The sequence below is a fragment of the Hakea prostrata genome, chromosome 3, assembly GCF_041222555.1.
Source record: "Hakea prostrata isolate BN-2017 chromosome 3, UWA_Hpros_2, whole genome shotgun sequence".
NCBI lineage: Eukaryota > Viridiplantae > Streptophyta > Magnoliopsida > Proteales > Proteaceae > Hakea > Hakea prostrata.
In genome coordinates this window covers 36,772,484-36,916,662 of record NC_142602.1, presented here as the reverse complement: position 1 = coordinate 36,916,662, position 144,179 = coordinate 36,772,484, and the positions used below count along the sequence as shown (strand labels likewise).

At 39.2% G+C, this 144,179-nt stretch overlaps 1 protein-coding gene across 3 annotated transcripts; it reads left to right on the top strand.

Moving 5' to 3' along the window:
* The first annotated feature begins 36,244 nt into the window (after nucleotides 1–36,244).
* Nucleotides 36,245–122,109, top strand: LOC149022179 (rab GTPase-activating protein 22-like). Of its 3 annotated transcripts, none has more exons than XR_016172406.1 (12): nucleotides 36,245–36,361; nucleotides 36,643–36,801; nucleotides 51,347–51,445; nucleotides 54,806–54,909; nucleotides 87,767–88,578; nucleotides 88,679–88,801; nucleotides 88,963–89,051; nucleotides 89,221–89,421; nucleotides 104,446–104,853; nucleotides 119,386–119,469; nucleotides 120,136–120,419; nucleotides 121,149–122,109. XR_016172406.1 is itself a non-coding variant. In XM_089150352.1 (11 exons), the coding sequence occupies exons 2-11, from the start codon at nucleotides 36,679–36,681 to the stop codon at nucleotides 121,176–121,178; spliced, it is 2,073 nt and encodes a 690-aa protein (XP_089006478.1). In that variant the 5' UTR covers nucleotides 36,245–36,361; nucleotides 36,643–36,678; the 3' UTR covers nucleotides 121,179–122,109. The 3 variants fall into 3 exon arrangements, 1 of the variants encoding a protein (XP_089006478.1); XR_016172407.1 differs by lacking the exon at nucleotides 36,245–36,361 and adding an exon at nucleotides 36,369–36,560; XM_089150352.1 differs by lacking the exon at nucleotides 120,136–120,419.
* The last annotated feature ends 22,070 nt before the right edge of the window (nucleotides 122,110–144,179 follow it).

The following is a 144,179-nucleotide window of genomic DNA, read 5'->3' as shown; positions in this document are numbered from 1 at the left end:
TAAGATTACCGGGTTGACACTCAACTGAAGGATGGCCAACACATCTATAAAGGTAAAATATTTAATTTTTAAAAAGTTTTTGAAAAATTTCAAGAATATCCCAAGATAATTGGTAAACATATACCCCAAAACTAAGCCTAATTGGGATGACCCCCTCCAAAAACAAATTGTCTCTTAAATTTGTACTATAAAACACTTTGTTAGCAAAATTTTGTTAAGTCATTGTTGAATAATTACATAATTCCTAAATTACCCTTAATCTTTAATTACTTTATTATAGTGATGTTCTTAGTAAACCATAATCCTATATGTCTTCCTCTTTTTCTTTTTTGGAGCTGGTGAGTTGATATTATGGGGGTGGGGGATATTACTAATATATATGCCGCCGGATGGGTGCGAACCCAAGATCTCCCCATGGGAGTTTGTTGTTAACTGCTCAAACTATCCTGCCATTGGCAATAGTCATATATGTTGGTAGAGTGGTAAGATCCATACTTCTCAGTGGAGAGATCATGTGTTCGATCCTTGCGGATGACAAAGCACCCTGATGTAATCGAGGTACGCAAAAAGCTGGCCGGATGAACCTCAGATACCAAAAAAAATCTAGTATGTCATCTTTCTTCATTCTTGAGTTACTTCTTCTTCGTCCAGTCCTCATTTTATATTATAAGATATAAAACAATGCAACTAACAATATATTCCTCATTTCTTCTAACCAAATAATGGTTCTTACGAAAAAGAGAGTGACTACCAATTTATCATAGTTTTAGAGCATTTATACTTCTTTTTTGAAAAAATTTATTTTTTATTTTTTATTAATTATTATCTTGAAATGTCTCTGAAATTTTTCTAAAAATCTTTATTGTGGATGCAAGTGTTAGATTGATCCAAAAACCTATAGTAGGAGGACGATTATAAAGAGAGGATATCTCAACCCTACCCAATATGAGATCCTAACACTTCATGTCAGCTGTAATGGTGCTATAGTCTTGAAAATTAATATCCTCTCTCTTTCTCCCAGTACCTGTTACTCCAAAAATATACCTTTTAAGGTTCCTAACTCCCATCTAGGATTTCATTTAAATGGATCTACCTCTTCTATTTCTGCTCATGATCCTTCATGTGCTATAACTGTGCCACATGAACCAAAATATCAATCCAATAGTCAACAGTCGATATCTACTTTTGAGTAGGGGTGTAAACGGATCGGATTCGGATCGGATAGTGGTAATACCATATCCGCATCCTATTATATTCGGACGGATTCGGATAATATCCTATCGGATTTCGGACGGATTCAGTCGGATTCGGATGATAATCGGATAGTTATTTTCTTGAATAGATTATTCTAAATGGCAATGAATATAGATAGAATACAAGTTTTCGTCTACCTATTAACATCTTCACCACTTTATTTGTGACGATTAGGTTTCAAATTTTAGAATTTAACAACTTTAGTAGTTATTTTAGCAAAAATCTAGAAAAATACTCACATATTTCAAGTAAAAAAATATAAAATAAGATAAACAAATCCAAATAACTAACTTAATCGGATAATTTTATCGGACGGATAATAACCGGATAGAAAGGGGTATACCATATCCGCATCCTATTAGTAATCGGACGGATTCGGATACCTCTAAACGGATGCGGATGCGAATTCGGGAGCGGATTTCGGTTATCCATTTACACCCCTACTTTTGAGCTTTAAACTTTAGATTTTAATTTTAATTTTTCAGTTTAAGAGGTTTACTGTAAGTCACTCATAATGTCGGGGCACATGGACTCTGATCCTCTACCCTTTTGTTAGTGGACTTATTTTCTCCCCTTACACTTCCTCTACTACATATTTAAGAAGGCGGCTAACTTAAACCCAGACCCCACAACAATAATTTAAAATAGGATAAATATCATTTACCATTCTCGTCTCTTAGATGAACAGATAACACTTACACCTCCTCTTACTTGGATTGTATCACTTACCTCCCCTCTTACTTATCAAATATATCAAACATTTTCCCTTTGTTAACTTTTCAATTAAATTTAACTTTTACCGTTAAATATTTTTCTAAAACTCCAAAATACCTTTAGCTAAAAATATTTTTTTAATTTAAACCCTAAATTACCATAATCACCCTAGCAGTAATTACCCTCAATTAAAATAATTATTAAAAAGCAAAACACCATAGTTAAAATTCAAATTATCTTTAATTATTAAAAGCCCAACATACCCTTTTGATAATTCAGTAATGAAATTGGATTTTGATATCAAGCATTTAGTGTTCTTTTAGTTGTTTGATAAAATAAAATAAAAAGGTATGTTGGGATTTTAATAATTAAAGATAATTTGGGTTACCAACGGGGTTGGTCCAAGTGGTAAGCAGCTTGGTTCGCTTAAGCAAGGTTCCGGTATCGAATCCTTGTGGATGCAAAAATTCCCCGCTGGGAGACTCACCCACTACAGCCAGGTGTGCAACGCGGGTCGAACCATCGGTTTATAAACCGGGGTTGGCAAACCAAAAAAAAGATAATTTGGGTTTTAAGTATAGTATTTTGGTTTTTAACAATTATTTTAAAGAATCATGAATCAAAGGTTGGGGGAAGGGGGCATAATTTCAATAAAAAAAATTCTTTAAAAAGAAAATAACCCAAGAGAAAACTTTGCAACTTTTTTTTTTTGCTGAATGCACTTACAAATATTACCTATTGTTCTATTACATTCATCCCTTTGGTCTTCTGCCAAATTAGCATATTTCTCAAAAAAACATCTGAAGCATTGGATTAGGGAAAGTGTTATATTTCATCGTCTTTGTTATCTCCGCCAAATCTATTAAGATGGTTAATTCCCCACGGGGCCATATTTGCTTTGAGGGCCAGGGTAGTAGATCATGTATTTGTGAGTCATTTGTCCATATTTCTTCTATCCTCAGCCTGCTTTCTGTTGCTTTTTCCATCCCGAATTGAAGGCCACAAAGTATTGCCTCCAGAATTCCTTTTGCTTTCAATTTTCCAAAATTGACAGACCGTATATGTCCGTCTTTGCATAATCCAATGCTCCATCCAGCTGCTCCTACCCGTTGGTTAGAAACCCCTGCACATATTAAAATAAATTTATTAGATATTGGTAAATTTTTGCACCAACTTTCTTCTTCATCATATTCCCACAATTATCTAGATTGGTAGGATTTAAAATTTCTTCCTCCCTTTGTAGTTTTGATGCCTTGATCCAATACAAGAAGTTCCCCAACACCTTGTGGGGTTTAGGAATTTGATGCCTAACCCTTTCATTCCTTTCCTTCCAAATAAAGTAGCATGAGATAATGAATACAAACATAAACCATACAAAATTTGTCTTGTTTAATTGGAGCCCCAAGTTGTGGCACCAGTTCAAGAGTGATATATCCGTCCAATTTTCTGTGCGTAGTCCTAATGGCCCTGTCGTGTATACCCTCTTCTCCCACTCACAGGAGATAAAAACATGCCAAATAGTCTCCATTTCCTTTCCGCATATTGCACATTTTGCTTGAATGTCCATCCATCGTGTGAGTTTTCCTCGCACCGGTAACCCTGCATTTAAAACACGCTAGAAAAATTAAAACTTCGCAACTTGTTATCATCAAACTTGTATTACAATAGTGAGCTCATGGCCTCTATTTATAGACTCATTTGTCACATAAAAAGAAACAAAAAGACCATGATGGTTAAATAACGGTCAAATTTTAAAAAGCAACAACCAGTCTTGACAAAAATAGTGGTGATTGAGACTTTATTCACATCCACATAAACAATTTATTTTTAATCTTCAATATATTCTTTGAGGAACCCCATTAATGACTTGAATTAAATTAAGTTCTAGTCATTGTTTGGGCCCACGATCTTCGAACTTGAACTGGATTTTATTTATTGAACGTGCCCATGGAATGTTAATTATTTTAAAATCCCCTAGTGTTGTCACTTTATTTGCATCACTTGATCACCTTCGATCACTGGACAAGATGGACTAGAGGTAAGCTCCCCTCCTAAACATGGGTGGAAGGATATGAAGGGACACAATCCTCTACCGTGTGGATAAAGACCCCTAATTCCACAAGATGTTTGTGTAAGTTGTGAAAGTAGATTGATCACTCCCAATTCAAACAAATTTACTTTTTTCTTTTCGTACTAATTTTCCTTTTAAAAATTCTAATCATATTTCATATATTGTTTTTCCTCATTTATGCAGGTTAGAATGGTTTTTACTAAGGTGCTGCACTTGTTGCTCTTGGACTATTTGAAGCCAAGAAATGAGAAGTAGGATTTGTAATTTGCAAATGTCCGTGTCATTGTTAACCCCAACAAATGAATTTTGTGGATTTGGATAGCTTGAGAAGAATATTTGTCTTTACAATTTCTTTTACTTGTCTGTACCTTCCGTTTCTTTTTTCTATTACTAATGAGATCTAAAGTATCTCATTTGCATTTGTCCCATGTAAAATCTTTGCTGATCGTAGATGTGATGAAGCACAAGAATTGCAGAAAAGATAGCAAGAAGACACAAATTGATTACGGAATTCGGTCAATGTGACCTACATCTCCGGAACTCAAGACAGAGTCCGATACCAATATGAGAAGTTTGAAATTCTTACAGATTTAGGGGAGAATGAATGTAATAGAAAGGGGTAATCATGGTGAACCAATCTGCCCCTCATCGCCTGAGAACACACACCAATCGCCGGAAAAATGCGCCTTGAGTTGCAGCAGCAGCACCTCCGTCGGAGCCAAATCGCACGAGAGAGAGAGAGAGAGAGAGAGAGAGAGAGAGAGAGAGAGAGAGAAGAGAGAAGATAAACCCTTGAATGCTACATTTGATCTTCTTACCTCTCTCAAACCAACCCAAATGACAAATATACAAAGCCAAGAACCAAGCCGGTTCAACCAAAGATTAACCCAAGCCATAAAATTACAAATTAACCCTTACAAATCTCCCCCTTAATCTGTAAGCATAATTTCTCATAGTAACTGGACTACAACCATCATCATCCAAGTGTTCGTGCAAGACAAAAAGAAAAAGAAACCAACAATACCATGCAAATATAAATATGCAAAATACCTAAAAACATGAAACTAACATGCAACAACAAGAGGACTCCTTGTAGGCACACCATGCAACAAATGCAACAGGTAGAGAATCCCTAAACCACAACACAAACCAAACAACCATGGAGAGCAATCATGCACAAACAAGGTATACATCTTTAAAAAATAGAGATAAAAATAACATGAGTTGTAAAAAATTAGATAGCATCTCCCCTAATAATGCAACATATGCAAAACCTAATAAGACAAAAAATGACCACAAGACACACACCACAACCTAAAAGAACAAGTAATATACAACTCAAGACTGCAGAAAATATATAAAGCTAAGAAATAACATCACCAACTTCCAACAAGTCAAGACAATGTAAAAACTTGGAAAGAGGCAATGCCTTAGCACCACAATCTGTAGGATTATGCTCAATACTTACTTTCTCAATCAAAAGCACACCATCAGTTATTTTCTCTCTAAGGAAGAAGTACTTAATATCAATATGTTTGGTCTTATCATGATAAACTGGGTTTTTACACAAGAAAATAGCACTTTGATTATCAACAAATACAATAGGCTTATTCTTTAAAACACCCAATTCACATAACAAATCATTTAACCATATGCATTCATTCACACATTCAGATGCAACAAGAAGTTTAGCCTCAGTAGTAGACAAAGCAACCACAGGTTATTGTTGCACCTTCTAACTGATATAATTACCAGATAACATGAAGAAATAAGAAGATAATGATTTCATGTTATCTTTATTACTAGCATAATCAAAGTCAGTATATCCTTCAAGAACTAGGTCATCAGATGAGCTCTTGAACACAAGACCTTTATGAACAGTACCTCTCAAATACCTCAAGAGCCACTTGAGAGCAAGTCAGTGCTCCTTACCAGGATTGGACATAAACCTACTCAATACACTCACAGAATGAGCAATATTAGGCCTAGTACATATCATAAGATATATAAGAAACCCCAAAAGACTAGAGTAAGGGACTTTAGACATCTCATTTTTCTCAAAACTATTTTTAGGACAATGATCATTTGAGAGTTTAAAATGTACAGCTAAAAGGATATTAACAGGTCTTCAGTTCATCAAATTAAATTTCTCAATGATCTTAAGCAAATATAAACTTTGACAAACAAACATTGTCCCCACTCCTATATATTTCAATCCCCGACACTTTGTTGGTTGTCCCCAAGCTCTTTTCAAATTCAAACTTTGAATAAGACTTGAATCAACACAAGCAATCAAAATATCATCTACAAAAAGTATAAGATACAAAGTAATAGAGTCTGAAATGTGAAAATAGAGGCAACTGTCATAAACACTTTTCTTAAAACCAACACTCAAAACAAATGAGTCAAACAGTTTGTTCCACTGCCTTGGGGCTTGTTTGAGTCCATAGAGGGAATTTTTAACAAGCAAGCTTGAGTCTCATCTCCTGCTGTCAAGATGCCTAAAGGAGGTTGCATATAAGTCCTTTCTTCGAAATTTTCATGAAGAAAGACAGTTTTGACGTCCATTTGCTCTATTGTCATTTTTGCCTGAGCAATTAATGATAACAACAACCTTATAGTCTTATACTTGGCAACAGGGGAAAAGATTTCATCATAGTCCACCCGTTCTTTTTGGACAAAACCTTTCGCAACTAGTCTAGCCTTTTACCTCTTGGAGTTATTCACCCATCATCCTTAATTTTAAAAATCCACTTACAAGGTAACAGCCTTTGGTCTTGGGCTTATCAACTAGCTCCCAAACTTGATTTTTGTTCAATGATTCCAACTCCTCATATATGGCTTGAATTCACAAATCCTTATCCTTGGAATCTAAAGCTCCTCATAGAAACTATGTTCGCCAAACCCAAACTCAGAAACTGAATCATCAGTCTCAAGGGAAAATTTGGCTAAATACCTCTTAAATGGCCTAACCTCTCTCCTCACTCTATCCCTTGCCAGTTGGTAACTACTCAAATTAGGAGCCCCACCCACCTCATTAGTGGAAGTCACAGGAGAGGGAAATGGTCCAATATCAATGTCAAGTACTGTGAAATCCCACCTAACCCTAACATTGTTATTGTGCCAGATGCTGAAAGGTTGGTAGGAGCTCCTCATACCAAACTGATGGAGAGTTTTCTGAAACTACAAGTTTCGAGTTTTACTGGAGTGACAGAAGATACTATGTTCTCTAATAAGTGGCTAAGGGAACTAGAGAAAGCCTTTAGAAATTTGCAGTGCTCTAAAGCGCAGAAGATCTTGTTCGCCGAGAAGAAGCTCCAACACGAAGTTGATGCCTGGTGGAACTCCACCCGCCCAATTCTTGAAGATCTGCATGCAGGTGTTGTTACTTGGGAAATCTTTAAGGATGCTTTTTGCAAGAATTATTTCCCTGAGTCTGTGAGGGATGCGAAGGAGTCGGAGTTCATGGCTCTTATGCAAGGTCCCCTTTCTGTACTTGAGTATTAACAGAAATTTGAAGAATAGTTTTTCTTCGCTCCGGAATCCTTGAAGGCAGATAAAGCTAAAGCGAAGAAGTTCTTTAAAGGACTAAGACCCTCAATCAAGGCATATCTCACCATCTTGACGATTGAGAACTATGCTCAAATAGTGCAGAATTCGAAGAAGGTTGAAGAAGCCGAGAGAGAGAGAATGTTCGTCACCTAAAATCCATGCCAAGTAGAAGTTCCGGTTATGTTGAAAGGACAGACAGGAAGTTCATTAGACGTGCACCATATCCCACCTCGACATTTCAGCCCCAAGATGTGGGACAAAGTGTTGGGAATGCAAACCTTGGGCAAATCTATGCAAACTCGAGGCCGGTGAATCAAAGACCTTCAGCACCAATATAACCTGTAGGACAGAGAGAGCTTATCTATTATTTCTGCCAATAGACAGGACATCCCGCCTGTATCTGCCCTCGTAAATTAGGTCGTCAAGCTGCTTTAGTTGCGAAGCCAGTTCAAGCCCCTCCTGCCAGTAAAATGTATAGCTTAGTTGGAAGCAAGATAGACCTGAATTAGAATGTCGTGATCGGTACGTTACTCTTAGCTTTAATTCTTGTTGTTAATCTATTCCTTACCCGTGCATTGCATTCATACCATATGCATTGTTTTGATTTTTTCTCTGCCGTATGAGTTTGCTTAGTTTCATTGGGAAGAAGTTGTGGGACAAAAGTTTACCCATGAAGGAAATTTTTGGGAGAAGGAAGTCAAGATGAAAGTGAAGTATCCCCGTCACTTTGGAAGCCAAGTACTCTCCCAATTCAAGGACGAAATTAAAGGGGGGAGAATGTGAAATCCAGCCCAAACCCTAACCTAGACACCCTGTCTATTTTGGATGAAGAAGAGATTGTTTGTTGTTTGACCTTGAAGTTGGACCTTGAGTACAATGTCTTTATTCTTTTAGACTTTGATTCAATTGTACTAACTTTAGAATTACTTTGGAGTTTTGATCTACTTTCTGCATTTGGTCTATAGAGTTATTTTTTGCTATACTCTATAGTTACTTTCTCTAATTGGTATCATTTTATTCTGCACTTATATTCTACTTCAAGATTATTTCTTTGATTAGTTTCTTCATAAAGTTAAAACATTGATTATTCTTTGCTCGTGATTGTGTTTTTGTGTAATGTGCGTATATAATCGCCTTAAACTTGACCATGGGACTTGTGGATCACACCTTCGGGTATTTCAGATAGGGTACCGGCTAGGGAGATGTGACATCAACTCTATAAGATGATGGTGCCCCCACCGCCTCATCCAATGCAGCATTCACCCTCCTCTTCTCTTGTCTCTTCTTCCCCTTTTCTTTCTCTAGCTCTCCAACTGCCTTCACTATATCAGCATGCACCTCAGTGCACGTGGCCACATCCTTCGAATATCTAGTGATGTGAGCCTTAAACCTTATAATGCCACCTGAGTTCAACTCCTTACCACAGAAATTTCATTTTGTGCTACTCTTGTTGCCATCAATAGCAACACAATACTACCATGCAGGATCAACCCTCTCCCTCGCTGCAGCTGTAACAACCCCCGTATTTCTAACCCGGAATCCATATTGCAGGTCCGATAACCTGAAGGTCAAGTCGGATTAAGTTGTGCAATGTCCGGAAAGAAGTCCATGATCCATACCCTGAACCCATGGATCTGGATTCTCTTGATGAAGAACCTACCTTGCTGGGAAGTTGGATCCCTAGTAGAAATCAAGAGATGTTTGCAAGTGTCCGGATTGAAGGTAAGACCTCTCCCATGTGTTGTTTAGGGCTAGGTTGAGGTTGAAGTCAACCCCTTGAGCAAAGCACCCTTGTACTGCAAAGTACTAGGGGCGGCTGCTTAAGGTGGTTGATTGGCCCAATCAACCGCCCCAAGCAACCGCCATGATCTGCTTGCTGGATTTTGCCCTAGTTTGCCCCATGTTCTCTATAAATAGAAAATCCCATGTTCTTAACTCATTATTATATTCAAGATTGCTGTTGTGGATGGTTAGGAGGTAGAAGACACGTGCTGGAAGGTGATGAAAGCGTTGATTGCAATCTGGATCTTTCTCCCTCGTCTATTTGCAAATCTAGTTGAGGTAACTGAATCCCCCTTCACTCCATTCTCTTCCTTAAGCTTTGGACTGGTGTAGATCCATCTCCTTTATGTTGGGGTAGCCTAATTGTGATTAGTTCTATTCCCTATTCAATGTTCTTAAGGAGATCCTATCCGAAAATAAATCCCTGCATTCGAATAAAGGATGGATCTAATCAAAGGTGATGATTTGGGTGATAGATCTCTGTCAATTTTAGGTTATTGATTTGCAACTTTGTTATAGACTTGTCAATTTTAGGTTACTGATCTCTACCATGACTTCTGGATGACATACCTAGGGAGTCTAGAATTGCATGGCTAGGTACCCTACATGCTATTACCCTTTCGATAAGGGAATTGAAGCCAAATGACCCGTGACAATGGTGTCGTGACTCTGTTTCATCCTACAGCGATAAGCTTCTTTCTTAGTTTCTTCCAGCTTCTTCAAGTTCTGTACAATCTGGGCATAACTCTCAATAGGGAGGACAGTGAGGTTTGCTTTGATTGTAGGCCGCAAACCTTTAAAGAATTTCTTTGCTTTAGCACGATCGGGCTTCATGGAATCAGGGGCAAAGAAGAAAAGTTCTTCAAACTTTTGCTGGTAGTCCAGCACAGACTGAGAACCTTGGACAAGAGCCATGAACTCAGCTTCCTTGGCATCTTTCACCGCTTCAGGGAAATAATTCCCACAAAAGGCTTCCTTGAATAATTCCCAAGTCACAACACTAGCATGCAATTCTTCAAGAATATGTCGGGTGGAGGTCCACCAAGCCTCGATTCATCTCTGGAGCTTTTGTTCGGCAAACAGAACCTTCTGTGCATCAGAACGCTGCAGATTACGAAAAGCTTTCTCTAATTCCCGCAGCCACTTGTTCGGAAATAGAGTATCTTTCGAGACGCCATCGAAGGTAGGCACTTGTAACTTCAAGAAACTCTCCATCAGACGAGTATGAGGAGTTCCAGCAAACCTTTCCGCATTCGGAACTGCGGCATTAGGATTTCCATTCGCACCAGTACGAGTCTCATTATGAAGAGTCATGAAACTTGTCATCATCTGATTGAACTGATTAGCTTCCTGCTACATCATATTACCTATAATGTTGGCAATATCACATAAGCTTCCTACCAGCGGAGCACTGGGTATATCATTCGTAGTCTGACCATTCACATGAGTCTGCTGGTCAGAACCACCATTAGGTATACTCCCATTTGGTATCTCTTCATTCCCATTGCTGCTAGACCCAACATGACAATTCCTCAGAACAACCATTTTGCAAAACCGAAATATATCAAACATTGAAAAATCGAAGGTTTGTTAACAACCACTTGACCAAATGATTAGGACACTTAAATCATGCTTAAAATCATCAATATAGTCATCAAACAAACAATCATTGGTCAAAAATCACAAATTTCCAAAAAAATAACCAGCAACTAGGCATTCAACCCTTAGCTGGTCGATTGGCTGGTCGACTGCAACTAGCCTGTGTTGCACACGAATTTCAGCTTTTAAATGGTCTTTCCCTCTTCAAAACTCATTTCATACACACTTGCTTTGAGGGAGGGCTCTGGAGAAAGGTTTTGCAAGAATTCTCAAGGTGTTTCCAAGTTGTTTAGAGCATCAACAACAACAATACAACTTACTTTGATCATCTTCTCAAGGTAAACACTATTCATCACCTTCTCATGTTGTGTTCTTTTCTTAGATTTCTTGAAAAACTATGAAATGTTTGTTGCTCTAGGTTAGAAACATGACTATGTATACTTAGCAACATGTTCCCATAGTTTTCTTACAATGCCAAGCCTTAAACATCAAGCACAAACACAAACAAGCTTACTTTCATCGTTAACGCAACCGAAAATCCACAATTTGGAAAAACTTCGATTACTCTCAAACTGCTAGGAGTTTTAACACCATATCAAATGCTACAAGCTTGAAATTATATGCTAGATGTGCACATGCAATTTGTTTGAACCAATTCCAACATTTCCAAAAATACAATTTTGACCTAAAATGCAAAAATCCCCTTTTCCTTCTTGCTGAATTTTTTAATTTACACCATGATTTTGATGGATTTTCTTCAAATAAACCTTCTTAGCATGTTATTCCAAGTATTATGCACATGCTAGTATGTTCAAATTGCAGTTTCGCCAAAATTGAAAATTTTCAAGATTACGAAAATGCCCTTCTTGCTGAATTATTCGTAATAATACTGACATTCAGCTTCTTTTGTCTTTCTACAGCTATACACATCATGCCTCGACGATAGATCGGTGCTAGGAGAGGTAGAGGCAGGGGTAGAACACCGCTACAACCACGGGCTAAGGTCATCGATTGGCACCGTTTTACCACACCACAGGCGGAGTTCTTGTATGATGTGTTCTTTGGACATTGCCATATCAAGTATGGTCAGTTACTATGACTACGGGAGCTTCGGTATCACATCCACCCAGCCGGTACCCTACCTGGCATACCCGAGTATGTGATCCACAATCCCAAGGATCAAGTATCGAGCAACCATGCCTCCCACATACATGATAACACAATCATGAACAATAATAATCAAGGTTAAAGCATATAATAAAATGAAATCATGAATAAGATAAGAACAAGATAATCAGAGTGTGGAATAAAAGATACCAATGTATATAATCCAAAAAGAGAGAGAGAGAGAGAGAGTGAGCGAAAATCGTTCCCTCGGTAACAGCGAAATGTAGATAATCAAAGTTAAGGTTTACATATCCAAAATTTAAAAAGAGTATAATAGTATAAAAGTTTAAACTAAGGTCTCCTCTATCTTATACAAGATGTCTTCATAATCATAAACATAGGAGACCAAACACAGCCTTTCCCACACTAAAGTCGAGCTAATCCAGGTAAGGAGTGTAACCACCCTCGGGATCTTCACCGTGACTTCATAGTAGCCAAGACCTTCAGAGTAGTATGAGGTATCCAGGTCCGTCTCGATGAAGGAGCCATCAGGTTCTTCAATACCTGCAAAGTAATCTAACAAAACAATTGCACAAAAAGGAATGAGTTCGAGAGAACTCAATAAGGCAATTATTCCATAATACATAAGTCACATGATACAAAACATAACATGATGCAAGATAATATGAAACAGATGATGCAAATATGATTCTAACTCTACATATGCTAATCTCTATGGTAGACATGCTTTAAGTCATAGCACCATACTTTTCTAGGTGGGTCTCAAATCACTCTTCCCTCAACCATCTCGGTATCTTGGGTTCTCCGGTGGTAGTTGGGTCTTACATCCCTCGGGACAATCCATGGCTGGGGTTTAAGTCACCGCTCTCTCACATCACCATTGGTATAAGTATCGGCGCATGTCACGGTAAAGCCTAGCCCAATGCAAGTCATCTACTCAGTCGTATCATGTCAGATCTTGATACTTCCCCTATTGCTACAACCAACTCGGTTTGGTATCCTTCACACTAGAGTCACGTATCCTATGGCACCAACCAACTCAGACTACGGACTCCTCAACCCTATTGGTCATCCACAAATAGTAAACGGGAAGCTCTCACGTCCACTCACGGGTTGGTTACCGGTCTTGTGCGCTCGTGAGCCCAAATCTAGCTATTTGCAACCCAACCAATAAATGGCATCAACGAGTATCCGTAATGTGATATATGTCCTCTCACGGGTTGGTTACCGGTCTTGAGCGCCCATAAACCCACATTACTACCACGGGTCGTTCGGTCTCAATGCCCTTCCAATTCGGGTTTGATACAACAAGGATGTCCTAGCCAACACATCTAAACAAGTCCTATATATGACATCCAATAATCCGGGAAAGCGTCGATGGGCATCTTTGGAGAATATCCCATACTATTTCTTCCGATGTCCAAGGACAAAAATGTCAAAAGGACATTCCCCAATCCCAAATCATACTTATCCGATCACATTCTCAATTTCACCATATCATACATACATGATACTTCATCATATTGAAAGATAAGTCATAACATCACATGATCAATCATGTATGAAATTGACAAAAAATAATAATCATGATAAGAAAGAGTATGTAAACATGATACTACTGTCATAAAGTACCTACAGCAGTCATATGATGTCCAAATACAACCAATATGCTAAGCCTACTAAGTTGTCAACATCAATGAAATATTCACATAGTCTATGTCATATGCTGATAACGGTCCTTACCTTGAGTCGCGATGATGATAATCCAATAATCTCAAAAGAATGATCCAAAGATGGTATTAAGACCCTAGACAAACATAAACGAAAGATTAGAAAAGAAATCAAGAAAATCGGAGGTCGAACGGATCAAATTGGCGAAGCACACAGTTCAATAATCTATTGGTTGACTCACTTGGTCGACTGACCCAGTTGACCAAGCAGTCGACCAAGTGAACAGTGCGGGGCTGAATAGTGAAATTTGATTCGAAACCTAGCTTTCGGGGCTCGAATTGATCCGAAACTTTGAGAGATTGATTGTAACAATATAAGAACACTATCTAGCAAGTAATTAGCATAATCTAAAGGTCTAATTAGGAATCCCCAAATTGAAACCCTAAGTTCTAAGACAAGAATCATAGCATCAATTGAAATCAAATGAAATTGCAAGGGGAATTAGGGAATTAGCTAGGGGAATTGATGTGCAATAGATTAGGCTCATATGCTAGCATAGAAATCAGACTTAGCATGCTTCATACCTCAGTTTAGGACAAGAATACAAGATGCTAAGAGATAATTAAAGAAATGCATTTGCAAGAACCAAAATGAGAGCATAGCATAGGTAAGAATGGAATGAGATCATACATTTGTAAGGAATGAACACTTGGAGTGGTGGTTGCAAGGTTGCAGCACCAACTCCAAGGTTACCACAGCAAGAAGAAGAAAAGAAAAGAGTAGGATAGAGAGCAAGAGAGAGGAATCATACCTTGTAAATGATAATGGAGACAAGAGGCAATGATTGGCAATGATTTGAATGGAATAATCTTCACCACTACCAAGGAAGTGCTTTGAGAAGCTCTCCCCTCGTTCTCAGCAAGCTTAAAATGTAAAATAGGGTTCAAGACACAAGGCTCACTTAAATAGAGAAGAGAATATCCAAAAAGCATCAAATTCTCAGATTTGGGAATCCTTTGGTCGACTGACCCAGTCGACCAAGTAGTGACAGCATGCTTGATCTAGGGAATTGAAGGCCTAGAATGATCCGAATTGAGTTGGGTTGTCTCCTATAAGTCAATTAACAAGTCTAGATTAGAGAAATACCTTCGAAACAAGACCGAAAGCGCATCAAGTACTTCAACTAAGCTTCCCCTCTTCTAGGCAGTTTCTCACTGAACACTAACAGTGTATCCAAGTAAGGGGCATCACTGTCAATATCCATGGGCTCGGAATCATACACTATGCCTTCAACTAAGAGGGCCCACAAGTCTCTTCTTCCACCACTTCGGGTCTTTCGGACCTACAAACATCAAGGGTTCCGGGTCAGGGTCAGGGTTAGGATAGGGCTGGGTTTCACATTCAGACTTTCAGGATCAAACAGAGGTTCGATGTTATGCAGTGGACACACTTATTCACTGAAGATCTACCGGTATATCCGGAATTAGTGAGGTTGTTCTTCAGCAACCTTACATCATTCGAGGATGGTTTGGGAGTGGATCTTCTTTACCTGGTCATAGTGAGTCAGGTCCGGGAGACACGGATCAGATTCACTACACATACACTGACAGAGATTTTCAGACTAACTTTCTATCCATATGCTTGTGTATGGATACCAGCGAGTGCTATGATAAACATACATCTTCTTCCTTACGAGCTTCATGAGATCTGTGCTTCGCTTTAGGACGACGATCGCTGTTACCGTCCATGGACGAGTGGTAGGATGACAACTTCAGCTAGGGTCATTGGTCGTATTGTGGGTCGGAACATCATTCCTAAAGCCAATCATTACCATAAGGTGTCAGTGATGGAGGCTTTAGTCATCTACCGAATCTACATGGGGTTCGAGATAGATCTGGCTTTCATCATTCATAACGTCATGATAGAGATAGTCGAGCATCCGGGCACGAGAAACCTTTACTTTGGGCGACTTCTGACGCTCATTTCTAGGCACTTCGGGGTGAGACTAGAGGATACAGAGATGACTACTGGAGATCTGGGCTATCCCATCGACACGAGGACCATTGGACTGATGCAGCTAGATCATGCTATGAGGTCCAAGGGTGAGGATGATGATGACTCGGGATGAGTATGAGGATGTCCCAGTGGATGAGGGATATGCTGGTCCAGATACTGATGATCAGGCAGGAGATGACATGGAGATGCATGAGGCTGATCCAGATGATCATGAGATTCTTGCACCATAGCACTTCGAGGTCGGAGGTCCATCACATGCAGCTCCGGAGACACCGAACTTATATGCTCAAATGCTTTCTATGACTTCCATGATGGAGAGGATGGAGGTCAGACAAGAGCAGATGTACAATATGCATGAGAGGATGGAGTTGAGACATGTGCAGATGGAGTCGAGAAAGGAGCAAATGGAGTCACAGCTCACTCAAATTGCAGATGATGTTAGGACACTCAAGAGATCGAGGCGGTCTTCTAGATAGACTGTACTAGGATTTCATTTTATGCTTTAGAATGTAACTCACTGTAAAACTTTCCTAATATTAATAAAGTTCACTTTTTGTTTCACTTTATTATGGTGTATTATGCACTTTCTTTTATTGCATTAAGTTATGTTTGTTAAATCATAATTATTGTGTATTATTCAACAAACATGTTATGCTTCATTAATTAAGTTTCTAATCCAAGTTATCTATTATTCACATCTAAGAATACTTGAGTCACTTTTGGATCTATGACTCAGGAATGTTCCATCATTGTTTTCTGTAGTTAGGATTTCCTTGAATTTTGGGTTCTAATACCACTCTGTCACATCCACCCAGCCGGTACCCTACCTGGCATACCTAAGTGTGTGATCCACAGCCCCGAAGATCAAGTATCTAGGAAATCATCCTCCTACATACACAATAACATAATCATGAACAAGATATAATCAATGTAACATTATATAAACAAATAGATCAAGATAAAAAGAGAGAATGACAATATAATCAAAGTGCGGAAAGAATGATACCAATATAATAATCAATGTTGAACAATCATATGTAGAGTGTGCGGAAAATCACTCCAAAACTACAGCGGAAATGTAGCTCGAAACTAAAAGGAAAAGATTACAACCGATTCCCAAAAGAAATGAAAGAAAAGAAATAATCAAACTAAACTAAGGTCTCTTTCATCTTATAAAGAACGTCTTCATAAACATAAACTAGAGAAACTAAACATGGCCGCTTACATTCCAAAATAGGGCTAATCCTGGTACGCAGCATGATCACACAAGGGATCTTCACTGTAATCTTCGTAACAGCTAGCACCTTGAGAGTAGTATGTATCATCGGCTTATGCTTCATAGTATTGGACTTCATACTCGTCAGTATCGGCCTTCATACTCATTAGTACCTGCTGGATAGTCTAACAAAGATGTTTGCAAAAAGTAGTGAGTTCAAAAAACTCAGCAAGGCAAGTTATTCCATAACAACATAAATAACATGATAACAGAACATAGCGAATGCAATATAATATGAAACAGATAATGCATATATGATTCTAACTCTATGTATGCTGGTCTCTACAAGCAGACATGCTTTAGGTCATAGCACCATACTTCTTTGGGTAGGTCTCAAATCACTCCCCCTCAACCATCTTGGTATCTTGGGTCTGCCGATGGTAGTTGCATCCCTCGGGACATTCCATGGTAGGGCTTAGGTCACCACTTTCTCACATCAACATTGGTCTAAGTATTGGCGCATGTCAAGGTAAAACCTAACCAAATGCAAGTCATCTACTTGGTTATATCAAGTCAGAGTTAGATACGTCCATTCCTCGCCCTGGGCGATCTAAAATATCTTATAAAATTAGATTATGATTCTTATTTTTCTTTATTGTAATTAAAAGAATGTATGGGGCCCACAAGTAGTCAAAGATTAGGATTTTCTATTTTTTCTAGAAGATTTCTTTTTTTTTTTTAGATTTTATTTGTTTGTCTAATTAGTTTTTTTCTCTCTCTCCCCACTTTCTATTTCTTTCACTATTTTTTTCCCCTTAATTAACCCAAAATCACCTTTCTAAATTTTTTTTTTTATTTCCTTCTTCCACTCTTTCTCTTTCTTCTCCACCTTCTCTACGTGTAACTCAAAGTTAAGTTTTTTTTTTTTTTTAATTTATTCTTTCTCTCCACTTTCCCTCTTCACGGGCTTCTTTTTTTTTTTTTTTTTTATTTCTCCACTCTTTCTTCTCCACCTTTTGTACGTGTAACTCAAAGTTAACTTTTTTATTTGTTTTATTTCTTTTTCTTTTGAGTTTTTTACATGCGCCCCCTCCATTTTCATGGGAAACAAACCGCACTCCCCCCCCCGTTCCCCGTTCTTAGGCTATTTTAATAGCCATACCTCATGGTCGTGCTTTTTTTCAGTTTTACATGAGCCCCCTCCATTTTCATGGGAAACAAAGCGCACCCCCTCTAAAATCAAAAACCTTGCAAATACCCCTCCACCGTTAACCCCATTACTTAGGACTGTAAGATAATTTTAATATGACCATATTATCCTCAAATATGATAATGTTTGAATTTCTTATTTTCAAAGCCATACTACCTCACTCCTCACAGTTACTCACGATGCCTCGTAATTTGTCATCACCATTGCCAATCAACGCCCACAATTACCACTAGAGGGACATTTGAGGAGAAGCAGTGCGTACCTCACTTGCATTTTTTTTCTTCTTCTCCTACAACGTTTCTTCTCCTCAAGATGAGATACGCACTGTTTCTCCTCAAATGTCCCTCCGGTGGTAATCGTGGGCGTTGATTGGCAGTGGTGATGACAGATTACGAGGCATCATGAGTAACTGTGAAGAGTGAGGTGGTATGGTTTTGAAAATAAGAAATTCAAACATTATCATATTTGAGGGTAATATGGTCATATTAAAATTATTTTACAGTCCTAAGTAACGGGGTTAACGGTGGAGGGGGTATTTGCAAGGTTTTTTATTTTAGAGGGGGTGCACCTTGTTTCCCATGAAAATGGAGGGGGTTCATGTAAAAAATTCTTGAAAATAAAAAGTTCAAACGTTACCATATTTGAGGGTAATATGATCATATTAAAATTATTTAACAGTCCTAAGTAACGGGGTTAACGGTGGAGGGGGTATTTGCCAGGTTTTTTACTTTAGAGGGGGTGCGCCTTGTTTCCAATGAAAATGGAGGGGGCTCATGTAAAAAATTCTTGAAAATAAAAAGTTTAAACGTTACCATATTTGAGGGTAATATGGTTATATTAAAATTATTTAACAGTCCTAAGTAACGGGGTTAACGGTGGAGGGGGTATTTGCAAGGTTTTGATTTTAGAGGGCAGTGCGGTTTGTTTCCCATGAAAATGGAGGGGGCTCATGTAAAAAACTCTTTTCTTTTCTATCTTACTCCTTTTATTTATTATTATTATTATCATTTTATTTATTTCCTTGTTTGTAAATTATTCTCCTTCTCCTATAAATATTACCTCCCCTCTTAGATCTACACTTTATTTTTCTCTTTAGTTTATTTAAGTCTTTGCACCTTCAATTCTCTCTAGCTTGTTCTAGGTTTTTTCTAGTTCTAGATTGAATGTTTAGGTTTTAATGTTTTGCAAGAAAGATTGAAGTTGTGCAATTTATTTTATGCAAATGTATTTCATTTATTTTTATTAATGCAATTTCAAGTTCAAGTTCAAGTTTCAAGTTTGAGGATTCGTTTTCTCTTTGGGTATAGCAATTGCAGATTTAGATTATTCTAGATCTGGTTGTTAAGGTTGGTTGAGATTCGAATCATTTGTTCAAGTTTTTTTTGGAGATTCAAAGATGCAAGTAAGTAACATTATTCAATAATCTTCTCTCCCCCCCCCCCTCCATTCCCGCTTCTATTTATCCCTTCATATTCTTAATTTAGGATTTACTTTCAGCATTTATTTATTGTTCTCCTTTCCCCTGGGTCGTTGATCAAAGATGCCTACAGTCATGCCTATCTTTGGTTAAGTTTCCCTTTTCCGTTTATTGCTTTGATTATTTCCTTTCTGCTTTTTTTCTTCTAATATCCATTCCCCCGATCGGTGGATTGTAAGCTATGGCAAAGGGTCCACGTCAAAGTCTTTATAATTATACTCCCCTTCCCTCGATCCAGAGTTGACACTCGGATCACTTCCCTTTTATTTTATTGTTTGCATTTTTTTTTTCCTTGTCTTTTATTTATGCGTTGGTTATGTATGCTTTATTTTTTGTCTTAATTAGATTGCATTAGATGTATGGATTAAGAATGCTTGTTTAGTTTAATTAATTAGTTAACAAATTTGAATAATTCCACTCTCGCATGACCATTAAGAAGTTGAACTCTAGGTGGCATATCTCTTTGAGATCGACCCGTTAATTACACGATATTGTGCACTTAAGGTTATTTTATTTTGCAAACATCGTCCACAAATAATAGACAGGAAGCTCTCATGTCTTCTCAAAGGTTGGTTCCCAATCTTGAGCACCCATGAGCCCAAGTCTATTAGATGCGACCCTACCAATGAATGACCCCCACAATGTGATCCATGTCCTCTCACGGGTTGGTTATCGGTCTTGAGCTCCCACAAACCCACATTGCTATCAGCCTACCACAGGGTACTCGGTCTCAATACTCTTCCGAATCGGGTATAATACAATAGGGACATTCTAGCCATATACCGCTAGACAAGCCCTAGATATGACAACCAATAATCAGGGAAAGCGTCAAAGGGCACCATCGGAAATGTCCCATACCATTCCCACTGATGTCCAAGGATAGAAACGTCAAAAAGACATTCCCCAATCCCAAATCATACTTAATCAATCACAATCCCAATTCAGTCATAACATACACAACTGATATTCCAACATATTGAAAGATACATATAAACATGATCAGTCGGATATGTAAATGACAAGATTAAGTATTCATGCATGATACAAGTAATAAAGAAATACATGAACAATATACGACTGTACTTGAAGTACTTACAGCAATAACATCATACTAAGAAATATAAGAACAGTAGAGAATCTAAGAAATTCCCAAATTAGAAACTAAGATTCACGCAATCTATGTTAATAGGGGTGTCAACGGTGCGGTTTGGGCCGGTTTCGGGCTGAAAAACACCTAACCCAAACACGGCCCATTAGCAAAATAACGGTTTCGGGCCAGTTTTGGTTTGGTGCGGTTTGGGTTCGGGCTAACTAACGGTTTAGAAACCGTTAGCAAAATAACGGTTTGGTGCGGTTTGGGTTCGGGCCCGTAGCCAAAAGCTGAATTTTGATCCAAAACTCATCTTTCTGGATTCGAAACACTCCAAAATTTCAAAGGAATCTTAGGAACAGTAATCTAAGACTAACTAGCAAAGATTAGACAAACAACGATCAAAACCATGACTTTCTATTTTTGAAAACATGACTTCCTAATTTGATTGAAACATGGTTTTCAATGAAAACAACCATGGATGCAAAGAAGAATCAAGGCTTCACTCAAGAGGATCATTAGCAATAGATCAGAGATGAATACTAACATGAATTCAGATCTAATATGCTAGAGAAATCAGCTTAGAATAATGATCATGGCTTCATGAAGAAATCATATAATCATGGCTATGAATCAAATATGAAAATCATATCATTAATGGAATGAATAGAGATTCATTCTCGTCATAGGAGATTGTAGAAGAGGTGTTTGCAAGGTTGCAATACCTTCTTCATAATCACAGCAAAGAGATTAGATCAGTACTAGAGTAAATCAATGAGAAACATAGAGTTTATTAACCTTGAGGATGAACAAGAGAAGAAGAGCTTTAGATCTTGCAAGAGTTCTTCACAATCACCAAGGAGAGGCTTTGAGAGAGGCTTTCCACGTTCTCTAAGGGTTTTAGAAACAAAAGACGCTAAGAAACACGAAGTTTACTTATATAGAGCATCAAAAACCCTTAACATAAGATATTCACGGAAATGAAGGCCTAAACTTCATCAAATTCAAGTGGGCTTCTCCCAACTCAACATTTGACTTACCTAGTGATACGGAGAGATTATGATCAGACCGGGTTCATGCCTGGTCCGACCCTCGACCCCGATCGAGACGGAGAGAACCGACTCGCTCCCGAGCGAACCGGATCCAGAAGATGGCTTGCTGAAGAAGAAAGCTTATTCGGCTGCAAGCGCGCCCTAATCCTACTTATGGATTAGGGTAATCACCCTAATGATGGCCGACTCGAATTGACGGCTGCGGATAATCATTATCGAAGGGATAATCATCACATAACCTAAAGGTTATCTCAGGAGTCCTCTACTAGTCCAAACTAGTAGAAGTCTATTGCTCAACGGATCTAACTGTTAAGATCCAACGACTACCCGAAGAAGGCTCAAGTGCATCCAACGAAGGAGATTCGAAGGTACACTCTATATAAACCTCACTACCATACAAGGTGAGGGGATCGAAAAGAATACTATCTGAGACTCAGGTTCAGATACATACTGATAGACCTAAACTATCAACGATCTGCTATCTAGATCACCTTTCCCAGTTCTTCATTCCTTAGCTCTGCACTTCTAGCAGAGCCATTTGTGATTAAGTTCATCAACTGACTTAGCCTTCGGAGGTGGACTCCCGACCCCAGCGGTCGGGCCACGTCTGACGCTTTCGTTTTGCAGGTCATCACGAGGAGATCTAAGGGCTGAGCAGATTTTGGACGAATCATTTGGCGCCGTCTGTGGGAAACGACTTGAAAAGCCATGGTGACTAGATCAGCAGCCGCAGCAGCTGCTGCACAGCGCAATTCCGGTGTTCAGATCCCTGGAGCGAATAATCCAGATATTCCCCAGGAAAGCCAAAATCCTATCGAGGTAGATGGTGGCCAGGGAGGACGTAATCCTCCTCCTGATACAATCCAAGATCAATTGGATCAGGTAAAGATTCAACTCTTGGAGGTGAGCCAAGCACTCCGCATGCTCACCAGACGGGTGGTTTTACCACAAGAACCTGATCAGCGCGATTCAGGGAGACGTGCATTGCCACGTGACCAGAGATTGTCTGAAGACCGGAATATCGGTCAGAATTTCCGTGAAGGAGACCGAGGACTTAGGAGAAACGATGATCAACCGAGGCGAGACGATCCGTTCGACAGACCGCAAGAGAGTACAACTGATTCAAATACAAGGTTGGATACAGGGGTAAGAACTCACTCACCCACTGTCAGAAGAACCGTTCGTGATGATCGAGCAGTTCGCGACGAGCGGAATGCTCGGGAAGGACGGGCTGTTCGTGATGATCGAGTAGCACGGGATGATCGTGTTAATCGAGGTCGTGATCATATTGTTGAAGATCACCCGACCCAGATTGGTCAGGAATTGGCCAACATCAATGAGAAATTAGGGCAATTGGGTAAGGGAAGAATAACTGAGGATATTTACTCAGTCATTCGAAAGACTCCCTTTGCCGAGCCAATTGCAGGATATCAGTTTCCCCGTAACTTCCTTTTGCCTACCTTTTCAACATTCGATGGCTCCGGAGATCCAACAGCTCACATCGGCTATTACCAACAGACCATGGCAGTTTCAGGTAATTCTGATGAAATTTTATGCAGGGTTTTTGGTTCATCACTTACTGGAGCAGCACAAAAGTGGTTTTCGAACCTCCCCTCTGGAAGGATCGTAAACTTTGACGAATTGGCGCGCCAATTCATAGGGCGATTCCAGAGTGGAATACAAGTCAAGAAAACGGAAGAAACCTTGTTTACTGTCAAACAAGGAAAGAGCGAATCAATCAGAGAGTTTCTAAAAAGATTCAACAAAGTGACGATGGAGATAGAAAATTTGGATGAACAAGTAGCCAAAACTGCTCTATTCACGGGACTCACTAATCGGAAACTCCTGGAGTTATTACTACAGGATATGCCTGCGACTTATGCTGAGTTGGTACAGAGATGCCAGAAGCAGGCTGAAGTCATGGAGATTCTAGATGCGCGCCAAGGAGATAATAAAGTCTCCAATAAGGAACAGAAGGCTCCTGAGCAGAAGCAGAAGCCAAAGAAAAATGTCCGTGATCGGGTTGGAAAATCTCAGCCTTGGCGCCAAAGGTCCCCCGGTAAAAGTGAGTACACTCCATTGAATGCTCCTCGGGCTGATATTTTAAATATCCTCAAAAGAAAAAATATTTTAAAGTGGCCGCCTAAAATTCTTTTGAAACCCGGAGAGCAGCAGGATCGAGAAAAGTATTGCCGATTCCACAAGGACTATGGTCATTATACTAATGACTGTCGTCATTTGAAGGCAGATATTGAGAGATTGATATCTCAGGGACATCTGTCCAATTTCGTTAGTAGAAGAAGGGAGGAGCCACGTGAGCCACGTGCGGCTGCTCCTAAAAGGGATCGTTCGGTTAGTTCGGAACGATCAAGGGAGGCCCCGAAATCTAAGAAGGGCAAGGAGGTGATTGAAGCTACTCGGTCACCAATCCTTACCATCTTCGGGGGACCAGAGCCCGAATCACTCCGGAGTCTGAAAACAAAATCCAAATTTGTTGGAACCGGAGAGACGCAGAAGCGAAAGAAGCTGAATGGTGAAGATTCTATCACCTTTAGCGAGGAAGATGAAAGAGATGTTTGTTTACCTCATGATGATGCTATAGTCATCAAGGTAGAGATTGCACGACGGGAAGTGCATAGAGTTTTGATTGATACTAGGTCTGCAGCTGACCTAATTTCCTACGAAGTGTATCAAAAATTGAAGGTGGATCAGGACTTGATGAAACCTTCATCCACACATCTATATGGTTTTGCAGGGTCATCTGCAGTGGCGGAAGGATCGGTCCAGTTGGATTTATCCATTGGAAGTTTTCCTAAGGAAACAACTGTCCGAATCAATTTTTTGGTGGTTCGGGAACTGCCAACTTATAACATGATCTTCGGGCGACCATCTTTATCCAAGATAGGTGCTATTGTTTCGACAAAGCACCTGAAGATAAAATTCCCGACTGATATGGGAATTGGTCAAGTCTCCTCCGACCGGAAGATCTCTCGGCGGTGTTATGTTGCCTATTTAAAAAACAAGGAGGGTCCGAGGAAGGTAACTGCCCTCCCCATAGAAGTTCGAGATGATCGGGAAGAGACAGAGATGCAAAGACCCGAACCAGTGGAGAAGCTAGAGCAAATCCAGCTGTGTACCGAGGATGAGAAAAAGATTACTTATATCGGGTCTGAACAGCTGGAAGAATTTAAAGATGAGTTGAAGTTATTTCTTCAACAGAATAAAGATGTATTTGCATGGTCTGCTGAGGACATGCCCGGAATCCATCGGGCCATTGCAAAGCACAAACTCTGGATAGATCCTAAGGCGAAACCAGTGATACAGAAAAGAAGAAATTTCTCCATTGAAAAGTATGAAGCCATTCGAAGCGAAGTTGAAAAACTTAAGAATTCTGGTTTCATAGAACCAATTGAGTGCCCAACTTGGTTGGCCAACGTGATAATGGTAAAAAAGGCGAATGGGAAGTGGAGGATGTGTACAGACTACACAGATCTTAACAAAGCTTGCCCAAAAGATTGCTACCCGTTGCCTCGGATTGACCTCTTGATAGATGCGATTGCAGGATATGAAACTTTAAGTTTCATGGATGCCTACTCGGGGTATAATCAGATCCTTATGAATAAGGAGGATGAGAAGTATACGGCTTTCATGACTGATCGTGAAAGCTATTATTACAAGGTCGTGCCTTTTTGCCTGAATAATGCAGGAGCAACATATCAGAGGGCCGTCAACAAGATTTTTAAAGAGCTGATAGGAAAAAACGTTGAAGCTTATGTTGACAACATGCTAGTGAAAAGCTTTACAAAAGCAAATCATATTGCAGATTTGACTGAGGTATTCTTAGTGCTGCGGAAATATCAAATGAAGCTAAACCCAGAAAAGTGTGCCTTTGGAGTCTCCTCGGGCAAATTTTTGGGCTCCATGGTATCACAGAGGGGAATTGAGGCTAATCCTGCCAAAATACAAGCTCTGATTGATATGGAGGCTCCCAAAACTGTTCGTGATGTGCAGTGTTTAACAGGGAGAGTTGCTGCTTTAAATCGATTCATCTCCAAGTCTGGAGAAAAATGTTTGCCTTTCTTCAAGGCACTTAAAGACCTGAAGGGCGATAAGGAAGTGAAGTGGACCGAAGAGTGCCGAAAAGCTTTCAAGGAATTAAAAGAAGCACTTGGACAACCACCGATCCTGTCCAGACCAGAGAAGGGGGAAATATTACAGCTATATCTAGCGACGTCCCTTTCGGCGGTCAGTGCAGTACTTGTTTGGGAAAAATATCAAAAACAGTGGCCGATTTACTATGTAAGCCACGTGTTGCTAGATGCGGAGACAAGATATTCACAGATTGAGAAGCAGGCTCTGGCTCTCATGATGGCCGCCAGGAAGCTAAGGCCATATTTTCAGGCTCATCCAATCGAGGTATTTACAACTTTTCCTCTTAGTAAAGTTCTTAACAAACCTGATTTGTCTGGAAGGATGGTGTCCTGGTCAGTTGAACTCAGCGAGCTCCAAGTGAGCTTTAAGCCCAGAACTGCAATCAAGGCTCAGGCATTAGCCGACTTTGTAGTAGAAACTACTGCACCGGTGGAACCCACCATTGAGGATCCCATTATACCAACCACTTGGGAGGTATATGTGGATGGTTCGAGTAATAAAGATGGAGCAGGAGCTGGAATTCTATTAAAAAGTCCAGCAGGATTTATTATTCAATATGCTTTGAGATTCGCATTTGAAGCAAGTAATAACGAAGCAGAATATGAGGCTCTGATAGCAGGACTTTGGTTGTCAAAAGCATTATCTATTGCAAATGTTACTATTTATAGTGACTCTCAACTTATAGTCAACCAAGTCCAGGGGGAGTATGGTATTAAAGAACCACGCTTGCAGAAATATCAAGAGATAGTGCGGGCATTTCAAAACCAATTTCGGAATTTGAAGATATCTCGATTTCGAGGAATGAAAATTCGATGGCGGATGAGCTATCCCGACTAGCCAATGCCAAGGAAAAGAATCTAGACCCTTTGGTCTACATTGAAGAGATAACTTTTCCAAGTTATCATGAGAAAGAAATTTCTTATATTGAAGCAGAACGTTGCTGGATGGATCCGATAATCGAGTATCTAAAGGATGACAAATTACCTGAGGATCCAGTAGAGGCCAGGTTGATCAAGATTCGATCAGCTAGATTTGTCATTTAGAATGGGAGACTATACAAAAGATCTTATGCTGGACCCCTTATGAGATGTATAGGCCCCGAAGGAGCAAAATCAGCTTTGGCTGAGGTTCATGAAGGAATTTGTGGAGCTCACATGGGTGGACGAGCCCTGGCTCACAAAATTCTGAGACTTGGGTTATATTGGCCTAAGGTCCAAGAGGCTGCTATGGAATACGTTCGTCGATGTGGTAACTGTCAAATTCATGCTATAGTATCGAGGCGCCCGGCGGAAACTATGACTTCAATTCTAAATCCCATTCCCTTTGCAATGTGGGGAATCGATATCATGGGCAAATTCACCAAGGCCTCAGGCGGACGAGAATATATGATAGTAGCAATTGATTACTTCACAAAATGGGTAGAAGCCAGTGCACTGGCGGCAATTACTGAGAAAAAAGTGGAGAAATTTGTGCTTGAATCAATCATATATCGCTTTGGGATTCCAAAGATTATTGTCACCGACCATGGTACTCGGTTCGATCGTCCACAATTTGAGCAATTCTGTGGAACATATATGATCGAGCATCGTATGTCCTCAGTGGCATACCCCCAAAGCAATGGACAGGTAGAGGTTACTAACCGAACGCTACTGGAAGGAATAAAGAGAAGACTCGAAGCTGACAAAGCTTCTTGGGTCGAAGAACTTCATAATGTACTGTGGGCTTATAGAACTATGGTTCGAACACCCACAGGAGAAACTCCATTCAGGTTGGCATATGGATCCGAAGCATTGGCACCAGTGGAGAAAATGGCGGGGACATTACGGGATCGTGAGTTCGAGGAAAAAGCAAATGAACAAGGACTGCTTGATAGTTTTGATTTGTTGGACGAAGTTCGGGCAAAAGCAATAGCACGAACTCAACATTATCAAAGAAGGATAGCGTCTCATTATAATACTCGAGTGAAGAATCGTCGGTACTTAGCCGGAGATTTGGTGTTGAGAAACACCCTAGCTTCCGACCCGCGTCACCAAAGAAAATTGGACCCTTCCCGGGAAGGACCTTATATGGTTGTGAAACCGGTCGGTTCGAGGAGCTTACAGGCTGAAGAACATTGATTCCCAGAAAGAGTTGGATCGTTCGTGGAATGTTAGGCATCTCAAAAAGTTTTATCCTTGAAGATGATTTCAATTTTGTTCGCGATATAATCATTTTCAACTCAATCAATGCAATTTTTGGCTTTCAACAAACTATCTTTTGATTGGGGGGCATCATACACCACATTCAAGAACAAGATCCAACTATAAGGCATCGGATGAAAATTCGTGTGGGTCCTTCAACACTTATGGAAATTTTTCGGACTTTCTTAAGTCGAGGCATCGGATGAAAATCCGAGTGAGTTCCTTTTGCAAGGCGTCGGTTTGAACCCGCCCAGGCCCGACTAGATCCTGCAAAGGCGTCGGTTTGAAACCCGAGTGAGTTCCTTCAAGACTTATTGAATTTTTCCGGAATTATCCTTAAGTAAAGGCATCGGTTTAAAACCCGAGTGAGTTCCTTCTCAGACTTATTGTATTTCTCCGGAAATCCTTAAGTAAAGGCATCGGTTTAAAACTCAAGTGAGTTCCTTCTCAGACTTATTGTATTTCTCCGGAAATCCTTAAGTAAAGGCATTGTTTCAAACAACTAAGACCTAATGCAACAGCGATTCAAGTGGCTAGCAAAGTTCAAGATAAAGTTAATTTCTTATTTCTTCAAAAGATCCAAAGAGGCCAGTATCAAAACAATTACAAGAGCTGGATACAATCTTCGGTCAAAAAAGAAAGTCATCATAGGTGACTGTTAAGAAGTTATACAAGATCGACGCGACTTTGCTAGAACAAACATATGAGTCAACCATTGGTGGGGGTTCAAGGAAAAGAAGAGCAGAAGTGAGGATTACAAAAAAAATTTCGGTATGCATAAAATCCTCCGCAATTTCATACTCTTTGTCCAGCTTGTCCAAGAGAAGCATGGTCCTCGACCAAGCTCGCATTCAAGACAAGCTCTTCATAATTGACTTCTTCCAGGGGAGAATAAACAGGAGAATCTTCCTGATAATGCATAATATCTGGATCGGAAGGTGGAGGATCAACCTTATCCTTGGTCCAGTCGGGAAGAGGAATACCCAAGTCGGTAAATACTTCAGGATGGCAAACAGCACTGTAGGGAGTCGTATCAAAATGAGGATCCTTCCTTAATATTGATTCCCATACTTCATTCTCACCATCCCGGTACGCCTGCAAGTTATAAGCATTCAGCATATCAACAAAAGGCTTACTGTGTAAATACTTGAAGACGCAGGCTCTGCGAACATCAGTTGGAAGGGATTCGGGCAAAGGAACGACAGCTTGCCTTTCGGGTAACATTTCGGATCCTTTGACTCCCGACTTTCCAACTGTTCGCTCCGATCGCCGGATCTTCTCCCCGGCATCATCCAAGTCCGACCGAAGACGACCAATCATCGAATTTTTTTTCTCCTGCCATCTCCCAAGCAAGATTCCGAAGGCGAGCAATCTCAACATCTTTAGCTTCGGAGATTTCCCGAAGCCTAGAAACTTCGTTGCTCAACCTATTGAGCCTAGTAACTGCTTCCACTTGGTTGTGGAAGTTACCAGCAAGACTCCTGCAAACAACTTCCGAGTTAACGAGGAGCAGAAAAGTAATTTTTCAGAATCAGAGGATAATGAAGAAAGACTTACATCACCAAGTGACTTCGTAAAGACTTCATCCGGAAGTTTGGAAAGAACTGCGCTCTCGAAGTCATTCGAGTAGCAGTACACCATTCCAACGCTCTGTCAAACTCGTTTGACACTAATTCAGGCGAAGGATGAGAAGGATGAGCTACACCAAGAGAAGGATGAGCTGCATCACTTGTCAACCGACGGCGCTTCCTAGTGGCAAAATCCTCCAACTCAGAAGGAGAGGAGGAGGATGCCAAACAAGCACTGGAGTTGGAAATAGGAGCAGCACCTGCTGGAACCACACCTTCATCAGACGCCAACATAGTTGCCTCAGATGCCCGAAGAGTCTCTTTCGGGGGTGCACCAACATCTCACCGAGGGGCGTCGGCAAGCACCATCGGCAACGGAGTGATCAAGATCTTCCCGGGAAAGACAAGCGATCACTTCGGGCAAAGGAGGCGCAGGGACGGCACCAATAGAAACTGTGGGAATCGACTTGAAGATTCACCGGCAGCGATCCGCCTTACGCTTGGAGGATTCACTAGCTGAAACCACCGCACTGGCCCCAACCACCACCGACGGAACGATTTTCTTGCAAGATTTTGCTCTGATAAAGTTCGGGTTGATCTTGGGAGCCACTATGCAAACAAACAAGCCGTATCAGTACAGAAATAAAACGACAACAACAAGAAGGAAAACCCTAGTTTTTTATCACTTCCGACAAAACCAAATAACTAAACCCCAAGTATAACTACTGTGCAGTTTACTCAGGGGGGAAGTGGGGAAAGAGATGAGTAATCAAGAAACTCACTTGTTCGAAGTTGATAGAGCTATTGTTGGAGTACGAGGAATACGGAAGCAGGGCCGAAGGACGAAAGGTCGCTTTAACACTTTAGCAAATCTAACTTGCGAGAAGGCAGGATAGATGGAGAGTACCCACGAAGGCTTTAAATAGCCTCAGGTATTAAGACGACGGTTGAAGGCTAAGGACAACCGACGACCTAGATCGAAATGACACTTCGAAATCCGCAGAAAGCAACATCAACAGTCGGAGGGATGCCACATGGAAACATGTGGAAACGAGCACCTGATGCAGAGATACCTCCAATCGTCGCACCGCCATTAAAATAATGGATGTATTTCCGATTCATTGGAAACAGTGAATGGTATACAAAAGCAAGAAAACGTTTGAACTTCGCAGAAGGGAAACGTGCGGACTTTGCAATAAATGAAGTATTGGAGAAGATTAATGCATCTTCCCGAAACGCATCTTCACAATATTTCTACAAGATTATTATTCGGCGAGGAATGTAAAGTTAAGTGATGAGTTTTATCATTAATACTTTGATATTCAAGGCAAGATTTCGGCAGGAGACGGGGAAATATAAAGGCCAACATGAGAAAGAAATGTCTATTCATTAAATAGAGGGTAAATCTATACGAAAAGATGACTCCCTAAGCCTTTTCTTCATCATTGCCCGAGGGACCCTGGTCGGGAGGACTTTTCTCAGGATAATGAGAAGAGCCTTCCTCAAGAATGGCATCGGATGAGTCCTCTACAGCAGCAACTTGAGACTCGGCTTGTGATTTCTCCTCTGGAAGTGCCGGCTCGTCAACCAGGTATGCCTCATATTGAGGGTCAGCTGGAAAAGGATCATCTTCTTCCTGAGCCCAGTCCGGGAGATCCATACCAACTTTCCCGAAGACCTCTTTGTGGCACACCTCACGAAAGGGAGCAGTGTCGAAGGCAGGGATTGATCCGAGGATTCGCTCCCAAACGTCATTCTGCCCCAAGCGATAAGCTTGAAGGTTGTAGATACCTAGCAGCTCGGAGAAAGGTACGTTGTTCAGGTATTTCCGAACACACTCCTTCCGAAGCTCTGGCTTTATATGCTCGGGCTTGCTAGGGATCTCCAACTTCAAATGTTCTTCGAGCTCCCTACTTTTGAATTCAAGCCTGTCACCAAACAACGTGGCAGCTGCTTTTTGCTTCCTGGCCTCGCGCTCGGCAGCAGCGGCACGAATCTTCGAAGCTTTGAGGGCCTCCTTGAGGGAGATCACTTCTTCCTCATGCTTTTTCTGTAGCTCCACGGCAACTGCAGTCAGCTGGTCTATTTCAGAATTGGCTTTCGCCAAATTCTCTTCACGGAGTTTGCGGCAAGAAGGAGCTGGTGCGACCAACCCGGCTCAATGCTTCCATGTGTTGATAAAAGCTCAACACAAGCATTCCTCGGGAAGGCGGAAAATATCGAAGAAGTCATAAGAAATTATGAAAAAATAACTAAGCAAGAAGACCGATACCTTGTAGATTGACTAACAAGGGAGGTGTCATCCAGGGCTTCAAATTCCTGGCGATCAGAAGGAGCAAGACTGAGGGAGCTCCATTCTGCAGCTTTCTCAGGGTCCCGAGTCACCCTGTCGATCAGCTTCAGGGTCCACTAGGGGGTGAAGACCTCCTCACCATCCGTTGAAGCTTTGGATTTTTTATTGGAGGGAGCATCAATTGTGTCATGCCTCCTCTTGGTTCGGGCGGAGGAAGAGACATTAGACCTCTCCACCATCGGTTTCTTCCCTTTACCCGAAGCATCAGCCACGGGCCTGATATTCCTGATACCCCTATAAGAGGGGTCGGGAGAGGGAATAGAAGCCTCTTGATCTACGGTCAAGGCTCTGGGCGATCGTTGCTTGGCTGTCACAACGGCCCTCGCGGCCTTCACCCGCAGGCTTTCAGAGTTCATTCTTGGAGGCACTGCAAAGAAGAATGACAAGAGTCAGAATTAAAGACATATCACTTCAGTCAAATGAAAGGATGGTGGTTAGAAGCTCACAATGAGCTAAGCCCCAGTACTGAAGGATGGAGTTATACTCCCCTTCAAGTCCATGTATCTTTTGATACCATGGAATGGATTTGATCTTCCTGACGGCCGCCTCGTCTTCTCTGGATAAGGGAAGGCCTCGGTTATTCTCGGAAGAAGAAGTACACCTCCTTCAGGTGGTTGGGAAGTTAAGATCTGATGGAGGCGCTCGACGAAAAAAGTATTGTTCGCGCCATCTTTTGTGGTTAGAAGGGCAAGTTCCTTTGACAAGGATGCTGCCCCTCCAATCAAGTTCAGCCTTATTGCGTTTGGACAGAAAAACCCATCCGGGAGGATGGGAGATAGAAAGAACATGAAAATGTACAAAGAGAGAAAGAGATGGCGTAATGCCAAGTTCAAAACACAAACCCAAGAAGCCGACGATAAGACGCCAGCTATTGGGGAGGAGCATTCCGGGACAAATGTTCCAATGATTCAGAATTGCGGAGAACAAATGATTAAAAAAGGGAAAGCGAACCCCGCTTTCCAGTGCATCTATATACAGAGAAAATTCACCCGAAAGGGATGAATCAACCCTCTCATTAGGGTGGGGAGCCCTAACCTGATAAAAGGAAGGGAAATCAAAATCTTGGACAGCTGAAAGAAGGGTTTCCTCATTATAAATGGAGGGAACAGAGCCAGGTCCACCATCGGACCCGGAAGTTTGAGGCTGCCTAGAATACTCAACAATCTTGGAAGATCCAGACTCGAGAAGGACAGGAGAAGTTTCGGTTTTTCTTTCTAAACCTTTTTGAGAAACTTCAGCGAACTCGCGCCAGAGGACAGTTAGGGTTTTGTTATCACTATCCGACTGTTCAGGAGCAGGAGAAGCAAAAGTCTCACTGCTATTACCAACACTGGGTACCAGAGAAGCCTTATCGTCTGCCATTACTTGTTTCAGTAAACTACAAAAAGAAAAAGACCAGTAAACTTACTGATTCAGTGAGGCGGAAGCTTGAGAGCAAGAAGGCGCGAAGCAGACAACAAAGGTTCAAATTCCAGACAAGAAGAATGAAACCTACGAAGACAACAAACCGCTTTTAAAACTCCCGCACGAGTGTTCGGGAATCTGAACGATCGAGATTGATTCAAAATCAGCGATCAAGATTGAAAGACGTTTTGAAAGTTTGAACTCACGAATCCGAAATAGGCGTTCAAAAACCATCGCTTGGATGACATGAGCCACGACAGATCAACTGCAAGGAGATATGTGGCCTTACACTCACAACGCTCGAGGAAAAGTGACCACCGCATTAAAGGTGATATGACATTTAATGAAGCACGTAGAGATTATCACCTGACGAAGCCCTCGGGATCGACCGAACGCTTGGTCTGGGGGGCTCATGATACGGAGAGATTATAATCAGACCGGGTTCATGCCTGGTCCGACCCTCGACCCCTGTCTAGACGGAGAGAACCGACTCGCTCCCGAGCGAACCGGATCCGGAAGATGGCTTGCTGAAGAAGAAAGCTTATTCGGCTGCAAGCGCGCCCTAATCCTACTTATGGATTAGGGTAATCACCCTAATGATGGCCGACTCGAATTGATGGCTGCGGATAATCATTATCGAAGGGATAATCATCACATAACCTAAAGGTTATCTCAGGAGTCCTCTACTAGTCCAAACTAGTAGAAGTCTATTGCTCAACGGATCTAACTGTTAAGATCCAACGACTACCCGAAGAAGGCTCAAGTGCATCCAACGAAGGAGATTCGAAGGTACACTCTATATAAACCTCACTACCATACAAGGTGAGGGGATCGAAAAAAATACTATATGAGACTCAGGTTCAGATACATACTGATAGACCTAAACTATCAGCGATCTGCTATCTAGATCACCTTTCCCAGTTCTTCATTCCTTAGCTCTGCGCTTCTAGCAGAGCCGTTTGTGATTAAGTTCATCAACTGACTTAGCCTTTGGAGGTGGACTCCCGACCCTAGCGGTCGGGCCACGTCGCAGGTCATCACGAGGAGATCTAAGGGCTGAGCAGATTTTGGACGCATCACCTAGCATAGAGGAATGTCTTCAAACCATGTTCAAAAGTGCTTTAGGTCCATCAATTAATCTCTCCTTCTTCAAGGTGCAGTTTCTTATCAAACACTGCCAAAGCTTCAAGTATGGAGCACCATCATTAATCTCCATGGGTTCGAGGTCAAACACCATGTCTTCTACTGTGATGGCCCACAGTTGTCTTATTTCTTCACTTCGGGTCTTTGGACCTACAAACAATAGGGTTTCCAGGTCAAGGTTAGTGCTTGATTTCACAATTGTAGCCATAGTATATATGACTTTAGGGTAAAGGATACTGAAAAAGATCCCGAGAGGGGAGGAATGGAAGTATCTAGATCTAAGTTGATATAACTAAGTAGAAGACTTGCATTTGGCTAGGCTTAACCTTAACATGCACCAGTACTCAGACCAAATGGAGGCGTGAGAGAGTGTTGACCTAAACCCAAGCGATGGAATGTCTGAGAGGGATGCAGGACCCATTACCAACCAAAGAACCCAAGATATCGAGATGGTTGAGGGAGAGTGATTCAGACCCAACCCAACAGAGTATGGTGCTATGACTTAAGGCATGTCTACCAATAGAAACTAGCATACATAGAGTTAGAAACATATCTGCATTGTTTGTTTCATATCATATTGCATTCTGGTATATTTCCTATCATGTGTTATTATGTTATTATGGAATGAACTGCCTTGCTGAGTTCTTTGAACTCACTCCTTTTTTTTGCAACATCTTTGTTAAATTTATCAACAGGTACTGATGATTATGATGATCAATACTATGAAGATCAAGCTGATGACTCATATAGTACTCAAGGTACTCACTATGGTGATTACGACGGTGAAGACTACCAGTACGAGACTGGAGCTTATCAGGATTAGTTTACTCTAGCACTTGTGTGTACGAGACAATGCTATACTTGTCAAGAATGAAGCAAGACCTACAGTTTTATGTCAAATATCGAACGAAAATATGGCAAGAATGCGAATTAGTAGGAGAGCGAAGATATGTGAGAAGTTTGGAGAAAAGAGAGAAAATCCCAAAAATCAAGGGATATTTCGCAAAAATAGCCGAATTTGATAGGTCGGAGATAAATCACGAGATATATATCGGTCAGCCTTTCACCGAAAAGGCCGAAATTCGGCGAAAGGTTGTTTTGTGCTTCTCCTAAGAGACCTTTAGGGCCTGTTTGGTTACTTGAGTTTGAAAATTTCAGAAATCTAGAGATTTCAAATCTATGGAGTCATGGTTCATAAAATTAACTGTTTGGTTAGCTCAGATCTTTGGAATGAAATCTATAGATTCATCTTAAAAAAACATTTATGAAGTCATGGTTCAAATGTTTAACATTTTTATTGTAGAGATGAAATCTCTGGATTTCACCTTATACCCACAAATATACAGATTCACGTTTTTAGTATAAAAAGGTGAATTTTTAGATTTCATGAATCCAGAGATTCACACAACTAAACAGGTATAAATATCTCATTTGTGAATCTAGATATTTGAAATATCTAAATTCATGTAACCAAACAGGCCCTTGGGGTTTTGGTTTGATATTGGAAATTCTATCCGTGGGCAAATTTCGGGGCACCGGGCACCGGGTGGATTGGGTATATTTACCCAGTTATACCATATTTATTACGATTTTCCCTGAAAAATTTCAAATAATAAAAGTAAAAAAATAAGAGGAAAAAAGTGCCGGCGGGAGAAAACTGATCCATGGCGACGAAGCTCCTGAAACGCTATTTCCAAGATAGAGATCTCTTAATCTCATTCTTTTTCAGGTACTGATCGACATATCCTTTCTTGTCTTCAATTTGAAGTGACTATCTCCCTGCTTGGTTGGATATCTAGTAGATCTCAAATCGAATATCTTTGGTTTTTGGCTTTGATTTCCTTCTTTTCGTGGATTATCTCTGACATTACCTCTGGACATTTAATCAAAATTCGATGTGACATTCACAGATTTAAGCGTTTCTATTGGTAATCTGTTTCTTGGAGTTAACAACTTTTTTTTTCTTCTTTCTCTTCCTGATATGACAATGTATTTGGGCTGTTCCTTCAGGGGGTGAGAAGGTCTGAGAAAAGGCGGAAGTCCTAGATGTCGTTTGACGGACAACCCAGGCAATGGAAATGTGGGAAAGCCAGTGCGGTGAATCTACAACGTCTAAGTTCTATTGTTCGCGATATTCAGGAGCCTTGTTTGCATCAATCGCCTTCACAGGTCAGTAATTGTGAAAACATGGTCAGCGTGACCACATTGTGCTCTGGTCTTATTTTTTATACTTCTCTTCCGATCTCCAACGAGATGCATATTTTATCGATAATCTTTGTTGTTAAAATACGTTAAACATTTTCTTTATATCATTAGTGGATTCTGGATTGTTATCTCATTATTGTACGTAATTTTGTTGAAGAGATGTGATATTGGTAGATAAAAGAAAAACTCTGGACTTGATTTTACGGTATTCAAGATCAAGGTTTAAACTATCCCACGTATGATAGATCTCGATGTGTCTCTCTATTGAGCACAACCGCCTCTCTATTGAATTGCACTAAAATACATTAGACAATATAATACAATACTCCAATACAGGACAATACGTCTCTTAAAATTACATGACCGTTACGATACTGGATACCCATACTTTAAATCTTGTTCAAGATAGCAGTGCTGTAAATAATACATTAAAGAAGAATGACTCATTTTTAACTTTAAAGCATTATCCTCCATTTTAGAGTAGCACAATTTCTTGTCATAGAATTGGGAGCAGTAAAATCTTTGCAATGCAGTTGGTTCAACATTTTTCTGATGCTGTCTTATGTTTACTGCACGAAGAAGTGGGAATTTGTGATTTTGGATTCAGATTTCTCTGACGCAAACTTCATTCTTCCAAGGGGCTGTCTTTTTCTTGGCAATCTTTGGGATGGTTGAAGGAGAATGCTGGCAATTGTGCAAATCATCACTTTTTAAATGTGTCCTTTATATTTTCTACTGCTCGTCATGGGCTATGATCCTTCTTCTTATGAGGGTGGGATCACTTGTGCTGAAGGTCCCCTTGGTGAAGGAACTAGCTGGAAGGATACTAATGTGAACTTTTGTAGGGATTACTGTAACCAAGTTATGATGAAACTAGGTTTTCGACCTGAGATATAGGAGAACACCATGCATCTGGACCAGCAACAATTGGAGAGATTCTCGCAGTGAGAAGTCGGGGTGAGGCCAGTTTCCCTAGGCTTGGAATATTTGCAGTAAATTTAATAGTTGTAAAGATGTTCTGACTAACAATGCCTATTTTGCCGGAGAAAATCTTCATCAGAGGCATGTGTTTATTATGGCCTATACGTTTTTCCCTGAATGAATTTCTTCCCTTCCATATCTGGCTAAATCATTTACTTTCATATGTACCGTGTATCTGTAATCTTGATTCAGGCTTTTAAGAATTTGACAATTATCATTAGACATTGTTTGGTGAGGGGTTAATCTCATGATTGAGGTGGTAAGAATTTTTTTCAAATGGTGAAGCAGAATTTAGTCTCGTATGATGAGAAATGTGTGATCTTGTGGATGAGATTGATTTGAAAAATGAACTTGCTGTTGATTACTGAAGTGGTTGTGGCACTTAACTAAGAACTTAAGGCATTGGTCCTTTGGAAAATATTGTGGAAGATCATAAAATGTTGACACCCAAGCTTGGTACAAAGAATAACAGGAGTGGAGTGTGTTTTGGGAAGGATTATGGGTCCATGTTTTATTGGTTGTGTGTTGAGGAGATTCCTAGCCTTGACCTATGTTCTGATGTTAGAAATGAAAAGGTGCTCTGGGTTCGGAGATTTGGAAGGTTTTTGCTTGAGGGAAGGAGGTAGAGTGTTAAATAGGCTGTGCAGACTGCAGCTTTAATGCATAGAGAAGTGCCAGGTGCCTTTGGATGGTTTGTCATTAAATGGTTGCATAATGATTCACGTGCAAATTGCTTGTTGCATGAATTATATGTAATATCAATATTTATCCTTTTAATCTGATTGCTACAAGAATGTGCAATGAGGGCTTTAATGTCTTTTTATGTGATCTTTCCTCTTTTCTGTAAAAGATTTAGGAAGGGTAAGGAAGGTATCTCGGTGACAACATTGAGTGTCCAAATAGGGATTTTACAATTGATTAAATGGATCTTCTGTTCAGCCTTTGTGCTTATAGTTACCTCCCCCTCCCCCCTCTTCACCCATAATTCTGGATCTCTTACTCCTCTCTTCTTCCCTCATTAGCAGCATTTAATGTTGTCATTATTGCAGAAATTTGATGCAGACTGATCAGATTAAATGAATGTTTATCGCATGGAAGGTCTCAATCCAATGGCTAGATGTTGGCAAGTTTCAATCTAGATTTAACAGTTAGAATTTGATGTCGTAACTACATGATCCTAATATCTAACTTTGGAAATATAAATCAGTCACACTTAGGAAAACATTTGAATTTAAAGAAGCCAAATAAAGGCGGAGAAAGGGAATGACTTGTGTTGTTAATGTCAAAACCGGGGAGGAACAACCTGCTGTGTGGGGAGAGAGAAGAAAAAAAAAGGGATGAGATAAGGAATGTTCCCAAATACAATGGACAGAGCAAATAAGGAGAGAAAAGAGAAAGGAGAGAAATCTACAGCAATCAAGGATAACAACTATATTAATTCAATTCTTTCTGTTAAAATATGGGTCTCTTACAGTTATTTATAGAATGGAAGAAGGCATAAGTAGAACTCAAACTTAAGAATTCAATTCTTCCTGTTTTAATTGTGAGTCTCCTACAGTTATTTATAGAACAGAAGAAGGCGTATATAGAAGTTTAACTAAGCTAAATGATGCAGATGTGTCACCCAGAGGACTTATTTTACTGGAAATTAGCTTTGGGTTGGTTATGTAGGGATCAGATAAGGAATGTTACCAAATATAATGGACAGCAAATAAGGAGAGAAAAGAGAAAGGATAGAAATCTACAGCCATCAAGGTTAACAACCATATCAATTCAATTCTTTCCGTTCAAAATATGGGTCTCTTGCAGTTATTTATAGAACAGAAGAAGGCTTATATAGAACTCTAACTTATGAATTCAATTGTGGGTCTCCTTCAGTTATTTACAGCACAAAAGAAGGCATATACAGAAGTCTAACTAAGCTAAATGATGCAGATATGTCACCATGGATGTTGTGTTGCACTTCTCGTCGTTCCTTTGTCTCCATGAATGTTGTGTTGCAGGAACAAGTTCCTTTCTTTGCCCTTACACTTCTTCAGGGGGTGAGTTTTAGTGAAGAGGTTATGGTCTTGATTCCTCCTTTAGATAGTTCTCCTGGGATTCCTGCAAATGATCCTCCTTTAGAAAATGGAGTGACTGGATAGGAACAGCTGGTGGATGATGTGCAGGGGGAGCCTAAACCTCTAAAGACTTATTAAAGAAAGCAGTGAGAATCCCCTTATATTATGAGCCAATTGGAAGCTTTGGTCCTAGTCTTGAAGTACCAATTCCTTCAGGTGAGCCTATCTTTGACCCTTCTTTTGATCCTACTTTGGACTTCCCAATTGCATTCAGAAAGCAGCCTTAGACTTAACACGAAACATCCTATTTCCAACTATATTTCATATTAGTCCCTATCCCTAGAATATCAAAGTTTTGTTTAATTTTTGTCCTCTACTTTTGTTCGTAACACTTGGCAGGAAGCATTATCTCACTTAAATTGGAAATAAGCAATGGATGAAATGCGAGCTCTGGGAAAAAAACTAAAAATGGGAACTAGTTTCTTTGCCTCTAGGAAAAAGGACTGTTGGGTGCAAATGGATGTTTGTTATCAAGAACAAGGCTTATGAGACCATGAAGAGGTACAAGGCAGGTGACCAAGGGCTTCACTCTGACTTATGGGATTGACTACCTAGAGACATTTGCCCTAATTGCCAAGATGAATACAGTTGGGCTGTCCTTTCATGTGTAGTCAATAAGATGTAGAGCCTACAACAATTAGATGTAAAGAATGCTTAAATGAGAACTTCAAGAGGAAGTGTATATGGATGTACCACTTACGTATGCTACCATTGAGACTCGTGGGAAAGTATGCAAGCTGGAGAGAGCTTTGTATGGGGCAGAAGCAGTCTTTTAGCTTGGTTTGGTAGGTTTCATAAAGCAATGATTTCTAATAGCTACAAGCAAAGTAATGTTAATCATACATTGTTCATCAAAAGAGAAAATTCCTATGCCATTGTACTCCTAGTCTATGTGAATGGTATTGTGGTCACGGAAGCAGTGAGGAGAAGAGATTACAACTCTGAAGAAATTCCAGGGAACCAAATTTGAAATAAAGGATATGGGGAAGCTCAGGTACTTCCTAGGGACGGAAATTTGGCATAACCAGTGGTGTTTCCTTCTCTCAAAAGAAATATACTTTGGATCTACTGCAAGAAACTAAGATGTTAGGGTATAAACCAGCAGAAACTCTTATTGAGCCTAACCTACAGTTGAAAGCAAAAGAAGGAATACTGGTTGACAAGATGAGTTACCAAAAGTTGGTAGGGAAGTTCAGCTCTCTTATGCTAGACCAGAAATCACATTTGCAGTAAGTCTTGTTAGCTAGTATATGCATGATTCATAGGAAAATTGATCTATCTCATGCCATACTAGACATCACATTTGCAGTAAATCTTGTTAGCTAGTATATGTATGATCCCTACTCCTCACATTTGGATGTAGTGTATTGTATCTTGAGGTACTTGAAGGCCACTCCAGGAAAGGGTTTAATTTCAGCTCATTAACATTTGAAGATTGAGGCATAGACAGATGCAAACTGGGCAAGGTGTCCGGATGATAGGAGATCTACCTTTGGATATTGTATATATGTTGGAGGTAACTTGGTGGCTTGGAGAAGTAAGAAACAAATTGTGGTTGTAAGGTCTAATTTCGAAGCTGAATTTAGGGCAATTGCTCAGGGCATTTGTGAGGAACTATGGCTAAAAGGGTTACTTCAGGACCTTGGGTCAGATGGAGATTCCTATACAGCTGTACTCAGATAGTAAATCAGCATTCAATATAGCTCACAATTTAGTACGGTATGATAGGTCCAAGAATGTAGAAATTGATAAACATTCTATTAAAGAGAAGATTGAGGCTGGACTGATTCATATCACCTTTGTTACCTCAGATAATCAACAGGATGATGTGCTTACAAAGAGCTTGAATACCAATATGTTCAGTAATATCATTAGCAAGTTGGGGCATAATAAATATCTGTGCTCCAACTTGTGGGGGAGTGTTGCAAGGCAATAATAGTAGTGGATTTACTTTATTATGGAAGGTAGAGTTGTTAGAATCTTTGGTAGGTTCTTTTATTTCTCTTGTAATATATTCACACTTGGAAAATTTGATTTATTCTATTTGTGGAAAGTTATTAATATAGATAAAGTTCCTGCTGTGTCCTTAAGACACAAGTTAGGATTCCTCCAATTCTTACAACACTAATGTACTTCTTTGTGGAGCTGAGGTATTTACTTCTTGGAGTTGTAATTTTCGTGTTGTTAGTACTAGAGATGTAGTTGTTATGTTCAGTCTTATGTAATAACTTTGATGTGTTACGGATCATGTCTTTCATGAACCTGCGGTGTAAAGGATAATGTGACATGGTTATTTTATCTATAATTATCATGAATTAGCTTCTGAACTCTAATTATTGTTATCTTGCTTTCTGCTGCTTTATTTTAGAGGTTGATGCTTGAGTTCTGAGATTTTTTTTGGGGGGGGGGGGGCAATACAATGCTGTTAAGATCATTGAGTGTTGAGGAATGTTATGTACGTTCCTGTTATATCAGGAGTTTTCTAGGTGAGAAGACTGCGGTGTGACAAAATAGGTGTATAGCATGTAATGCAGTTCAGTACTCAATATTGAGACCATACCAAACATAACAAAGTTGATCATTACTTTGTCAATGAGATTTATCAATTTGGATGCCTTTAAGCAGATGCTCTGCCTACCTTATGACCTACCCAAACCTAACGGGTGTCCATTATGGTTTAATGGGTCCAGTTTCAGTACTTGGATCTAGTAGGGTACTTAGAATTTACACTAATTGGTATATGTAATATTTTATTTTAATCATCATTTTATCAAGCAGATTTTTAATCTGGATGCCTTTGATACCGTAGACCAACCCCTATCCAACTGTATCCTGATGGATATGAACAGGGTCCAACTTGAGTACTTGAATTAATAGGAGATTTAGAACTTATTTATTTGGTTAGTTGCTAAGACATATGGAAATTTCCGATGTGAGCTTTATTAGTTTCTACTTGGTTAGTCTAAAGTTTAGAAAGTAACTAGCATTCCCTTTTTCGTGGGGCTTATAAACATATAACCATCGATTGAAATAAAATTGAAGATTAGAAAGAACAAATTGAGAATTATGGTTTGAGAGCCAGTGTGGCTGTGCTTTTGCATACTTCTTCCCTCAAAGCCCGAACCCAAACCTCCCCCGGCCCCCGGCGTGGCACCATCTTCTCCCTTGGGAATTTATCTTCTAGACTTCCCCTTTCTCCTTAGTGGCCCTCCTCCAATTTTGTATTAGATCTCCCCCACTGATTTTTCCCATTCCCTTGTGGTAGGACTCTACCCAAACTTACCCTGTTTCCTACCAAGAACCTCACTGAAAGCAATGTAGTCTTTCATTCATTATCATAGAAACAGCAAATACAGCAACCTGAATTTACTCTATTCATTCGATGACATTGATAACAATTCATCAAGGATACAATACAACTATCTCTAGATGAAATTAATTCTTGGAATTAAAAGACAGTAAGTAAACCATGGCCTCGACTCCCATTACGAGTTAATAGCCCCAATACATATCCATTTCCCCAATCGAGAGATGGCTCTCTCCCCAACAAGCTCTCTGGCTGCCCTCTTCTCCTCCCCCCCGTTTCTCTCGCTTCTCCCCGCTTACATACTTTTTAGAATCCTAACAAACTCCCTACGCATAACCAATTCTTTCACCATCAACCATTCAACTGTTGCCAACTGGATGATCCCTTTTGCTCCTCTGTCTACAGCAAGTTAGTGGCTGCTGTCCAATTGGGTGTTGCCAGCTGTCTTCTTTTCAGTTGTATCCCCTGTAGTAGCTGTAGGTTGTATCATGTAGTCCCTCTTCTACTTTCTCTTGTACACCTTGATGATTAGGGGCTTATCAACACTTCCCCCCTTAAGTTTCACCTTGTCCTCAAGGTGAAAATCTGGGAATTCTTTGTGCAACTCCCTAAAGTCTTCCCAAGTGTTTTCACGTGAGGGTAAAGCTTTCCACTTGATCAACACTTCTAAAGTACCCCGTGAAGAGTAGCGAATCTCTAATAATTCTTCCGGGTGTAGCTGTAACTCTCCATCCTCCATAAGGCATGAAGGTAGTGGTTGTGTGTTAGTGTTACTACCCTGCACTTTCTTCAGTTGGGATACTTGGAATACGGGGTGTATTTTTGAACCTTCTGGGAGATTGAGCTTGTATGCTATAGGGCCAATTTGAGCAGAAATTTGATAGGGCCCGTAGTAACGATGACCTAGCTTCTCATTGGGCCTCTTGGCCAACTTTTTGAAGCGATATGGCTAGAGTTTAAGAAACACCTCTTCCCCGATTTGGTAGGAAACCTCCTTGCGGTGCTGATTGGCAGATTTCCTCATACGATCCTGTGCAACTCGCAAATTGTTTTTCAGTTCCTCCAATATGTTGTCTCGCTCCCTCAGATACACATCCACTTCATTCACCTTAGAGGAATTTCCCTCCCACCTCAATAGCGTTGGAGGGGCATGACCATATACCACTTGAAATGGGGTGTGAGCTTGGTGGCTGAATGATAAGAGGTATTATACCAATATTCTGCCCAAGATAGCCATGTGGTCCAACTTCTCGGCTGCCTAGCACAAAAGCAACGTAAATAGATCTCCAAACTATGGTTCACAACTTCGGTTAGGCCATCAGATTGAGGATGATAGGCACTGCTGAATCTGAGTTTAGTCCCTGCAAGTTTGAATAGATCAGTCCAAAAATTACTTACTCGGTCTCTCTCAGATACAATGGAGTGTGGAAACCCATGCAATCGGACTACTTCCTTGCTGAAGATTACAACAACATCCTTTGCGGTGTATGGATTGAGAAGCGGGATGAAATGTGCATATTTAGAGAGCCTATCGACCACCACAAACACCGTGTCCCCCCCTTTAGTCTTCGGCAGCCCACCAATGAAATCCATGCTGATATCCTCCCATATCTGATCGGGAATAGGTAATGGCTGAAGCAGTCCCTCGGGTTTCATCGACTGGTGCTTGCTCCTTTGGCATGTATCACAGCTAGCCACAAATTCTTTGACCACCCTTTTCATCCCTACCCAATACACCACAACAGCCAGCCTCTTATACGTTCGTATGGATCCTGAATGTCCCCCAAAGGGTGTAGCATGAAATTCCTCAAGTAGTCTTGGGATATACTTTGATTTTTCAGGAATTACTAGCCTCCCCTTATAAAAAAGGATTGCCTGTTTCAGCTGATAATGTGGAAAATCTGTTGAACCCCCCAAAAGTGATTGGATCATATCTCAATACTGTGGAGAAGTACGAATTTCCTCTTCTAACCCCTCTCCTTCCCAAACTGCTGTAGTGAGAGTGTAAAGTTGGAGCTCCTCATCCGTGCAACGGGATAGTGCATCAGCAGCCTTGTTCTCACAACCAGGTTTGTAGATGATCTCAAAATCATAACCCAAGAGTTTCATGATCCACTCTTGCTGACTTTCTGGCCATGAGCTTCGATCCATCAAGTATTTCAGGCTTCTTTGATCAGTGCGCACCTTGAAGTGTCTTCCCAATAAGTAATGCCACCATTTTTGTACCGCCAATACTATAGCCATCAATTCTTTTTCATACACCGACTTGGTGCGAGCTCGAGGAGTGAGCGTTTGACTCCAATATGCGATGGGATGACCCTCCTGCATCAACACAGCTCCTAAGCCCAATCCCGATGCATCAGTCTCCACTAAAAATTCCTTAGAAAAATCCGCCATAGCTAGCACTGGAATGGAAGTCATGGCTACTTTCAATGCTTCAAAGGCTGAATTAGCTATAGTACCCCAGTGAAATGCATCTTTCCTTAACAGATTTGTAAGGGGAGTAGCAATTTTCCCATAATCCTTAACAAATCTCCGGTAATATCCTGTCAATCCTAGAAACCCCCTTAATGCTTTAAGGTTCTTAGGTATTGGCCACTCCAACATGCAACTGATTTTACTCAGGGTCTGCGGCGAAGCCCCCGCTGAAATGATATGACCCAAATAGTCTATGGAAGTCACGGCAAAGGAGCATTTCTTTTTGTTCACCACTAACTTGTGTTGTACCAACAAGTCAAAAACAGTTCGAAGGTGCAAATGTGCTTCCATAGTCCTACTAAACACCAATATATCATCAAAAAATACCAACACAAATTTCCTCAAGTGTTCTCAGAATACCTCATTCATGAGTGCTTGAAAGGTGGCTGGTGCATTGGTTAGCCCAAATGGCATTACCAAAAACTCATAATGTCTGTCATGAGTTCGGAATGCTGTCTTCTCTATATCCCCTTCCACCATGGGAAAGCGCTGGAGATCATGAAAAGCATTTCCACACAAGGAGGCCGGCTGATAGGAAGCTTTGCTTCTAGGAGGCCGACGTCTACATAAGTTCAGATTAAGCCCTGGTTGCTCGAAACATTAGGTGAAGTCCACCTCCTTCATTAAGGTGATTAAATAAATCAAGACCATAAAAAAAATCTTTATTCTTTTTTCTTTTAGCAAAGATGGATGGCCCCCTTGGAATACCTAATAGAGCGGCTTCATCCACATTGAGGGTCGGCTTGAGGAGCTGTACTTACTAGACTAGTGTTAGGATACTGCTGTGGTGTTGAATTGCTGCTAGAGGATGGAAGAACCTTGCTGAAATTGGAGAAGACTTTCTACAACCGTTGTGGCCCTCCCAAGGAAGCCATGACTTAATTTCCCTAAAGATTTTGTCCTTGCTTATTCAATTCAACTTGTTTGTTTACAAAGAGGTGGGGGCTTTAAATAGCCTTATGCTTGGAGGGAAAAGATTTGGACTTAAAGCAAGGAAACCGGAGGGACTCGACTAGGGAATCCTGTATAGACTTAGGATCCCCTTTAAAACTCAATAAATAAACAACCACTAAAACAGAAAACAACTTGCAAAATTAACACTAACTATCCAAAAGGAATCTTACTTTAAAATTGATTCCAATTGGGACTCCATCCCTGACTAGGACTCTCAATACTAACTTCATTAGGAAACAAAAATAGATATGGACCCACAAAACTATAAATAAAATGTTTGGACTACTTTAGTGTCGAAAAGAAGTGAAAAAGGACCAAATTATCCCTTGTAGGGTTCAGTTGGCCCACTTGATGTGCCAACAGGCTTGGTTTTTGGACCCACTTTACTGTTGTGGGAAGGGGGCTTGCACTTGCTTGCATCACTAAACTGAAATAGCAAATATTGGCAACAGAAAGATAAAAAGAGTGGAATTTGTGGATCAGGTAATGATGGAACCTAGTGTAGTGAAATCTATTCCCCATTGTGGGTTTGTCATTCCCCATGATTTTTCAGCTTTCGATGCACCTCGTAGCTTTATATTTTGGACAGTCGTCAACATGGTTCAAGATCTCACTCTTGACACCCATCTCCCCCCCTCAAAAAAGAGAGATCTTGCTTGAGTTGGCGAGATCCCGCTTGAGATTTGGTATTTTTCCTTGACAAATTGATTGAGCTCCAGGGCCCATCTCGGGGTTTTTTATGGGTGATTGGCATCAAAGTTGGTATTTAGCTTATTTTAGTTCTTCTAAATACCCTGGTGGCCTTAGGTTTGTGAAAAGACAACCCTAAGTATGAGTTCTAACTCAATTGTAGGTTTGAAATTGAAGTGCTGCAGGAATGAAGATTTAAGGGTACAAAACATGAAATATAGAACCATTAAGACAATATAAATGAAAAGCAAGTGATGAGATACATCAATCAAATAACCTAAATAGCAATAAAATTCCATCCATATGAGTATGGTACAAGATATCATTCTTGACTCTCGAGAGTACAATAATACAACTATCATAAGTTCAACATAAATCATAAGTTCATGATAGAAGTGTTGGGTATGACTCATGCTTCACATTCTATTACTGATGACCTTCCCCGCGATGCACACGGGGGTCCCACTTCGGGCTTGTATAGGCCTTATATGATTCAGTTGAGATTTAATGCAAAGGTGATCTTGCATGAGATCTTGACTAGCTATCTCAAAATAGCGAGATCCGAGCGAGATCTCACACCATGGTCGTCAAGTTTCAGACAAGGAACCAATGGCCCCTGCCTATTAATTGTTAGTACTTCTTTCTATTCTACAAAACTTGTGGATTACTTTTACTCAACAAACATTACCTTGGACCGAATGAAACCGAGGTGGGTATCCAAATGTATATGGTCTGGATCCAGTTTGAGCACTTAATTGGGTCTTGGTGGGACATTTAGAATTAATCTTATCTAGGTTTAAGATATGTAGTCTTTTATTTTGGGGTAGTTATTAGACATGTAGAGAAATTTTGAATTTGTTTTCTACCTAGTTTCTACTTTTGTCAGCCTTAAGTTTTAGGAAATAATTAGGATTTTTTTATTTGTTTACTTTTGGTTATAAATTGATGTGTAACCAACAGTTGGATACTTGGACTAGAGATGAAGGTTAGTGAGAATGAATTGAGAATTATGGTTTGAGAGCTTTTGTGGGTGTGTGCGTACCTTCCCCCCCCCCCCTCTCTTTTCTTTAGGGTGCGTTCTTCTTCTCCCTTGTAACTTTGATTTCTTACAGGCTTCTTTGTTTTCCTACTCGGCCGCCTCCAACCTTGGTCTACCATTTGTGTGAACCATAGGACAAGTGACAGATAATCTTGATCAGGGACTTGTCTCCAGACATTTAAATGTTTTGTTGGACATGTTTGGCATTTGTAATGTCTATGACCTAGTGATGTAACCCAGGGTTTGGGTTAACCTTCTAGGACACTCTTTAATTAGAACCAGCAAATAAATGGGCTAATAAAAGGTTAAGGTGTTGTTAATGGATTTGTTTTGAGAGGATAGGAAACTTTTGGGTGTCCTATGGGATGGGTTTGGTGAGTTTATGGATAAAATATTGTGTATCTTTGTTTTGGGAGGTCCGGGGACAGGTGTAGGGTTTTAATAGAATAAGGATGGGCTGGTGTTTTTGAGATTACTATGATTTGGGGTACCCAAAGATCCTATGGGATAAATTAGGTTTGATAGGAAAGAGAATGTGATGAATCATTAGGGTGTATATGGGTAAGATTTGAGAGATACTGGGATTTTAACAAACTTTAATGGGAAGGAAGAACTAGAGGAATTGGCAAAGGATAAAAATCAGACCAAATGGGGACTGGGAATAGGTGAGGAGGGCCTATGGTTAGGAAAGGGGGGGGGTGAAAGCTTGTAGTTAAGGAGGGAGGGGGTTCTTGGCTGATTCTTGCTGAATTCTTGAAAATTTTTTGGGATTCTTTCAAGAATCTTGGTTTCTCTCATTCTTTTTTCCCCCCTCTCTTTCTTCTTCTTTCTTTTCTTTTCTGTTTTCAGATCTGCCACAATAATCAGGGGAGAAAAAAAATAAAAATAAAGGAAAGGGGAGGGGAAGGTCTGCCGCTAGAAGAGAAGAAAGGGGAAGGGTGGGGATGTTGCCGTAGGGTGGATGAGGGGGGGTAATGTAGTCCTGTATTTGATTGATCAAAACAATAGCCAAATAGGACCTTTCACAGGGAATCAATTTCAAATTTGATAAGACTTAAGATGAAACAAATTCAGATGTGAAAGAGGGTTGAAACTAGAGTGGTATTATAAGGATAGTAGCTTAACAATACGGGCTGAATAGATCTTCAAAATAGGGGCAGAACTATGATGAAGGAATTGAAAGGGCAATATGAGGGAATTGAGATAACAATGTAACATCCAGGCTTCACACCGCAAGCTGGATCGATTGGATCAAACACCAACCTACCTTGATCAAACACAAGGATTCTCCATAGAAAAGTAATGCTAACAAAGCAATTTGATTTCAATTGATGAGTTGTGTTCTTCACCCTCTATATAAGTCTCTTTATATAGCATTCTAAAGAGACATAAACATTAATTGTAACACATCTAACCATTAGCTAACACCTATCTGTTAATAACTCAACTACTACCAAACTCTTGACAAAGGAAAACTCCTTTGACAATGAGTTATTTTACTTTCAAAGCACAACCCCTTTTATTGACTTTTCAAGAACTAGACTTGGACTTAGGTCTAGATCGTGGAGATCAAAATATGTGGGCTGATCTTCTCCCAAATCCAAGCCCATGAAACCGTGGGCTCATTTTAACCCACTAAAATAGTCTTAGCCCATGAAAGCCATGGGTTGTTTTGGATCATATCCTTAGGCTTTGATGGGCTTGACCATTAGGTTTTTCTCTTCCTTGTATATGCTGTCGATTCTGCATCAGAGGGTGAAGAGGTTTTTCTTGCTGTTGGAGAGTGGGGGAAGTGCTGGGGAAGGTTGCGATGGTAAGGGGAGGGTTCCTAGGTCTACCGATGGGTAGTGGAGACGTTGGGAAGAGAGGGGAGGGGGCTGGTTGCACTTTCAGGTTCTAGAATGTTGCTGTGAGTTGAAGAACTTGCTAAAAACTTAAGTTTGCTTGACTCAAACCTTCAGCCCAGGCCGTGAGATGTCTTCCGACACTCCAAGCTCAATTTCATTAAACATCAAGTGAATCTTACAATGAGGTGTGGGTGCTCTATATATAGTCTTACATAAAAGAACTTGGACTTGGACTAGAACTTAACAACCTAATTAGATTCAACCATGAAAGAGGAATATTCAAAATACTTGTACAACTCTAACTCCTTGCCAGTTAACTAGGTTTACAGAAAATATCAAAATAAGGTAAACATTATCCAGAAGGAACCTTGTAACTAGATTTCAGCTATGGCTCCCATAAAAATAGGACTTTGAAATATCCTGACTTTGACTCAGCCAATTGAAGAAAACAAGATAGATTTAGACTCCTCAAGAGGTAAGGAATTGAACTAGATTAGGTACCCCCAAGGAGAGGCATGAAAAATGACCAAAATACCCCTATAGGCAATTGGCCAGCCCTTGCTGCCGCATTCTCAAGGTGGCTGTTTGGGCCCAATTCTTGGCCCTCTTTGGGATTGCTGACCCTCGTTACATCACCTAGCTTGAGGGGGAGTCTTAGAATAACAAGTAAAGGATTATTGGGTAACGCTTGTGTGAAGTGTTCAGAATGGGAATTAGTAATGATGAATGGGAATAATCCTGTATTTTCCAGTCTTTTAAATGAAAGAAATGAAAAGGGGTGAGGAAGCCTAGACTGCCTCAACATCTTCTCTTCTTCCCAATTTTGTGCTGTTATCTCTTTCAATACTGCCATATTACTGCACCGCCTTCTTGAAACTTGGTTATGTCTTGCACAACAGAAGTGTTAATTATATGTTGTAATTTGACTTTTATGTCTACCTTAGAAAATAAACTTGGTTCTGACTGCTGAACTTATTTTTGGTCCTGGATGAGCATTTTTTTGTTATTTCATATTGCTTATTCTTAATGTTCCTTTGGACTTGGGTCCATCAGGAATTATATTTTTCTCTACTCCTTGTTTCAAATTGTGCAGGGAAGCAAAATGCTAAAGCCAGAAAAGTGGCGAGCAACCTTTGATAGTGATGGGAAGGTTTTGAACTTTCAAAAAGTGCTGAAGTTGATTGTTTTAGGTGTAAGTTCTTGCACTTCTATTGTATTTTTTGCCTTGTCTATGATGGCACAGTATTTAACACACTCACGAATCTCCAAGTTCATTTTTATCCTTTTATTATGACTGTTGCTTCCACATAGTTTGTTCTTTTGATTAGATCCAAATAATTCTATTCACAAACCCCCAATTTCAGTGTCATCCATTCCTATGTTAAATGTTTTTTTTTTCAATCAGTATAATAGTTACAGTTTGCTTATTTTCTATGCAGAAGACATTAAATGGGTGTTTTGTAATAGTCTGTGTGCATGATTGTTTTTAGGAAATTTATCCTGCACCATGAATTTAATGAATAAAACCATTAATGCCGCGAACTTCACTGGACCAGTGCGGACCTGAATGGCATAGATGGAAAACTGGTTCCAAATTGTTTTGTTCCAGTATCCATTCAGCAGTTTATTATTATTTTGGGTGATCTCGTAATCTTTTATTTGTATTGAAATCAAGTACATAGTTGAGTTCTCCCTTATTTTATTTAGGAATGTAATTAGGAATCCTATCATTATATTTTGGGTTGTAACTGATGCTGGAGAATATAGAATGGAATATTTGAGATTGGATTTAGTTGGAGTGCACTTGCATAGCATTTCCTCTTGAATTCTACTTAGTCATCTTCCAATCCTTTTCCTGTTTTCTACTCCTTGTTTCCCTTTGTCATCTCCTTTTCCTGTACTGTACTGGGCAGTGCCTGCAGTCGTATGTGTTGAGTTCGATCTTCCTTATTCTTTATCCATAATTGATGGTTTGGGGAGAATTTATGACTTGGGTGTACTGAAACTCTGCAATTTTGTTTATAATAGAAAAGAAACAAAAAGAGAATATTCTCTGAAGGTTAGAAGACATTATTAGCCTACTGATAAGTTGGTGCTTGGATATGACCCATACCCAACTTGTGCATAGGAGGATGAAACGATTTAATACTTAACCCTGTAGTTTAAAAATAAAATAAAAATGAAGAAGCTGGCCAGAAGACATGATAAACGAAGTGCAAATCGTTTCCTACTCTATCCTCTCTTTGATGCAACAGCGGTCAATCTTCACATGCTTTGTGTGATCATGTTGGACTGAATTGTGAGCAATACTGGTGGCAGATTTATTGTCGCAATTAAGCATCATAGGCAAAGAATGGGAAGAGCCAGAATTTCAACAGTCCCTGGAGCCACATCAATTCATGAGTGCCATGGCTGGAACTCAACATCAGCACAATGCCTAGCAGCCAATAGTCCATTTCTTGCTCCTCCCAAGTGACCAAGTTACCTCAAACAGAAGTTCAGTAACCTGATATAGAGGTCTTTCATCAGGAGAGTTAGCCTAGTCTGAGTAGGTAAAGGCTTCCAATGGCTAGTGATCATGAGGTGATAAAAGATTTCCCTTTTGTGAAGCTCATAGACTGGCCCTTTTTTTGGGTCCAGGCGATCTGGTGTTGCCTTGTCAACTATGGTGTAGCTTTTTTTAAATTTCATTATTTGCAAGTCACAGCCTTCTATGTTGGAAACTTAGTGTGTTAAGGATCATGCATATATTGAGTCATTGTCTAGTCATGCTGACAGAAATGGTGATGTCTGGCGGAGCAAGGGATAGATCGACCATTTTCCAATCAAGATCCAACCGTTAGTACTGCTTTTTTATCCACAGATTTATCAATCATGCTCTAGAGAGACAGATATTGGCTTCAACAGGAGTGTTTGAAGGTTGGCACTCTGACATGTCATTTCCCAATAACAAGTCCAAAGCATAATTCCGTTGTTAGAGTAGAACACCTTTGGTGGAATGGGCAATCTCAATGTGAAGAAAATATCATAATGAACCAAGCTCCTTTCTCTGAAACTATGTATGAATTATCAGTGTTGCTTCTGTGAGAATACTACCTTCCACATGGATTATAAGAATTGGAATCTTGGACTCAAATTGCTTGATGTATAGAGTTTTGTCACCGTTGTTTCTTGTGTAAACAAAGGATACCATTGTACCAAAGAATTGCCAAACCAAGTTTGTGGTGATTGCTTATGTACCATTCAGCCTACACAGTTTTCCATGAGTATTATGAGTAGCAAAACTAAGAGGAACAACCAGATATACCTCTTCTTCAAGTTCACCTTGGAGGGGTGCGTCTTTGACTTCTAGCTTGTGAAATTCCCACCAAGTTTATTAATAGATGACAGAATAACATGGACAGAAGCAGGAGCAGATGTCTTGTGGTTGTAACTAGCAAGGCCAGAGATCTGTAGGAATTCTGTAAAATCAACCTGGCTTGTATTGATTAGTGGTACCATCGACATACTGTTTGACAGCAAACGCCTATTACTAACTTTCTGTCGACTGAGTAGGATGGCACCAATTCCCAAGTCCCAAGTCCCAAGTGCAATCTTTGCTAGAGCTTGGATCACCTTGACATAGCTGCCTTCAACTGGGATCTTGAAGAGCTTCCTGCCAGTTATTATGGAGAGAGGCCGAGGAGATAGAAGCTATGATAGCATGGATTGATGGGGGAAAAGTTTCAGCCATTCCCTCCTTGCTTAGCGGAGGGCTAGGACTTGCAGCTCATCCTGGAGGGCCAGCCACATCCATGAACATAGGATGTTGGGGGCATGTGGAGGAAAGGGATTGTGGAAGAGTGGAAAGCTGTTAGGCTAGGGACTGTTTTATTGAGAATGAAAGGAGGGAGGGAAGCATAGGCAGTTTTTGACTAGGGTGTTGCAACTTGCAAGAGGGTCTTGCAGGGGAGAGCTGGAGTTTCTCGGGTAGGCTGTGGGTTGAAGTTTTGCTACTGTACTCAATACTGTAATCCCTGTTTCACAATCTTAAGATTGACATTCAACCATTTCCCCTCTTAAATAGAGCTGTGCTGTGCGTTGCTGTCGCTGCTGCTTCTGTGTTGGTGTGTGTGTGAGTGTGTATTAAGTTGAGTGCTGTAAGATAAATGAATGCTTAACAATTCCACAGAAGAGTAGCCCAATTTGGTGTTGTACCTGCATGAAACAGCTTCTCTGAAGGGTAAGGCTTTGTGCATTGATGACCCTTCCTAGAAACTGCAGTAGGTTGATTCAACAGAAAAGCAGCTCAATTTGGTGCTGGACCATCCTGTAACAGCTTCTCTGTGAAGTGGGGTAAAACTGTGGACATTTATGACCCTTCCCAGGTCCTGCAGTGGTGGCAGCATTCAATTTAGACTTCGTTGACAACTTATCATGATTGGCTTTGTAAAGATTTATTTAAGATTACATTTGTGTAGATTTCCATGTCAGAATGAAGTCGTTTTACCACAGAGGCATCGAGAAGTTATGTTCTGGCTTATTTTTATGTGGTTTGATCCTTTTTGGCCAGGGTGTGGATCCATCTATAAGGGCCGAAGTCTGGGAATTTCTTCTTGGTTGTTATGCACTGAGCAGCACTGCAGAGTACAGAACACAACTGAGAATGGCTCGGAGGTCTGGCTCCCTTCACTTTGATTAACCTTCAAGTCTGCACTAACTATTTCTTAATGAAAATGAAAATATGTATTTCTGAATAATATGAGCGCACTAGAATGTAAGGTGCACATAATGCATAAATCCTAGTCATTGTAAAATCTTCCACCCCTTTGTTACGGTGAATTTTTGTTGGCTGCTGTATCTACTCGTTCAGTCTGTGTAATTCTTCCCCATGTGCAGTATGTATATTATTATTATTATTATTTATTAATCTCAAGCACAAAACTTCCCCATGTGCAGTATGTATATTATTATTATTATTATTATTTATTAATCTCAAGCACAAAACAGTGATTATTGTATAGTATTTTCTAGCACTCTGCAGTGTAGAATCTGTACATTGCTCACATAACAAGTTTGAATAGAGGCAATTAGGATACATTGTGTATATACAGTAATCTACTCTTGATTCCAAGAAGTAGGCCTGACAACTCTGCAGAAGCTTTCATCTATTTCTTGTAAAAGCTGGAAGCTATGAATTTCTAATGATCTACAATGAGAAATGTACCTGTAAAGAAATAGGAATTTAGTTTCTTATAAGAAATTGCAATATTCATTTTATCCATAAGGACCATAACATCTAGTAGAAGTTGCTAGGATCCTGAATTTTCTCTTCTTTACCAAATGGAGTAGTCACTCAGTATACAGGGTACTCCATCATCTCCAAAGGTGGGGATAGGAAATAACTTGTATGCACCCAAATTATAAGGAAGTGTCTTTCCTTATGGCAGGAATGATGACATAGGGAGCTGCCTCTGCCTTGTATGCATGACATAGTGGTTGTCCAAATGCATGGCCCTTAGTTCATGGCTGTCAATATGGTGAAGCTAGTAAAGGGCTTAATTCCGAATGATGGCTGCTCATCATGTGTGCATCAATCTGTGGAAAGAGGAGGCCTATAATCTCTGGAGTCCAGTGTAGAAAGATTTGAGATGTTATACCCCTTGCTTGGTTACTTTCAACATCCCTCTGGTCTTCCATTGCATTTTATTTTGCCAAAATTGATGGAAAAATTGTGTACTTTGGAGTTGAAGTTTACACAAGTATAAGATCTTGGATTTGGACCTGGTTTTGGTCAGGCCCATAACTGAGATGTGCAGCATGTCACATGTGCCAGATCTTGTTTCGACATTGGGCTTCCCTAGGTTGAAACTTGGGTTGCGTCCCTGTGTTATGTTTCTACCATGTCTGAAGACAAGGCAATTTGTAGATATAGTTAGTTTTTGATCAAGATTTAGTTCCATGAGTCGATGTTCCCCACAATGAGAGTGTCATGAAATTTTGGACTTCTGTTTGTTACAGTCAAAATGAACAAATATGATACCTTGAGATACACCATTTGGATTTTCTTTTCTTAACATCTGAATGAAAGGGCATACTTTCACAGAGAACTCAATTTCTTTTCCAGTGTACAAGTTTTTCTTTCCTCTCTTTCTTTTTTTTCTTTTCTTTCTTTCTTTTTTTTTTCTTTTTTTTTTTTAGCAGTCAATTCACTTCAGTGCAAATCTGGCAAGCTTATGTGGTGTTCTATTTTCTTAGCCACCATCTGGAGTATCTGGGTAAGGAAGGAGTTAAGGAGAACCTTTAGAGGATGGCAAAGGATGGTCCATTATATTATTCATCCTGTTATGGTCAAGACTCAAGACCAAGATTTGAGTTCTTGGTCATGAGCCAAATCTCAGTCAACCAAAAAATAGAGATCTGGTAAAAAAATTCCTACTCAACTCGAGTGAACTCAAGGGCCCACCTCGGTGGGTTTCAGGGCTCCGGTTGGTCTGAAATTTGGTATTTAGCCTACTTTAGGCCTTCTACTCAACTCGAGTTACCTCAATTTCAACTTGAACATATCTTTGAAGCGGAAATGCTGAAGGAATGATCATACATGACTTATAAAACATGAGATACATAACCACTAATTGATATGAATGAAAACATAAAGGTTTTCAGTCAAAAGATACACCAAACATGTTCAATTGTTCACATTCCACATCATGAGATTGTAGCATTGGTGTACTTGTAAGATACACCACAAGATTACAAGAGACCAAGGTATAAATTTGGTCTTGTCTCACTGTCTCAACGTTGTTGAGATAGCCGGATACCAAGATCTCGATGAAACATGGTACAACTTTGTACCATGCTTTAACAGCCTGTTTTTGTGGGTTTTAAGTGTTTTCTGGGTCTGATTTTTGGTGTACAACTGAATTTTAGGCCAATACGCACAATTGAAATGCTATTTTTTACTAAAACCTAACACAAAGTGATGTTCTTAATTTTCACATTATCAGCTATATGTAGACAAAACTGGAAGTTTGGAACATGTGCAAGAGAACACTGAAACTTTCATTAAAATACAATAACAAATACAAGAACAAGTAAAATTTGAAGTCATAACATGGTAAACTCAGTACTGAGTTTCAAATTACAATGAATAAGGTACAAGTTCACAAGTCCACAAAACTCCATCAATCATTAGAATGATACCTATTCTACTAATAGTTGTTGTGTCGGCCTGGCTCATTCTATGCCACACGGTCATCTCATGATGGAAGCTGAGAAGTATCGAACAGAACTGGACACCACCTCCATGAATGTGGCATAACCACATAATGAAGGTAACTGCTCCCTGGATATGGCTCCTCACCATATTGTGAAGTTGCGATGTACTCCCACTTGATCTACCACTGTAGGTCTCATACGGATGGTATGGTGTCACCGGCCTTGGGTATGAGTATGGATATGCTGATTGGTGTGCAGGGACAGATAGGGATAAGGGCGGGTAGGGGAATATAACACCAATGAAAGAAGACCTTGTGCCCCTTATTGCGACTCGGATTGTGACTTTTGAGTCAGAGGAACCATAGTGAATGCTGGGAGAAGATGGAGCAGGCATCCCCATCCCAACCATCTCACCAGATGGGTTAAAATATGTGCCACATACTCTAGGCCCCTTTGAGATGATCTCCTATCAATAGTCTCAATACTCATATCACAAAGCCCCATAAGCTCTCAATGTCCATCTCTGTCTGCCCTGGGGGGTGGGACTAGCCACGTGGCCCGCTTGAGTAACTCCTAGTCCTAGTGAATGAGGAGGGCCTGTTCCTATGATGAGGTATGCCACCATGTTGTGTATCTTAGGTGACGTGTGAACTATGACTCCCGAGTGAATCTGATGGGGTTTGATGAATCTGGTAAGGTACCACATAATGCTCTCGAAGTCAACGACCACCACCACCACCATGACCATCACCACCATCAATGCCTGTAGGGCTTCTAGTCTCAACTCCTATAGTAGCAGAATCTCCACCATCGTCCCTAATACGAGTCCCAACCTGACTAGGGTGCTGGTCTCATCTGCATCCTGACCAAGTGTAGAAAGCTGAGCCTCATTATCAGCATCATCATCACACAGGCCCATGGACCAATTGATGTAACCCTGGAATACTCAGTGGCAGGATCTTTTCTTTTAAAGCAGCAGGCAGTCTTGGGCTCAATACCTTGCTGTTTGGTTAAAATCTCTAAGAAAAGCCGCAATCTAGGGCTTGTGCACCTGTTGTTCAGGTCTGGAATTCAAGGACAGCAGCAAATTGTATCAAAAAACACTAGGAGCCCTGCGCTAGGCCTGATGTGGTTTCCAACCCGTGGTTCTAGATATAGGTTTAGGATAAAGTGGGGAGGAGTTTAGGGTTTGGCCAAGCTAGGGTTATGTCTGAAAATAAAAGAAGTAGGGTAGGGGATGTGGATGCTAATCCTAAGTATGTAAAAGGGGGATGGGGTCTATGGTTGTTTCACCTTCTAGGGTTTAGGGTTTTAGCAGAATTTTTAGAATTCTGGAATTTCCCGATTCTGCTGCAAGAGGAAAAGAAGGAAAAGAAGAAGAGAATGAGAGAAAAGGGCCTGAGGAGTGAAGGGACTCAACTGTAGGGTCCCAAGGGAGGGAGAAGAGGGTTGCAATTGGGATTGGGGAAGGGCTGTGCAGGGGTTGGGTAGGGGAGAGGGCTGGAATTACACTATTAGGAAGGGGATTCTTGAGTGGATGCAGATTTGATGAAGCTCCTAGGGTTGCCATAGGGTCTAGGGGCTGTTTTGAGCTTAAAATATATGAGTGCCGTATACTTGTTGATCCTTGTTACATCAGCAATCCTCTTCAGCAATAGTGCCTCCACCAGCTGATCCCTCGAAGAGATCACCTGCTGCCTCCCTAGCATGTACCTGACCCTGATCTGCCATGAATGATCTATGTCAATCCTAGCCTCTTGAGCAATAATTGGTCCAACAGTGGCTTACCTCTGTCCCTCACCCAATCAACAATAGGGACTTCATCATCTGCCCTCCACCTTAAAGACATCAGCGAGATCGATGATATCCCTTTGCATATTACCCTATATGCCCATGTGTATGTGGTGGAGCCTTAACCTCATATTGTAGTGCAGAGACCAAGTCATTGAGGCATTTGGAACCCTATCTGTTCTTCCTTTTTGAGTGGATCAAAGAAAGGTGCTCCAATTCCTTTCACATCCGGAAGTAGAGTAAGTTTGCAGGAGGACCTTGATCCCCACTTGCCTTAAGTTCTCTATGCTCCCACAATATAAAACCCACCACTCAACTTCATTATAACAAAAACATTAAGTTATTACTTATTAGTTAATCTAATAATAATGTAAAATGTAATAATGGTTAGGAGCTATTGATATAACTAGGATCACCGTGTGACCAACCTTGTAAAGCAACATCTAACCTAAATGACTTGAATGCGTCCCTGAAAGTCTTGATCGACAATGATATGTAATGATGATTAGCTCCTAGGAGTTATTGGAGGCAAGCAAGAAATTTTGGTTGAAACCTGGATTTTGACCTAGAGAAAGTGTGAGATTTCCAGGTTTCAACCGAAATTTCCGTTGAAACCAGTGATTTTTTACCTGAAGTTTCAACCTTCATTTTTGAGCCTTATATGAACTCAAAATGATTTGGATTCTTGCATCGTACCTATTTCAAGCATAATAAACACAATGGAACTAGTAGTTTACCAAAAAAACCATTGAAAAAGTAACATTCAAGTATGTAGTATCAAGGTAAAAAATTCGATCGAAATGAACATTTCGACCTTGGAAAAGGTCAAAATTTCGAGATTTCGGTCGAAATTTCGACCGAAACTGGATATTTTTTTCTTGATTCTTGAAAACTCAATTTCGAGCCTCAAATGCACTCAAATTGATTTGGATTTTTGCATACTAGCTATTTCAAGCATAATAAACACTATAATAACTACTAGTTTACTAAAAAACTACTGAAAATGTAACATCCAACATTCCAAGTATATAGTACATGAATCAGAGAAGAAGCTGTATTATTATTACTTACAAGTTACAACTTACAAGTCTATTCTATTCAAGCCTCAAGGTCTCCCTCTTCTGTCTGCACCCCATACAAATGACAATATAACTCCCATGATGTTTGCCCCCGCCCCATATAGTTTTGGACATAGTAAAAACTGCACCTCTGTATGTGGCCTCATCCACATGCATAAGATTCCCTAACGGTGGGAAGTTGTGAATCTCCAAAGGAACTAGTGGTGGTGGGCCTTGTGGCTGTGGAATAGTGTGGAAGATCTGCTCAACAAATGAAAGACCACCCTGCCCCTGGCTCTCAGGACTAGGAGAAGGATAAGGATACTGATAAGGTCGCAGTGGCTGACTCCGATAATCGACAGTGGGAGGGACACCATAAGCTCCATAGGCCGCTCCATCACCATAAGGCTCTAGTCGTGGCTGACCGGCTCGACCCCTGAACGATAGCCGGAGAGGGACACCATATGGTCCATAACCATAAGGACCATAACCATAAGTCTACTTGGTAGAACCAATACTCTCCACAGCAGTATCATATAAGGACTCTGCAGGCCTATGCCATCCGGATCCTCTGGAGGTGGAGGAGTCTCTAGCATCATCAATGCTCATCGATCTCATAGATCCCACCAAGCTCTCGGCATTGGATGGACGGTAGGACCCATATGATGGCGTGTCCTCTGTGCTCCAGCCATGCTTGTCTCCCCTTCCCCTTCCTCGAATATGTAGAGGAAACATTTTTGCCTCGAGATGCAGCTCCAAAGATGGTCTGAATCCTGTGTCGCGTGGGTGAACTGACTCTCTCCTGTGAATCTTGGTGGTCGTCCTCCCCCCACTTGACTCTCACGTCAGCAGGTGGTGGTGGTGGTGGTCTCTCCCTAGGATCAGCTGAATCCTGATCACGAGGTCCCACACCCTCCTCATCCCCTCCATCATCACCATCACCGTCATCATCACCACCATCGACGTCATCGCCGGAGGCCTGAGTCACCTCATCCTCAGTGTCGGACCAGAAAATCAAATCCTCACTCTGGGTGGATGCACTAGGGTGTGGCACGAAGGGACGGGCGGGCTCTGCATGTGGCCTCCCCTCTTGGGCCATGAAGTCCCCCACATCAGCCCCCATCTCCTCTGCAATCTGACTATTGGGAAGACCTCCATCCTCATCCAAAGCAATCCGTCTCCACTATCCCCGATCCGATCAACTACTTGGTTATCATCATCATCCATCTCAAATATGTCGGCCAACTCGATATTGGTGCTCTCTCTGTCCATCCCCTGTCTAATATGATCCTCTCTCAGTCTCATATTATAGTGTAGGTAGACAAGGTCCTCTAGACGCTTCACACCCAATCGGTTGCGCCTCTTAGAGTGAATGAGGCTGAAGGTGCTCCAATTTCTCTCACAACCAGTGGCAAAACATGTTTGGGAGAGCACTTTGCTTGCAATCCTACTCAAGTTGTGTGAATCACGTCCAAATTGCAACCACCACTCAGCTGCAACAAACATAGACTCCAAGTCATTTTAATACTTAAATAACTAAATTAAAGATAGAATATAATAATTAAATGTATAATGAAATAAATGAATGAACTTACCCGTAGGGGCGGTTTCCCGTCCCGATACGGCCACAGCACGACCGAAGCTCCCAGTGGCATCCCTAAAAGCCTTTATCTAATATATAAAGAGAAAAAACAATAACTAGTTAGTACTTAGTAGTTACTAGGTTAATGACTTAGTATAAAACTACGAATTGTGAATATCAAATGATTCTAATCACTATCTCACCTCCATAAGGATGACTGCTTGTTTAGCTGTATCCGGTTCGAACTTCTCCACTACAGTTTGAACATTATCCATCAAATCTTGCCTCATCCCAAGATTGTCCTTGTAATGGTACTTGGGATTTAAATAGTATGCTGTGTAAGAAAAAGTATGTCATAAAAGGGAATAGTTAATGCTTAAGCCTTAATAGTGTGATAACATAATGAAAATTAAATTAAATACTAGACTTAAGTACTTAACAACTTAACAACTCACCAGCCTTATGCAGTGGATGCTGTAACATAGACTCCCATCTACTGTTGATGATTTGAAGGACTTTCTTGTTGCCGCGTGGGTGGACTCGAGCAACTTGCTGCTTCATCCTATCTACCTGCAGCAAATATGTGTGCTAGAGTAGGTTTTCTTTGCTGATCTACCATCCTCAACACATTCACCACAGGCTCAAGCATCTTCACTACTATCCTCACATTGTGCCAGAAACTCTCATCAAAGATAGTCAACTGAGCTCTCCTTCCTCCCACTGATGAAGAACCCTCCCGGTTAAACCACTCCTCCGATGCAAACATACTCCTAAGGCCGGTCTTCCTACTCTCAAAGCTCTGCAGATGCTATCCAATTAGTAGCAAATCTGGTTATGCTTGGCCTCACTAACTCACCCTGACACTTGTCCCTCATCATCCTTAATGCATAGGTGTGGTTATATATGAAGGTGCTAACATGTCGAGCTTGGTCCACCGTATTCTTCACAAGCTTGACCTTTCCAATCTCCTTCAACATTAAGTCAATGCGGTGAGCAGCACAAGGAGTCCAAAAGAGCCTATATCTCATCCATCCATCAAGGCATCAAGCCATCAATACAAAGTTATAAAGTGTACATGTATATGTGTAATGTAAATATATGTATTTACAAATGAAAATTAATACTATATGTTTAGACTTTAGATACCTGGAGTTCTCTTGCATCTTCAACCCAGCTTTCTTGTAGTTGGAGCCATTATCAGTCACAATTTGAATTACATTTTCCACTCCAACCTCCTTCACCACTTGCTTCAGTAATTTGTAAATGTATTTTGCATCATTCTTCTCACCGGATGCATCTACTGACTTGAGGAACACTGTCCTCCCATCACAATTCAACATAAAATTGATGATGGACCTGCAGTGGGGACCGGTCCAACCATCACCATCGTAGTCACTCCATAATGATTCCACATGGGCTTTAATCCCTTAATGTATTCATTTATGTCCTCTTTATGCTTAGGCAAATACACATTATATATCTCATATGGAGTGGGGCCCCGTACACCACTCCCGACCTCGCCTATCTCGCTCAATCATATCTCTGTAGTAGGGCCCCTGAGCTGTATGTGCTGGAACACTATGGTAATGCGCCCATTTGGAGAAAGCCATCCCCACTTTCTCCTTCACACTCCCCCATAAGTGCTTCAACTTTCTCTGTTTATGCTCAGGCCTCGCAAATAGGGCCGGATCATTGTGAAGAATCTCAAGATCCGGATCTGTAGGATGTGCTGAGGAAGCTTGACCCCTTGTAGGGGCCCGTGGGATAGGAGCCTCTTGCCTTACACTCTGAGACCTCCTCATGGGGACTTGGGAGCCACCTATGCCTCCCATACCTACTGGCTCTCTTGAGGACCCACAACCCAGACCCCTCTGTTGCCTCCTGATGTCATCAATCCTCTGTTGCTCCCTACTCATCATCATCGCCCTCCTCAGCTGATCGGCCTCTGGATCAGGGTCACTGTCTCTTGGCTCATCCCTACCATAACCCTCAGGATCTGGAAGGTCATCTAAGCAGGCATCCTCGAACTCATCCCTCTGTGTTCTCTTCTCTTTCCTCTTTTGCTTTCCACCACTAATATATGAGGCCATTGCCCTCTTGACCTCTCTGAGCACCTACGGGCACCTCTGTTACATCCATCCCCATTGCCACTAGCTAGATGCACCTTTAATCTAGTGGCCCCACCTCCTCCTATTTGTTTCTTGCAGTAATTACACTCACTTGTTCCTCTTATCAGCTGTCAGTGGCCTCCCATGATCCCTAGCTATGTCTGACATCTTTAAAATAGAGTGCCTGATACAAGAAACACACACTAAGTATCTTGAAAAGCTCCACAATATGCTCCAAAAATGACATACATGCTTCTAATAATAACCTCCTATTTTTAAATATATAAAAAAAATATGTATAACTATATAAGTATTTTTTAATATATAAATAATTTTAAAATATATAAAATACACACTAACTATCTTAAAAATATCCACAACATGCTCAAAAAATTGCATACATGCTTCCACTAATACTCTCCTATTTTTAAATTTAAAACAGAAATTAATTATTTTTTTAATATTTAAATATTTATTTTTAATTATTTAAATATATATTAAATACAGTAAAATTACATAATTAACAAAAAAAAAATTAATTCAACACCATCACAGCAATATGGTGTCTCAACTCTCACATACATCCATTTGAAGCTTATACATGTACTATATATAAACATTTTTAACAATATACATAATTTAGTAAATAATTTTTAATAACAGAAAAATAAAAAAATAGTAGGAAGAATCAAAAAATAATTTTGACACTACAAATTCATAGATCATCATTCTAAAGTAAACATATAAATTTGGAAGCAATCTAACATGATTTAAGGCACATATGAAACAAAAATAAAAAAATGAGGAAGTTGGTTACTCACCTTGCAAGATTTGAGAAAATGCACAAATGGAGGAGCAAATCAAGTGTTTGAAGGAAATGGAATACTAGAAATTAGGTGTAGAATGGGATGAAAGCAAGAGAAATCAGCAAAAATTGCAAAATCAGGTCGAAATCTCTTGGGCGATATCGCTCGAAACAGTCGAAACTGACGGTAGGTCGAAAATGAGCTTGATTTTAGGTATTTTAAAGCCTACGCAAGTGTCGTTTCGGCCCGATACCATATCGGCCCGAAATTTCAACTCGTATCGACCGAAATTTCGGTCGATACGAAACGAAATGGATACTTTTCGTGCCTACTACTATATTTCGTTTCGAGTTGGATTTTTGCAGGCATTTTGATCGAAATTTCGACCATTTCGATCGAATTTTCTTCCATGTGTAGTATATATGAGAAGAACTGAGAATATTACCAAGTATAAGTTTGCCTAATACATGTCTCCATCTTCCCTTTGCACCCTATACAAATGACAATACACGTCCCATGATGTATGCTCCATATAGTTGTTGAAGGAGTTGACAACTGCAGCTTTGTATATGGCCTCATCCACATGCCTAAGATGTTTTGATGGTGGGAATCTTCGGATAAGGAACTGGCTCAACTACAGATGGAAGGGCTGGTGGTGGCTATGGTATAAGAGTGGAAGATCTGCCCTACAAATGAAGAAACACCTTGGTCGTCGGTAGGGGTGGGGACACCATAGGCTCTATAATAATAATGAGGTTCTAGTGGCTGACTTCGATATGTGACAGTGGGAGAGACACCATAAGCTGCATAAGCGCCATGACCATAAGGCTCCACTGGTGGCTGACTTTGTTGCCAGGAGAGACACCATAAGATCCATGACCATAAGCTCCATAGGTGGACCCAGTAGAACCAACACTCTCCATTGTAGTATCATATGAGGACTCTGCAGGCGTATGCCATCCGAATCCTCTAGAGGTAAGAGTCTTTGGAATCATCTATGCTTACCCATCTCATAGAGCCCACCAAGCTCTCTGCATCAGCCGGATGTAAGACCCATATGATGGCGTGTCCTTTATGTCATATCAGTGCTGTCCCCCCTTCCCCTTCCTTAAATATGTTGATGAAACACTTTTGCCTTGAGATGCAGCTCCACTATGGTCTGAATCCTGTGTCGCATGGGTGAATTGACTCTCACTTGTGAATCTCGATGGTTGTCCTCTCCTTCCCTGACTCTCACGTTCTGGTGGTGGTGATCTATCCTTAGGATTAGTTGCCTAATCACGAGGTCCAACACTCTCATAATCCCCTCCATCATCATCATCTTCGTCGTTGAAGGAAGATGCAATTCAGGCAATCGAATCCTCACTCTGCGTGAATGCACTACGGTGTGGCACAAACGGATGGGCGAGTGCTGCATCTACACTCCCCTCCTAGGCTATGAAGTCTGCCACATCAGCCCCCATCTCCTCTGTAATCTGTCTATTGGATGATCCTCCTTCCTCATCCAACAAGGGCTCTCCATTGTCCTTGATCTAGTCAACTACTGGGTTATCATCATCATCCATCTGAAGTATGTTGGCTAACTCGATCATGTTACTCTCTTTGTTTGTCAACTGCCTAATATGATCCTCCCTCAATCTCACATTATAGTGTAGGTAGACAAGGTCCTTTAGAAGCTTCACACCCAATTGGTTGCGCCTCTTTGAGTGGATGAGGCTGAATGTGCTCCAATTTCGCTCACAACCAGTGGCAGAACATGTCTGGGAGAGCACTTTACATGCAATAGTATTCAAGTGGGGTCATAGTTGTCACGTCGACGAGGCGATGTGAGGCGGTTTTAGCTAGTTGAGGTGATGAGTCGATGAGGCGCCCTCCGAGGCGCTTTTGAGGCGGTCGAGGCGTTTTAAGTGAAATTTTTACATTTTAGTGTACATCTCATACACTAATTCATTATAAACCTATCATATCTTATATAATAAAAAAACTAATATTAGCCATTTAGCCTACCTCAAGTCATCCAACGTACTACAAACCACACATAGTAGGTCTTAAATAAATTCCAAGTATCATACTATCATTACCAAGAATCAAGATACGATAAAATGTGACTAAACAGTAAACAAATAGATGCATGAGCAAAACAAATAGACACTAGACGACATACCTTCATTAAATGTCACCAACACTAGCACCACCTACAACTCCATGGCTCCACCTCCACCAGCACCTACAACTCCACCTCTTCTACATTGTTGAGCTGTAGCCAAATATCCTCACAAGTAAAAGAAGAAAATGAAACAAAGCATATAGCCAAATATCTAAATAGAAAGTTTTAAATATTTAAGCAAACAATCCCACTTATATCTAAAATCTAAAGTCCAAATCCCAAATATAACAACACATCCATATCCAAAATTCCCAATAAAAATCCACAATCCATATCCAAAATTCCCAATAGGAAAGTATAAGTCAGCTAGTTATTATCATCATCAAGCAAATTGGTAGCAAGTGGGAGATCTTCTCGAAGTTGTTGCTCTAAAGAGGTAGACCTCAAACCAAAATCATCTACAATGTTCTCGTCATCATGCAAATCTTCCACTTTTTCCATGTCTCCATCAGACTCAGAGTCATGTTCCTTAACCACCCTCTCCAAAGACTTGCGATGTGAGTAACATATATTAACTCCAGCAGATGTTGATTCACTTGGTTGACATCTCCTTGGTCTGTTCTGGCCCTCAAGTGATGTAGATGCCCCTATAGCTCTATCAACAGTGCTCCAAGTAAGATCACCCTCAGGATGGAATAAATCATCAGGTTGATTAACCATCCACTCACTGCTCTAGTCAAGCTCATTAAGGAGTTGTGGATCATAATTTATACTCTTTAATTGCCCTTCATTGAACCTTTCTTGAAGACGACGATTGTACTGAATAAAAACTAGATCATTCAACCTCTCATGTTCCAGCCTATTCCTCTTCTTGGTGTGAATCTGAATTCATAAGCAATTGAAAAGAATCCCAAGTCATTCTTCTAAATTTAAATTTAAAAGTGTTTTAAATACTTGAATCATTTAATACTGTTAGGACCCTAGGGATGAGGCCATGTGGAATGAGGGTTAGTTAGGGTTACCCTAGGGATGAGGCCATGTGGAATGAGGGTTAGTTAAGGTTATTTGAGATAATAAATAGAGGGAAAGAGGGAAGAGAGAGGAATCGAATGATGAGGCCATGTGGAATGAGGGTTAGTTAGGGTTACCCTAGGGATGAGGCCATGTGGAATGAGGGTTAGTTAGGGTTACCCTAGGGATGAGGCCATGTGGAATGAGGGTTAGTTAGGGTTATTTGAGATAATAAATAGAGGGAAAGAGGGAAGAGAGAGGAATCGAATGTTTGGAGAGTCATGTGGGCAGCCGTAGGCTGAGGGAACACCGTGAGGTGTGGGGGTGATTGGCACCATAGAAACCAGTGTTATCTTGTTATTTCTTGCATTCGTGTATGAATTTTTGGGAAATATTATTAGGGTTTTATCAATTGGCATCAGAGCATTCACGATCCCAGGGAGGTAATGGCACTGCCTTCATTTTCTGGCAAAGGAGAAAGTCAGAGATGGATTCTAGAAATTATGTTGTTTTGTTGGGAGAACCAAATCGAGGAAGAGCAGTGGCTAGGAGTGACGATCCAACATTTGGAAGGAGAGGCACTCGACTGGATCTATGGCAAGGACTTGATGGAATTTACCTGGACAAACTTCAAGAAGGCATTGGTTAACGATTTCGGTAATGGGAAGGTTGCAACGAGTCCTCCTATCGAATCTGTATTGGTTCTTGGAGAGGAAGAATCGCAAAACCACTTTGTAAATCAATAGATAAAGCGGTGGAAGTCGCAGCCGGTTGGGATGTGTCTCGCCGAGCATGGAGAGAGAGAAGTTCAGGTATTGATGCCTACCAGCCCAAAGTTGAGAAGGAGAGAGATCATGCCGATGATTCGAAGAGGAATTAGGATCGAAGGACTCTAGCAAAACTCGCTGGAAAGCTGCAAACGGCGGCTGAAGTTTCTATCCCCAAAAATTGGGGAAGACGATGGTGGAGTTGGAGAGTTTTTAGGGTTGGTTTGGTTCACCCCAGACCGGGTTTTGGGTTGGTTTCACCCCTTAAGAGCCTAGGTTCTTCTAAAATTGGGCCCAACTCAAGTACACTTGTCCTCCCACATAGGGCCCAAACGAACCAAATATAAAGATTGGGCCACTTGGTTCCCAAAGAAACCTCCTTGGGCCCAACCTATCTCTTTAACCCCAAGTCCATCACATTTTATTAACCCATATTTCTTAATCCATTTCATTTTCAAGACCCACAGCCCAATCCAGCCCATCAAACCAACGTCCCACCCATTTATCATAAGCCATAGTTTGTATTTGGACCCCACCCATTTAACACATCTATTATGGGCCTGGCCCGTCTCGTTAACCCAAAGTCCACTTCTTCTGATTTTTAATTTGGGCCCAATTAACTCAATCAGACCAAGGTTCAAACCAAGGCTCAGTTCAAACCAACGATTCACCAAACCAGCGGTCCGACTGAGCCAATAAGAGGAAAATCCATCGTCTTCAACCTCTGGACTGCAAAATGGAAAGGGAGGCGGCAACGATGGGGCTGCAGCAACTGAAGGGGAGATTCAATGCTCCATTACGGCGAAGGGAAAAAAAAATAATTCCAGACCAAACGCTTTGCTCCAAGTCTGATTTTGAGCAGTGGGTGTGTTATTCAGCCTGGGAGGACGATATTGAATTACTACGGCACCATCATATGACTAAACTTCAACAATTCCATCACCTTGGGGACAAGGTGATTTTCGAGGGGTCGGTAGTGTTAGGACCCTAGGGATGAGGCCATGTGGAATGAGGGTTAGTTAGGGTTATTTGAGATAATAAATAGAGGGAAAGAGGGAAGAGAGAGGAATCGAATGATGAGGCCATGTGGAATGAGGGTTAGTTAGGGTTATTTGAGATAATAAATAGAGGGAAAGAGGGAAGAGAGAGGAATCGAATGTTTGGAGAGTCATGTGGGCAGCCGTAGGCTGAGGGAACACCGTGAGGTGTGGGGGTGATTGGCACCATAGAAACCAGTGTTATCTTGTTATTTCTTGCATTCTTGTATGAATTTTTGGGAAATATTATTAGGGTTTTATCAAATTCTTACAAACTCAAATGTGTTCCAATTCCGTTCACAACCAGAGGAAGAACAACAAAGGCCTAGTATCCTCCGTGCAATCCTTGTAAGCTCAAAAGCATTTCCTCCATGTGTATCCCACCATGTAACTATAGTATATATATATAAAAAAAAGATTAACATAAAAGCATACAAGTAAACCAAGTAGAACTAAAATAAACCAAATAAGTATAACTAAAAATAAAAAAACATACAAGTAAAAACTTACGAGGACTCATAGTTCTACGCTGTCTGATAGCCATAGTTGTGGAGAAAGGACCTCTACCTTGCTTGTATTCACTTGCCAAGGACAATACCATATCTTGTAGATGTGCATCAGGCACTAGTCTTCCAACAACTTCATTGAAAGAAGTTTGGAGAAAACTGATCAACTCACAATCATCTACAATATTTAAGTTGTAGAATTTCCCAGGATTCAAAAATAAGGCTGCACCATATAGAGGTCTCTCCATCTGACACTCCCATCGCTTGCCAATTATTTGTATGACTTTCTTCTAGAGTCGTTCTTTGCCTCCAAAATTGTCCTTTATTCTTCTCTTGGCCTCTTGCATGGCTACAAACACTTCAGGCAATGCGGGTCTTTCATTAGCATCCACAATCCTTAATACAATCATAAGAGGTTGTGATGCTCTAATACAATCCTCCACACCATGCCAAAATGCTGTTGAAAAAGTTGTTTCCGCTACTTTCTTCCCTACTTCTGTCATGGACAAATTGGATTTTGTCCACTCCTTAGAAATGAATAAGTGCCTTAAGTCATCCTTGTGTTTCAATAAGCTTTGCAATGTCAAGAATGAAGTGGCAAACCTAGTCACTGCAGCCCTCACAAGATCCTTGCCATTTGTCTTCTTTCTCAAGGCCTCCAGCAATCTTGTGTGCCTATAAATGAAAGTGGTTATTCTCTTCCCCTGAATTATCACCTTCTTATATTGTTTCAAATTCCCAATGTCCTCTAGCATCAAATTAAGACAGTGGGCTGCACAGGGAGTCCAATATAATGTGGTCCTCTTCTCCATTAATAATGCCCCTGCTGCTTTGTAATTTGAGGCATTATCAATCACCACTTGAATTACATGCTCTTCCCCAATTTCTTCAACTTTGTTACCAATAACTAAAAAAGCATTTTTGCATCTTGCACATGGCTAGATGTATCCACAGAACCAAGGAAGAATGTTCCCTCTGGACAATTGACAAGAAAATTGATGAGGTGCCTACCCTTTTTGTCAGTCCACCCATCAGACATGAGTGTGCATCCATATATCTTCCAATACCTTTCATAATTTTTCCTTATCTCCATCGTTCTTTCTTTTGCACTCTTCAATAAAGGCACCCTAACTTCATGGCAAGTTGGGGGTTTATGCCCAGAACCATATTGTGCAATAGACTCGACCATCACCTCAAAGCTTTTAGCTTTGACTGCATTGAATGGAATGCCACACTGATACACCCAATCAGCGATGTGGTTATCCACTCGCTTCTTTTCTTCGGTGGATCTCATTCTATTCAAGATTGTTGTTTGAGTAGCACCCTTTGCCCTCCTTTCTTCAACAACTTCTTCAGGAGTGCGTCTAACATGCATATCCATGGGACCCCTTACTGATGCCTTATTGAGGGCACTTTTTAGTCTTTTTGATGCAGTCCCAGAGCTTGATATCTTGGAGCACACCTCAACCTCAGACCCTACACTAGGTAATGTACCTCCTTCAGTAGAGAGGAGAATAGGATGTTCTTTTCCAATTACTTGTTGAATGTCATCATACTCCTCATTATCCAAATCAGTAACAACTGCCCTCTTTTTATTTTTCACCAACACTGCATTCATCTCTTGGGCAATTTTTTGCAGTGGTTTTAGTGCACTTCACAACATCCCCATATCCACCCACTAGATGTTGCTTCAATCTTTTGATTCCTCCTTTAAAGTTTTTGTTGCACAAAGTGCACCTGACTGTATTCCTATCAGCAACATCTGGCCAATACCCATATTTCCACCCAAGGAAATTTTTGATCGATATGGTAATTTCGACCTTGAAAAAGGTCGAAATTTCCATGTTTCGGTCGAAATTTCGACCGAAACTGGATACTTTTCATCTGACTCTTGAAAAGTCAATTTCGAGCCTCAAATGCACTCAAATTGATTTGGATTTTTGCATACTACCTATTTCAAGCACAATAAACACTATAGAACTACTAGTTTACTAAAAAACTACTAAAAATGTAACATCCAAGTATCCAATATTCCAAGTATATAATACATGAATCAGAGAAGAAGCGGGAATGTTATTACTTACAAGTTAGTGAGTTACAAGTCTATTCTATTCAAGCCTCAAGGTCTCCCTCTTCCGTCTGCACCCCATACAAATGACAATACAACTCCCATGATGTTTGCCCCATATAGTTTAGACATAGTCAACAACTACATCTCTGTACGTGGCCTCATCCACATGCATAAGATTTCCTAACGGTGGGAAGTTGTGAATCTCCAAAGGAACTAGTGTGGAAGATTTGCTCAACAAATGAAAGAGCACCCTGGCTCTCAGGACTAGGAGAAGGATAAAGATAAGGATATTGATAAGGTCCCAGTGGCTGACTCTGATAATTGACAGTGGGAGGGACACCATAAATAGTAGGAAGAATAAAAAAATAATTTTGACACTACAAATTCATAGGTCAACACTCTAAAGTAAACATATATAAATTTGGAAGCAATCTAACATGATTTAAGGCACAAATGAAACAAAAATAAAAAATGAGGAAGTTGGTTACTCACCTTGCAAGATTTGAGAAAATGCACAAATGGAGGAGCAAATCAAGTGTTTGAAGGAAATGGAATACTAGAAATTAGGTGTAGAAGGGGATGAAAGCAAGAGAAATCAGCAAAAATTTCCAAAGGAGGTCGAAATGCAGAGGGTGATATCGCTCGATAGGTCGAAAAGTGGGTTGGTTTGGACACTTTATAAGCTGCGCAGGTAACATTTCGGCTTGATATGGTATCGGGCCGATATTTCGACTCGTATGATCGTATCGATACGAAACAATATGGTACTTTCTGTTCCTACTACTATATTTCGTTTCGAATTCAAAAAATGCAGACATATCGATCGATATATCAACCATATCGATTGATTTTTGTTCCATGTTTCCACCCTGGGTCATTTGACTTGGCCTTTCTCTTCGGGTCTTTCGAGGGATCATAACTACCTTCACCCCCACTAGGAATAGGCTAACTAGCAGCAGCTGTTGGATTATCAGTTGATGGCCTTGAGGTCATTGTAAATAACTAGTAAATATCTACAATAAAAAACATGAAACATATACATATAATCAGCCAAAATTAAAAACAATAATAAAATTGATAATTATACCATATAATTGTAATTTTGCACCATACCACACCATAATAAAAATCCTATGCATTCATCTAATCATCTCACTTGATGATAAATTGATAATCAAGCTTCTATTTTGTAAAATCAGAAAAAAAATTATAGAAAAAATACACTGAAGCTAATAAACAACAATAATCAATAGGCTAGAAGCTATTAAGCTAATATTAGCTGGTCTCGGTTATACTAACAAGTTATAAGTCCCCAATAAGAGAACAATCTAAGGGAGAGAGAGATTCCAGAACTAGTCAAATAGACCTTGATCAAAGGAATAGATGAGCAAACAATTGTGGTTGAATGCCATTTATGAGAATACAATCACTGTTGAAACCTCACCTAGATCCAATGGCTGGACCTGAAGTCATGGAAGGTACCTCGTGACAATAGGATAGGTCAAGATTTGTCAAACTAGGAATCAATATAACTACTAAGTTGCTGAACTAGCAACCTCCATAAAAGCTTGATATTTAATACTGAATCCAGATGAAAAAGGCCAATATATGAAAGATGTTGAATGACCTTTAAACAACAGTAATCAAATACTACTTGGAGTAGGATGCAGTAACCAGATAGCGGGTTCAGAGTATGACATCAGAATAGTACATGAATACCAACCACATGAAATTTCTAATACCAGATCTTAGATCAGACCCGTGGATATCCTTGACTCAGGAATTGTAGGTAAGATAAGTAGCTATATCACAGGAACCACAACATAAACTTTAATTGCAATTTGCAAGTCACGGAGAAGTAAATAATCAGTTAATAAATCTCCAAACATAAATTAAATAACGAGTAGCAACTTATAACATTGTTAAAACACAGAAAAAAAAAGGCACGCCGGCGACATCTGCGCCTTGAGATGGTGAACAAAATCACCGGAGTTTACTAATTAGGCGTTAACAAAATCTATTAACAGTTAACACTTAACATAGAAAAAAAAGAAGAGCAGAATAATGAAGAAGCATCCCAACCTTTGCCTGAGACAATTCAAAAATCTGTCGGATTCCGCAGCCGCTGCTGCAACTTGGTCGCTGCAAGCCTGCAACCGCAAAAAGGGATTTGTAATTGCTTGACTTTTTAGCGGAAAAAAAAATTCAGAAGAAAGAAGAAGAAAGTGAGCGACAAGTACGGTGCTGCCGCTGGAGGTTGCTGCCGCTGCAAGCTTGCAACTACGGTGGTTTTTGTATGAGGAAAAAAAAAAAAAGGAGAAAGAGAGACGTTAGGGGTTAGGGCTGTCGTCGGGACGCTGTTTGTCGCCGGTGACACTGGTTGTCGTCGTCGATTGAGAGGAAGAGAGTAGCAGAGGGAGAGGAAGAGAGACGTTAGGGGTTTGGGCTCGAAATTGGGGATTTCACTCGACTGAGTCGGGTGAAATTCTTGGTTTTTCCCTTTTTTTCTTAATGATTTAATGTTACAAATGATCATGTAACACTATATAAACATTCAACCATTAGTTGATTCCAAATTGGAATCTAATTTCTAATCCATTTTTAGCCTTTGATTTGGAATAAAAAAAATGGTGGTTTTTAAAAGCCACAAAGGCGGTCGCCTGGGGGTCCAATGCGTCCGTGGCGTCTGAGGCGACTTCTCGGCGACGCCTCAGAGCCTGAGGCAACCGCCTTATGGACTCCAACTGAGGTGCTGCTCGCCTTAGGTCCTCTATTAGCACCAGGACGCCAAGGCGACGCCTTGACAACTATAAGTGGGGTGAGTCATGGCCAAATTGCAACCACCATTCAGCTGCAATAAATGTATGAGTCATTTCAATAATCAACACTTAAGCTTAAGTAACTTAAAGATAGAATATAACTAATTATATATAATGAATACCCCCAGGGGTGGATTCCCATCCCGATATGGCCATGGAACAACCGAAGCTCCTAGTGGCATACCTAAATGCCTTTGTTTAATATATAAAGAAGAAAAACATTAACTAGGTTAATACTTAATAACTTAGTATTAACTATGAATTGTGAATATCAAATCACCATCTCACCTCCAGAAGGATGACTGTCTATTTAGATGGTTCAGGTTCCAACCTGTCCACTACAATTTGGATGACATCTATCAAATCTTGCCTCATCCCAAGATTGTCTTTCTAATGATTCTTGGGATTTAGATAGCATGTTGTGTTAGAAAAAGCAAACATAAGAGGGAATAGTCAATACTTAATAGTGTGATAATATACTGAAAATTAAATTGATTCCTAGACTTAAAAACTCAGCCTTATGTAGTGGATGTTGTAACATAGATTCCCATCTAATTTAGATGATGTCAATGATTTTCTTATACCATTGTGGGTAGACCTGAGTAACCTGCTGCTTCATCCTATCTATTTCAGGCCATTGTGTGGTAGAATATGTCTTCTGTACTGATCTACCATCCTTAACACATGCACCACAAGCTCAAACATCTTCACCGCTATCATCACATTATTCTAGAAAGTGTCGTCGAGTATAGTCTACTGTGCTCTGCTTCCTCCTATGGATGAAGAACCCTCCCAGTTAAGCCACTACTCTGATGCAAACATGCTCTTAAGGCCAGTTTTCCTACTCTCAAAGCTCTGTAGTGCTATCCAATTTGGAGCAAATTTGTTTATGCTTGGCTTCACTAAGTCACCTTGACACTTGTCCCTCATCATTGTCAGTGCATAGGTGTGGTTATAGATGAAGGTGTTAACTTGTTCGGCTTGCCCTATGGTTTTCTTCACAAGCTTGACCTTCCCCATGTCCTTTAGCGTTAGGTCAATACAATGAGCAACATAGGAGTCCAAAAGAGCCTATATATACCCATCAAGGCATCAATTTGAAGTCATCAAGTGTATATGTAATGTAATATGTGTGTTTAAAAATGAAAATTAGTACTAGAAGTAGAAGCATGTTTTGATACCTGAGGTCCTCCTGCATCTTCAACCCAACTTTCTTGTAGTTGGAACCATTATCAGTAACAATTTGGATCACATTCAGGTACTCGACCTCCTTCACCACTTGCTTCAATAATTTGTAAATATATTTTGCAACCTTCTTCTCACTGGATGCATCTACTGACTTGAGGAACACTGTCCTCCCATCACAATTCAACATAAAATTGATGTGGACTGTCTAGTCAGTGGGACCAGTCCAACCATCAACCATTATAATCACTCCATAATGAGCCCACATGAGCTATAATCCATTAATATACTCATTCAAGTCCTCTTTATGCTTAGGCAAATATATATTATATATCTCATGTGGGGTGGGCCCTTGTACTCCTGGCCTTGCCTATCTCCTCAATTATGTCCCTATAGTAGGGCCTTTGGATTGTATGTGTTGGAATACTATAATACATAGCCCATTTGGAGAAAGCCATCCCCACTTTCTCCTTTACACTGCCCCACAAGTGCTTCAATTTTCTCTGCTTGTGCGTAGGCCTCCTAAATAGGGCAGGATCATTACTAAGAATCTTTAGATTTGGATCTGTAGGATGTGCTGATGAAGCTTGACCCCTTGTTGGGGCCCATGGGTTAGGAATCTCCTTCCTCAAACTTTGACTCCTCCTTATAGGGACTTGGCTGTTGGCTCTTTAGAGGACCCACAACATGTAGCCCTCTGCTGCCTTCTCATGTCATCAACCCTCGCCTGCTCCCTACTCATCATCATCACCCTCCTCATCTGTGCGGACTCTGGGTCAGGGTCACATTGTGACCATACCCTCCTGGCTCCTTTGGATCAAAATCTCGCTCTCTTGGCTCCGAAAGATCATTTAGGCATGCCTCATCGAACTCCTTCCTCTGTGTTCTCTTCTCTTTCCTCTTTTGCTTTCCCCCAGCCAAGTATGAGGCCATTGCCTTTTTGACCTCTGTGGACAGCCTTTGGTATCCTATTACATCCTACTTTCCCTAGCTAGATGCACCTTCAATCTAGTGGACCCACCTCATCCTATTTGTTTCTTGTAGTAATTACACTTAGTTTTCTTCCTATTAACTGTCAGTGGCCTCCCGTGTTGCCAAGCTATATCTGACATATTTGGAAGAGAGTGTTTGATACAAGAAATACACACTAAATATCTTAAAAAGCTCCAGAATATGCTAAAAAAACTACATATATGCTTCTAACATAATCTTGTAGAGACTTGTCAACTTGCTGAAATGGAAATAGCTTTTCATAAGTACTAAAAATCCGAGTCATATTTTTAGCTTGGGAATAGGTCTCTTGCAAGTCATCCCATATTCCCTTTGTAGTCTTATGGAACATAACATTCTCTGCAATATCAGATTCCATAATATTCCACATCCAAATTTTAATGATTGCGTCATCTTGGATCCGATTAAAATAGGATTTGTCAGTCTCAGTAGAAGGTTCATCCTCAATGAACTTAAGCTTACCTTTTGCAAGTATGTACACCCGAACCGCTTGTGACCACATCAAGTAATTAGAACTACCTTTGAGCTTGATAGATGTAATTTGAACATTTACATGATCTCCTTGAGATCCTTTAGATTTAGTCGTACTCATGGTTGAGTCACTTGTAAGTGAAGACATTAAACTGAGGTAGATATTGCTCAAATCAGTTTTCCAGAATTTTAAGTAGAATGAGAGGAGAAAAAAAAACTGCAACCTTAGGATTGAATAGGAGAAAAAAAAAAAAAAAAAAAGGTTTGCAAAGTGCAACAAAAGGAGGTAACGAAGGTAGGTATAAAACAAAATTTTATCCAAGTTCTAGAACTTGTAAGAGTAAGGTAATAGGTAGAGAAGATCAGTTCAGATAAATATCTGATCTAATAGTCCATAATATACAGCACTAGGTGGCTGCACACCCAAGAAAATAGAAAATCAAAAGAGAACTTCAGAAGAAAATATTGAGAACAACACTGTTTTGATTAAAAAAAGTTCTGATACCATGTTAGAAAACAAGCTTTAAATAATCAAAACAACAGCTGAATTTGAACAGAGAAAAGAGAAAAAAGAGATGAAGAACTAGCAGAAGAGGCCTGTGATTCTAGCTAAAGAGTCTAGAATCACATAGCTCTTTTATTTATAGCTTCTAATGAACCTAACACAACTTGAGAGACAAGTAATTGTCCTATAGAAAAAAAAAATTACAGGTTTAGTAACTTTCTAGCTCCTAAAATAGAAAGTTCTGAAAATAGAAACTACCACAAAAATAGAAATTATGCTTTCTAGAAACTTCCAAAACTAATGTAGCAAGAAACTTCCATTAGAAATAGAAAGTAGAGTAGAATCACTAGCATAATATTGTTCACGTGAACAGTAACGTGAGCAGTAAAATAGCCTAAACTTGTGTATATTTCAACACCAAACATTTGTGGGATAGTTGGTCAGTAGTAGTTTTGTTGCTTGAATGTGGTGGGGTTTTGTTGAAGTAATAGGATTTGGGGATGCCACCCTCCTGTATGTTGGGCCCTCCCAATGGATCCTCCCCATGTCTACTCTTCCTCTCATCTCCTTCCTGGAGCAGTTAAGCCCGATGCACCTGCTACTCTAGCATGTTCTATTGCTTCACTGTCTCAAAATGCAAGGAATATTTACTAGCAGCGAAGGCAGCATTCATCTGTTTCCATTTTTCTTGCGACTCTACTACCATATTTCCTCTAGTAGCCTCATCATCCACATCCACTAACGGCCTCTATAATATCTGCGTCTCGAATTCTCTCTAGTCTCTAATGCCTTTCCTTTTATGCACTTTTCAATCTCCCTTCTTTCAAGCTAGCAACAATTGGTTGTTGTAGTTCATAGGGCATTTAGGACACTTAGCCACATCCCTATATCCCTCCTTCGAGTGTAGTTTCAATCTTGTGGCACCCCCATAATCCAGCCCCTTCAAACAATACTTGCACTTTGATTTCTTTATATCGGTAGTTACAGCCCCACCATATTGCGAAGCAATGTCAAAAGCACCAGTGCCACTACTAGCTCCAACCATTTAAGCTGATACATATCATTAATACATTCACAAATATCCTTGGTTGTCAAAAGGTGACAAGGCGACCAAAGCGGTTGGGGTAAATTATTTTCAATACAATTACTTTTAAACTAATAAATTTCCACTCCACTATTAGCTGAATAAACATTCAAGAATGATAATTATGAAAGATTATCTAAAGAAAAACACAATATAAGTTCATCTTATCAAGCATCATAACATATGACTATGAACTATATCAAATTGTAATATGAAAATGAAATTAGTGATTATACTTATCTCTCTGATAGTGTAATGCCAAATAAGTGCTTTGTGCCTAGACCTTATGAGCATTCCACAAATGACCTTGTGCCTTTTCACTGGACTATTTTTAAGTAAATGAATAATTTTCGAATCTGAATCAGAATTTGATATGTCCGTTTTTTACCACTTTTTTGATTGAACACAATAAACTAATAGATCACTTTATTCCAAGTTCCAAATCATTCTCCATTTTAACAATTCATTGATTCTTGAACCCGAAATGAATAACTATTAAATTCATATATGCTTTTGTAGAATAAAATTTAATGTAAAAAAAAAGAAAAAAAATATTCTGTACAAAGTGTCAAAAAAAAAATTGCTTCGGTACCTACGTGCATAAGGCGACAAAGTGGCCGAACATTTGCAGGTCAAAAAGGTGGTTGCAAATAAGGCAGTTTAATAACTGCCTTGCTGCCTAGGCGGACGCTTTGACAACAATGCTAGATCAAATACAATTGTGTATTATTAGCAAAACATAATCAAAGCAAACTACCAAACCATTCTCATCCACTAATTTATTCAAGTCTAAACTATTACACTAATACAGAAACATTTTAAACAACTAAAAATAGTAAACTAATGAAAATACATTTTTAGGCTAATTAAAAACATATAAAAACAATGGTTAATACAAGAAATACACACTTCTTTGTACAAACACAAAAGTAACATACTTATGTTAATATGACTGTATTTTAAAAAAAACGCAACATAACATAAAAGCCATTTAAAAATAGACAAATTTTCATAAATATAAATATTTTTGGTAAACTATTTGTTTAATTTATTTAAGCTGACATTTATAAATAAAAAGCAACAATTATGTCAAAAGAATTTGACTCCATGAGGTTATAGCCCTTCCAATGGAGTTCATATATTACAATCATTTTCAAAATGTAATTATTTTTCATTTGTTAATTTTAATTTCTCATCAAATATATTTTTTAATTTTGAAGATTCAGAAAATAAATTAATAACAGAAAATGAATTTTGTTCCATGAAATTGTGGATTGGCCAAAGATATTCAACATTCATTTAACCCACACTCTGTACATTTAATTCAATCCATATTCAAACTACATTTAATTTAACTCATAACAAATAGTTAATGCACCATTTAATTGAATGGTAGTAACAAGATTTGAGGACTGTAATATATTAGGGAAATAAATCCCTGAAGTACTTCAAATAAACTAAAGACAGCTGACCTCAGATGTGTTTGTTGACCACAAAAGAGTTAGAAAAGCAGAGCTTTGCCAGCAGTTCAAGAACCAATCGAGGAAAATTCAGCCAAGATAAATCCCTCAAACAGGGATTGAGCGTTACTTATATACAGGTCATTTCAACCTCAAACTAGCAGGAGCATCAGAAGCCAGCAACAGGTGATGCTTTGACAACTATGGCATGAGTATAGGCTTCAATAGCTTGAACACATAACAAGTAGTTAGATGCACCATTCATTGGATGGTAGTAACGACATTTGAGAACTATAATATAATAGGGAAATAAGTCGTGGATGAGTACTAAATTGAAGACAATTGTCCTGGGATGTGTTGACAAAAAAAAGTTTAAAAAAACTGAGCTTCCACCAGCAGTTCCAGAGCCAGACAAGGAGGAAAATCCAGCCAAGAGAAATCCCTCAAACAGGGATCTGCTGTTACTTGTATATAGGTTAGTTCAACCTCAAAATAGCAGCACCATCTGAAGGTATCAACAGGTGAGGAAGTCCAATGCATCAGGAATCCAAAAATATGGAGAAAAAGAAATCCAGAAACCTCTACTGCAGGCATAAGGAAACACCAATCAGACTGGGAAGCTTCAAACCTTCATATGAGGAATAGTATTATCAGAACCAATACATAATCGGCAGCAATAGCTGCAGCAGTTAGGAAGAAGGAGATCCTGAGAAGGACACTCAAAATCACAATACTGGAGTCTTCAAGAAGGATTAGATTACAGCTCTGATATCATGTAACAACTGCTGAAATAAGAGAACCAAAGATAATGAAGAGAAGATAGAAGATGGAGAAGAGTCTAAAGAGTGAGAGTTGCATGAATCTCCCCCTCATGGAGGCCTTATATATATATATAATGTGAAAAGAGAAAACCCAAAATTTTAGGAAACTTCCTAAGTCTGGTTTAGAAACTAAATCTAGGAATCTAGCCTAGAGTTGGGTTGCTAGATACACAAGCTACTAGGGTAAAAGATAAATAACATGAGGAAATTAACACCATGTGTACATGACCCGTGTCACCATGTGCATGGTGGGAGATCTCGCTCTCTCGAGAGATCTCACCACTAAGAAAAGGCGAGATCTCGACCGAGATGGTGAGATCTCGGTCGAGATCTACCAAAAAATGGGCGTAATCTCGGTGGGTTTTAGGGCCCCGATTGGGCTGAAACTTGGTATTTAGCCTATTTAAGGCCTTTTGAGAACACATTTGTGGTCTTAGATTTGTGAGAAAATAACCCTAACTATGTATTCTAAGTCGACCTATGTGTAAAACCAAAATTCTGTGAAATGCAAGGTTAGACAACATGTAACGTAAAAATATCAAGTAATTCAAGTTATCAACTATCAAGTATCAAATACAATAACATTACACATCAAATATTCAAGTCAACAAGTGATCAAAGTTCAAACTATCAAAGTAATAAATTGTTAAATGTCTTCAAAATTTTACAACCATAAGAATTAAGAACTTTTAGACTTTTAGTAAGTCATAAATCATAATCCATAAGTTCACAATCACAAGTCACAAGACTGACAAGATCACAAGAGTAAAAGAGACAAGAGTAACAAGATTGGAAGATTACAACTTACAACTTACAAAACTAAGAGTATCACTCAGCATTTTGCATCAATTGATTCTGAACAGTGGCCACATATGACTCCCAAGTCAACCCATCACTGTAGTATGTCATTTATCGGTTTATATGGAACTGATATGTCTCCATGTCAGAATACTGGAGGAATAGCACTTTGGGATAACTGTCAATCGTGGGTGGGTGAAAGTGCCATTCTTGTTGTTGTTGTTCATATTGTTTTTGAGTATGTGGGTAGGGGTTTCTAAACCACTCATTTAACAACCCACCTTCACTCCCATATGTGTACTCTCCAGGTGCAGGGTCTTGAGGAATAGCATGACCTCCATAAGAAGAATACCCACTGTAATCTGACCCGGTGCTATGATCCACGTATTGGTACCCCGATGACTGCCAACTGTCCAAACTCTACTGTTGTGAATCATTGTGACCTTGATCTAGGCTTATGCTTCCCATGTTCAATTCAAGATCATGCATGCTCGCATCATTCGTTTGCCCCTGCTCTTGGTTTGATCTACTCTTCCTACTCCTAGCATAAGTCCGAGAGATAGGGGAACTGTGGCTTGCATGTGTCGGATGACTCGGACCTGGTGGAGGTGACTCCCTTTGTTGACGCTGACTTCCACCAGAAACACGACTAGCCTGACTGCCTCCATGACTCAAACTCAATGGCTGACTTGGGCCACTTGGCCCTCTGGTATCATCGGCATCATCTGAATCCCCACTACTAGTTGTCACCTCAGTTGTTTCAAGTCGACCAGGTGGCTCCACAAATGATACAGTTGGTCCTTCTGATGCCGCTACAGTAGCCAAACCCTCATCAGAAGACACGTGCTCAGCCACAACATCTAGGCCCATAGCAGTAGCAATGGTAGGATCCGGCTGCCCTCTTGGCCCATCCAACATTGGGCCACCTCGATCCCTAACCGACTGATATATGACATCATCTTCCTTATCTTCTGCGGGGGGCTCGTGGAATATATCAGTCAATTCAATTGGTTGACGATTGTCATCATTTATATCATCTTGTATGTGCCCTACTCTCAATCTCATGTTGTAATGCACATACACTAAGTCCTCGAGCCTCTTACTCCCTAATCTGTTCCGTACCTTACTATGGATGAGCGAGAAGGTGCTCCAATTCCTCTCGCAACCAGAGGATGATCAAGTTTGTGACAATACTTTAATTGCTATGTCCCTAAGATTTGGCGCACTAGTTCCATATAGCACCCACCAGTCAGCTGCATAACCAAAAATAAGAATGCATTAGGCAAGTAAATCTTTATATTTATATAACTGATCAGTTATCATTTATAGAGTTATCGGCTTAGTGACTTATAGTAATGGACTATTTACTAGGATAAGTTTTTTTGCCTAGTTGCAACTGCAGAAGGCTTTCCAAAACTCCCAGAGGCATCCCTGAACTCCATGATCTGTACACCAATTCTTCAATTATTGTATTATGTATATGCTTAATGCACTAATGCAAGAAGTTGAAGAAACAATTGAATAATTTCTCACCTCTCCATTAATTGTCCCTTGCATGACGGGATTTGACACAAGCTTCTCCACCACGTCTTGCACCGCATTCATCAACTTTGCATCAAGCCCCAGATCATTCTTGTAATGGTACTTTGGGTTGAGGTAGTAAGCTTGCATTGTGGAAATAAAAAATTTGGTTAGTGACTTAGTGATTTGGTTGTTTACTTGTTTATAAATTATAAGTTATAAGTTATAACTTATAACTTAATAAACTTATAACTTATAACAAATTAAGAATGTAAATTAAAGTATACAACAAAAACTTAAAGACTTAAAACTTAAGTGACTCACCAGCCAAGTGCAAAGGATGCATCAAGTGCATCTCCCATCTATTATCGATGATCCTCTCGTAGGATTTGAAGGAGCTAGGGGCAGCAGCTCTAACCAACTCTTTCATTTGCTCGAGGGCAGCATATATGTGGGGCATTGTGGGCTTTTTCTCCGAATCCACCATCCTTAAAACAAACACAGTAGGCTCTATAATGCCTAGTGTCCTATTCAGCTGCCTCCAAAAGGAATCATCAGCAATGGTTTGTTGAGCTAGTACTGCATCAGGATGGCTAGATCCACGCCAACCAAACCACTCCTCACTTGCAAACATGTGCCGTAGACCCACCACTTTCTTCTGGAAGCTTTTCAAAGCTACATAGTTGGTGGCGAATCTAGTCAATCCAGGTCTGACTAGATCACCCTTACAGTGGTTCCTCATCATCTTCATTCTTCAGTACATAACCATGGTTATAAATAAAATTACTTACCCTCTCAACCACAGTATTGATTTACTTTCTTTTCCCCAAGTTCTTCAACATAAGATCAATCGAATGTGCTGCACATGGTGTCCAAAAGAGGTGGATCCTGCTGCTATTCTTCCTCATCAACATTTCACCATCTTTTTTGAAGTTAGCACCATTATCTGTGACAATTTGGATAACATTCTTTGGCCCTACCTCGAGGACCATCTCCCTAAGAAGCTTGTAAAGGTAGTTAGCATCTTTGATTTTATCTGAGGCATCCACTGACTTAAGGAAGGATGTCTTTCCATTGCAGCTTGCCATGAAATTAATGATGGACTGTCTAGTAGGACCAGTCCATCCATCAACCATCACAGTAACACCATATGTACTCTATTTTTCCTTTAATGAACCAATGTATTCTCCACCTCCTGCTTTACCTTTGGTAAATATTTATTCATTACTTCCCAAGTTGTTAGGCCTTTAACCCCTACACCTGCCGTAACAACTGCATTGATCATCCCCTGATAGTATGGTGTTTTGGCTACATTGGTTGTAATGTCGTTGTAGAGCATGAATTTGCTGATTGCCAACCTAGCTTCCTCCTCCCTACTGCATTCTTTACCTCCAGCAAACATATATGGAATGCTTCTTTGATAAATGTCTTGTTGCTTGAAGAGGGAGGGGGCTTGGTCAAATGTGGAATCATAATGTCTAGTCTTCCTCCTCCTCCTTTCGGTCCTCTCAGTCTCAGTCTCTGAAAACTATGTCTAGGTGGCATAGATGCCCTTGACCCCGAACCATCTGCTCCCCTTGTCTGTTCATATTGCCTCACATTCTCAACCTGTAAGGACTGTCTGCTAGCTTCCATTGCAGCCTTAATTTGTCTCCACTCGGCCCATGAATCAACACCCATAACCCTCCTCCTCTCTTCATCGTAGTTTGAACAACATCAAGAAAAGGTCTAGATAGCACTGTATCCTCAAATTCCCTTTGCTTTTGTGCCATCTCGTCCTTTTTTTGTTTCCCTCCCTTTAAAGTTGCTGCAATTGCTTTTTGCACTTCATAAGGAACCTTATGACACTTGGAAACATCTTTGTAACTACCAGCCAAATGTTGCTTTCTAGTTGAACCACCAGAATTCAAAGTCTTGAGGCAATACTTGCATCGGGATTTTTTTTCTTGTCAGCAGTCAGTGGATCCCCATGTTGCCAAGCAATGTCCTGAGTCCCACTACCAGTGCCGCCACTCCCACTAGTTGCCATTTAAAATACAAATATACAACACTGAAAGTCTGAAATACATACATGAATGTTCCCAAATAATCATTAGAATAATTTTTAGATACATAAAAACATGTAAAAACAATTTATAAAACAACAAAACACACACTTTGTTCTAAGATAACATATATACAATGCTCAAACAAACATGTTTGTATTTTTAAAATAAACTACATAATATGGGCATCATTTAAAAAAAAAAAGAAGATAAATTTTTAATAACATGTTATTTTTTATAATTATTTTATGTAAAAACAATTATAAAACAACAAAACACACACTTTGTTCTAAGATAACATATATACAATGCTTAAACAGACATGTTTGTATTTTTAAAATGAACTACATAATATGGGCATCATTTAAAAAAAAAAAAAACAAATAAATTTTTAATAACATGTTATTTTTTATAATTATTTTATGTAAAAACAATTTATAAAACAACAAAACACACTTTGTTCTAAGATAACATATATACAATTCTCAAACAGACATGTTTTTATTTTTAAAATAAACTACATAATATAACCATCATTTAAAAAAAAAAGATAATTTTTTTAAAAAAATATTATTTTTCATAATTTTTTATTTAATTATTTAAATAAAAAAATAAATAAATATAGCAAGTATGATAATCAAAATATTAATACCTGGGATTGTAGCCCTCTAAATTAGTTTAACATAAGTAATAATAACATTCATATCATAACTATTTATTTATAATTTATAATTTTAATTTTTTTAGATAATATATTTTTTAAATACGAAAATTCAAAAAAAAAATTAATAACAGAAAATTAAAATTTTTTCCATGAAAGTGTATATCAAAGCTTGACCATCAACATATATTTATACCACACTCATACACCCATTGTAGAACCTTCTATTTGAAAAAAATTCAAATTTGGGGGAAAATCTCACATTTGTTGAAGATCACTTGAAATAGGCTTGAATCACTTGAAATATGCTTGAATCTGCTGTTGTAGATGAGTTGATGATGTTGCTATGTTGAGTCCCCAACAAATTCCGGCCAAAATTTGAGTTTTCTGACCAAAAATCCACTTCCAGCGAGAGGGGCTCGAGAGAGGCTAGATATGCCTCTCTCGAGCGCGACAAGGGCTTTTTAAAGCCCCTAAAGTAGTCAAAAAATTCCCGTTAGCGAGATCTCGCCGAGATATTGGTGAGATCTCAAGTCGAGATCTCCCATCTCCCTGGTCTCGCTTGCAATCTCATCTCGCTAGCTCACGATAGCGAGATATCTCGCGAGATCTCCCACCATCACCATGTCCCTTTATGTAGTAATATTATTAATAGAAAGGATTTATATGGCTGATCCCATTTAGTTTTGATAAGGCTGAATTATTGTTGATATCATGAAATGGGAACACATAAAATACAATCTGACAAAAACAAAAACTGCTCATCTTTCAAAAGAGAATGGGGATTTTTAGTTGGACGTGAACCCAATAAGGGCATCTTGCAGGGGTTATTGAATAGTATCGTATTATTTCTGCTTTGCTGAAAACAAATGCCAAAATTTATTGGTAGCACTTCTTTTTATGTGATTTCTTATGTTGTTTCTTGTGCATCCAGAAAGATTGATTGGTGCTACCTGTTACTTGAAATGTTGTGTCATCTATTCATGATATTTGGGGTACTGTATGGTGGTGAAGGAGCATCCGAGGAACTAGTAGATAAATGTAGATTTGTGGTTGAAAGAACCAGGACCCTTACAGAATTACTTATGCAGGGAGCGGTATGCGGATTTAATTCAGCAATGTCAAGCAATGCATTCAAGTATTGGAACTGGCAATCTTGCCTATGCTGTAGGGTCCAAAGTATTGGAAATGAGGCTACCATCAAAAGATAATGAAAAAAGGGATGCAGAAATCAAAAGCAAATCTGCTCCTCCTGATGTTACTGATGAAGTAGAAACCTATCATAATAACTGTACAGAATCTACAGATGCACCGTATACATCTCAACGAGATATTTCTAGCAGTTCAGCTGATCTTGTCAGTGTAATTAGGGAAAGTACAGATGCTGTAGTGTATGATTCCTCATATCCCAAGCATTCCTCTGCTCCTTACAATTGCTTTTCCTCTAACTCAGGGGGAGAAGAAAATGGATCAGAATATATAACAGAGAGTTATTTTGATTTTCCTCCTTTACCTGTCACACAACTGTTTGGAACGAGTGACAGTGAAAGGCAAGAATGTGGAACGCGTAACGATAGAGTATCTAGTGAACATAGATTGAGTTTATCAGCTGAAAACATGCACAGTTTTCAAATTAATAACAATGTTGATCTAATTATAGAATCAAATGTTTCACCTACTGATGTAATCTCGGATGCTAAAAACTATGAAATTGAGACGTGTAATTCAGATTTCAAAGGACAAGTAGCACAGGCACCAAACATGGAATATAAAACCGAAATTGTTAGCCATCTGAGAATATCAGACGTACCCCAAACAGCCATGGCAGATGCAACTGCTTCTCAAGGGAGTAGCAACAGTGAAAATAGAGTTTCTGAATGGCTTTGGACTCTTCACCAAATAGGTATTCTTTATCTCTCTTTTCTGATAGTAAATAAAATTTCATCCTTTGAGTATGACTTCTGCTTCTTTTCTTGGTTTCTTATAATGAATTTTGCTTTCAGTGGTAGATGTGGTCAGAACTGATAATCATCTTGAATTTTATGAGAACGTGAAAAATGTCGCTCGTATGTCGGATATTCTTGCTGTTTATGCCTGGGTTGATCCTGCTACTGGATACTGCCAAGGTTATTCACTTCGTTTTCCTTCAACTTGTAGCATCCTCACATATTAGACTAAATTCTGAATATTTCTTTCAAGGAGTTTGTCACAAACAACTGATTATCTTCATTGTGTAACAGTTTTAAAGCATTTTAAGTCATAAATTCTAACTGAAAATCTCTTTTAGGTATGAGTGACTTGCTGTCCCCTTTTGTTGTCCTTTATGAGGATAATGCGGATGCCTTTTGGTGCTTTGAGATGCTACTCAGGAGAATGGTAAAACCCAGAATTTGCAACTTTCTCGCAAATTTGTTTCTCCCTCCAAAAAGTAAATAAATAAGTAAAAGAAAGATTTTTTTTTTTCTTTTTTGGGTTATACTGGAAGTTCTGATTTTCTTACATTTTTCATTTATTTACACTTTTTTTCTTTCTTTCTTTCTTTTAGCGTGAAAATTTTCAAATGGAAGGACCAACCGGAGTGATGAAACAATTGGAAGCATTATGGTGTATCTTGGAAGCTACAGATAGGGAAATGTTTGTTCATTTATCACTAATAGGTGCTGAAAGTCTTCATTTTGCTTTCCGGATGCTGCTGGTTCTCTTCCGCCGGGAGTTGTCCTTCAATGATGCTCTCCGCATGTGGGAGGTCTGTTCTCGTGGCTGCTTTGAACAGAACAAGTAACCATTAATTGCAGATTTTACAGGCTGGGACAACTTAATTCAAGAAAGAAAGATTTTATCTCAAAACTCAACTTCTATTTAGGTCCATCAATTCACACATTCAAAACCAACTTTCAGTTACTTCTATATTCCGTCTGGCCTCTGATATTATCCAAATAAAATCTGCATAAAAAGAAAATCCTCAGGTAAAATCAATACAAAAGTCAGATTTTTTCTGAAATTATCTTTTTGTGTAGTTTACCTATTAGACAAAATGAACCATTTGCCAGAGCTCCATGAGTATTGGCTAAAAATCCTGTGTTGAACCACACGTGGATTATTTATAGGCAATTTTTTGGTAAAATGCTGTATGCATTTTTTAGCTTTGCAACATAGACATGAGTATGAAGACCAGCTTCCTTGCATCTTAAAAACAACATGGCCTTTCCAACTAAATGGGGTAAGGTATGTGGACACTACGAATAAAGCACATTGTATATGTAAATCATTCACATGCACTAATATATTCAACTTAAGTTATTGTACTAATAGATTGACATCATTAAACATTAAAAAGATTAAACTAATGAGATTATATATTTTTTTTGGTTAATTGAAAACATTTAAATATAATTTTTAATACATGATATACAACTTTGTCGTAAGAATTTAAACATACCATAGTTAATTTAACATCATTCTGTTCTAACAAAAAGACTACATAACCTAAGAATAATTAAAAAAAGAAGATAATTTTCTATAATTAAATTTATTTTTTGTAATTATTATAATTAAATTATCAAAACTGAAAGTTCAAAATTAATAGCATAATTAGTGATTCCCCCCCCCCCCTCTTTCTTTTGACTCCTTGAGGTTGTATACACCCATTCCTTTCTTCAAATGAGCTTTAATCCACCTTTACATGAAAATGGAGGTTGTTTTTCGAAAGTTTCTTGGAAAGCCCAGGATGTCAGACGAAGGGAGATGATGGAGACGAGTTCTGCAAAATTTCACAGATCTCATCTATACAGGTGAAGAAAAGCCCCTTTTTCGACCGAATTGGAGAACCAAGTCGAAACCAAGAGATCCAAGACTTCTAAAACTCCTAGCAGGTTTTGTCTCAGTTTCAGGAGAAACCGTAAGTTTAGCGAAACTTGAACCATGTAGCACAGTGCTCCAAATCCTAGCATTCTCCATTGTAGGATGTAGCCCTAGACTGATAGGAGATCAACTAGGAGCCTACTAATCAGCACCTGTTCTGATCAGGCAGTCCCTTTGGAGAAAAGTTGGTATGAGGTCAAATTTTAAGGTTAAGATTTTAACTCTAGAGTTTGCAAGATTAGGTGTATGTAGTTAATTAGGGGAGTCGATTATTAATGGTCCTGAGATGTTTTAATGGCTGGGTGTCATTGTTTCAGGGTTTAGAGGTCTAGGAGTATATTATTTTGTCTTGGATGAATTTGGAGAAGATTTGGTATTGATGGGCAACTAAATTTCTTTAACAAAGAATGATTCATGCTGTTGAACTTGAAGGAGATCTTCAAGACCTTGAAAGATAGCTTCAACTAGAATCTCCTAGGCTTCACACCACAGAGAGTTAACTGGATCAAACATCACCACAGCTATCTTGATCTCGCACAAGACGAAATCTGCAGGCCTACCCTTCCTGCCAGAGCTTCATGGGTATTGGCCCATTCCCCTCTTTGGTTTATCTCTTCTTGATGGAAATAGGGATGACATGTGGTTTACCTGATCGCTTGGTCAAGAAGACATTCTTGCAGAATAGGAGGCAGCACCAGCCTAGTTTTGAAGTATCATGTGTTAGTAGCATATTGGTTGGGTGATTGTAAGAGTTTTAAGAGATATTTCATTTGGTATAGCGTGTATCACATTCACAGATGCATATTAGTGCATGCAAAATTGCATAGAAATGGTCATAATGCACATGGGAGAGGTCTAATTTGAACAAAAACAATAGATATAGCCAATAAATGGTCACTCTAACTTGCATAAACAGTTATACAAATAATATTATATCTTTAACATTATTGCACTAAACTAAAAGTTTAAAATTGTTTTGACTTTTCAAAGATGAGGCTTTCATACATGTATTGTTGCCTCTAATGCCATGAAGAGTATCGAGGAGCTTCAAAGCCCTCTGTCAAACTTTCTTGAATAGGAGAAACCAGAATGATGTTGTGCAGCTGTTAAACTGATGCACAACACTAACCCTAATTATAAAATTGATGGTGGTTTGATGCTCACTGATAGTGGAATCTTGCCACTACATTATTGACTTGTGGTTGTGCCTCACCATAACTATGATAATAATTTCCATACGAAATTCATTCTAAATGATCCTTTATCACTAATAAAGTCCTCTTTGCTGGATTGGCAACGCTTACCCTTCATCTTATATTGTTTACTAGCAAGGTCATGGTCCAGGGTTCAATGTGCAATTGCATTTGATTTGTACATGATCAACACCGCTAGGTCCACAACCATCATAACAACCAGTAGGTTTAGTACCATCAGGTATGCTGCCACCACTATCCTCACCACTACCATAACCGTCACCATCCCTGCCATCAGCACCACCGTCACTATCTATATGACCATTGCCTTCATCAGATTCATCATTGTCATATCGACTAACCATGACCTCTTAATCATCTTCATCATTGTTGTCATAATCTTCCTCTTGGACATTTAGATCTTGTGATGGTGGTTGTCACAGCCCACCCAACGGTATAGGACTAACCCGACTGCGTTCGGTGTGATCCACAATCATGAGATCATCGGTCATGATTCCACAATCAAAACAATCAATATAATACAATAATCATGAGCAAATAATGAAGGCAATATAATATAAATGAAACAACTGTCACATGGAAGGAAGGAAAGTGCATCAAATGTGTAATTACATCCTTCAATCAAAATTAAATAACAACTGTCCAAAACTGTTATCACAATTCCCAAAAGGAATCAAAGAAAATCCTATGGCAACTCTATGCTCCATAAGAACAATCCATGCATGCACACGATCTGTCATGTGGCTCGTAAGTCTCTATCATTGGCATGTCATATGACTCCACTAGAGGAAGAATCTCCTGCTCAGTCCATTGTAACCTGTGTAAACATCTTATTAGAAAATAAGCCTTAATGAGCCAAAACAATGCAGCAACAAGAAGAACTTAGAAGAAGAAAAGAGGAGAAGAGAGAAGAAGAATTGAGAGGAACCACACAAGCCTGTGATTCTAGCTAAAGAGCCTAGAATCGCAGGAAACTTATATTTATAGATTTCCAAGAGGTCTAGTACAACTTGAGAGACAAGTAACTGCCCTCTAGAAAAAGAAATAAAAAATTATAGTTTAAAACAAAACTTACTAATTCTCTAGTTCCTAAAATCTATCCAAAATAGAAAGTTCTAAAAATAGAAACTATCACTAAAATAGAAACAAGCATCAAAATAGAAAGTGGAGTGAAAGAAGGCTGCATTGCTGCTGTGAAGGCTTGCACACAAAGGCAACAGCCTTGGATTTTGCGCAATTCTCAACACTCCCCCTCAAGCTGGAGCATTCTAGTCTCCCATGCCCACCTTGCAACAAATAGATTGAAAACTAGGCTTGAATAGAGCTTTAGTGACCAAATCAGCGAGCTGTTTAGTAGAGCTCACAAAAGGAGTCAATAATCTTTTTCCTAACTGCATCATGCATAGATTGACAGTCTACATCTATATACTTTGTCCTCTCATGGAACACTGGATTACTAGCAATGTAAGTAGCAGCCTGATTATCACAAAACATTTTCATTGGCGCAGCAATAGGGATTCCCATTTCCCCTAATTGGGAACAAAGCCACATCAACTCAGCAGCCATGTGAGCCATAGTTTTATACTCTGCTTCAGCACTAGATTGGGCAACAATAAATTGCTTCTCACTCCAAGTTACAAGATTTCCACCAAGAAAAGTACAATAACCTATTATGATCGACGATCAGCTGCAGTCCCTGCCCAATCAGCATTAGAAAAAGCCACCAAATCCATACTCTTGATTTGGCCGATAAATCAATCCCTTTCCAAGTGCACTCTTGAGATACTAAACTCTCATCACAGCATCCCAATGGACCTTTCTAGGAGACTGCATTCCTGGCTTAACACACTAACAGAGTAAGAAATATTAGGATGAGTAATAGTGAGATAAATAAGCTTTCCAATAAGACTCTTGTAACGATGGACATCCTTTAGCATGTCACCATCATCCACTCCTAATATCAACTGAGGGTCCATGGGAATATTAGTAGGTTTATATGCAAGCATACCAGTATTTGTCAAAAGATTTAATACATACTTTCTTTGTGACAAACTAACTCCTATTTACTGTAAGTATGTCTTGATTGTATTGATAGCCCTAATATCACTGCCTAAAAGAACAATATCATCAACATAGACTGCCAGAATGAACAAGAGGAACTGTACTACCACAATACGCTCCGCTAACTTATGTCGCTATTGATAAACCTGTAGAGGGACACTGCCACTACCGGTCAAAGGAACAAGAGTGGGAATGGGGGGACCATCATTCAAAACATGGTTTTCATTAGATAAAGATGAACTAATAATATGGGGTGTCCTCGAAAAATGTCATATAAGCACTTCCAAAGTGTTTTTGATGAATAGGGTCATAACCCCAAAAATCTTTCTGAGTACGAGAGTACCCAAGGAAAATACATTTAATAGATCTAGCAGAAAGTTTATCCACAATATGTGCTATATGAACAAAACAAACACAACCAAAAGTATTGGGTGGAACTAAAAGAGGTTCTTTATTTGGAAAAACAATAGAAAATGGAGATTTGTCAGAGAGTAAAGTCATAGGCATTCGGTTAATTAAATGACCAGCATTTCAAAAAATATCACACCAGTAACTCTTAGGAATGTTCATCTAAATTAATAGAGCACATGTAACCTCCAAGAGGTGGCAATTCTTGCGTTCAGCCACTCCATTTTGGTGGGGGAGTAAATGAACAACTAGTTTGATGAATCATTTCAAGAGAGTCACACAAATTGGATTTCTCATTTTGTACATATTCTAAGGCATTCTCGGATCTAAAAACTTTAACAAGAAGGGAAAATTGAGTCTTTATTTCATGAATAAAATTTTTAGATATAGGCAAGAACTTAGTCCGATCCTTTAAGAGATACAACCATATACAACCAAAAGTAACAAAATACAGAAACCCGTGCCTATTAGTAACTCCACAAGAACCTTAAATATTTAAATGAACTAAAGAAAACAATGATTCACTACGAAGGATAAAATACGGAGGATAGGTGGCATGGTGATGCTTTCCCAACTCGCACGCTTCACAATTTAACCTAAACACAGATTGCAAAGAAGGAATTTTTTTTAATCTAGCTAAGGAAAGATGTCTTAAACGATAGTGCCTCTGGAGAGCATCTCCACCACCATCAGAAAGAGCCGCTGTACCAGATAGTAGAGACCATTTTTTTCACACCCTCCACCAATCGTCTTCCTTGTATGAAGGTCCTGGAAAACACAAGAATTAGGAGTAAAGTTACAGAACAATTCAAAGCTTTAGTTAATTGGCTAACAGATAACAAATTAAAAGGAAAATTAGCAACATTAAGTATGGAAAACAAAGTAAGGGAAGGTGTAGGGGAAACTCTTCCAAAGCCTAGAATAGGTGTGGAAGTACCATTAGCTATAACAACAGAATTATGAGTAATAGATTTAGAAAAAGAACTAAAAATTGATGACTTACCAGTTATGTGGGAAGAAGCCCCTTAAATCAATGATCCAATGGGTGGATGTAGAGGTGAGAAGGGCTTTGTTACTTGCCTGAGAGAGAGTGGCAGCAGAATACCTGTGGATGTGGAAGCAACTGTCTCAATATTTTGTAGATGGTAAAGAATTTAGTTGACATCATCTTGAAGAGTTTTAGACAAGTCCCCAGAAAAAGATCTAGAACCACCATCATTGTTTGCTACTGTATCAGTGTACCACCATCATATACAAAATGATTGGCAAGTTGCTTGGCCCACTTTGGTTTTTAATGTTTGGCCCCACAAGCTTTCTACCACTTGCCCAATTTTACCATAGTGAGTACAAAGCCTAGATGTTTTATCGAATGCTTGAACACCATGGTTTCTAGGGATTTGATTAACTCCCCTTGAACCGCAACCATGTCCTCTTCCACAAGATGTAATAAAGGCAATACTCTCTCCTTTAGAACTACTTCCAAAAGAACCACCTTTAGGCAAGGCAATTCGTTGAAGTCTAGCATATGCTTCCCTAAGGTTGGGGATATGTTCAGCAAAAATATGTCCTTTCACAAAATTTTAGTTCAGGGTTCAATCATGCAAGAAACTTAGATACAAAAAATTCATTCTGTTGTGTCTTAAGTTTCTCTGTCTGTAGTGAGAGGTTGAAAAACATTCAATTCCTTTATCATGCCTTTAAACAAGTTGTAATAATTATGCAGAGACTTGTCAGATTGCTGAAATTGAAATAACTTTTCATAGATACTATAAATCTGAGTCATATTTTTAGCCTAGGAATCATCCCATATTCCCTTGGCAATCTTGTAAAGCATAACATTGGTTACAATATCAGGTTCCATGCTATTCTACTTCCAAATTTTGATGATTGCATCTTCTTGAGTTCAACTAGGGTAGGATTTGTCAGTCTCAGCCGAAGGTTCATACTTGATAAATTTAAGTTTATCTTTTACTAGTATGTAAACACAAATGGATTGTGACTAAAGCAAATGATTAAAACCACCTTTGAGTTTGATGGAGGTAATCTGAACATTCTCTAGATCAACTTGTGATCCTTTCGATTCAGCAGTACGTGTAGTCAAATTGCCAGTAACTGAAGACATTATAACTTGTAGTAGATATCACAATCAGTAAAGTAGAGGTTCGAACCAATATCCCGGAACTAGAAGAGGAAAACAACAACAAAAAATTCTGCAAACAGCAGCCGAATGGAGAGAGAAATTTCTGCAAAGTGCAGAGTTATGATCTATGTTTTGGGACCTTTAAAAGTAGAATAATAGATAGAATAGATCAGTTTATATAATTACTTGATCTATGATACATTAGGTACAGCATTAGGTGGCTACGCCCCAAGGAAAACTGAATAAAGATGTGAACTTTATAAAAAGGAATGGTACGACACTGTTTTGAATCAATTAAGCTTTGATGCCATGTTAGAAAATAAACTTTAATGAGCCAAAACCGTGTAGTAACAAGAACTAAGGAGAAGAAAAGAGAAGATGAAAAGAGGAGAAGAAAGAAGAAGAATTGAGGGGAACCGCACAAGTCTGAGATTCTAGATAAAGAGCCTAGAATCGTGGGAAGCTTATATTTATAGATTCCCCAGAGGTCAAATACAATTTAAGAGACAAGTAATTGTCCTTTAGAAAAAGAAATAAAATTACAGCTTAAAGATTAAACTTTCTAATTCTCTAGTTCCTAAAATCTGTCCAAACTAGAAAGTTCTGAAATAGAAACAATCACCAAAATATAAACAATCATCAAAACAGAAACAAACATCAAAATAGAAAGTGAAGTGAAAGAAGGCCGCATTGCTGCTGCCAAGGCTTGCACACCAAGGCTGCAGTCTTTGATTCCGGGCAATTCTCAACACATCTGAAAAGAGCCCCCCCCCCCCCCCAAAAGGGGTGAGTTCTAGGACAACACACCTACATGGAATAGAGGAGGTGCAAGATGCAATGTAGTCCTAGGATGTGTTCTACTATGCTATCCATGCCGATCTCCTTTGGATAGGTCCACACTCATATTGGCCCCTCACAGGCTCCTAGTCTTCTATTGAGCGCCCATGACCGAGGGTCCAAGGGTAGGTCACCACTCTCTCACCAGAACCAAGGTTAAGGGTAATAGGTCCATCACATCATGACTATTAGTGGGACTGGCGCATGTTAGGGAAATACCTTGCCATTAAGGTGGTCATCTACTTGTCATGCTACTTATCTTCAGGATACCTTTCCTCAAGTCTACTGCTCCTACTGGTCCGGTATCCTTCCCAATCTAGGAATGTTGATCCTCACGGCTCCTACCCGTCTGTTGGATGAACACCCTACAACCCTATTGTCATCTACACATAATACAACGATGGCACTCCGCGTTCCCTCATGGCTCTCAACCATCTGTTGGGAGCCCCATGAGCCCTATCCAATATGAGACCCAACCATGAATGATACGCCGATAGATTCCATTTGCGTTGATTGAAAAAATGGGTTCTCTAATCAAAATCTAACTTCCCACAGTAGATTCATCGATTCAATCTCTTTAAAATTAAGAATAAACAAAAAGGAATGGTTCAGATCGATGTTTTTACCTTCAAGATCGAAGATTAGATGAGGATCCAATCCTTTTTCCAAAAACTCTGCATTTTTTCTCTTCGAAGCTTTGCCTCTGACTCACTTTAGAATTGTTGACCGTCTAACAATAGAATAATCACGAATCAGGGTTTAAAGCCATTAAATATAGGCTAGGGATCATTAAAACCCTGAATTTCCCGTACTCTCTTGACCAACCAGATCCCTAGGCGACAAGTTGGAACCAACCGCCCCAACCGACCGCCCTTGCTGCTCTCAGGCACAAGAAGGGCCAATTGGTCTAGGGTGGTTCCAATCATGAGTGCAAGCTATTGGAGAGTTCTAGGACTCACACCTGAACTTAGGTATCATCTAACCTCATCTCCTAAAAGCTGGCAATTTACCTTCCCAATCTGTCTGGTTTGAGTCCGATATTCCACCAAATTCCAAAACAGCGGCAAAACCTTGATTTTCACCATCCAATTCCATTGATTCAAATGCTAATCCAAAGGTCTCAAGCTGGATGGTCCACTTCCTAGCACTAGATTTACGGGTTCTCGAGCCTGCAAGTAGGGTTTGGCATTAGGATCTTAGGGGATTTCACAATGGTAGTGTTTCATCTTTGTCAAGTTGTCTAATTAAGTTCTCAATGATTAGTGGTTTGGCGATCCTTGACTTGTTGATCCATCACCAATGCATTATTAGTGTAACCAATACATTAGTGTCAGCTATGCATGCTTTAACCAGGTCTTCTTCGCCATGGAAATGGTCAAGGTTGATGTGGTTGACCTCAACTCGTTCCCTTTCTATCAACAACTTTAGATTTTTCTTCTTTTTTTTTTTAGCTTCTCCAATTTTTGATGGTTGAGCCAATTATGAGGTTGGTGTGTATCAACCTGAATGTATTCTAGTTACGTTTACAACCGCTTGAGGATGTCATTACTCATAAGAGCCAAATTCCAATCCTTGCCAAGTGTGGAGCATCAATACTCCCATAGCCCCATGATTGTGCCACCAATCGCCTGCACCAAGATAATTATCATATTAAACTTTAGGTGTTTGAAAAAAATTTAAATAACATAATAAGTTATAAAACCTTGCACTTCCGAGCCTTTCTATGTTCCTTACCTGAATAGCGCCATTATATGAACAAAAACCACTGGTGGCCTCCTGAAGAGGTATTCAAATTTTCGATTCTATATATTACCAAATTCACAATCTTTTGTAAATTAACGTACTACTGACCTCTTCCATGACAAGTGGGGCATTCCCCACATTTAGCTTCAATCTGCTTACCACTCTCTTTAGGGCTTCCAATAAACCGGTTGTCCTAATATTATTCTTGTATTGAATTTCTGGAATACACAACAAACCGGTTGCTGCCCTGCCCCTATGGTCCGGTTGCTTCCAATAAACCGGTTGTCCTAATAATGCATGTGGCTATTGATGGTTAGTAATCTTAAGCTAATAAATAAATGGTAAATGACAAAGTGTGAAAATCAAACCCAAGGAGAAGTAAGGATGAGTTTAAGAATACCTGCTCAATGCACATCTTGAAGCAACGTTTTTCCTATTTATATTCTGTAATCTTCAAATATTTCTTACAGGATTTTGGTTGATCTTCCTATATGATGGGAACCCGACCAATGTCATTGGTCCCCTAAGGGCCAAAATATGGTCTAGGGTTGCTGCCCAGCCCCTATGGTCCAGCCCAGTTGCATGGAGTCTTTTCAGCAATAGGGGCATTTTGGTCACTTTGGGTACCCCTAGTCCAACCCAATTTGATCTAGTCAGAATCAGAATCTTGTTAGGAGTCTAAATCTATCTTTATTTCGTTATTTGAAACCTTTTTTGTTAAGATATGAAAGAGTTGTTGTCTTATAGTCCTAATTAGAGAAGGATTCCTTTTGTTATAATCCAAGTTCTACTTGGAGCCTAGTCCTATTCATATTATGCAGTTTGACTCATCCTAGGTTGAGATAAGAAAGAGTCTTTAATAGAATGGGAGTCATAAGTAATGTAAAAGTCCTAGGTTATTTGCTTTCCAATTTTGAGTCCTAGTATGCGTCCTTTATGTAAGGCTATAAATATAGCCCTTTACTTGTAAACAAGACTGCTAGTGATTAATAAGATTTGATTGAAAGAAGAGGTGCTGAGTGGAATCATGGGTTTCCAAGGAGGAAACCTGCAGCTGGCTTTTTGAGCATTCTATTTTCTGAAGTTTTTCAATCTTCCTCCATCAACAAGCAAGTACTCACCTCCATCCCTGCCCCTACCCTTCCCCCCCCCCCCCCTCTCTTTCTCCCATCATGGCCTTTTCTTTTCCCTCCTATCCTGTGACTTACCTATTCCCTTCCCCTAACCCTAATTCTTCTCTTCCCCAACCCTTTCCTTCCATGACACCCTTCATTTGTATTTTCTTGAATTCTCGGACTTTTCTAGGGGCCCAAAATTCAAGGTAAGATCTATGCCAATCTAACTATTAGATATGTCCCAAACTTTAGGAACCTCATTCCCGCCAACCCTAGTGACCTTAGATCTCAGTTTGACCCCATTTTGACCGTCCAATAGGATATAATTATTTTCTTGGATGTACTCTCCACAACCCTAAAAACAAGAATCTTTATATCTTTCAGTTTAGCCATCCAAACCCCTACCAAACTTGGGGGATCATATCCATATTTATTACCAGATTCCCTCCAAGTCTCATTTCATTTTGACACCTATACATGCCAGTTTCCCTTCAATAAGAATTTATCCCATGTCTCTCATAGGATGGATCTATATATCCCTGAGATCCTAAATATCATCTTAGAGCAGATTATATTTGACCATAAAGCATTAACCTAACCCTTCTACCTAAGAAGTCATCTGTTCACAACCCATATCACAAAGGATCCCTCTATCTCCTAAACCCTAAGGCTAAAACCCGTAATAGCCCCTATCTCCCTAGACTGCTGGGTTTAAGGAACACTAATTTACTGCTGAATTCAATTTAATTGATCCTGAAAACTGGCCTTCAATTTGCGGGTTACATCACTATTTCTTCTTTACAACATGTTCTATTGCACCCATCATCTTACCCATGGTCTCTTCTATTCCTGTCAACTTTTTTAAGAAGGAAAAAAGAGCTGTTGCATGTTACCATGGATGGGGGGGTGCATCATCGATGCAGATTTATCACCAAATTGGGCTTCTTTCCTTACAAATAGTCTAGAATTGTATCATATATGTATTTTGCCTTTGATTCCATAGGTTTATTTTGTGATCAGCTGATTTGATGAGCCTAAAATATGGGTATGCACTAGGAAAATGAGTTTTATTTCATTAGTCTAGTTAAAGACCCATTTTAAGTCTATTTCCTGTATTATTTCACATCCGTAGACAGTTCAAGTTGCCTAGGATGGTTGTTTGATCATTCCCAAACCCCACCCCCTCTCTCTTATGTGATTTCTTTTTTTCTCCCAAGTATATTTTTTGTCATTGAAGGTGTTCTTCAACAATATCTTCTACAGTAGTATGTTGAATTATGCTCAATCCTAACGCTCCCTTCCTCTTTTCTTCTCTCCCTGTTTTGGCACACGCTAGAGAACCTTAGGTTTAAAATTTTATGTACACCAATCTGACGGTTAGAATCATCCCAAACTTAGGGTAGTTGATTGGGGTAAACAAGAACATAGGTTCTAGGGGTTGGATGGAGATAAAGTCTTGAAATTAAGAAAACAGTTGGGTAATGATATGGTGTACTGTTGAAGCATCCCAATCCTCCCCCCCTCCTCTCTTTTCTTCTCTCCCTATTTTGGTACACCCTAAAAAACCTTAGGTTTAAAATTTTATGTACCCCAATCTGACCATTAAAACCATCCCAAACTTAGGAATCATCCCCATATATCGTTACCTAATTGTTTTCTTAGATGCATGATTTCATCTCTATCCAACCCCTAAAACCTATGTTACTTGTGAACCCCAATCAACTACCCTAAAATCCTAAAACTTGAGATCCTAACATTTTGAGTTGCAATATTGGAAGACTAGCCCCAGGTTGATCCTATACAATCTAGGACGACATTATCATCTCCCAAAATCATTGGTCTTATACAAGTTCCTGAAGTTCTTGCCGAATGTCTGACCTCAAATAATTAGTACCCAACTATTCATCCGGGGTGTACGTCTTAAGTAAGGAATTTGTTACAAATCTCGTATTTGCATGTCTAACTAGATCCCCTCTCTTGTGCCTGCTCATCATTGCCATCACATAAATATGAATACCTCCTCAAGGGATTGCATTGAACTGGCATTACACCAGCAACACAGTCCAGTTGAATAAACTTCAAGTTGATTCCCTCTCTCAAGGCAAAAAAGGAAAAAGAAAACAGACTTTTCCACAGCTTTCCCTTCCTTCAGTCTCTCACATAGTTGTCAAGGCGTCGCTTAATCGTCGCCTCGGCATCTGGGCTCCTTCGGAGCGCCTCAAATTGGCGTCGCCTTATTTTTAGGCAATAAGGCGTCCGCTTTTTTTTCTTTCTTTTTTAAATCATGAGAAAGATGCCTAATCGAAGCATATATTGAAATACTTATTAGATTCCGATTGTAAAGTATCTATTGTTTGAACCTATATGCATATGTATAATGACGCTACATGTGATCAAATGTTAAAATAAAAATAAAAACAAACAAAATTGAAAGAGATTAAGTTCTTGACTCAAGTCTCACACTCTCACTCTCACTCTAATCCCTAATCTCTTTCTCTCTTCCTCTCTTTTTCTCTTCCATTCCCACAGTGACACTCCGGCAAGCAGTGGTCAGTGACAAGCAACTTCTTCTCTTCCTTTTTTCTTGCGACTTTTTATTTAGGACCTATTATGTGTGGTTTGTAGTATGTTGGATGACTTGAGGTAGTCTGATATTAGTTTCTTTATTATATAAGATATGATAGATTTAGAGTGAATGAGATGTACACTAAAAATTTCACTTAAAACGCCTCAGAGGGCGCCTCGTTGACTCATCGCCTCAATTAGCCTAAACCGCCTTGCATCGCCTCGTCGCCGTGACAACTATGGTCTCTCATCGTCCCCATGCCATCTATCTCTTCTCCTCTGATGCAGCGTTCCATGTGTAAGGGCCAATAATCTAAGATTTATTGATGGAAGCAGCTTTTAGGAAAAAATTACAGTTTTCTAAGAGATTTTGTTGAGGCTTCTAGGGTTGATTTTGGTGGGATTTCTGTGATGGATGGCCTTAGTTGGTGTAGGGGATGATGTGGTCAAGGTTTGGTTCAATCCCTGTCAACAGGGGAAAAAGTTCTTTTGGGAGGATTTCAGTTAAAATTCCTTGAGATAGGATTTTAGGGTTCTCTATTTGGACTAAAACATGGGTTGAACTTAGTGGTTGTTTACCTATGTTATGCTCACCAAGTTTGGGAATTCCAAATGGTTAATAAGGGGATATGGAAGTTTGAATTCTTGGGTTAGTGTTTTGGGTTTTAGGATTAGGGCATCAAAGACTTGGTGTTTAGGCTTGATGGAAAAGGCTTCACTTCGGATCAACTGCTAATGGAGGTTCTGTGGATGAGGGCGTCTAATTTGCTAAAATTTTGATGGTGGAATTGAAGGTATGGGATTTAGGGTATGAGATACTTTAGAAAAGATTGAATGCTGGTTTCAAATAAAGAGTAGAATGGGATGGGTGTAGCTGGTTGACGCTTACTTGGATGCTGGAGCCTTGACTGATGCTGTGTAGGAGCTTGGGATGGCATAATGCTGGTCCAACTCCATAACTGATAGAGATCTTTGCTTGTTTTTGCACGAAACCGAATCCCATGCACTTTGGAGATTCTTTACCAAAGCTAGAACACTATTCGCAATGCAACAGCAAATAGAGCTGAATAGTTTTATAATAATTGAAATCCTATTAAAAGTAGAAGTTTCAAGTAGAGATAGACCCTTCCACCCAATTTTTTTTTTAGAGATATGCTCTAACTAACTTGAACTGAAACTAGATAACTTCTTAAAATAGAAGTGCTAATTGTAGTTAAAACTCTTAACTAACTTGGCCAACAACAGAGTTCTAATTGGACTTGTATTTGTAACTGAACCATTAAAAGAATCCCACCATGGTGGCTACTAACAGTAGCCCTAATTGCATCAAATAAATGAAGGCTAAGCATAATTACCATAATACCCTTCCCCAGGCCAAATTAATTAGTACTGAAAACTCTAATTAATGCTGCAATTCTCCTTGTGTAGTTCTGCTGTGCAGCAAGCCTAGGGTTTAACTTGGCCTTGCCCTTCCACTTGGGGTAGGTCTTGGGACCTACATCCTCCTCCCATGGACTGTGGGGGAGGATCAGGGCCTCTGGCCATCACCCCACATTCTTCGCCAAGTTAAATTGTTTGTTAATGCATGTTGATTATAAATTTTGTTGAAGAACTTGCTGCTAATGCAGCTTGCAAGCTAGCGTACCTTTGAATAATGAGACGTGTGCCATAAGGTTCTACAAATATAAAGTGGTATTTCTTCAACTTTTTCTGATAATTGGATTCCTAACTGAATTCCCCCTTTCATGTGAATACATCCGACTTCGTTATTTCCTTTTCACTATCAGCAGATTTTTTATTGTATGGTTATCCTTTCTTTTCTACAGATGATGTGGGCTGCAGACTTTGATGTATCTTTGACGCATGAATTAGAGGAAAATTGTCTTGAGTCACTGGTAATAAACATTCCAAGAGATTCTGGTGCAGAAACAGGAGAAGAAAGTTCTGGGAATGGAAATGGCAATTCAAAAGGTGTCTCACAATCAAAGCATGGGAATGTACAATGCTCTGTGTCTGATAACTTTGAAATGAAGTCGGTATCTAGGCGTCCTCCTTTTTGTGGATTGACAAAGAACTTTTGGTTTAGGAGTGACAACATTGATCAGTTGAGCACTGCAGTAACATCAACAAGGAATGGGGATGATGAATTAGCTGTGTTCTGCGTTGCTGCAATCCTTATAATCAACCGCCAAAAGATAATTAAAGAGGCCCATTTAATTGATGATTTGATAAAGGTAGTAGCATATCTCCTCGTTAACTTTCTATTGCTTCCATTGTGTAGCGTGCATGTGGTTGTTATGTGGTTTACCTGACTCGTCATTCACGACCTCTTGGCGACAACAACAAGGTACCTAGGTGACCATGACACCTGTATGTGTAGGTGACGCTTTGACACTATGAGATGGTGATGTAACCAGGCTGGGACATCCCAAAAAGGGCCAAAAGAGGACCCAAGCCCACTAGCAGTTTGCGGCAAGCCCTGGAGGGGCTGAACCAATACAGGGGTATTTTGGTCATTATCCATCCCTGGTTCGAGCCCAATTATGTTGGATTAATTCCAGCTATTCTTGTGGAATCCTTTCCTACTTCTCTTTTGTCAGTTAGAGTCCTAATTTTGAGTTCTTTAAGAGCTTGAGTTTGAGTGGAAGTTATTTAATTAATTAGTGATGAGGCCCCTAAGGAAACTTAACTAGAAGTTAATTGGGTAGGAATCAGTCTTTTATCTATAAATACAAGTCAAACATTGTTATGCAAATCAGTTTTGGATGAATAAAATTTTGAGTTCAAGAAAGACTTGAGAGAAATCGTGGGTTGCGCAAGGTGGTGGCCTGTGGCTGGATTGTGCCAGTGTTTTCTGCAATTTCAAAAGTTCTTCAAGCTTCAGCAGCAACATAACCCAAGCAGCTACATCAACTCAAGTCTTCCTCCAAGTAGAGCCCCCACCCCCCTCCATCGCAACCCATCCCGGCCCCTTCCCTTCCTTCCTGCAATACCATCCAACCCCTGCTTCCTGTCTTTTTTATTTTTCTCTGCTTCTTGATTCTTGCGGCAGGACAAGGGACTACAAGAAAGTAAAGAAGGAGAGCAAGAATAAAGAAAATCAAGATTCTTGAAAGAATATTGGGATAATCTTAGGAATTAGGATTCTTTCAAGAATCCAGTAAGAATACCCCCCTCCCCCTTGCTGCAAGTCTCAAACCCCTCCCTCCCTTTACCACAAGGTCTCCTACCATTCCCTCCCTTATCCAAACCTTTCCACAACCCAAATAATAGTCCTTTTCTCCCACCCACGCCATCCCACAGATACTAATTATCCCATAAACAACCTCAACCTTATTACTACAAATTTTCTTATTAAACAGGGTCCGGCAAGATCTGACCAAAACCCTGGGTTACATCAGATGGTCTCAACTAAATTATCAATGGTTCCATCCTGAGTCTATATGTTCTTGCTTTGATTCTTGTTGTTTGTATGGGAGTTGTCTCATTTTCTAGAAATTGATGGTACTTTTTGCTAATTCTTGTCTTTGACATGACCCAGAAATCACTTGGTGAGATTAATGATGAGTTTATTTGATTGGTGGACTTGACTAAGTAGTTGGTTGACTTTTTCATAGAGAGGCAAAAAAAGAGGAAGAGGAAGAAGAATCGAGTCCTACAATTATTTAATGCTTAACTTGTGATCATTGGTTGGTGTGAATTTGGTTTTCATTTGTGTTTGTTGATTCTGGGATCTTGTTGACCGTGAATTTTGGTTTGGCCCATAAATATCACCTTTTCACCATAATCCATGTAAAACACCGGTGCATAACTGCATGACTTTTCGGGGGAATTTTTTTTGTTTGCTTTCAAATCCAAAAATGCCGGAAAAAAATATGGAAATTTTATGAAACAGTGTCAATAAAAAAATTAAAAGCAAAGTATGCAAGGACAGAAGAATGAATAGAACTGTAAGATGGGAAGATGTAGGGAAAACAATGTAAGCTATGCCCTATCAATGACATCAACTAGAAGTCTATAATTAAAGACTGACCAATTATAAAGAAAGTTGCATACCTATCCTTCACTTAACAATGTAACATTAACCATAAGAATAAGAAAAGAAAGTGAAAGACATCTGCACTTATTCCTGGGTAGGCAAAAAAGCCAGTAACTTAAGGCTGCTGCTTGGGCATAGATACTTCCCATACCCGGCATAGAATACAACTTAAGAAAAGCAGTCTGAAACATCTCCTAGCTTTCTCCTAGTAGTACCAACAAAACAGTGTACCAGTCTACCCCCAAAGTTTTCTTTTTAATAGGTAACACCAATGTGTTTGATCCATTCAGACGGCTTGATCTGGGAAGCACAAACTCTTGGAAAAGTGGACTGTGTCATGGATGTACTAACCAACAGTAGCATCTCCAAGTACCTCCAACTGTAGTTGGTATCGTAGGTTCACTGAAAATAACCAAATAATGGCCTATCATTGAGGGTATTGTGGATCTTAAAATACCCATAGATTGTTGACTTCAATTCTAGGATGGGATCCAGTTGCAGTAGCAACAAAACAGTACTAGTTTTGATCTACCAGCCAGGCTAGAAAGGGTTATTATCCAGAAAACTGCAAAACTCAGTGGAAATCTTCTAATCAAGTACAAGACTCTTGGAATGGAATAAAACCTCCAAAGTACAGTCAAATCTGATGGTTAGATAATGAGATATGAGTCTTTGACAAAAGTTTCAAAATTAGTAGTTGGATCCAAAAATAGTAACTTCCAGTCTGTCACCAAGTCTAGCCGATAGATCCGGATTGGAATCACTATCAGAAGGAGAGGCGTAAGCAGGGTATTATGCTCCCAAAATTTGATCAGAATCTGATGACCGTAGCTCGAGCTTCAAGTGCTTGAAGGTCAATGTAGTCAAAAATCAACGGTATGATTAAGTCTTCAACGGTAACTTGATGAGGTATGCTAAAAAAGATTAAACAGAGAAATAATGGATGGAATTGTTAGGGGCTGGGTGCAACGGTTGGTCGACCACAGTTATAACCCCGAGGTCAAGGCATCGGAACAGCCTCCCAACAAAAATTGTTTAGGTAAGACTGTAGGAAAGTTGTTAGGCAGCCAACAAAGCTTCAAACCCACTTGCGAAGATGTAAAAAAAATCTAATATTTAGAGTATTAGGCCAGTAGATAGAGTACAAAAAAGGAAAGAAAAATTAACCCCAAAAGGTAGTCCCAAGCCTTTCCAATGCCTCTCGGGATTGGCTCGGGTGCTAATCTGGATTGCCATGTTCTTTCCCTTTTTTGCCCCACATATTCTAATGCCCCCCCCCCCCCCTTCTCAGATTGGAGCCATATATTGATAATGCCCTGCTTGTTACAAATATTCTCAGCTCTTGCACTAAGCAAAGCTTTTGTAAATAAATCAGCCAGTTGGTCTCTAGTACGAACAAGACTCGGAGAGGTCAACACATGTTGCAGGCTTGCAGCTTCTCACACACAAAGTGGTAATCTACTTCAATATGTTTTGTGTATGTATGAAACATTGAATTAGTTGCTATATGAATTAGCTGTCTGATTATCACTTCACCGTGGATAGAAGAATCATGAATGAAACCAAGTGAAACCAAGTTCTCGAAGTTGTTATTTAACCCACACAAACTCACAAGTAGCATGTGCCATTACTTGATTCTCTGATTCTGCATTGTACCGAGTAGCCAGTCTTTACTTCTTACTCTTTAAGCGTACAAGATTTTCACAAACAAAAAGTGAATATGGTAACCTATGGTGGGCTATCAACAAGTGGCCCAGCCCAACCTGCATTCGAAAAATTTCTTCTTTCCTTTTGTGACCATTATGCGTATAATAATTCTCATCTAGGAGCCTTCTTGTTGGGAAACACGATATTGGGAGAATGGCTTCTTGATCAATGATCTCAAGCCCTCTATTTATAATTAAGTGGAAAGTACACTATTACAAGGAACATAATTTTATATGAATACAAACTCTAATTTAACTCTTATACAAACTCTAATTTAACTCCTAGTAGAATCCAACACTCCCCCTCAAGTTGAGGCATAGATATTAGTCATGCCCAACTTGCCTACAATAGGAAGGAAATCTCTTTCTTTCAAACCCTTAGTGAAAACATCTGCTACTTGGTCTCCATATCTTACAAAAGGCATGTAGATAAGCCCTTGTTCCAACTTTCTTTTGACAAAAAACCTGTTAATGTCAATGTGCTTAGTTCGATCATGTTACACCAGATTATTAACAATACTAATATCAGCCTTGTTGTCACAATATAACATCATAGGATTTGGAACTTGGACTCTAATATCTTGCAGCAAGCCTTTCAACCATAGTAGCTCACAAACTCCACGAACCATATTCAGCTTTGGTACTAGATAAAGCTACCACATTCTGTTCTTTACTTCTCCAAGTAATTAGATTACCTCCAACAAAGGTATAGTAACCTGAAATTGACTTCATGTCTGGCGATCCAGCCTAGTCTGCATCAGTGTATGCTTCTACTTTTAGATTATCAGTGGGTGACAGAAGTATTCCTTTTCCAGAAGTTCCCTTCAAATACTGTAGTATTCTGGTAACAGCCTTCATATGAGCTAAATATGTATAATTGGCTCACTATCCCTACAGCATAAGCGATGTCTGACCTAGTGTGGGACAAGTAGATAAGCTTCCCTACCAGCCTTTGGTATCTTCCTTTGTCCACTGGTTCTCCTTCTTTTTCTTTAAGTTTAGCTCCAACTTCAATAGGGGTATCAATTGCTTTATACCCCAACATTCCCACTTCTGATAATAGATCTAGGACATACTTTCTTTGGGATAGGAATATACCTTTCCTTGATCGAGCCACCTCAATCCCTAAGAAATACTGTAACTTCCCTAGATCTTTAATTTCAAACTCTCTGCCAAGAAAGTCCTTCATCTTTTGAATTTCTTCACCATCATTCCATGTGATGACAATATCGTCTACATAGACAATGAGAAGTGTGATGTTAGTACCTGACTTCTTGACAAATAGTGTATGATCAACATTGCTTTGCTTGTACCCAATAGAAGTCATTGCCTTCAGGAGGCGTCCAAACCAGCATCTAGAGACTGTTTTAACCCATAAATTGACCTCTTCACCCGACAAACTTTCCTTGCAGTATTGTTATCGGAGAAACCATGTGGGATTTCCATATAGACTTCTTCTGCTAACTCCCCATGTAAGAAGGCATTCTTTACGTCTAGTTGGTGCAAGTTCCAATATTTGTTCATAGCTACAGGCAACAGAACTCTGACAGTGTTTAGTTTTGCAATAGGGGCAAAGGTCTCCTGATAATCAATCCCATAGGTCTGGGTAAACCCCTTTGCAACTAGTCTAGCTTTCAACTTGTTGACTGATCCATCCATATTTTGTTTAACCACAAATCCCATTTGCATCCCACTGGTTTTTTTCCTGGAGGAAGTGTAACCAGCTCCCAAGTGTCATTTTTCTTCATTGCCTGCATTTCCTTTACCATAGCTGCCTTCCATTTCTTATTAGCATAGGCTTCCTGCCAACTTTTAGGAACAAATACAGATGATAAAGAGGATATAAAAGCACGGTAGGAGTCAGACATAGAGTTATAAGAAACATATTTAGCTATGGGACCCCTTTTCTAACAGCAATAGGAAGATCAGAAGAAGATACCTTAAGGGAAACAGTAGAATCTAATTCTGGAGCAGGAGACTGAAGTGGTAATGTATCACCTTTCTCCACCTGCTTTAGCCGGTTGTAATTCTTCCTCTGATAAGTCTACACCACCTTATTCTGGTCAATTGGTTTTGAAAGACCCCAACAGTGTGTCTCACAGGAGTGGTCTCCCCCTATCTAGGTTCTTCACATGGTTCAGAAAACGAAGGGGGAGGATTAGAGTCGTCAGGTATACTGGCCAAAGTCTCCCCCTGGTCAGGAAACTCTTCTGGGACTCTTAAGTTGTGTTGGTGTGTGATATGAAGATCTAGAGTCAGAAAGAACACCTCTCCTCTAGGACTCTCCCTCTGGAGAGATGTATAGTAAGGGCAAGACTCATTAAAAATTACATCCATGGATACAATGGTTTTCCTAAAAGGAGGATGATAACATTTGTACCCTTTTTGAGTAGCAGAATACCCTAAAAATATGCAGTGTAGGCCGCGGGGAGCCAACTTACTCTGGTGGGCTGTGATTCTGGCATAACGCACGCATCCAAAAACCTTTGGGGGAATAACAAAAGAAGAGGCTCCTTGAAGAATCTTATTAGGACATTTAAAACTAAGTATCCTACTGGGCATCTTATTTATAAGGTAAGAAGCAGTGAGTATAGCATCACTCCAGTATTGGTCAGGTACATTCATAGCAATCATAATGGAACGGGCTATCTCTAAGAGATGCCGATTCTTCCTTTCAGCAACCCCATTTTGGGCAGCCGTATCAACGCAACTGGTCTGGTGTATTATGCCAGAGTCAGAGAGATATCTCTGAAATTCACCATCAGTATACTCTGTGCCATTGTCACTGCGAGGGATCTTCACACTGGCATTGAACTGAGTTTTAATCATATTATGAAAATCACGAAAACATCGGAAAACCTCATTTTTTTGTTTTAAAAGATAAATCCATATAGAACGAGAGTGACAATCAATAAAAGTAACAAAATACCTATGGCCAGTAATAGACACACGTCGGCAAGGGCCTCACACATCAGTATGAATGAGCATAAAAGGAATAGATTTTCTATTATGAAGAGAAGGTAAATAAGTAGAACGAGTCTGCTTCGCAAAAATGCAGGCTTCACAAAAAAAAATATCCTCATTACAAGAAGAAACCAAATCAGGAAATATTTTCTTAAGAGTTCCTACAGGGGGGTGACCTAGCCTACGGTGCCACTGATGAAGGTTTGATATTACCGAATGAACTGAATTAGAAGATGTCAAAGCAGAAGCTGATCTTCCAATCGGCTCGAGCAAATAAAGTCCATTGTTTAGTTTACCACGTCCAATCTCCTTCCCCATGACCAGATCCTGGAAGACACAATAAAATAGGAAAAAAGTCATGTGTAAGACTACTGATAGAGAGCAAGTTAGTAGAGAAAGAGGGAACATGTAAAACTTTAGACAAAGAAAGTGATGGAGAATGTTGAATGGTCCCTTTTCCAGCAATGAAAGAATAGGAGCCATCAACAATTCGAACTTTATCTTTCCAAGAAGTTGGAAAATATTGTAAGAAAGAGGAGGATAAACCTGTCATATGATCTGTGGCTCCTGTATCAATGATCTAAGGAGTAGAAATTGAAGAAACTTGAAAGCTTGTAAAAGTGTTACCTGAAGTAGCAAGGTAGGAGTTGGTATGGGTAGGAGTTGGTATGGGTAGTAGAGGAAGCAGTGGTCGAGGCTGTACCGGCAGTAGAAGACTGCAGAAGACGTCGCAGAGTAGCGAACTCCTCCTGTGAAAAACCAATGTCTGCAGAGGGTGTGGTGGAAACTGTCTCAGAAAGATTAGCCTTTGGTTTTCCCTTTCTTTGTGCTCGTTTTTGCTCAAAATCAGTAGGCTTCCCATGCAATTTCCAACAATTTGCCTTGGTATGATATGGTTTGTGACAGTGCTCACACTTGACAATCTCCTTAGCTGAATCAGATTTAGTGCGAACAGACTTTAAAGCTGATTTTTCCATAATAGGAGTACGAAGCATGGCTAATCGACGACTTTCCTCACACTGAACAAGAGCATAAGACTGTTATAGTGTAGGAAAGGGAGAACGACTTAAGACTTACACTTTGATCTGATCGCACTCCACATTCAAACCTGCCAAGACGTCATTTACCCGAATCTTGTCAATGTGCTTCCTATAAGTAGTCACATCATCTGGGTTAGTGGGATGATAATCCCCATAATGATCCAATTCCTGCCAAAGAGATTGCAACACGGCATAATATTGGGCCACAGTCAGTTCCTTTTGGGTAGTCTCATGAAGCTTCTTTCGTAGCTCATAAACCTGTGCATCATTCCCCAACTGTCCATATGTTTTAGTAGTAGCCTTCCAAATTTGGGCTGCAATATCAAGTAATAGATATCCACGGGCAATATTTGGAATCATGGAATTCAAAAGAAATGACATAATAAGAGAGTCATTCGAGATCCATTTATCCTGTGAAATGCCTGTGGTAGTAGGTTTGATAGTGGTGCCCGTAATGTGTCCAACAAGTCCTCTTTCGACAATAGTCAGGTAAGCAGATCCGGACCAAATCAAATAATTTGTCCCATCAAAGCTTACCAAAAGAGGATGAAGAGTGGGGTAATGTTTGGAGCCAATGGGAGCAAGAGTACCATCAATAGTTGTCATGTTGACAAAATTATCTGCAGTTCTTCAGTCTTCACCCTTTCGAGGTAACAGAAATGTCGCAGAATGCAATAGCCAAACAATGATATGATCAAATCTCCTATTTCCTATTTTTTTTGGCTAAAAGAACAGTAGATTTGGATAAAAAAGGGGAAGAAAAAAAAAAAAAAAACAATTATATGTTTTGGTTTGGTCTAAATTTAGAGAGAACCAAACATATGGTTTGGCCAAAGACAATAAGTCTGGTCTAAATTAAAAGAGAACCAAATATGTTTGGTTTGGTTTAAATAAAAAGAGAAGCAACCATATGGTTCGGCCAAAGAGTAAGAGTTTAAGGGTTGCCAATTGTGTTTTAGACGGATGAAGGGTACCTGGCTAGTGATGGCGATGTGTTGAAAGTCGTGTTGCAGATTTCTGGAAACTTTCGTCGGTGATAATCCCTTGCCGTCTTAGAGAAGCAAAGCAGTAGCGTTTGACTCACTTTGAATCTCTTATACTCCTCTCGCGCTCTCCGATTCTCGAAATCTCTGTCGGCGTCAGTATTCCGTATTCTGCCTGAGTTCTCTCCAGGGTCTGTCGGTCACGGACTCTCGGGTGTTAAATATAAATCCCCAAACAGGATTGTTGTCGAATCTGTTTGTGGTTGCTTTGATGGTGATGGTGAAGACGAAGGCTGAAGGTGACTTTGTCAGCAATGGCGGAACTTCAACGGCGATGGTGAAGACTATGGCAGAGTTCTTCTTCTTTCCCTTTTTTCTGTTCTTGGTGTTGTCGAATTGAACTCACCGAATGCAGCGGTGCTGAAGAACAGCCAGAAAGGGCGATGAGTTTTGATACTCTTCTGCGACAGAGACAGCGAGAGAAGCAAGGTAAGTTCGACACTCCTCTCTTTTTTTCTCAATTCCCTAATCGAAATTAGGCTATGATGCCATGTTGAGAAACACAATATTGGGAGAATGGCTTCTTGATCAATGATCTCAAGCCCTCTATTTATAATTAAGTGGAAAGTACACTATTACAAGGAATAGAATTTTACATGAGTACACACTCTAATTGAACTCCTAGTAGAATCCAACACTTCTTAAGGCACCTTAGTATTCATGTAACTGCATTCTAATAAGGTTTACAAGGGGTAGACAAATCGGACTCATTACACTGACGAGAAAGGCAATGTGTGCTGAGTATTAGGCAAATTAAGTTTACCAATCAACCTCAGGTATCTCTCAGGATCACCAACAACAACTCCGTCATCTGACACTAGTTTCAAATCTGGATCAATAGGACTATCTTTAGAGCGAAGCAACCTTATTTCAGACTATAAATTAAGTACATATTTCTGTTGCAACAGAAAGAACCCTTTCTTAGACTAAGCAACTTCCACACTTTAAAAAATACTTGCGTCTTCCCAAGTCTTTAGTTTGAAATTGTTGGGGCAAATACATCTTTCAACTTCTTGATGCCAATTAAGTCATCTACAATAATGACAATGTCATCCACATAAACCACCAGGAACTGTCTTCTAATACCGGAATGAAGATAAAAGATGGATTGATCACTTTTACACCTCTGGAGGTAAATTAACCAAACCACGCTCCAAGGTGATTTTTTCAGCCCATACAGAGATTTCTTGAGCTGGCATACCTCACCACTCTCCCTCTGAGTAACAAAACCTCAAGGTTGCCCTACATAAAGTTCTTCATGGAGATCACATTGAGAAAGGCATTTTTCACATCAAGTTGATACAAATGCCAATGGTGAGTAGTAGTTAAGGAAATCAAACTGCAGTGGAGCCTTGGAGGTGAATGTCTAAACAATTCGCACTGTAAACCTGTGAGTAGCCTTTGACACAAGCCTGGCCTTCAAAAGAGCAAGAGAACCGTTGTGGTTAACTTTGACAATGAAAGCCTAAAATAGCAAATCGTAGACTTCTTTGAGGGTAAGGGGACAACATCCCAGGTCTGATTTTCTTCCAAAGCTAAAAGCTCTTGTATCATTGCACCAGTCTATCATGGGCTAGACAATGACTCTAAACTAGACTTTAGGAACAGGGTGATTCTCAAGAGTAGTAAATGAAGAAGAATAAAAGCAAGACGATAAACCAGAATAGGAAACAAAATTAGAAATAGGATATTGAAAAAAATTCAATTACCTTCACGAAGGGTAATCAAAACATCAAGATAAAAAAAAAAAATTAAAAAAAAAGAGGGCTAACCACAAGATTAGTGGATGATGAACTAGAAACTGTGTAGCCAGGGGGCATTCGGATGATTAGAGAAATACTTCTTTATTGACAGAGAATGAACCCGGAAGGAGAGGTGGCCAAGCTGGTGCTTGTAGAATACTCTTTCAACAGCATTATAGGGAGATCATAATTAAGGTTGGGAGTAAGGTTAGGATTAGCAGAATATGGGGTAGATTCAGAAAAGGAAAAACATTGACAGTAATAAAATATTATCATAATTTATTGGAATAGCATCTATATCCTTTTTGAGAATGTGAATGTCCCACAAAGCTACATTTTGGGAGCACGAGGATTCAAACTTCGAAATACTAGGACAATGACCTTTAACAAAACAAATACTACTCAAGACACAGTGGTAAGATAAAGGAACAGAAGGGAACAATAGAGAATGACGAATACCACCTTGCAAAACAGAAGATGGCATGCGATTAATGAGATTGCAGATGGTTAAAATGGTATCTGCCTAGGAAGGCTTGGTCACTCCTCATTTCAAACAAAAGACAGTGAGTGATTTCCATTAAATGGCCATTTTTCCTCTTTGCCACATCATTTTGTTGAGGGAATGAGAAAAATGCCATTGAAAGCCAATAAGTTAATATAAGAGGTTGAAAAATACTTTTTTTTGCATCATTTCTATGAAGAATGCAAACAGGAACATTATTAAATTGGGTAAGAATTTCAGCCACAGAATCACAATTATTTAAAATATCTCAACAATAAACCTTCATTAAATAAATCCAACTAACAAACAAAAGAAAGGCTTGAATAGACCATTTACTAACACATGGGGCATAATTTATGCAATGGAACTTCCTAAACTGACATTACTCACAAGGTAACATATAAAGATGCTTGGACATGCCACAAAAGATGAATCCTCAAACAAGTACAGCCCCCTGGACTCATGACCTCTACAAATCGTCTTCTTATCGTAAAATCTTGAAAGAGACGAAAACTAGAAGAGAAAATGATGGAACGATTAGAAGTGGAGGTAAACTTATGGACAGTCAACAAATTAAAGGAAATTCAAGTACATAAAGAATGGAGGACAACAATAAAGTAGAAGAAAATGGCATGGGCCCAATGCCCTTAAGTTGAGCATCGGAACCATCAGCAAGGGTGATAATATAGGAGTAACGAAGAAAACGGAAGATCCTGATACACCTGTCATATTGTCAAACGTGCCCGAGTAAAAAATCCAAGGGGGAGAGGCGGATGAGAGACAAGTTGTGGCATTTCTTATCTAACCAAAGGTACTAGTGGGGGACTCTGGCTGTGCCTGTGGCTGAGTTGCTTGGAATTGTGTAAAAGGAATATAATCTTCATCAGAATATCAGATATTTTCATAGTCCTTTACTTAGGCTGTGAAGTGGCACTCAGAGAATTAGTAGTGGCAGCATTGGCAACTTGAGGAGTCTTGGGATGAATTTCCAACGAAGTTTATGTCTTGGATGACCACAATGATCATAAGAACCCTGTGCATTGGTAGTGGTGTTTTACTAGAAGAACTTCCTTGACCACCACCACCTCTAAAACCTGATCCACAGATAGAAGTATGGTTGGGAGAGACGTACGAAGCTAGAGTAGAGTTATCAACCTGCACTTCACTTGTGAATGTTCACAAGAAAGCAAAGATCTCTGGAAAATCATCATAAAGTGGGGTGCCTCTATCCACAAAGACCTTGAGATCGAACTGAGTCAAACTCTTTATCTTGGCTACCTGAAAAGCTCATTATAGTTAGTTATTCACACTGGTTTTGTATCTCATACACATAAGTAGCCATAGATGAAATGGAGTTTGATTCCCCATACATCTTTTTAAAATCAGTAAGTTACTGGGTCAAAGGATGACTCTTCCGATCAACTCTATAACAGTCTTGTGATAACCCATAGATGCGAGAAAGATTGTTCTGGCCAAAATACAAAATATATAAGGGTAATTTTCATCTAGACCCCCTGAGGTTTGGTCCAGGTCACTTTTAGTCTAGTTTAAATTTTCTTTTGCATATGGATCCCCTGTGGTTTCAAGAAACGATTAAATAAGGACAAGCTTAACAAAAACTGTTAGTTTAATAAATTTTGTGACAAAAATATCCTGTGTCTTTTGGATTTTTATTATTATTTTAATCTACTAAAATAAATAAATAAATGAAAAATCTTAAGAACTCAAGATCGGCAACGCAGAATGCTGGGGCCTCTGTTGATTTGAGTTCTGTTGCTGTTGCATCTTCGGAGGCTCGGAGCCACCTCAATCAGCCAGCATTAATGTTGTACTTTACTTAAAAGTGTTTAGGATTAAAGGTGGGTAAAAGGAGAGCAAAGGTTCAGAGCTTCAAGGTGAGAAGAGTTGAGAAATAGAGGGAGATGATCAAAGGTGCAATAAGCACGGTGATGATTCGAGGGTTTCGGAAGAGGGATAGCCAAAGAAAGAAATATCCCAGAAGAAAAGGAGCGGCTTAATTAAGACGAAGACTTGCAGATAAGAGAGAGTGAAGGAGAGGGAGGGAAAGATGAGATTGAGATGCGGTAACGAAGCCAGAGAAGGAAAAAGACAAAGGAATCCACGGAGCAAAGGATAAGGATTTCAGAGACAAGTGGTAGAGAGGGGTTATAAGTTGGATTATCATAGGCCCGTTAGACTGTAATCATCTGGAGTTGGAATTTAGTCAGTTGCATCATCTAAGAATTCGATGAGATCCATGTCTTGCCCAACATTAGATTTCTTAACTTTTGATGGTTTGCTAGAAGTCTTGATCTTCGTAAGATGCTTTCTTACCTTTTCAGCCTGCAACTCCAACCCCTTTTCTGAAGGTTTCCGCTTCCTTTTCATGTGTGCCGCACATATATCCTAATAAAAGCGCAGAATCCGGAGAAAACAAAACAGGCACAACGCCCAAATCAATTATTCAGTATATATAAAAACTACAGATGCTAATCCGCAACAATTATCGGAAACCAGATCGGTAATAGTCAATATTCTGGACTTGGAAGATGAATGAAATGCGAAGCGTTCCCATCCCTTTGCAGGCTCCAACCTTCCCTTCTAGCTTTTGCGTTGCAGATCCTGCGTTTCTAAGGTTTTTCATTTATTTATTTATCTTAATAGATTAAAATAAAAATAATAAAAAAATTCAAAAGACACAAGGATATTTTTGTCACAAAATTTATTAAATTAACCATTTCTGTTAAGATTGTCCTTATTTAATTGTTTCTTGAAACCACAAGGGACCCATATGCAAAAGAAAACTTAAACTGGACTAAAAGTGACTTGGACCAAACCTCAGGGGGTCCAGATGAAAATTATCCAATATATAAATACTCCCATAACTCCTTCACGATATCAATATCAGTTACTAAATCAACAATGTTTCTCTCCATTGAGTTTAATTGTCCTAAATTCGAGCATCAGTTATTTCCCACAATGGATCATCTTTAGGATTTTTCTATCCATGTGCAATCAATATTTTCCAAACAATATTCTTCCATTGTTGGAAGTTTGCAATCCTTTCTGATTTCTCTCTAGTTATATGATGAGAAGCTGAGGATGTGACCTCACTAACAATAGTTTTGCCTCAGCTGTAAGGAATAAATGCAGTCCATATGCACCCAATAATGCCAATAATAATGTAAAAGGAGCAGCCAACAGAAATTTAGAACAGCCAAAAATCAATCTGAAATATTGAAAAAAGAATGTAGCTTCAACAATATGGACCACAAAACCAAATCTAATTGAAGCAACAGCCCACATCATTCTTCGTGAAAGACCAAGACCTTTTTTGCTGAAACCCTTTACAGTTACTCTTTGAGAACTGTGAGCCAACAACTATAATCCTACTGGCAGCAACCCAACTGGTGCTGCCCATGTCTTTGGCCACTAGTGATGTTAGCCACTGCTTTCTACTTCCCTCTGCCTGTGTTGTTGGTTTCTTTTGTGCAGGGGTATGAGGGTACAGACAGTATTGACCATATAGGTAATGTATCAGCTTATCCACCATGTATTGACGAATAAAACCTATAAATATTGAATATGTGTTGGCCAATACAATCTGAATGATACAATAGTTTAAAATTTCTGGAATTCTATCTGTAAATATGTCCATTTTCCTGCATTTAAACTATTGTTTTGTACTTGGAAAAATTGTGTTTGGTTATTCATGTTCAACATCTTGCAGATGTTTAATGATAAGATGCTGAAGATCAGCGTTAAGAGATGCATACGTACGGCTCTCAAACTCCGGAAGAAGTACTTTTACAAGGTTCCTGGGTCTATTGTTATATTATTTTGTTCTGCAACTGTACAGATAGTCATAACCTTGCCAGCCCTTGTTTTTTCCTTCACATGTGGTGCCTTTTTCCTTCTATTCATGCTTCAAATTAATTTTGAGTTCTTGCACAGTTTCATGTTAATGATACCGGTGACTATTGTTTTTGGTAATTTCTATATTAATGATACTCATTGTAGAGTAGTGACGCATGGTGTTTCATTTGAAATGACAGAAAACATCTCCGGAAAATGTTCTGATGTACAAAAAGGATTAGTACTACCCTTTTCCTCTCCTATTTGAAAATATTTAACCTGCTTCTTTTGAACAATGACATGGGAGCGAGGGGGTAAGAACTAGGAAATTTTAAACAAATTTTCTTATCTGCAACTATTTGATGAACTCAACCAGTGTTTTCATGTTGCCACGCCCAAGCCAGGATAAACGAGGGGGTTTGCTGTTCTAGTTCAAAAGCCAGTTTTGTGAAAACTCCAGCAAAAGTTTTAGCATGGGGTTGATGCTACTATTTTCTATTCATAAGTTGATCTTCAAAACAATCTTGCACTAGACTATTCTCTGTAAGATTATAGCAATGAGATTGATGAGTCTGTTTTCAGTCATCCACATTGAAACTCAACACTTTTCTTTTCTGGCTTCCAGTTAATCAGGCAGAATATCGCTGCTAGTTCAGAGAAATGACTTTGCAAAGATGTACTGCCTCGGGTAACCAATCCATTGGCCCAAGTCTCATGCAACTCTGCAGTAGTATCTGAAGTAGCACCAGTAACATGAGTTTCCCCATTCATCCTCCTCATGCAATCATGCAATGTGTATTGCATCCTGATCATCTGTGCTGGAGAAACTGAAAGCCAAAGAAGTTATGCCATTTGAAGATCTACCTGATTATTTTGAGTCTCAAATTTCTCTTTGACCTTTTGTGCGAGGTTAGTTACTACTGGTCCTCCTCCACCCCATCAGAGAAATAATAGTAGAATATTCTTGTTTTGTAATGACTTCAGGTGTAATTAAAAATTGACTTTCAGTTGCACCAACTACTTTCCTGGCCTGATTTGGGAACATATGGGCTGAAGTAGACTGAAATAGCAATCATTGTTTGGGTCAACTGATTCCAACAATATTTATTCCGAGTCATCAAGATGGCAGTACATGTTCTATCCCACTCAGGACTCATAACTTGCAATTTTCTGTTACCAGGTCTTTGTTCTTCCCTTTTTTTGGGGGAAGGGGTGGGTGTTTGGGGAGGGGATATACTACTGCTGTACCAAAATTGAGTTTATAGAAATCATGAATTAAACTTGGATTGGAAAACACAATAACTCTTGTAAATTAATCCATACTAGATGAACGACAGCGTTGAAGATGAAAGATGCATGGGCATTCAAGCAAACATGGGGTGGAGGGGGGATTCCAAACCAGATAAGGGCACACTGTCCTTTCACAGATATGAGGACCTAACCCAAAAATGATCTCCTTGTAAAACTTATACTGCTAATTTATTGATTGCTGTTTCATTGCTTCCTAACGTGGCATGCTGTTTAATTTATCTATTTCTATTTTTACCTTTCTTTAATTGGCTTGAAAAGTATTGCATTTAATTACAGAACTAGACCTCATTTTCCTACTTATATATTGAGATTTGGCATGGCATGCAGATTCAGCAGTCAGCTCAGAGACTTGGCTAATTCAAGTCAACTCCCCAAGTCCGATGTTTGAATCAAAGTCAATATGCTGACGTCGAATGTGTAACTCAGTATTTTAACTGTGCAACTTGGGTAACTTGCCATGACTCGGGAAACCTAGTAAAGCAAGCAAGTTGGGTGAATGCCTTTTCTCGAGAAAGTTCCAATTCAGGAGATTTGAATCCTTTTGCTCACATTACCTGTAAAATATGGAGGCTGATGCATCAACATTCTCAACTTATCTGTCTCTTTTACTTATACCTGTTATTTATATATAGGAAAATTAGGTTTTGACTAAAAAAGCATCTGTATGAATTCTCATTATATTGTAAATTCTTGAATCATGAAGCAGTTATGAAGTTTGTCTGAAGTTTCCTGACAAAACTGTATTTATCTTTTTCCTATTCTATCTTAGGAGTATGGTTATTCAAATCAGTTCAGATTTGCTTCTTATATGGAGATCTACTCCCGCGACATGTCTACTTTTGAAAATATTACCATCAGGTTGCAGGCTTCAGGTTTGTGGCTCTACATGAATTTTGAAGGCTTCAACCATATGGGCCAATTTCAGACCGCCATTGCACACAACCTCAGCTCATGCTGGGCTCGCAGTTACCTATCATCCCCAAGGACAGTGACCACAGGTGGGCTTCAATTAGGCTCAAACTTACCCCTTCAGCAGCTCACTGCCAGTCCCTGTGTACCAGCGCTAGGTTGGATCAGATGTCAACCTGTGGAGGCACCTTTTGTTACTATTGGATAAATTCCTTATTTTGTTTTCTCTTCTTTGCCATAACACCCATTCTTACACGGACGAGTTGGAAGAGGAATTCCTAATTCTTACACGAATGAGACTGAGCACATCTGATCAGTGAAAAATTCTGACACCAATCATTTACGAGTGAGTATTACACCAGGAACTGACAATTTTGGTTCTGGCATATAGCACGTTAGCCATAGGTAGAATTACTGTAATGCCAAGTTTCAAGCATGAACAGATTCAGATTTGAAAAGGTTGTAATGGTTTTTACAGTTGCGGTTCTGTAAATAAACAGTCCTGAGTTTTTCTTCTTCGCTTATCGTAAGTCCTTGGAAAAACGAGGCACGGGTGTAGCCCACTATTATTGATTAGAAGCTAAATTCAGATTTCAAGTTAATGTATTTATGTGGGACGGCACCAGAATTTAAAGTTGAGAGATGATCCTAGGGCTGCAAAAGGGACTGGATATTCTTTTTTCATTTTTTTTACTTTACTTCTCTCCCAAATGTTTGATCAAAATTCGATATTTGCCGCGCTTGAACTTTCAGATCCATTTGAAGGGGACAGGATTTTAGGCTTGAAACCTCAACACTTTATGCGGGACTCTCTTCAAGGATATGATTTTTTTTTTTTTTTTTACACCCCCCCCCCCCCCCTCCCCCCTTTTTTTTCCCCTCAACTATTGAATAACCCCACGACGTGAAGGTGGAGGCGTAGTCCTCCCCTGTTCTCTTTGCCCCCCTCCCCCCCCCCCCCCCCCCCCCTCGGTCGCCCCCCCCCCGGCGGGGGGGGGGGGGTGCTTGGGGGGGATTTTTTTCCCCTTTTTCCCCCCCCCTTCCCCTAAGATTTTTATTTCCCCCCCCCCCAGAAAAAATAACCCCTTTTTTTTTTTTTTTTTTTTTTTTTTTTTAATTTTTCACCCCTTTTTTAATGGGGGGGGATTTTGCTTGGGTCCTGCGCCATTAATGCGTAGGACAGCAAGCAAGATCGGACGGCTGGATTGATTATATTATTAAAATACTCAGAAACAACTGTTAAAGTACTTGTTCCTTCTGCCGGTTCGGTCAAGCGTAAAACAGTTCGAGTTGGGCGGTTTGACTGATACTCCAGTTCTTTTCATATATACGATTTCAAAATCAAAAGTGCCAGAAGTGAAAAGCTCGCAGTTCATTTCAAAATCAAAAGCACCAAACCTAAAAGCTCACAGAGGAGAAGAAGACAAAGACGAAGATGAAGTACCTTGAAGCAGCAAGCAGCAGCTTGAGTCGCAGATCATTTCCCAATTTTCGATCGAAGCAGAAGAAGTAATGCTTGAAGCAATAAAAGCTCGCAGAGGAGAAGACGAAGACAAAGTACCTTGAAGCAGCAAGCAGTAGCTTGAGTCGCAGATCATTTCCCAGTTTTCGATCGAAGCAGAAGAAGTATAGCTTGAAGCAGGAAGCTGCCGCTTCAATCGCAAATCATATCCCAGTTTTCGACCAAAGGAGAAGAAGAATCCTGAAGCAGAAGAAATATCTTGAAGCCTGATGGAGAAGAAGAAGAAGAAGAAGTATCTTGAAGCCTGACAGAGAAGAAGAAGAAGAAGAAAGAGCCCTAGTTTGAGATAATTTGTTCACTTCCATCTTTCCTTGCGGTTCTTACTTCGTTATTATTCTCTATCTCTCTTCTTTAGATAATTTGTTCAGTTAAGAGGTAACATTTTGTCTTTGCCGTCTGGATGTTTGTTTGTTATTGATCTACATCACTTTATGTAAAATTTGTTGTCTCTGTTCCATCTCGTGCTGGTTTTGGAGTTTTGATGAGTTCTGTTCTTAACCATTAGGTATATGATAATTGCTGCATTCTGCTCATCCAGTAATGCATTTTCAATTAGCATAGTCACTCTTGTTTTCATTTTTTTTCTTTTTCTGGGTTTTGTTTTATGATTGTAGTTTTGATTTTAGGATTAGTAGGTCAGTCGATCGGCGGTATTTGTAATCATTTTTATTGTTTTTAGGGGATTTGATGTCGTGGAGAACCTGGGTTTGCTTTTGGTAGATTGTTGATCTAAGAATTTCCTTGTGAGATTGAAGATGTGTAAATTATATTTTGTTAAAAATCAAGCTTTCTGCTGCTTGGATCTTGAGTTCGCTATACTTTTGCTCTGTTGGTTTTGGTGTACGTGATCCTCTCTAATCTTTGATTCAGTTCTCTGATCTTTGATTCACTTCAAGAATTTTAAAACTCCTGAAATTCAGAATTTAGATGAAGATGAAGAAAGTTGGATTTGTCTCTCAATGCGTTTGTCATGGTTACTCTATTACAAGTTGCTCTATTTTAACTACCCACATTACTAGGAGTTTCAATGGTTGACCAATTAGCTAGTCTAACTTTTGTAGCCAATTGGGTTTCCGCATCTTGTCTCTTAGGTCTTAGGCTTGCTGAATCAGTAGTCTTATTGAGGTTCCTTGTTCTATTCATGAGTATCGTGTTAATTGTAATTTCATCGAAATCCTGTATCACAAAGAATGTACCCAATGAATGGAATCCTATTGATTGCCGGATGTTGAGGAAAGTACCAGCTTGCAATTTCTAAAGTCAACGTAGAATTGAAGTGTCTTTGCCATGGTTTCAACCCCTCCATGCAAGTAATGCCAAAGGTTAACCTCATATCCCTCGGAGAGCTGTATTTACATCCATTTTATGAACTTTGAACCTGAAGTGAAGGGTTATTGGTTTTTATATAACTATGACAAATTTGTGATGTTTATTTAGCGAGGATTTTCTAGCAAGGCTTCATTTATTTCTTCTTATTTTTAACCTTTCCTCTTTGATTATGATGCACTATTGAATGATGATTTTTTCTTGTATTTGAATGACATTTCATAAATACTAACATTAATAATCATTTCATGAATTCTTAGTGGATTTAAGACTTTTAAGAATCATGCTTATTGTTTTGATAATTTTGGAACCAAGTTTCAAATTAACATTTAAGAAGAAAATAAACTATCTGTCATTGTTTGGTTTTCTGAGTTTGTGGCTCACTGGTAATTATCTCATAGTGAGACTTTATTTGTTATGCTTTTGCTCAAGTAGAAAATTAGTTAGAGAGACCAAGACCAATGTTGATTGAAACATGAAGGGCCACAACAAAATTCACTAAGAAATCTCACAAATAGTGGTGTAGGCCCCCTACTGCGTAGGGACAGCTTGATTACAATATTAAATGCTCCATTTTAGAGATATATTTTCTTTCATTGCATTGGAAGGCGGTTTACACTTTCAGCTTGTTCTATTTTTTTTCTCCATAATGGGATTTTTTTGGGTGAATTATAATGGTAGTTTTGACTATAATGTAAGGTAGCTAGACTTATAGGAATTTTCTATTTAGCTTATTAGATGCGGAACCCTGGTGGGGGCTAGGTTGGAGTTAGTTGGGAGGGTTGCTCTGCAGTTCCACGTGGGGGACTTGAATATATCCTTCTATTTAACTTCTTCTTTTGTTTTATTTTCCCTACTTATATTTTGCCTACAAAATTCATCAACCATACCTTCTCTGATGTGTGTTGTTTCTAGGTAATGTCAATACTATTTTTGTTAATTTTTAATTGACCAATGCTTAACATCATTATTTTCATGGATTTTGTGGTTTTGTATGCTGCGTGTTTTGTGTTCAAAAATGGCATGTTAGAAAGTTTTCCTTTTTGATTCCTTAGGATGTGACCATTGGGTTTGGAATCTTGGTAGGTTATTCTACTCCGAAATAGTGTGCGAGCTTAGTCCAACAGTTTAATTGCACAATTGCAATATGTTAGTTGTGGGTTTGAAACTTGGAAACAACCTCTTTGGTCCTAGTTTATAGTTGGAGGCTATTAATTCTACTTTTTGACTGCTATCTTTGATCCTAGTTTATAGTTCGTCAAGCTGTAGGATCAAGGGTACCAAGGTTCTTCCATTACTTCCAAATTTTCTGATTCCTAACCTTTTTCTTCTTCTTCTTTTCCCTTTTTTAACTTTGGATGAGCCTGCAATTTTAGGTAAATATTCCGTGATAAAAGTCCAACTTTGCATTATAACCAGCCTTGAATCTTAAGTAATCTACCACTGCTAAGTATAAGGAACACTCTAATTCTGGTTTAGTGTAGGTGTGTTATTGTTGACCCTTTTAGTCTACCATTTCTACATTAAAGTCTCTTGGAATTGAACAGGAAATAAAGAATCAGCTGGTTTTCTTCTGTGTTACTCTTTTTTGTCCAAGTTTTAAAGCAATCTCAGGAACTCTCTGCACTTGCCAATTCTTGCCCATTCCAAAAAATAATGAGGATGGATGTTTTTGTAGACTTCTAGTACTACAGATATGATTGTCAATTAATTTTGAATGTAATATGTGACAATACTGGAAAAAACAATTTACTCTGTGCAACTCAAGTCTTGTTCATCTTGAACAACTAATATGTGGACTGAATCTTTTCATGCTCAGAATGCTTGTCTTCTCTCTTCAATGCTGTCTCATCCTTAGAATTATTATTTGTTTTGTTATACTTTAGTTTCATTGTCATAATATGTTGTTTAGCTAATATGTTTTGTGATCTATGCAACAAATTCCCTTATCTATAGAAATGGCTCCAAAAGGCTCCCAAGGGAAAGGCAAAGGCAAAGGGAAAGGAAAAGGAACGTCGAGAAGATGACAGGTCATGGTTTGTAGATGAGGATGCCAAACACAATTTTGATATCATAAAGGACCAAGTTGTAAAAGAAGGAAGGGATGTAGACATCCCTTCCTTTGAGGGTGTAGGTATATCTCAAAGGTTTGGAGAGATCGGGTGGGAGAGCATACATCAGTTAAATGCCAACTGTTATCATCACATAGTCAAATTTTTTTATTCAAACTTGTGTTTCAGAGAGGAGGGGGAAAACTTAGCGGCCATCTCCCATGTTAAAGGGGTCAATATTGTGTTAGATATTCATGGCCTAGGTCATATGCTTGAACTCTCACTGCAGGACCTTATATGTTTTGGGAGCCTAGGAAGAGGTTTAATTAGCTGATTGATGTGGATGGCACGTATAGGGATATAATGGTAAACTATACAGGTGACACCCACATCAAGTTAAAGTAGCTGAAACCTATTCCCCACGCCATTGCCTACATCGTCCAACACAATATTGTCCCCCGTAGTGGTCACCATGAAATCCTGACTTCTTTTGAAGCTTATGTGACCCAATGTGTTCATACAAGGAGGCCTTTGAACCTGCCCTACATCATTCTTCGCATGATGCCATATGCGAAAATGGCCACACAATCATGCTCTCCCATACGGTAGACTCCTAACCCGCATCTTTACTATTTTTGGAGTTGATCTTACGAGGGAGGACTGTGAAAGCGGGAAGAAGAAGAAGAAGAAGAATGATGCTAGAATTTCTAGAACTAATTTTCCTTGTGAGATGGCAGATGTAGGAGCGCAGCCTGTAGATGTAGGAGCACAGCTTACTGAAAATGTTGACTCATATATCACTCGAGCTGAATTTCTGGCTTTTCAATAGCAGATCAATGAAAGATTGTAAAGAATTGAGGGAACAACTACACGCAACAAGGGTGATCTGCGGTACACGCGTCGGCGCATGGACCAAATTGCTAAAAACCTACACCTTTCGGTGGTTTCAAAGCCCTCAAGCTCTTCATCAAATTCTGAAAGATCTGCATCAAATTCTAAGTAGCTTGAGGATGTTGTTATTTGTTGTTAAATTTAATTTGAATGTTATGTGAAGGGGATTTGAACAATTTGGTGAACAATGTGTATTTAAGGGGATTTGAAACAACTTGGTGAACAATTTCTATGTGATCTATTTCTTATCTTTTGTTATTTGACTATACTATGTGTGAAATACATTTAGAATATCAGCTATTGGTTTTCCTTGTGTAAGGTTTCCAAAATAATATAGGTTTGTTTCAGTTCTGCCCCCTTAATGGCCGTTGATAGTTGGTGCATCACTATTTGGTTTGCTTCTTTCTAAGTATGACACTGTTATCTGCTTGAAGCTTTGTGCGGGGAAATATAGGAGGAATTTGTCACATCACTATTTGATTTTGCATTCTTTCCTTTTATTTTGATCCTCTGTCTTCCCCGTCCCCCTTCCTATATATTTCCCCTTATATTTTTGCTACTATTATCATATACCATATTCAAATGTGTTTTATCTTTGTGCTTTTCACCTTCCCAAGTAAAATTGAACAATGTCACGAAGAATGCATCAATGATTCTGAATGTAGATATAACCAAATTGGAAGATTTCAGTAATTAAGATAGTGTAGTGTCATTTTGTTTCATTATCTTTTACTATTGTGTTAGATATTCCACAAAATATAAGTCATATATAGGATATTGCTTCATTTTGTAGTCGCTTCTTAGTTACTATAGCTGATCCATTACCCTCATATTGTTTCAGTTTGATCCTGTTAAACTGAGGAAGCTTCAGCCAAGTTTCAAGGAGGATGGAGGCACTGTTATTGATGGCAATGCTTCTAGTATAAGGTGTCACATCCACCCAGCCAATACCCTATCTGGCATACCCGGGATGTGATCCACAGCCCCGAAGATCCATAGTTCAGAGACCACATCAGCCACATAAACAATAACACAATCATGAACAATCAATATTAAGCTACAATCAATAAAATAGAATTCAGGAATAAGATATCATGGATAATCAGAGTGCGGAAATAAATATCAAATCAGATAAATTAAGAAGACAGTGGGCGGAATCCACTCCTTCACCAAGCGGAAGTGAGGTCAAAATTTAGTTAAGTACAAGTCTCAAGTTATGAAGGTCAGTTAAAGTTATTACAATTCTTCTAAGTTTAACTGTCACAAAAAGAAGTGGTAACTACTCATAAGTCTCCTCCACAATGGATATGTCCTCCTCAAAGGTGAGGACCATGGAGATCCAACATGACTGCTCCCATACAACTCCAGGGCTAACCCTGGTACGCCGGGTGATCTTCTTCGGTATGGTCACCGAAGTCTTCATGTAGCTAGCCTCCCGGATAGTAGTATGAGGTATCCGGGTCCGTCTCGGGAGGGTGCCATCGAGTAATCACACCGTAGAATAGCCTAACAAAATATTGCAACAAAAAGGGAATGAGTTCAAAAGAACTTAGCAAGGAAGTTATTCCATCACACATAAACCACAAGATAATCATAACATGATGCAGATGATATGAAGCATATAATGCAATATGATTTTATTCTAAGTATGTTGGTCATCCATGGTAGACATGCTTTAAGTCATAGCACCATACTTCTTTGGGTAATCTTAGTCACTCATCACCGGGGGAAATTGGGTCCTGCATCCCTCTCGAACAAATCCATGGTTGGGGTTTCGGTCACCACTCTCTCACATCACCGTTTGGTCTAAGTATTGGCGCATGTCAAGGTATAGCCTAGCCCAATGCAAGTCATCTACTTAATCATATCATGTCAGTTCCAGATACGTCCATTCCTCCCCTCTCGGGATCCTTTCCGGTATCCTTCACACTAGAGTCACGGATATTACTCACCGGACTCATCAACCCTATTGGTCATCCACAAATGGTAAACGGGAAGCTCTCATGTCCCTCTCACGGATCATTTCACCGGTCTTGAGTGCCCGTGAGCCCAAGTCTAGCCATTTGCTACCCTACCAATACATGGCCCCTTTCGGGTAACCATAATGCAATTTATGTCCTCTCACGGAGTGGATACCGGTCTTGAGCGCCCACAAATCCACACTACTACCACGGGTTGTTCAGTCTCAATGCCCTTCCGAATCGGGTCTGATATGATAGGGACATCCTAGCCATACATCTAGACAAGTCCTATGTATGTCATTCAATAACCCGGGAAGCGTCGATGGACACCTTCGGAGAACATCCCATACTATTCCCTCCGATGTCCAAGGACAGAAGCACCAGTAGGGTACCCCTCAATCCCAAGTTATACTTAAGCAATCACATGCCCAAGTTCATCATATCAGTTCACAATATACAACATCATAATAAACATTCAATTCATGACATTGACATAAGTCATCATATATTGAAATTGATAACATGATAAGACATAAAAATAACATAATGTAAACACAAAGCTACTATTGAAAGACATATGTAGCAAGTCTAACATGATAAGAATATGAAATAGAAACTATATTTACTAAGTTAGGGATACCAAGTCAAAATTCCATATCCTAGGTAATTATATCGATAACTATCCTTACCTTGAATCGGAGAAGAGAATGGTCCAAGATCACAAGCAAGTGGCCCAAATAGCCTTAAAGTCCTAAACAAGCATATATGAAGGTTAGAGAAGAAATCAGAACAATTGGAGATCAAACGAATCAGAACTATTCAAAAGTTGCTGATAGCAACTCTATTGGTCGATACATTTGGTCGATAGTATCGACCAAATCAATTCCAGGACAGCAAGCTAGCTTTTTGGATTCTTGCCCAGATTTGGTCTTCCGGGTCTCGGATTGACACGAAACTTGGAGGATAGTCTAAACACAACATGGGGACACTAATTATCAAGAAACTTTCATAATCCAATGGTCCATTTGGAAATCCCCAAATCGACATATTAATGTTAAGAGTTGTAGGTCATGGCATTGGCTACATCTCAATGCAAATTGGGGAAAAACATGGGGGATTAGGTAGGGAATCATTTAGAAGTAACATGGAACACATATGCAAGGTATAGATTAGGTTACTCATGAGCTTCATCTCAGTTTTGGTAAATAAAGCAAGTTGGTAAGCAATAAATCATGGAAATGTGTAGTTAATGATCATGAGGTGAATCAATCATAGTCATATCGGTGAAAACATCATTGTATGGGGTTTAGAAGGTTCATGGCAAGGTGTATGCAAGGTTGCAGCACCTTGGCCATGGTCCCAACAGTAAAATAGAGAAAAGATGAGTGAGAAAGTGATTAGGAGAGAGAGAGTCATACCTTTAAAGTGGAACAAGAAAGTAGGAAGGAGTGGTTGGCAATGATTGATGAAGAAGATGCTTCACCACTACCAAGGAGGAGTTCTTGGGAGGCTCTCCCACGTTCCCAGATGTTAAAAACGCAAGAATAGGGCTCCAGTCTCGAGGAATAAATAATTAGAAAAGAATATTCCAAGAATCTTTAAATCTGGGTTCAGCAAACTTGTTGGTCGATATATTTGGTCGATAGTATCGACCAATAGTATCGACCAAAACAATTTCTGCAGAATTTCACAGAATAGTTCAGCAACTTTAGGTGTGGACTTGGAGGGCTATACAAGGTCAAATTGCATGAGGTTTTCTCCTACAGTTCACTCAAAAGGTCTAGTTTTAGGGAGTACCTTCGGATTTTGCACCGGAGTCCGTTTGATATCTCAAATGCCTCACTCTTCATCAGTGCGCAGATTCTAACTTAACACTGGTAATGTGCTCAAGGAAGGAGCAGCATCATCAATGTCCATAAACTTGAGTCCCGACATTATGTCATCAACCAGTAGGGCCCCTAACTACCACCACTTCGGGTCTTCGGACCTACAAACACAACAATGACCGGGTCGGGTCAAGGTTAGGTAAAAGCTGGATTTTACATAAGGTGTATTGGATTCTGCTTTTACTTTTTTTGTTCTTTCTGCTGAGTTACCCATCCTTGTGCATGACATTACTGTTGTGCTAGCCATAGTTTGAGAACTTGGTTTCTTAGTATGCCAAGGTACCATGTTAGATCCAGACCTCAGGTGGTCTACCTTTCATTCCCCCCCCCCTTTTCCCCTTATTTAAACCAGAATACAACTGAGGGTTTTAAAGTGGGTTTAACCTCATTTTGGCCTTTAAAACCAATGACTGTCGAATTCTGTAAGACAAACTTCAAATAGGACCATAGGAGTTTCAATTCAGATGATGAGTTGGTATGGTGCAACATGCTAAAGTGTCTTGCTCCCTACATATTAGTCATAGAAAGCAACCAACTAGTATGTTATTGACGTAAAACAAATTAAATAAGTAGTAGGAACGTAAAAAATGTAAAACATATCTAACATAAGCCTCCTCAACTCCTTTTTGTTATGATGACCTTGTTTTCTCATTTGTAGTTTTCAATATATTATTTTTAATACCTTTTGATTGGTTAATACCTTTTGGGGGTAGGAGCACTTCTTTTAAGTAGACCATGCCAACTTGCGAATTCAGCCTGCAATGAGCTCGGTCCATTTTGGGTTTTAGTTCACTAGGTTATTTAAGTTATTTTCCTTTTATGGTTTATTTTGCAATTTTGAACTCAGTTTATTAGATTGGTTGCTTGTGATTAGGAGGGTGAGTTAGTTTCCTTATTTAAGTCAACCTTAGGTTTCTTGTTGGATATAATTTTAATTCTAATACTCTATGTGTTATACCTATTATTAAGAATAATTTAGATTGAGAAAATGAATTTTTTTGGGATAATTACTATTGCCCCCTTGTACTTTGATTTTATTACTACTTTATCCCCTGTACTTTTTAAAATTACTATTCCAACCTTTAACTTTGTCAACAATTACTAATGCCCCCCTACCGTTAAGTTCCATCAGTTTACTGATGATGTGGCATCTATATATTTTTTCAAAATCCCAAAAATAACCTTGCAATTATGTTTTTACTTATTTGGTCTTTTTTCAAGTTATAATACTACCCTTAATAGGAAAAAAAAATTAACTTTAATTTCACTTGTTTTGTTTCAAAAGAAACCACCAAATAAAGGAAAGATGTGATTTTTTTTCCTCTAAAAATAAATCACCAAATAAAGGAAAGATGTAATTAAATAGAAACTAAAATATTAAGAAATATCAAATTTAATTCAAAGTTGAAAATTAAAAATCACCTAATATATATTGACCATTATGCATGTTACCAAATTTTTTTATCAATTAGATCTTATATGCTAATTTGTTTGTAAAACTTCCATCATGGTGATTATGAAAAATTTAAGTGGAATGTGAAAGTTTCAACAATCATAAGTATATGTGGTCCTACCAAATCCAAAACTAATTCTAAAATATAAGATTTTAAGGATATAATTGACATGCAATATAGTTTCTATAAATGAGGGTAATGCCATATTTTTTATTTCTTAATTTTAAGGGCAAACTAGACATTTCATATTTGATGTTAACAGCCACTTAACACCTTTAGAAGTGAGGGGGTCAATAGTAATTCACAAAGAAGGGGGGTTTGATTAGTAGTAAAACCAAAGTTTAAGGGGGCAATAGTAATTATCCCAAATTTTTTTTTTTTGGGTTTTGGTGGGGCCGGGGGGGGTGTTGGATTCTGTTTGGTTGTACAATTCTTGCCCCCTCCTCTCTCTTTTCTTTATTCATCTATTCTTTCTTTCCCTTGTACTGATGTTAGATTCGAAGTGAGTAAGGTATTGAGATCCTTGTTTTTAGATTATTTCTTTTTGGAACTTTGTGAATAGATTCTCCATCTTTGGGAAACTGTTGTGTTGCAGCAAACCCTTCAAATTTTCTGGAATTGGTAGTTTCAAAGTTTTATGTTGAAATTCAAGTCTGTTTTTTCCCCCTCCTTTTTGCTGGACTAGTTTTTTGATTCCTTTGTCATGATTGCTGCTGGAAAGTTAACATAATGGGTTTAACTTTTAAGGTGAAATTCAAGTCTATTTTTTTGAGGTTAGACTAGCACAACTTGCACAGGGATCACCATTATCCTGTTGATAGGTTTTGAAGCAAGAAAGGTGAGTCAATGCCCATATTCCCAACCATGTTGATTTTCCTTTCCGAAGGATTCTTATCCACTGACTGAATTAGTTTCTAAATTCCTTGCTGGTAGCACTTATAATCCGAAGGGAGGATAGACTCGATAATCTTTACACAGCTATGTGCAATAACTTGGATTCTTCTACACTGGTTACAACCACTGCAAATACAAAATGTTCCAGCTATTTTATTTTAACCTCAGTTTTTTGTTGTATGCTTGTATTTGAATTGAGTCTAGATATTGGATTGGAAATAAAAGCTAGTTCTAATGTCTATTTCTCAAGTCTGCTGTCTCTTTTATTCAGTTCGATTCATGGAAATTCTAACAACTACCGAGTTCCTTAGGAGTTTTTTTTTATGTCATGGTTGAGAAAATGAATTGTCAACCAAGTACATTTGCATGCACATCACACCATTCTCTTGTACATCATGAGTGGATTTAATTTCCATTCATAACTGTCCAGTCTTTTTCCTGGTGTAGGTATTGTCAAGATTGTGTCATATGTCATACGATGTTGTTGGAGCTCAAATTCTTGAAACTGGAATCCCAACTTCCAAGGCAAACCTAATTGCAACGATAGAGATTTCAGTGGCAAGACTTGCAGAGTTTGTAATGGTGGGAGTAGCTATAATTGCAAATGATGTTTCACATTTTGGTTTTCTAGCGATGCTCTCCTTACTTATCATCAGTAGTTGGGGCAGCATGGTTGTTGATGGCTATTGAATCCAACAGATGAACATAGAAGGTTGTTCTCCTTTGATCCTCAAATTTGATCTTTGTGTAACTACACTTGATCTTGTAAGATGCTTAATGTGTAAGACTACAAGGGGTTGGACTGTAGGTTGTGACTCCCCATGTACTAGTAGGTATAATGGGTGTAACTGATGAAGAACCCAATAATCTTGTGCTAATGGGGTGGCTTCTGGAGAAGCATGTCATAGGAGAAAATTCGATTTGGATCTTAGGTGTCACTTGATAATAATCTAAACATTTGTTTGACTCAATCTTCTTACTTTACTTTTTTCCTTTTTACTTTTTTCTATCTCTGAATCTTGTATTTTCAGTGAGACAAAGGGGGGGGGGTTTAAATAGAAAAAGGTACTTAGTTGGCTTTTATTGTAACTTAACACTCCTCCCATCAACAAATAAATGGTTGCATATCTTCATTACAAGTTTAATCATAGGTTCATTAAATAAAGGCTTAGATAACTGCAATGCAACTGTGTTGGTTTTAACTGTAATTTAATCACAGCTCCCATGAAGGAAGTAAATGGTCACATATTTTCATTAAAAATTTAATCAAAATTTAATTAAATACGGGTTCAAATAACTTGAACACAAATTTATTGTCACATTAAGATTACAAGTATATGCGATATGACAAATTGTTGGATTTTTGTTTTAAAATAAAATTAATTTTATTTTAATATATGATATACTATTTAGATAAGTTTCAAAACATTAAAACTCTATCTCCCTAGTTTTGTTTTAGGACTCTTGTTTAATTCTTACTCTATAGGACTCTTATGGATGTATAGGTTCCAATCAAAGGGTTTTGGCAATTCGGCATATATATTAGGTAATTTAATTTACCATATGTGTTTGGTCCCACATCGGATGGAGCTAACGATTATATGGTTTATATATACATATATAGCTCCTAAGTGGGGTGTATGCCGGTAGAGAGCTAAGTGTGGATCACGCGCATGCACCGAGCTGGACCAAGTCGTGCGTGGTTGCAGTTGTGGTCCGTAGACCCTAGTCTAACCAGGCCATGGGGCACTATAATATTATATAAATAATATTAAGTGTCTATGAAGGGACGTGGGTCATGGATCCAGAAAACCCGGTTTTGGGTTTTGCTGTAGGGAGGTGACTGATCTTACAGTCACAACTCTCTGAAGGTGACCTTACGTACAGATGTAACTCTCTGAAAGTGTCCATGTGAGCCTATAAATAGAGGTGAAGCTCTGAACAAAAGTCTCACTCTGATTTTGGTGAAAAAGCAAAAATTCATATTCTAAAGTTAGAAAAACTCCGTTTTGTTTTCTTCATTTCTGTGCTACAGTGTACTACCTTCGTATCTCCTCAGCAAGTAGTATTTGTTGGAGTGCTAGCCTTCAAATCTATGGAGTTGTTGTATCTTGGAGGTGAGAACGTCAAAGTCAAACCCAGTCTGCACTAAAGGGGGCGTTCAAATACCTTAAGGAAAAGTATTGTACGTACACCTCAACTCACCCTGTTTGAGTTCATACTGGTTCATCTTCGCTTCTTCTACTACATTTGGGTAAGTGGTTGTGACATAAGGTATACTTTATATATTGTTTCTCTTTGTCTGATATTGGCCTATCTATACTGTGCCTGTTGTCTTCTGGTTCTAACACATATGCATGCCCACATCAGCTAATGTACTTTTGTTTGATATTGATTTCAATTACTACTACACATCATTGGAAGCTCTATCACATGGAAGTTAAAAGTAGTTTCTTGCATGGTGATCTCCATGAGGGGTTTATACGGATGAAAATCCTAGGTTCCCCACAACAGAATGGTTTATATGGTTGCGTTTAGTTTACATAACGAATTATGAAATCCCACAAAATTAACATTTTAGATGTTTGGGGTCAATTGTACATGAGAAAGGTGATGTAGAGGTTGATGTTGTCTAGAAGATGAAAATTGGATGTGCCAGCTGAGAGATGCCTCCTATGTTCTATGTGATCCGCATATCCTATAAAGCTTAAAAGAAAATATTTAGAAAGCTCGGTTATGAACGGCCATGTTGTATGGTGGCAGTTAAAGCACCAAACTTGTGAATCACACGTAAATATTTGAACATTTTAAAGACTTGGTTTGAAATACAGTTCAAATTTAACTTGTATTTAAACCAAGGTAGCAAAGCCGGCGATGGGCATACAAGAGGGAATTCACGAATGCGATATCTTTTTGTTTTAAACGCATTTTGTAGGAAATGAAAATAATTTGAAACGGAACCATTCCGTTCTGCTGGTATTTGAAACGGAACCATTCTGTTTCAACACTGTGATCACTTTGATAAAACGGAATGGTTTTGTTCTGAAGCTACTTGAAACGGAACCATTCCGTTTCATCAGTGTCATCACAGTGATGAAACGGAATAGTTCCATTTCAAGCACCTGTAAAACGGAGCCATTCCGTTTCATCAGGCTGATCACAATGATAAAACGGAATAGTTCCATTTAAAAAGGAACCATTCCGTTTTATCATAGCCATCACAGTGATGAAATGGAATGGTTTTGTTTTAAATGGAACCATTCCTTCAACACTGTGATTAGGCTGATGAAACAAAATGGTTCCTTTTGAAACAAAACTATTCCGTTTCATCACTGTGATCAGTCTGATGAAACGGAATGGGGTCCTTTTTGAAACGGAACCATTCCGTTTCAACACTATGATGACTATGATAAAATGGAATGGTTCCTTTTGAAACGAAACTATTCCATTTCATCACTGGGATCAGTCTGATGAAACAGAATGGGTCCTTTTCGAAACGGAACCATTCCGTTTCAACACTGTGATGATTATGATAAAATGGAATGGTTCATTTTGAAACGGAACTATTCTGTTTCATCACTATGATCAATTTGATGAAACGGAATGGGTCCTTTTGAAACAGAACCATTCCGTTTCAACACTGATGACTATGATAACACAGAATGCTTCATTTTTAAAAGGAACCATTCCGTTTCATCACTGTGATGGATATGATAAAACGAAATGGTTCATTTTTAAACGGAACTATTCCATTTCATCACTATGATCAGTCTATGAAACGGAATGGCTCTGTTTTATAGGTGCTTGAAACAGAACTATTCCGTTTCATCACTATGATGACATTGATGAAACGAAATGGTTCTATTTCAAGTAGCTTCAGAACATAACCATTCCGTTTTAGCAGAGTGATCACAGTGTTGAAACGGAATCATTCCATTTCAAGTAGCTTCAGAATGGTACCATTCCGTTTTACCAAGTTTGCATAAATATTAGTTGCATTCATACATACTAAATCTTCATATCTTCATAATTTTTTGGTAAATTGGAATAACAACTGTACATACCAACTCTTTATGTCAAGTACTTTTGTATTGGAGCCCACAAAAAACTATCATATACAATAGATCCTATTAGGGATAGGCCTTATGAATATGAATGAAATTACAATTAAGCTTGAATTAGCTTAATCAAGAAGAAAAATGGGTTTAGAACCAGTCCTTGTTGGATAAAGTGAGCGAGCCACCCCCAACATGTGGAGCTTATCAGAAGCCTTTGAATATAACTAAAATACAAAGTACCTAATATGCCTTGTTATGAGCATGCTCTACATCCATCCAATGAAAGGAACACAAACAAAGAACTTTAAATCTGTTCTATAGTCAAATCAAGAAGACTCGGTGTAATGTCATTTAAATGTAGATTGATCATTAAGTAAGAAATTAATCAATATATAAGACGATATGATAACAGAGTGTGTATGGTACATATGTCCCACAAAAAACTATCCATTGATATGCTTAGTCAAATTGAGCAACCAACCACTGTTATGCTCACTGAAATTTTAAAATGAAGAGTTACATTAATGTGTATGGTACATATGTCCCTCATTGTTTTATACAAACTAGTACCACTATCCATATACAAATTCAAGGGGGATAAAAAATGTTTCAATATGAAGCTCATGTATGACCGCAAACTGAAACTGAGAGACTCGTGCTGCCTCCTAAGACTTGAATTCTCTATCAACAACACCACCATGATGACAGCAATAGGTAACCAAGTTTTCTATGAAATAGCACGAAAAGAGACCAAGTTTGGGAAATGGATGGATTTGAAAGTTAGCGCATCAATGAATGCTCTCATACCTTCTTCATGGAGGCCCCTTTGCTTCATATACTTACACCTAACACATTTGATGAGTCCCCAACTGAAGAATTGATGAAACATAATGAACCCACATTAGAATTCAGAACAAGACTTTCTTATAAATATTGACATAAATAAAACAACCAAATCTACTAGTATGAAGACCGAAGGACACATCCCAAATATCCCATATCTTATAACCTCTACTATACTACAAACCCACTTGTCAATAAAAGACACTTAACAAACTATTTACAAAATTTAAAAAGTTTTTAAATAATGCTAAACAAAGATATCAAGCAAAAAAGATATTCACTATAGAGCAGAATATATGGTTGGAAGTGGAGACACCCAGTTGCAATAGTGCATATTATCTACTCATCCTCAATGTGCACCCTTGAAGACTGTGACAAGTACATGTACTCGAACGTTGACAACATTCTATTCCAGACAATGGTGGGCCTTGTAAGCCACCTACTTCCTATATAATTGAACAACAAATTTGTAAGAATAATTTGAAATTAAAATAAATGAGCAATACAAAAAGAGATCCCTAAATGCATTTACCTTAGTTGAACAATGATTAAAACCCTGACCAAGTTGTATTGAATTATGGGAGGAAGGTAGGTGCTGTATAATCCAACAACACATAGGTAAGATTAATTGTGAAATGAGGTAAAATAGATGTACAATACAAAAGGATAATAAATGCATTTTCTTGACTTGACCATGTATTAAAATCCTTGAACATTGACAAATAATCAGACTCTGGCAAGGTTACTTCAATGGAGCCTTGTCCTTCTACTAGCTTGACAGACCTCTTCTTTTTAGTTTTTTCATGCCATGGCTTCTATCTTTTTCCTGATCCCCTTTTCTAAGACTCTTTCGGTTTTAACTGTATCGGTATGTTTCACCATTTTCTTCCGAGAGATGTTCAGTAGGTTGCACAACATGTACATTTTCAAGCTCTTTGAGAATTCCATTTACATGTTTACATAGTATGTTATAACCAACTCCCATTTCATAGGCTTGGTTAATGACTTTCAATATGTTTCATGAACAACAGATTTAACTAGATACATCAATGACAACAATAATTGCTTTATGCTTGTAGATAACTGAACTGAATGATTGTAGATCCATTTAACTAAATTTATCTGAATTTACTCACTGAGATTTTTTCTTTTGCAGGGAAGGGAGTATTTTTTTGAGGTAACTTTCACTCTATTCTAGGTTGTGCTTTTTGAGATTGGAACTTATGACATAGTGCCATCTCTAATACTAAATATTAAATATTTTACCAACATATCAAAAGCTCTAAAACTAATTGAATGGACTAAACCAATTCCATACGAAACTAACCTTAGTACACTTTTACTAAGAATGGGCTTCATTAGACACATAACATACTATCAGCTTAAGAAGCAAATTGGAAGTTGAGAATCTAGTTAGGTTAAACATTGATAAATTATTGCTTCTTTGGGACCTATCATCAGACCTGCTTTAGATAAAGATACGGCTAATCTGTTCTCATTTAATGAGATATAATCAAATTGCATTTACCATTGTGTGGTTCATCAAATGAACAAGATAAAAGTAAGACACGAGAAAAGTTCCCTTAAAAGAAGAATCATTATTGTTGATCATTAGGATTCTAGCTAGGTTAATTTGATATATATATATATATTGATGATACTTGCCTAACAAACCCATTTTAGAAAAAGTTAGGCTAATGTGCTCTCTTTTAGTGGGAAATCATCAAATTGCATTTACCATTTGTATTATTAATCACATCGCAATATGATTCCATACATAACATCATATCATGATCCACTCACATTCCAAGCATTCACATTCATAACAGATATGCAAATCATACAATTAGTTACATATTGTAATATAGAGACATAAATATCATAACTCTCAAAATAAAAAGTAAATCATGCTATTTGTAAGTGAACGTCCTTACCTTATGTTCAACTTGAGATCTCTGAAGAATAGATCGAAAGATAGGTTCAAAGTTGCCAAAGAAACCCTAATCATACAAGGATTAAGTATTAGGAACAAATCCTAAAGGATTGAAGCTGAAATGGGGTCAAAACATGGCAACTTGTTGTCATTGTACCCGTTAGTCACTTGGCTTGGTCGCTTTGGGCAACCAAGGCAATCGGCCAACCCTTCCTAGTATGGACAATAAAACCCAAATTTGATCAAAAACTCATCGTTTGAGTTCCAAACATTCTAAAATTAATAGGAAAACTCTAAAATAATAATAGGAGACTATATAACATGGTTTAGGCATCAAACATGGTCAATGGAATAAAAACCTAGCGGATTACATACTAGGCTTCATCCGAAATCAATCCGCGGATTTCACTGATAGACTAGAGTGAATGGGGATTCACTCTAGGACTTAGAAAACAATAGATCAAGGTCTAAAATAACTTAGAAGTAGATCTAGCATGGATTAGAAATCAAATAACTCAAAAGAGAATACAATCATGATGGTTATGCTAGGCTTTTACCAAAATCACACCGTGATGTTCACAAAAGGAATAGAGTGAGAGGATGAAGGAGTAGGCCATTACAATAGCATAAGACCTTCCTCACAATCACAATAATGGGTAGAATCAATAGAGAGAATAGATCTAGAAGGAATAAGAGCGTTTGCTAACCTTGAAGAATAAGAGTCTTTGAGCAGAAAATCTCACAGATGCTTGGGATCTTCCTTGGCCTTGGAGAGAGTGCTCTAGGGTTCTTCTGACATTCTCCAATAGCTTAATGACAAAGTGGCTCGAATTATATCCAAGTTTGAATATATATGGCTTCGGAAACCTAATTTTCAAAAAGTACCAAAACTGTCCTGGGACTGGTTAGTCATTTGGGGTGACCATGGCTACCAACCTATACCTTCTTTTGACAAAAATGCATTTTGGTCCTTGAAATCCCTAATCTCCTCTTGGGTCCTTTTCTAAGTTTCAAAAGGGTTTTACTTGGTTCTATAGGACTTTCCACTTGTGTCAACACTGCACTCATGGTCGATCTACCAAGTCCATCATCATTCAAGTTGCATCTTCTTCTAAAATCAGACAAGGTTTCCATCATAGGATCATCACCCTCTACTTCGATTGGTTCCAATTCATATCCAATGGGTTCAAATGGGATGGCCCACAGCTGTCTTCTTCCTTCACTTCGAGTCTTCGGACGTACAATATAAATTTCCGAATTATGGTTGTGAGGGATTTCACATACATTGACAGCAAAATCCACTGTTTTGCCATCTTTTTATCTTCAAACCTTTAGGGTTTGTTACTAACATTAAATCATCGTATTATTAGGGTTTCTTTGGCAAGTTTGAACCTACCTTTTTGGTATACTCTTCGAAGATTCAAGGTGACAACAAGGTGAGGATGTTCACTTACATTCAACTTAGATTACATCCTTAACTATAATAGAACTCAAATGCATGATTTACATAAATGTTTTGGGATTATTCATGATAGATATGCCTCCATATTTTCAGAATGTTATAGTAATGATGATATACATATTTGTTAAGAACATGAATGTTTGGAATGTGAATGGATTATGATATGATGTTATGTTTGAAATCATATTGTAATGTGATTGCTTAAGTTGTGATTGTGGAATGGGGAATGCCAATTGGGCATTTCTACCTCGGGACATTAGTGGAGGTGGTATGAGACGCTTTCCGATGATGCCCCTTGGCGCTTTCCATAATTATTGGATGACATACTAGGATTTTTCTAGCAGTGTTTGGTTAGAAATCCCATCATATCTCACCCTATTGGCATGGGTATTGAGGCCGAGTGACCCGTGGCAACAATGGGTATTATGGGCACTCAAGACTGATATCCAACCCGTGAGAGGACATAATCACATTGTGAGGGCCATTCATTGGTAGGATTGCATGATAATAAGCTTGGGCTCATGGGCACTCAAGATTGATAGACAACACGTGAGAGGACATGAGAGCTTCCCATTTATTATATGTGGATGACCAATAGGGTTAAGAGTCCGTAGTCCGAGTTGGTTGTGTCACACCCCACCCACCGGTCTCGGTTACCCGCCCGACAACCCGTGGGTGCAATCCGTCACAAGATCCAAGGTTTTAGTCTATCAACAATATTTAAGACAAATAAAGATAATCAAGAGCAAAGACTATTCAATAACTGAATTAAATGAATTACAGGAGTCCAAATACTCCAATAACAATAATAAAGGAAAGAAATAATGAATAAAATGGATAAGGGTTCAGCGGAAGTAAACAAAAGAGTTATATAAATTTCTTCCCAGTTTCCTTTTCTAAATCTAAAAGTGTTTTTCATGGATTTCAAGGTAAGGTGTTCTCCAATTCAACTCTATTCACCGAGCAAACTTTTTGACCACCTTCCATCTCTGATCATCAATAGGTGCGATAAGTGCACTCCATGCAGTTGCAGGAGCTCCCGCGCATGCTATTTCCATCTCCCACTGACGTTGCCACATCTTCTTCATACGGGATGGTTCCTTCATAGGAAACCAGTCCATCCTCCTGTATAATTCATTCTTCTGTGCAAGCTAATAAACAATACAAAATAAAGACGTGAGTTCTAGAGAACTCAGTAAGAAACAATCACAAATCCCATCAATTATCCAACAATGCCAAGACACATAAATAATATGAATGAATGCAACATATGAATGATACTATGATTTCCAACTATGCAGGTCTCTAATAGTTGACATGCTTTAAGTTATACACTAGCCCTCCTCTGGGTAAGTCTCATCACTCTGATCCGGCAAGGACTGGCTACCTCTGTAGGGATCCTGGGAAAAAGGGGAAAGTCCACACCTGGCTCTCAATTCCATGGCTGGGGGTTAAGTCAACACTCTCTTACCACGACCATTGGTAATGAGTACTGGCGCATGTCGGGGTTTCTAATCCAATGCAAGGTCATACTGGTTACATGTCTACATGAAGTCCAGATACATCCCCTATGGCACCAACCAACTCGGTTCAGTATCCTTCGCAACCTAGGAGAGAGAATCCTCACGGATTGGCTACCGCTGTTGGACTCCACTCCTTAACCCTATGGTCATCCACATATTATTGGGGCGGATGCTCTCATGATTCCTCATGACACTTGGTCCGATCCTTGGACATCCATGAGCCCTACCCTAACATATGCAACCCTACCATTTATATGACTAACAGTGGACCACAATGTCACATCACTGTCATCACGGGTCACTCGGTTTCAATCCCCCTACCGAAAGGGTAGTAGCATGTGTGGGTACCTAACCATGCAAATCTAGACTCTACCTAATTAATGCCATCAAATAGTAAAGACAATGCTGGAGACATCAGCAGGCATGTGTCCCATTCCACAGCCTTCTGATATCCCTAGTTAAGATATCCCAAAATAGATACCTCATCCATCAGAACCATATACCAACTACCATCAATACATAACATTCATAATCAACACAATATGTATATAAGTAAGACAAACAGCAGTAAAGTAATATGATTTCTATGTAAGACATATAAACAGCAGCATATATAAAGAATTATGATTTCAAATATACACTAGA

Coding starts and splice junctions, on each gene's coding strand:
- LOC149022179 (XM_089150352.1), top strand. CDS start 36,679: ATGTCGTTTGACGGACAACCCAGGCAATGGAAATGTGGGAAAGCCAGT. Junction 89,422..104,445: donor ATGCTCTCCGCATGTGGGAG/GTCTGTTCTCGT, acceptor TCTTTTCTACAG/ATGATGTGGGCTGCAGACTT. Junction 119,470..121,148: donor GGAAGAAGTACTTTTACAAG/GTTCCTGGGTCT, acceptor CATGGCATGCAG/ATTCAGCAGTCAGCTCAGAG.